The sequence below is a fragment of the Ranitomeya variabilis genome, chromosome 4 (genome assembly GCF_051348905.1).
Source record: "Ranitomeya variabilis isolate aRanVar5 chromosome 4, aRanVar5.hap1, whole genome shotgun sequence".
Taxonomy (NCBI): Eukaryota; Metazoa; Chordata; class Amphibia; order Anura; family Dendrobatidae; genus Ranitomeya; species Ranitomeya variabilis.
In genome coordinates, this window is record NC_135235.1 from 685374505 (window position 1) to 685518683 (window position 144179).

At 44.3% G+C, this 144179-nt stretch overlaps 2 protein-coding genes across 2 annotated transcripts; both read right to left on the reverse strand.

The window, feature by feature from the left end:
• Nucleotides 1-23701: 23701 nt before the first annotated feature.
• On the reverse strand, nt 23702-50651 carry LOC143767063 (uncharacterized). Its single transcript, XM_077255085.1, has 3 exons — nt 50478-50651; nt 41647-41707; nt 23702-24807 (listed from the first exon to the last, which is right to left on the reverse strand). The coding sequence occupies exons 1-3, from the start codon at nt 50649-50651 to the stop codon at nt 23702-23704; spliced, it is 1341 nt and encodes a 446-aa protein (XP_077111200.1).
• Nucleotides 50652-60083: 9432 nt separating this feature from the next.
• Nucleotides 60084-91431, reverse strand: LOC143767591 (uncharacterized). The gene is made up of 7 exons (XM_077256006.1): nt 91395-91431; nt 78184-78333; nt 77884-78054; nt 77674-77800; nt 77500-77597; nt 77211-77301; nt 60084-62850 (listed from the first exon to the last, which is right to left on the reverse strand). Exons 1-7 carry the CDS (start codon nt 91419-91421, stop codon nt 61157-61159), a joined length of 2358 nt encoding a protein of 785 aa, XP_077112121.1. The 5' UTR covers nt 91422-91431; the 3' UTR covers nt 60084-61156.
• Between the last annotated feature and the right edge of the window lie 52748 nt (nt 91432-144179).

The following is a 144179-nucleotide window of genomic DNA, read 5'->3' on the forward strand; positions in this document are numbered from 1 at the left end:
TTCATTAAAATGCGGAATTGCAGGGGATTCCGCACACCTAGGGGTCCATTGATCTGCTTACTTCCCGCACGGGGCTGTGCCCATGATGCGGGAAGTAAGCAGATTATGTGCGGTTGGTACCCAGGGTGGAGGAGAGGAGACTCTCCTCCACGCACTGGGCACCATATAAGTGGTCAAAAAATAAGAATTAAAATAAAAAATAGTCCTATACTCACCCTCGATGTCTTCCCGCCTCCACTGCACGCTGCCGTTCGGTTCCTGTAGCTGATGTGCGGCGAAGGACCTTGCCGATGACGTCACTGTCCTGTGATTGGTCGTGAGCGGTCATGTGACCGCTCACGTGACCGTGACGTCACGCTAGGTCCTGTGCGCACAGACCAGCTATAGGAAGACGAACGGACGCCGCTGATGAGATGTCTGGGTGAGTATAAGCATTTTTTTATTTTTTTTATTATTTTTAAACATTCTATCTTTTACTATAGATGCTGCATAAGCTGCATCTATAGTAAAAAGTTGGTCACACTTGTCAAACAGTATGTTTGACAAGTGTGACCAACTTGTCAGTCAGTTTTCCAAGCGATGCTACAGATCGCTTGGAAAACTTTAGCATTCTGCAAGCTAATTACGCTTGCAGAATGCTAAAAAAACGCGAAAAAAAACAGAAAAAAAACGCAAAAAAAAAAATGCGGATTTCTTGCAGAAAATTTCCGGTTTTCTTCAGGAAATTTCTGCAAGAAATCCGCAACGTGTGCACATACCCTAAAGGCTGTGTGAATCCTGAGAAGCCTCTTGTGCTGCAGAGCTGCAGGAGATCAGATATCAGTGTTTTGGCTTCTCCGGCTCATTGCCCCTGAATGCGTCACACCTTTGACGGTTAGAATTTGCTGTTTTTATTCATCCCAATGGTTTTTTTAGCTTGTTTTATGAATAGCTAGTGCTAAATTTGTGGATTTGTCATAGAAGGTTTTGTTAGAAATAAGAGTGTGCTTCTCAGGCACACTGCGCCCTAACACATATTCTCTATCTTGCTTCAGCTTTTCTTCTGAAATGGCGAGGAGAATATTTGACTGACAGACCCCAATTTTCTAGCCTGTGCCGGACAGGCGCAATGCCCCTACACTCGTTATGAAACATATTGCCCCTGACGGAGGGTTAAACTTTTAATTTTTTTTACTAATGTTTTTCCTTTATTTTCCACACAAAACCTGGTGCAGCACCACACAACCTGAATCGTCCTCTGCTGGAGCAGCCCCTCATCGACCAGCCAATGAACAGGCCCAATCCCAATCATCCACCAGTGATGGAGCAACCTGTCAGGCTTCACAGGCTGGGGAACAGGAAGCCGGTCCATCTGGTTTTCCCGTTTCTCCCAGCCCTCTGCCACTACTTTACTTGGGTCTGCTCACCAGCGGCAGAGGGCCTTGGACAAGTCAGTCATGCCCAAGTTTATTCACTTAAGCTCGGTCTTCCAGGCTGGAATGAAGGTGGTTGTAGAAAGCCTGGACAGTGGGTTCACTCAGGTGAACACACTTTTCCAGGAAATCCACAGATGCCTTGACCGCCTGGAAGCCGACCTTAATAGACCGGCGTGACATTATTTTTCCGCTATAACAATAATAATAATAATCTTTATTTATATAGCGCCAACATATTCCGCAGCGCTTTACAGTTTAACAGTTTCAAACACAACAGTCATAGGTAACAATGTTAACAATACAGTAATAAAGCAGAATAAAACAAAATACGACGACCCTGCTCGTGAGAGCTTACAATCTACAGTAAAGGTGGGGAGATACAAAGTAAAGGTGTGTATTTACAATGATGTATTTACAATGATGGTCCAGCGATCTTCAGGGAGTGGGGGGTAGATGGAGATAGCGAATGGGCTACACACACACAAACATAAAATGAGTTTGATTAGGGAACGTGATAGGCCGCTCTGAACAAATGTGTTTTGAGGGAGCGCCTAAAACTATGCAAATTGTGGATGGTTCTAATATCTTGGGGTAGAGCATTCCAGAGGATTGGTGCAGCACGGGAGAAGTCTTGGAGTCGGGAGTGTGAGGTACGGATTAGTGCAGAGGTTAGTCGAAAGTCGTTTGCAGAGCGCATCGGTTGGCTAGGCCGATAGAGAGAAATGAGGGAGGAGATGTAAGGCGGTGCCGCACTGTGGAGAGCTTTGTGGGTGAGAACAAGTACTTTGAATTGTATCCTGTAATGAATGGGCAGCCAGTGTAATGACTGGCGAAGAGCTGACACGTCCGAGTACCGATTAGCCAGATGGACGACCCTGGCTGCTGCATTAAGGATAGACTGGAGAGGGGAAAGTCGCGTGAGGGGGAGGCCAATTAATAGAGAGTTGCAGTAGTCCAGACGTGAGTGGATTAGGGCGACAGTGAGAGTTTTTGTTGTCTCCATGGTGAGAAAAGGGCGGATTCTAGAGATGTTCTTTAGGTGTAAGCGGCACGAGCGGGCAAGAGATTGTATGTGGGAGGTGAAGGAGAGATCGGAGTCAAACATAACACCCAGACAGCGTGCCTGCTGCCGGGGTGTTATTATGGTGCCACCCACGGAGAGGGAAATGTCAGATTTAGGGAGGTTAGTAGAAGGCGGGAGCAGAAGAAGTTAAGTTTTGGAGAGGTTGAGTTTCAGGTAGAGAGCGGACATTATGTCAGAGACTGCGGACAGACAGTCAGTGGCGTTCTGTAGTACAGCGGGGGTAAGGTCAGGGGATGACGTTTATAGTTGTGTGTCATCAGCATAAAGATGGTACTGAAAGCCAAATCTTCTTATGGTCTGTCCAATTGGGGCCGTGTAGAGGGAGAAGAGAAGGGGGCCAAGGACTGAGCCCTGAGGTACCCCGACAGTGAGAGGAAGAGGAGATGAAGTGGAGCCGGAGAACAGAACACTGAAGAAGCATTCAGAAAGATAGGAAGAGAACCAGGAGAGAGCAGTGTCCTTGATGCCTAGTGACTGGAGCCTAGAGAGTAGGAGAGGGTGGTCAACAGTGTCGAAAGCTGCAGAAAGATCGAGGAGAATGAGCAGAGAGTGGTCACCGTTACGTTTTGCTGTCAGAAGGTCATTGGTCACCTTGATGAGTGCAGTTTCTGTCGAATGTAGGGGGCGGAACACGGACTGTGAAGGGTCTAGGAGGGAATGAGTGGAGAGGTAACGGGTAAGACGAGAGTAGACTAGGCGCTCCAGGAGTTTTGAGATGAAGGGGAGATTGGAGACCGGTCTGTAGTTGTTTGTGCATGATGGGTCAAGGGTTTGTTTTTTTAGTAATGGAGTAATGATAGAGTGTTTGAAGGAGGAGGGAAAAATGCCAGAGGAAAGGGAGAGATTAAAAATTGTAGTTAGGTGAGTTGTGACGACTGGAGAGAGAGACTGGAGGAGGTGTGAGGGAATGGGGTCGGTGGTGCATGTAGTCGGACGAGAAGAGGAGAGGAGCTTGGAGACTTCTTCTTCTGTGATGGGATCAAAAGTGGAGAGTGAGCCAGGGGAGATGCAGGGAGGAATGGGAGTCATTGCACTTGGTGTCTGGGAGCGGATTTCCTGACGGATAATGTCTATTTCCTCTATAAAGTGGGAGGCCAGGTCATCAGCACAAATGTCTGTGATAGGGTCTTGTGCTTTTGGCCTGAGGAGGGAGTGGAAGGTGTTAAAAAGTTTCTTGGGGTTGTTGGATAGTGAGGAGCTCAGAGTGGTGAAGTAGGTCTGTTTGGCGAGGTGAAGGGCAGAGTTATAGAACGGGGCAAGATGGAAAACCATAGTCCTGATCTCCAGCTCTATGTGATGAAGGACTGTCAGGCTGCTTACACCGAGGCCATGCAGTGGTCCTGATTTCAACAGCAAGCACAAACTTCATTCCCTACAGGGCAACAAGCTCCAGGACAGCATCAGTGGCAGAATCCGCCAGCACCTTTCCCAACATCACAAGGACTTGGATACCAGTCATCTCACCAAGTAACCTATCCACCACCACCACAACCACCGCTGGACATTAGGACTGTTCCAACAGTACCCAGCTACACCATGCAGCCAAGTGCAGCAGCCCAACCATACACATCCACCACGCAGCCGAGTGCAACAGCCCAGCCTTCCCCTTCAACCACGCAGCCGAGTGCAGCAGCCCAGCCTTCCTCTTCAACCATGCAGCCGAGTGCAGCAGCCCAGACTTCCACTCCCATCATGCAGCAACAGGAGCCAAAAGGCCGAGGAAGCAGCAAAACAAAGATCAGGAAGCGCAAAGGAAAAATACATTACCCAACCCCTTCACCCTCACCTCTGAATCTGTCTTTGTTTTCAAGTCTGTCCACACATTCCCTTGGGTCTTTCCCATCCAATGTGTCATGTCAATCCCTTCCAACTTGTTTTCCACTCCTAATGTGTCCTCCTCCCCAATGTGTCCTCTACCAATGTTTCTGACCCAATCCTCCAATTGACTTCCACTTCCCCTATAACAACTTCCCCAACCACTCCTATCCTACCATCACAGCCCGACAACCCCCAGGCCCACCATGTAACTCCCTCCCTCAGGAAAATGTGATTTACTTTCGGGGTCTATTTTATTTAAAATTTCAAATTATTTTTGTTAGTAAAAATTATTTTGTTTCACAATAACTGTCTCACTGTGTTTTCTTTATCTCTTTATTTAAACATGAGTGTATTGTTGAGTGTATTGTTCAGTGAAGCATTTATCTCTTTATTTTAACATGTGTGTATTGTTGAGTGAAGTATTAATGGGTGTTACAATTAAGGTGTTTATTATTAAAGTTACAGTCAAGGTGTCAATATTATAGCCTGAAAACAGTACAGGTACATAACGTTACAGGAACATTTGACTTATTTACAGTTTAAACTAGGGTTGAGCAAAACGGAAAGGACAAATTCAAAAATCGCCGACTTTCGGCAAAGTCGGGTTTCATGAAACCCGACCCGATCCTAGTGTGGGATCGGCCATGCGGTCGGCGATCTTTGCACCAAAGTCGCGTTTCATATGACGCTTTCAGCACCATTTTTCAGCCAATGAAGGAGGATGCAGAGTGTGGGCAGCGTGATGACATAGGTCTCGGTCCCCACCATCTTAGAGAAGGGCATGACAGTTGGCTTGCTTTCTGCGGCATCACAGGGGGTATAAAGGGGCGTGCATGCCGACCACCATCTTACTTCTGCCGATCTTAGCATGGGGAGAGGTTGCCGCAGCTTCATCAGAAGAAGGGATATAGTTAGGGAGGGAAGATTAACCCCCAAACCGCTTGTGCTGTAGCGACTTCCACTGTCCAACACCACCTTTTTTTTCCAGGGACAGTGGAGGGTATATTTTTGTGCATCAGCTCTGTAGCTTATTAGGCTGCCTTATAAGGCTCCCTGATAGCTGCATTGCTGTTTGCACGCTGCTGTGCAAACAATCTGCTTTTTTAAAAGCAAAAATCCTGTTGCTCCTTTCTGCACAGTTATCTTGTTTATTTGTCCACACTTTTGTGTGCAGCAGTCCTTTGTATTGCTGCCATACTTGTCCTGAGATCATTGTAGGGAGATTGAAATTGTACTACAGTCCTTGTATTTTTTCATATATCTTCCAGCCACTTACATTGTGTTGTGTTATACACTGGGCCTGAGTTTTGGTGAAGTCTCCCCCCCAAAAAAGGAGATTCAAATTGTCACAATGTGGATATACGTCAGTTCTGTTAGTTTGTCGTATATCAGCCAGCCACGTTCTGTTACTTACATTGTGTTGTGTTGTACACTGGGCCTGAGTTTTGGTGCAGTCTCCCCCCAAAAAAAGGGAGATTCAAATTGTCACAAAGTGGATATACGTCACTTCTGTTAGTTTGACGTATATCAGCCAGCCACGTTCTGCCACTTACACTGTGTTGTGTTATACACTGGGCCTGAGTTTTGGTGCAGTCTCCCCCCCAAAAAAAGGGAGATTTAAACAAGTTCATATACACCTTCTATTTTGTTTTACAGTACCATATAACGGTTGTTATTTTGGTTAGATTTTCCCAAAAATGAGGAAGTCTTGTGGAAGAGGCCGTGGGCGGTCGTTGCCAGCTGGTACTGATGGTGGTGGTGGTGGTGGAGCATCTGGTGGTAGTGGGAAAAGCAAAATAGCACCTAAGGCTGGAGGTGTTGAGCCAGCGTCATCGTCTGGCTACACAAGGCCTTGAAGGCTCCCTTATCTTGGAGTAGGAAAACCGCTTTTAAAGCCGGAGAAGCAGGAAAAAGTTTTGGCTTTTCTTGCTGACTCAGCCTCTAGCTCTTTCGCCTCCTCTTCAGAAAGTTCAAAATATAAAAGCAGCAAGTCGTCAGTGGATGCTCCCAGTAAGGAACAAGACATTTCCTTGTGTCCTTCACCCAAACCAAAAGTGAAGGATGCGTCAGGCGACACTACAGGTTACTCCATGGAGCTCTTTACACATACCGTGCCTGGGTTAGAAAGGGAAATTAACTGCCCATTACACGATGAATCGGACATGGAGTGCATCCACAGCTAGATTATTATGCTGTTCCATTGACTCAGATCACTACATTGCCCTCGCAGTGTACTGAGCCAGAATGTGACCCTGTTGAGACTATGGTGCCCCGTCCCGAACGCTATAGCACCTTACACGGTGACACAGAGGAACGTGCACATGACATTGAAGAGGAGGTGATAGTTGACCCAGTTGTTGACTCAGATTGGCAGCCATTGGGGGAAGAGGGTGCCGCTGCCAGTAGCTCAGAAGCGGAGGAGGAAGATCCGCAGCAGCCATCTACATCGCAACAGCTGTCATCTGGCAGGCCCGTATCAGGCCAAAAACGTGTCAAAAACAAAAACAGTTTTAGGACAGCGTGGCCATCCGGGGAAAGTAGCACAGCGTGCAATGCCTGAAAAGGTATTCGATAGTAGGAAGAGTGCAGTGTGGCAATTTTTTAACCAAGATCCGAATGATCAGTCAAAAGTTATCTGTAAGAAATGCTCAAAGACCTTTAGCAGAGGGAAGAATCTTAAAAATTTAAATACAACGTGCATGTGTAAACATTTAACCAGCATGCACTTGCAAGCCTGGACTAACTACCAAACGTCCCGTACCGTTGGTGCACCTGCTCAGAATGAAGGTAGTCAGCAACGCTACATTGCTTCCCTCACTGTAAGCCCACCGGTTAGAACACCACCAGCAGCAAATGTGGAGGTATCGTCGCAAGGCCAAAGCAGTCAGGGAATCACAAGGTTATTGGTAGGAAACACTGTGTGTAGGCCAACATCAAGAATACCATCACCTACCCTCTCTCAATCCGCCGTGTCCACCAGCACCACCACCGCTAGTTCCACCATATGCAGCTCTCCAGTCCAGCTCACCCTACAAGAGACTCTCGTTAGGAAAAGAAAGTACTCATCCTCTCATCCGCGTACACAGGGTTTGAAAGCCCACATTGCTATACTAATCTCGTTAGAGATGATGCCCTACCGGTTGGTTGAAAATGAAGCTTTCAAAGACCTGATGGCCCACGCAGTTCCACGCTATGACCTACTCAGTCAGCACTTCTTTGCGAGAAAAGCCATCCCAGCCCTCCACCAGCATGTCAAAGACCGCATTGTCCATGCACTGAGGCAATCAGTCAGTGGAAAGGTGCACCTCTCAACAGATGCATGGACCAGTAGGCATGGCCAGGGATGTTACGTGTCCATCACGGAGCACTGGGTTAATGTGGTGGATGCAGGGTCTACTGGGCACAGCCATAGTGGGACAGGTCTGCCTAGCCCACGGTCTAGGAAACAATTGGCTGTAGGCATTCGCCACCCCTCCTCCAGAAGCAAAAGCTCGCACGACCACTCCATCCGCAGCTGCCAGTGTTGCACACAAGGTGTCCCATTATCGAACAGCTAGTGGTAAGCGTCAGCAGGCTGTTACAAATGAAGTGTTTGGGCAACAACAGACTCACCGCAGAAGCCTACAACCTGCAGTAACCACCGATCGACCAAACCGCTGCATGACCAGCTCTACCCTCACCTACTGTATTCTCACCCATCCCTTGTAGATTGTGAGCCTTCGCGGGCAGGGTCCTCTCTCCTACTGTACCAGTTATGACTTGTATTGTTCAAGATTATTGTACTTGTTTTTATTATGTATACCCCTCCTCACTTGTAAAGCGCCATGGAATAAATGGCGCTATAACAATAAATAAATAATAATAATAATAATAATAAATAATAAGTACTGGCCGAGTACTTGCAGCAAGAAACTCAGTCATGGCTGGGCAGTGTACATCTTGAGGCAGGCAAGGTAGTCCGTGATAACGGAAGGAATTTTATGGCTGCCATAGCCCTTTCAGAACTGAAACACATACCTTGCCTGGCTCACACCTTGAATCTGGTGGTGCAGTGCTTCCTGAAAAATTATCCAGGGTTACCAGCCCTGCTCCTGAAGGTGCGAATACTTTGCTCGCACATCCGCCAGTCGCCCGTACACTCCAGCCGTATGCTGAACCATCAGCGATCGCTGTATCTTCCCCAGCACCGCCTAATAATCGACGTTGCAACAAGGTGGAACTCCACACTGCACATGCTTCAGAGGCTGTGCGAACAGAGGCGTGCTGTAATTTATTTGTGGGAGGATACACATACACGGGCAGGCACTTGGATGGCAGACATGGAGTTGTCTGGTGTGCAATGGTCGAAGCTACAAGACCTCTGTCAAGTCCTTCAGTGTTTTGAGGAATGCATACAGCTGGTAAGTGCAGATGATGCCATCATAAGCATGAGCATCCCACTAATGTGTCTGCTGATGCAAAGTTTGACGCACATTAAGGAGCAGGCATCTGCAGCCAAGGAGGAGGGAAGCCTTGATGACAGTCAGCCATTGTCTGCTCAGGGAACTTTCCTGGACGAGGTGGTGGACAAAGAGGAGGAGGAGGATGATGGGGATGAATATTTATGGGAGGAGGATGCTTCTCAGGAGGCAGTAGAAACTGGTGGCGTTGCAAGGTCAGGTACAGGGTTTTTGCGGGACACAAGTGATGTTGATTTGCAAGAAAGTGCTCCTCAACCCAGCACAAGCAGTGAATTGACACCTGGAACATTGGCCCACATGGCTAAGTATGCCTTGCGTATCCTAAAAAGGGACCCCCGCATTATCAAAATGATGACCGATGACTATTACTGGTTGGCCTGCCTCCTGGATCCACGATATAAAGGAAAATTACAAAATATCATGCCACATGAGAACCTTGAGCAAATATTGGCTACCAAACAAGCAACTCTTGTAGACCGTTTGGTTCAGGCAATCCCAGCACACAGCGGCGGTGATGGTCCTCACACGAGCCGTAGATGGCAACATGGCAGAGGTGTTAGAGGTGCACAATTCCAAAGTGGCGCTGGACAGAGGGGTTTTATGACCAGGTTGTGGAGTGATTTCGCAATGACCGCTGACACGACAGGTACTGCTGCATCGATTCAAAGTGACTGGAAACAGCATTTTTCCAGTATGGTTACGAACTACTTTTCCTCCCTCATCGATGTTCTCCCTCACAGGTCATTTCCCTTTGATTACTGGGCATCTAAAATAGACACCTGGCCTGAATTGGCGGAATATGCATTACAGGAGCTCGCTTGCCCTGCTGCTAGCGTGCTATCCGAAAGAGTCTTCAGTGCTGCTGGTTCAATACTGACCGAAAAAAGGACACGTCTGGCTACCCGAAATGTCGATGATCTAACCTTCATTAAAATGAACCAATCATGGATTTCAAATTATTTTGCCCCACCTTCCCCTGCTGACACGTAGCTTGCCTGAAAAATGACTTGCTTTTGGCCTCCTCTTACTGACTGCTTCAATTCCTCCATTTGCAGCTGCTGAATGTCCACCATAGGCCATTTTTATACCTCCCTAAATGGGCTGACTCCCCCCACAGGGCCGTGGTCACCACCTGGCGCAAGCACCCGTGCGAGTGCCGTTTGCCTGGACAGGTGGGTGTGCCCACTCTTGGGCGATGGCACTGGCACAGGGTCCCTCATAGTACAATGAAGTGTCTCTGACGGTGGTGGTGCACAACCAACATCAGACACACCATCGTAATATGAGGGGCCCTGTGCCAGTACCGCTGCCCACGAGAGTGTTCCCCCAGATTGAACAGTGCTCTACCACTTGCAATACTTACCTCTCCCTGCTCCACCACTATGTAGTCTGTGCTGTTAAATCCTTCAATGGCACTGCCAATACAAATATGTTGAAATGATAGATGATAGTTAAAATATACAGGGGCCCTGGCCTCCATTTAGACCAGTTAATACTTTGTGCCTACTATCACTGTCTGCTACTCTGCAGAGGAGCCCACCCCTGTACCTAGCTATGCCACCTGTTTATTTATGAACAATTTTTTGGCAGACATTTAGCCTACGTAATTATTTGGGCCTACTAACTGTGTCTGCCACTCCTTACAGTTGTCCTCCTCTGAACAAAGCAATGCCGCCTGTTTAGTCCTGTTACCAATTTTTATCTGCATTTAGCCTACTTTATTATTTGGGCCTACTAACTGTGTCTGCCACTCCTTACAGTTGTCCTCCGCTGAAGAAAGCCATGCCGGCAGTTTAGTCCTGTTACCAATTTTGAACTGCATTTAGCCTACTTAATTATTTGGGCCTACTAACTGTGTCAGCCACTCATTACAGTTGTCCTCCACTTAACAAAGCAATGCTGCCTGTTTAGTCCTGTTACCAATTTTGAACTGCATTAAGCCTACTTAATTATTTGGGCCTACAAACTGTGTCTGCCGCTCATTTCAGTTGTCCTCTGCTGAATAAAGCAATGCCGCCTGGTTAGTCCTGTTACCAATTTTGAACTGCATTTAGCCCACTTTATTATTTGGGCCTACTAACTGTATCTGCCACTCCTTACAGTTGTCCTCCGCTAAACAAAGCAATGCCGCCTGTTTAGTCCTGTTACCAATTTTGAACTGCATTTAGCATACTTTGGGCCTATATCTGTGTTTCCTCCTCATCCTGCCCATTGCCCAGCCACTGCTAGATGAGTCTGCTGGTACATTGACCTAGACCACTACATTCCCCTTGCACTCTACACAGCCAGAATCTGACCCTGCTGAAAGTCAGGTTCCCCTTCCCGCATACTATACCACCTTACACGGGGACAAAGAGGAAGGTGCAGATGAAAGTGCAGGTCCCTTCATCAGGTGGGGGGCATACTCGTTGGCGACGTCACTGGCACAGGGCCCCACATAGTACTCAAAAGTGTCTCTGCCAGTGGGAGACGCCACCCGCCGTCAAACACACTGCTGTACTATGAGGGGCCCTGTGCCAATGTCAAAGAGTGGGCCCCCCTGCTTGCTCAGGATCACAGCACTTGCAAAGTTGAAATACTTTTACCTCTCCCTGTTCCACCGCCGTGACGTATTCCGCGTTTCCTGGGCCCACGAAAATCTTGAGCCAGCCCTACCCCCCCACAACTTTAGCCAAATGACCCCCAGTTTTCAATGCCTAACTATTATTATAAAGTAAATTAAGATTGACAAGCTTCAGTAATAAGAATTGATGTTTTTGGCATTAAAATAGGCACTGTAGGTGTTTTCCTGTCCTCCACTCACTGCCGACTTTGATTCCCCATTGACTTGCATTGGGTTTCGTGTTTCAGTCGGCCCCCGACTTTACGCAATAATCGGCCGATTTCACCCGATCCGACTTTTGACAAAGTCGGGTTTCGCGAAACCCGACTCGATCCGAAAAAAGTAAAAGTCGCTCAACTCTAGTTTAAACCATTTCACCTTACCATGCCACACGTCCAATATCAGAGACAAAGAAGGCAGCCAATTTATCCCTCATTTGGGCAACTTCCACTGTAGTCCTCAGAGGGTGAGCATGGTAATCTGGCAATGTGGTATTAACACGTTCCTCAAGTTCGAAGTGGGGTTGCTCTTTTGACAGGATGTAATTATGCAGAACAACACAGGCTTTCACGACCTCATCAATTGTCTCTAATTTAAATATTGGTTGGTGTTTCCAAAATGTGCCATTTAGCTGCCAGGAAACTAAAGGCACACCCCACAGTTCTTCGTGCCCTTGTCAGTCTGTAGTTGAAAATCCTTTTTGTGTGAATCAAGTCCCGATGCGAGTATGGTTTTACGAGGTTAGCACACATTTGAAATGCCTCATCCCCAACCACAATAAATGGCATTGGCTGATCTTCAGTATTCGGAAGAGGTTATGGTGGTGAAAAATTAAAATTATTACCTTACAAACTTTGTCCCATGTCAGAGTTTTTGAAAGTCTATGAGTCATTTCCTAGTCCAAATAACCAACGTCAACAAATCGACACTCATCATCTGCAATCGCCATGAGAAAAATGGAAGATCATTTTTTATAATTGAAGTACTCGGATCCACTTCCAGCAGGTTTAAGAATCCAAATGTATTTGACGTCCACAGCCCCCACACAGTTTGGGAAATTACAAATTTACTTGAATTTTTCTGCATTTTTCAGCCAGAGTTCAGTTGTGGGTTGGGGGAGGAATTCTGCACTCAGAATGTCACACAATGCATGGCAGGTGTCTTCAACAATCCCAGAAAGGGTGGACAGTTCAATCCAAAATTGAAAATGTAGAGATCTTAAGGTCTCTCCTGTAGCCAGGAATCTGTGGAAAACAAAATGGGAAAAAAAATCAGTACATTGCTTTTTTAACAAGACTATTAATGACAGGTGTTTCTTTTTCAAAATTACGTACCATAGGGTCACAAACAGATGTTCCTCAGCAGGGATTGCTCTATGTAGCTGTGTCCTGCCTGGTGATGGATCCTTTGACACGTAGCAGCAATTCTTGGAAGCTCTGTTCAGACATTCTTGTGTACTTGAAAAACTTTTGTGGGTTTTCCCAAAGCTCAGTGTACAATGAGTGGTAGGCTCCATGGCTCTCTCGGACTACAACAGTGGGGTGTTGCCAATAGCGACAACAACATCTTCTCCATCTTTCCCAATTTCAATGATAAATCCAGATTCAGATTGAAGCTCTCCATGCTAAGATCCATATTGCAGCAGGATACAGCATCAAAAGAAGAGGAAACACACATTGGGAAAAACATACGCATGTGCATAAACAATGCAAACGCATGCAAAAACACATACAAACGCATGCACATGCTTTTTTGCCATCATGCATAAGATCATGCAGATAAAAAATGCTGTGTTAACATGCGTTTGCATGCATTTTGGCATGCGTTTGTGCATGCAGATGATACGCTGCACACAAACGCTAATGTGAACCTAGCATAATACTTTTAGTAGTATGTGTGTGTAAAATTTGGGACCTGTATGTATTTAATAAAATAAGGTTTTGACTGAAAAAAATGGTGTGGGCTCCCATGTAATTTTCTGCACCAGAGAGGGAAAGCCAGTGAGTGAAGGCAGATATTAATAGCCTAGAAAAGGACCATGGTTATTGCTCCCCCAGCTAAAAAGATCTGCCCAAGCCACCCCAGAAAAAGCGCATCTTACAATTCCGGGACTTAGCCTCTCTCTTCCCACTGCCCTGTAGAGGTGGCATATGGGGTAATAAGGGGTTAATGTCACCTTTGTATTGTAAGGTGACATTAAACCTGGCTTAGTAATGGAGAGGTGTCAATAAGACACCTATCCATTACTAATCCTATAGTTTGTAAAGGGTTAAATAAATACACACATATGCAGAATAAAGTATTTTAATGAAATAAAAAACTAAACACTGACGATTTTATTGTTACTGGTGATCCAAGCAAAGCTCTCGATCTCCTGTAAAAAATATAAAAATAACAAACCAACAATATACCCATATCTGTCCGGCGTACAGTCAGTCTCACACCGTAATCCATATCTGTATATACAGTTTACAACCAGGAGCGGTGCTAATGCGACCGGCCCTGTTGTAAACCAATGGGGAATGAATGAAATGCTGGGAGCAGGGCTTCAGTGACTAGCGGTGATGACACCAAAGCTGTGCTCCCTGCCGGCATGAACTCAAATGAACTCTTGCATGTGGGAAAATGCCAACTGATTTTCCCACACTGAAGAGTTCATCTTAGTTCAGGCCGGCAGCGAGCGCAGCTTCAGTGACATCACCGCTAGTCACTGAAGCTCCGCTTTCAGCATATCATTCCCCAGTAGTTTACAACCGGGCCGGTTGCATTATACACATGTGTATATATATCTATTCTATTCTAACCTATTTCTATACTGTACGTGGCAGATCATTGGCCGGCTTTTAATCTATTATATATAGTGCCTTGTGAAAGTATTCGGCCCCCTGGAACTTTTCAACCTTTTCCCACATATCATGCATCAAACATAAAGATACCAAATGTAATTTTTTGGTGAAAAAACAACAAGTGGAACACAACTGTGAAGTTGAAAGAAATTTATTGGTTATTTTAAATTTTTGTAGAAATTCAAAAACTGAAAAGTGGGGCGTGCAATATTATTCAGCCCCTTTACTTTCAGTGCAGCAAACTCACTCCAGAAGTTTATTGTGGATCTCTGAATGATCCAATGTTGTCCTAAATGCCTAATGATGATAAATATAATCCACCTGTGTGTAATCAAGTCTCCGTATAAATGCACCTGCTCTGTGATAGTCTCAGGGTTCTGTTTGAAGCACAGAGAGCATCATGAAGAACAAGGAACATAACAGGCAGGTCTGTGATACTGTTGTGGAGAAGTTTATAGCCAGATTTGGATACAAAATGATTTCCAAAACTTTAAACATACCAAGGAGCACTGTGCAAGTGATAATATTTAAATGGAAGGAGCATCATACCACTGCAAATCTACCAAGACCTGGCCGACCCTCTAAACTTTCATCTCAAACAAGGAGAAGACTGATCAGAGATGCAGCCAAAAGGCCCATGATCACTCTGGATGAACTGCAGAGATCTACAGCTAGGGTGGGACATTCTGTCCATAGGACAACAATCAGTCGTACACTGCACAAATCTGGCCTTTATGGAAGTGTGGCAAGAAGAAAGCCATTTCTCAACGATATCCATAAAAAGTGTTGTTTTAATGTTTGCAACAATCCACCTGAGAAACACACCAAACATGTGGAGGAAGGTGCTCTGGTCAGATAAAACCAAAATCGAACTTTTTGGCAACAATGCCAAATTATATGTTTGGCATAAAGGCAACACAGCTCGTAACCCTGAACACACCATCCCCACTGTCAAACATGGTGGTGGCAGCATCATGGTTTGGGCCTGCTTTTCTTCAGCTGGGACAGGGAAGATGGTTGAAATTGATGGGAAGATTGATAGAGCCAAATACAGGACTATTCTTGAAGAAAACCTGTTGGAGTTTGCAAAAGACCTGAGACTGGGACGGAGATTTGTCTTCCAACAAGACAATGATCCAAAACATAAAGCAAAATCTACAAAGTAATGGTTCAAAAATAAACGTATCCAGGTGTTAGAATGGTCAAGTCAAAGTCCAGACCTCAATCCAATCGAGAATCTGTGGAAAGAGCTGAAAACTGCTGTTCACAAATGATCTCCATCAAACCTCACTGAGCTCGAGCTGTTTGCCAAGGAAGAATGGGCAAGAATTTCAGTCTCTCGATGTACAAAACTGATAAAGACATATCCCAAGCGACTTGCAGCTGTAATCGCAGCAAAAGGTGGTGTAACGAAGTATTAGGGTAAAGGGGCCGAATAATATTGCACTCCCCACTTTTCAGTTTTTGAATTTCCACAAAAATTTTAAATAACCAGTAAATTTCGTTCAACATCACAATTGTGTTCCACTTGTTGTTGATTCTTCACCAAAATTTTACATTTGGTATCTTTATGTTTGAAGCATGATATGTGGGAAAAGGTTGAAAAGTTCCAGGGGGCCGAATACTTTTGCAAGGCACTGAATATATACACTGCTCAAGAAAACAAAGGGAACATTAAAATACCACAGCCTAGATATCACTGAATTAAATATTTCAGTTGCAAATTTGTATTCATTATATCGCGGAATGTGTTGAGAACAATAAAACATAAAAACATAAAAATGATCAATGTAAATCAAAATGAATATCCCATGGAGGTCTGGTTTTGGAACAATACTCAAAATCAAAGGGGAAAATCAAATTACAGGCTGATCCAACTTCAGTGGAAATGCCTCAGGACAAGGAAATGATGTTCAGTTGTGTGCTTGTTGCCTCCATGTGCCTGTATTGCCAGTATGACCTCCCTACAATGCCTGGGCATGCTCCTGATGAGGCGGCAGATGGTCTCCTGAGGGATCTCCACCTAGACCTGGACTAAAGCATCTGCCAACTTATGGACAGTCTGTGGTGCAACGTGATGTTGGTGGATGGTGCGAGACATGATGTCCCAGATGTGTTCAATTGGATTCAGGTCTGGGTAACGGGCGGGCCAGTCCATAGCTTTAATGCCTTCACCTTGCAGGAACTGCTGACACACTCCAGCCACATGAGGTCTGGCATTGTCCTGCAGTAGGAGGAACCCAGGTCCAACCGCGCCAGCATGTGCTCACAAGTGGTCTGAGGATTTCATCTTGGTACCTAGTGGAGGTCAGGCTACCTCTGGCAAGCACATGGTGGGCTGTGCGGCCCACCAAAGAAATGCCACCTCACACCATTACTGACCCGCTGCCAAACCGGTTATGCTGAAGGATGTTGTAGACAGCAGATCGCGCTCCACGGCATCTACAGACTCTCATGTCTGTCACATGTGCTCAGTGTGAACCTGCTTTCATCTGTGAAGAACACAGGGCGCCAGTGGTGAATTTGCCAATCCTGGTGTTCTGTGGCAAATGCCAATCGTCCTGCATGGCGTTGGGCTGTGAGCACAACCCCCATCTGTGGACTTTGGGCACTCAGACCATCCTCATGAAGTGGGTTTCTAACTGTTTGTGCAGACAAATGCACATTTGTGGCTTGATTGAAGTAATTTTGCAGGGCTCTGCCAGTGCTCCTCCTGTTCCTTCTTGTACAAAGGCTGAGCTAGTGGTCCTGCTGCTGGGTTGTTGCCCTCCTACGGACCCCTCCACGTCTCCTGGTGTATTGGCCTGTCTCCTGGTAGCATCATCAGCCTGTGGACACTATGCTGACAGACTCAGCAAACCTTGCCATAGCTCGCAATTATGTGCCATCCTGGATGAGCTGCACTACCTGAGCCACTTGTGTGGGTTGTAGAGTCCGTCTCATGCTACCACGAGTGTGATAGCACAATGTCACGGAGTTACTGCGACAGAGCAGTACAAGAAGACCACGGCATCTGATGGCTTCTGCTTCATCTCTGAGAAGCACTTCTCCTGTGTATTAATGATGTTTTGTTTTCTTTCAGCAGGACAGGGGTTAATAGGCCATGTGGAAATTCCTGCTTTCAGGTGTGCTCGGTTAGCCACTCCTCTCTCCTATATAAGCTAGGCCTTCTGGTCAGATCTTTGACTGAAATAGCACTTGCTTGGTAGACCTGGAGTAGTGAGGAGTTTGGTGTTTGGCGAGCTGGAGGAATTTATTGTGCGACAGTTGTATGGTTTGTACGCTTGGAAAATTCCTCATCCTTACCTGCCTTATTTACTCTCCCCGTCCTTCACACCTAGGTGGTTACCTCTGTTATTTGTGAGAGCATATTTTGTGTGAGTGGAGTTTTCTTTTTACCCTTGTCTTCGTTCCCGTTTGTGGGGTTGGTGTACTGTTGTACACGGTAGCGCCTCTCTTCCCTGGGTGGGGAGGGGGACAGACGCAGGGCGGCAGTCAGGAGACAGAGCAAGGGTGGAGGCCCTGGCATCCTCGCCATCTGAGGTATCCCGGGGAACAGGGCTAGTTAGGGCGCCCCCTAGAGCTAGGGCCAGGAAAGGTGCCCCTAGTCCCAGTTTACTCGCCAGTCCAATCGTGACGCACAACCAACATTCAAAAGTGACCAAAACATCAGCCAGAAAGCATTGGTACTGAGATGTGGTCTGTGGTCCCCACCTGCAGAACCACTCCTTTATTTTCTTGATAATTGCCAATAATTTCCATCTGTTGTCTATTCCATTTGCACAACAGCATGTGAAATTGATTGTCAATCAGTGTTGCTTCCTAAGTGGACAGTTTGATTTCACAGATGTTTGATTTACTTGGAGTTATATTCTGTTAAGTGTTTTATTTTATTTTTTTGAGCAGTGTATATATTTTAATGACTATTTTGTTTTAAAATGATGTGTAAATGACTTAAAGAAGTTCTCTATGTAAATGCTCTGTTAAAATCGCATTGCAGTCTGATAGCAATCTCTCCACATTCAGATGTAAATCAGGTGCTAGGTGTGAAAAATCGGATTGTACTAACACTAAAAACGCATGACACTCGCATGACAATTGCATTGCACTCGTCCGACTCTACTGCATAAAAATTGGACCAATTCTTTATTCACTAGTGTGTATCCAGCCTAACGGTCTCACTACTTTTATGTGTCTTCTATAACGTGGTTGGAACTTGTTGGTCTGTTGTGAGAGAGACTCATGTAATGGTATTTTCAAGCTGGTTATTATATGCGGTGTCATCCTTCAACACAGTGTGATCCATGACGGGAAGCAAATAACAGAACTTGGTGGCACCTGGGCTCAGAGTTTGTGTGAGGCTGGGACTGTACAGAGGATCACAGCACCTGTAAGTACAGATTCCCTGACATGGCAAAATGGAGACTGGTCTGAAGCCCCCTCAGACACTGGATGCCAAGTCATGTAATCTGTCCCAGACTTGGAGACATTGGAAGGAAGAGTGTGCATAGTTTGTGGATCTGACAGTGGCCCTCACGGATGACAAAGGAAAGTAAAGCTGTTTTTTTACCTAAGTGGGGAAAATGGCAGAGAATTAGCCCACAAGACAAGACCAAGCTGCCCTATAAGCACTGTCCACTGCAAGTATTGTGGGAAAAGACATGAGAGAGAAAAAAAAAGCAAGTGGCCAGCATATGGGGAAGCCTGCAGGTCATGTGGCAAGAAGAATCATTTGTCAGCTATCTGCAGGCTGGAAACAGGCAAACAGTACAGACAGCTCCACCCTGTGACACCAGACACTGACAGTGCAGAGGACTGATTTTCTCACGCTACAGAGTTCATATGAGTTCATGCAGCCAGTGGGTGCAGCTTCGGTGACGGCACCACTAGTCACCAAAGCTCCGTTCCCTGCATTTCATTCATTCCCCAGTCACTTGCATCAGGGAGCGGCTGAATTAGCAGCGCTCCCGGTTGTAAATGTAAGTGCCCCAGATTATTATTATTATTATTTATTGTTATAGCGCCATTTATTCCATGGCGCTTTACATGGATTACTGCGTATGACTTGACAGTACGACGGACAGGTATGGGATATTGTTGCTTTTTTATTTTGCATTTTTTTTACAGAAGAGGGCTTCGCTTGGATTGAGTGTACAATAAAGATTAAGACCTGTGTGTTTAATTATTTCATTAACCCCTTCACGACATTCCCCGTACTAGTACGGCGCATGTCGTGTCTCCTCCTTTGATGTGGGCTCCGGCGGTGAGCCCACATCAAAGTCGCAACATGTAAGCTGTTTTGTACAGCTGACATGTGCACCACAATAGCGGCAGGTCGAATCGCGATCCACCTGCCGCTATTAGCCAGAGGCATTTAACTACCGTTTCCGGCCGCGCGGCCGGAAATGTGCGCATCGCCGACCCCCGTCACATGATTGGGGGTCAGCGATGCATTGACATAGTAACTAGAGGTCTCCTTGAGACCTCTATGGTTACTGATGCCGGCTAGTTGTGAGCTCCACCCTGCGGTTGGCGCTCATAGCAAGCCTGCAATTCAGCTACATAGGAGCAATCTGATGATCGCTGCTATGTAGCAGAGCAGATCAGGCTATGCCAGCTTCTAGCCTCCCATGGAGACTATTGAAGCATGGTAAAAAAAAAATGTTTTAAAAAATATGAAATTTTTTTTTTTAAATCACCCACCTTTCGCCCCATCCAAAATAAAACAATAAAAAAAAAATCAAACATACACATATTTGGTATCGCAGCGTTCAGAATCGCCTGATCTATCAATAAAAAAAACACTAACCTGATCGCTAAACAGCGTAGCGAGAAAAAAATTTGCAATGCCAGAATAACGTTTGTTTGGTCGCCGTGACATTGCATTAAAATGCAATAATGGGCGATCAAAAGAATGTATCTGCACAAAAGTGGTATCATTAAAAACGTCACCTCAGCACGCAAAAAATAAGCCCTAACCTGACCCAAGATCCCAAAAAATGGAGACGCTACGGGTATCGGAAAATGGTGCAATTTTTTTTTAGCAAAGTTTTGAATTTTTTTTTCACCACTTAGATAAAAAATAACCTAGACATGTTTGGTGTCTATGAACTCGTAATGACCTGGAAAATCACAATGGCAGGTCAGTTTTAGCGTTTACTGAACCTAGCAAAAAACAAGTGTGGGATTGCACTTTTTTTGCAATTTCACCACACATGGAATTGTTTTCCCGTTTTCTAGTACAAGACATGGTAAAACCAATGGTGTCGTTCAAAAGTACAACTCGTCCCGCAAAAAATAAGCCCTCACATGGCTATATTGATGGAAAAATAAAAAAGTTATGGCTTTGGGAAGGAGGGGAGCAAAAAACAAAAAAGGGTTGCGTCTTGAAGGGGTTAAAAGACTTTATTCTTAATGTGTGTATTTTAACCCTTTCCTACTATTGGATTAATAATGGATAGGTGTCTTATTGACACCTCTCCATTATTAACCAGGCTTCATGTCACCTTACAATAGCAAGGTGACATTAACACTTTATTACCCCATATGCCAATGCTACAGGGCAGTGCGAAGAGAGAGGCTAAGTACCAGAATAGAGGTGCATCTTACAGATGCGCCTTTTCCGGGGTGACTGGGGCAGATGTTTTTAGCCGGGGGAGGACAATAACCATGGTCCTTTTCTAGGCTATTAATATCTGCACTCAGTCACTGGCTTTCCCTCTCTGTCGGAGAATATAGCACGGGAGCCCACGCCAGTTTTGTCCGTGAATTAACCCTTTAATTTAACACCTACAGCACCCAAATTTTAAACACACACACTACTAAGATTACTAGTGAGGGACATATAAAAATCAAACTGTTCTGCAATGGTTTACTGTATGTAAACCATGTCTCATATCCTGTCGGGTTCAGTAATGATTTTACAGAACCCGACAATTGAATTATTTACCGGCTATTCAGCTATCTAGCTCTGTTTGAAATATAAATATATTTATGTGACTCACTGAAAAAAAAATAAAAAATAATATATATATATATATATATATATATATATGTATTATTATTATACATTTTTATAGCACCATTTATTCCATGGTGCTTTAAATGTGATTGGGGCAAATATATACAAGTACAATAAACATGAGTAAAACAAGGCACACACAAGTACAGGAGGAGAGAGGACCCTGCCCGTGAGGGCTCACAGTCTACAGGGGATGGGTGAGGATACACTAGGAGAGGGTAGAGCTGGTCATACGGTGGTTCAGTAGACTGGGGATCACTGCAGGTTGTAGGCTTTTCGGAAGAGGTGGGTCTTCAGGTTCCTTTTGAAGGTTTCCGTGGTAGGCGAGAGCCTGATATGTTGGGGTAGAGTTCCAGAGTATAGGGGAAGCATGGGAGAAGTCTTGGATGCGGTTGTAGGAGGAAGAGATGAGAGAGGAGTAGAGAAGGAGATCATGAGATGATTGAAGGTTGCGTGTAGGTAGGTATCAGGAGACCATGTCACAGATGTATGGAGGAGTCAGGTTCTGACTTGCTTTGTATGTCATTGTTAGTGTTTTGAACTGTAGCCTCTGGGCAATAGGAAGCCAATGAAGAGCCTAGCAGAGAGGAGAGGCTGGGGAGTAACGGGGAGACAGGTTTATTAGTCAGGCAGCAGAGCGTAGGATGGATTAGAGTGGTGCCAGAGTGCTAGAGGGGAGGCCAGAGAGTAGGAGGTTGCAGTAGTCTAGGTAGGAGATGATAATGTCATGTACTAGTGTTTTTGTGGTTTCATGGTGAAGGAATGCATGGATCCGGGAAATGTTTTTGAGTTGGAATCGGCAAGAGGAGGCAAGGGCTTGGATATCTTGCTTGAAAGAGAGGGTAGAGTCAAGGATCACCCCGAGGCACCGAGCATGTGGGACCGGGGAAAGTGAGCAGCCATTGACATTGATGGATAGGTCGGGTGGAGGGGTAGAGTGAGGTCGGGGAAAAATGATGAATTCTGTTTTGTCCATGTTCAGTTTTAGAAAACGAGCAGAGAAGAAGGATGAAATAGCAGACAGACATTGTAGGAGTTTGGTCAGTAAGGAATTGAGGTTGGGTCCAGATAGGTAGATCTGCGTGTCATCAGCGTAGAGATGACATTGTTAAACATGGGATTCTATGAGCTGTCCCAGGCCGAAGGTGTAGATGGAGAAGAGTAGGGGTCCTAGAACTGAGTCTTGGGGAACACCGACAGACAGGGGGCGAGATGAGGAGGTGGTGTGGGAGAGGGAGACACTGAATGTCCTGTCTGTTAGATATGATGAGATCCAGGATAGGGCCAAGTCTGTGATGCCAAGAGATCAGAGAATCTGTAACAGGAGGGAGTGGTCCACAGTGTCAAAGGCAGAAGACATGTCCAGGAGGAGGAGGACAGAGTAGTGCCGCCTGCTCTTGGTGGTTAGTAGGTCATTAGTCACTTTAGTTAGGGCAGTTTCAGTTGAGTGATGTGGTCGGAAGCCAGATTGTAACTGGTCAAAGAGGGAGCAGGAGGAGAGGTGGGAGGACAGTTCAAGATGGACATGCTGTTCCAGTAGTTTTGAGGCATATATCGGGCGATAGCTGGACACAGAGGATGGGCCGAGGGAGGATAGGTGTGATTGATGCGTGTTTGAAGGATGAGGGGAAGACACCGTTTGTGAGAGGTTGAAGAGTTGTGTTAGGGTTGGGATCAAGACTTTTGCAAGGTTAGAGATGAGGTGGCACGGGAGAGGGTCAAGGGTGCAAGTGGTGAGATGTGATCTTGACATAAGGATGGAGAGCTGATCGTCTGTTATGGTGGAGAAGCTGGTTTGGAACAGGGCTGAGAACTCAAGAGGAGGGGCATTGGGGGCTGCGGGCCAAAGCTTTGTCTGATGTTATCGATCTTCTGCTTTAAGAAAGAGGCAAATTCTTCAGCAGAAATGAGAGGGGAGGGAGGAGATGCTGGGGGACAGAGTAGAGAATTGAAAGTGTTGAAGAGCTGTTTTGTAATACACTGTATATATGTTTTCAAGAATATTTGAGGCCATGGATCCATTATATGTCCCTTTTGCAAGCTGGCGAGAAAATCTCGATATACGGATGTCACAAGGATATTTTTTTTTTTAGGATCACTGTTGGGGAACATTTCTGCGATTCACGTCCATGTAAAATGGACCGATTTTTTATACATTGTGTGTGAATCCAGCCTAAGTCAGAGAGCAGCCACAGCCTTGGCTTCTATTTGATGTTCAATACATCCGAAGACAGGAACAATAAAGCCAGTTCAGATTCGGCGCTGGGCTCATGTTATGTAACAACCTCACATGTGCCCAGGGAATGTGTCAAGACCACTTGAACAGCGCCAGCATAGAAAACAAGTATGAGTGTTTATATTTGAAATTTGAGAAACATGAGGAATGACAAGGTGTTGTACTAGTAATGGACAATCCCTTTTAGAAATACAATTTTTGATTAAAACATTTCCTACATTATGAACATGAAGAAGACTTCTCCTCTGTGTGGGTTTGTTGGTGTGTAACAAGACTACATTTCCTAGTAAAACATTTCCCACATTCTGAACAGGAAAAAGGCTTCACCCCTGTGTGCGTTCTTTGGTGTATAAAAAGATTACATTTCCTATTAAAACATTTCCCACATTCTGGACAGGAAAAAGGCCTCTTCCCTGAGTGGGTTCTCTGGTGCTTAACCAAAGCCGATTTCTCATTAAAACATTTCCCACATTCTGAACATGAAAAAGGTTTTACCCCTGTGTGGGTTCTTTGGTGTATAAAAAGATTACATTTCCTATTAAAACATTTCCCACATTCTGAACAGGAAAAAGGCTTCTCCCCTGTGTGAGTTCTCTGGTGAATAACAAGACCTTTTTTCTCGTTAAAACATTTCCCACATTCTGAACAGGAAAAAGGTTTCTCCCCTATGTGAGTTCTCTGGTGAATAACAAGATCTTTTTTCTTGTTAAAACATTTCCCACATTCTGAACATGAAAAAGGCTTCTCTCCTGTGTGGGTTCGTTGGTGTGTAACAAGACTACATTTCCTCGTAAAACATTTCCCACATTCTGAACAGGAAAAAGGTTTTACCCCTGTGTGGGTTCTTTGGTGTATAAAAAGATTACATTTCCTATTAAAACATTTCCCACATTCTGAACATGAAAAAGGCTTCTCCCCTGTGTGAGTTCTCTGGTGAATAACAAGACCTTTTTTCTCGTTAAAACATTTCCCACATTCTGAACAGGAAAAAGGTTTCTCCCCTGTGTGAGTTCTCTGGTGAATAACAAGATCTTTTTTCTCATTAAAACATTTCCCACATTCTGAACATGAAAATGACTTTTTTGATTTAGGAGTATTTCCGTTGTTAATGCTTATTTTGTGACTCTGATTTTCCATAGTTGTTGCCAATGAATCAGAAGACAGGACCTGTTTCAAAGGATCAGATGAGAGATCATTGCTGTGAAGGGATGATGGTGTATCTGGAGCAATGGATTTAACTTCAATTGTATACAGTGGGATGCCAAAATCATCCGATTTAAAAATTGAAGATGTCAGCTGTTCCTTGGATCTCCTGGTACAGTCATCTGCCAAGATAGAAACCAATTATTATTTTTTAATAAAGTATCTTTGAATGTAATTTAACATTTCTACTTAAACTATCTGTAAAAATGGAAAGTTATGTAAAAATATTGAATTCTTCACTAAGACAATGACAACTCACAGTCTAATAGAAAATCTCATAAGATGAACCAGTGGAGTGTCGTGTTCAACTGTTTGTTCATTCTGCCTTCCAAATATGGAATAGAAAGCCACAAAAAAAGTTATGCTGATGAACCTAATACCAATAAAAACTTCTATTCATCTAACAAAAAACAAGTCCCCACTCAGGTCCATCATCTGTCAGTGGAAAAACAGAGGTTTCCACATTATTAGTGGCTCAAAGGCTCTTGAAAAGTAATATGGCTTCCATAAACCAATCCAGCAATAACCACTCTGCCAAAGTCAAACTTCCCCCTCCCTTCTGAGCCTTTCAATGTGCCCGATCCACATGTATTTGACATTACAATAGTGAGAAAAACCCCACTTAATTTACAGTGTGCGTGTCTCCTGGAGCACAATCAGGGCACTATGTGTTGGGTAATAGAATGGCATATTTGCATTTTTTTTTCTACTACATCCACTATGTGCTAATTTCCGGAAAGTTCCTGTGGAATCAAAAATAGTCACTACTTCAATAGATAGTTCTCTGAGGTTTACTGATGAGCAAATATACTCGATACTCGAGATTTCCCGAGCATGCTTGGGTGTTCTCAGAGTATTTTTCAGTGCTCGGAGATTTAGTTTTCCTCACCTCAGCTGAATGATTTACATCTCTTAGCCAGGTTGATTACATGTGGGGATTCCCTAGCAACCAGGCAACCCCCACATGTACTTATGCTGGCTAACAGATGTAAATCATTCAGCTGCGGCGATGAAAACTAAATCTCCGAGCACTAAAAAATACTCGAAGGACACCTGAGCGTGCTCTAGAAGTCTCGAGTAACGAGTATATTCGCTCATCACTACTGAGGTTTATAATTTCCAAAATAGAGTCATTTTATGGGGATACCTACAGCTCTAATTTTCTGAAATTTTGTCATATTAGGGCTTCTGCAGATGGTGAATCATATGTCTTCAGGAATTTGCTCCTATGACATCACCAGGTGTGTCCTTATTCATGTGGCAAGCCGGGCTTGTAATGGTGTAGACATTGGTACCAGAAAGTCTGGACAAAATAGGCTTGATTGAGCCACTAAGATTAGGGTGCCCGAGACAAGTAGTACCATTCAGTCTGGCAGTATGGGTGTTGTGCTGTCCAGCTGAAGTAATCTGCTCCTTGATTCAGCCAATTGGATAGCACCATATTCTACGAAAGTTCAAAGCATATTGAAGGAAGCTGCCAGATACAGCCTTGTTCTCCTCTGGTTCAGTCCTCTATGCTCAGCTCAAGGAAGTCCCCTGACGAAGCTGCGCCTGCAGCGATACGCGTGGGGCTTCTGCCTCACCCCCTAGCCCGTCTCCTGTCTTTCTCAGGCATCTGGGCTCATTGCTCAGCGTTGGTATTGTCCTTGCTGGACACTTTTTTTTTTTTTTTCCCTCTGTTTCAGCTTACTTACTATTATGTATTCATTAGGCTGCATTTGCATTACTTTGCACTCTAGATAATATGGGGTTGCCAGTGCACACCTGATTGAGGTCTTTTGCTTACAACCGAAGCCCAGACTAACATGCCAATACTGATATTTCTATCATCCTGGGCAAACAGCATGCTCATTTAACACCTTATATTTCTATACTCAATACACTGAACTGCAGTAATTTCATCACTTGACTATCCGCCAGTGTATTATTATAAGTCAATATATATCTCTGTTCAGTCCTTTACATTTTCATATGTTCATGCATGCTATATTGAGCCATTATCTGTATAGATAGGAGACATTGTGTATTTTTCTTGCACTTTATTGTTGTGTCTGTCATTCCATGGCATATGTGCTTAGGGGTGGTGGTTCATGGTTCTGTATTCAGGCCTTTTTAAATGGTTTTATTGTATTTGTCTTTTTTGAGGTATAATAAACATTTTTGAGATTTTTTGTATATTCTATGGGTGTGCATACCGTTATTGGCCTAGTCTTTTTTCTCTGGTATTTCTACTAGCACCTCTGTTGTGAATTCTGCTCTTGGGCTCCCTCCGGTGGTTGTTAGTGGTAGTGCAGTTGTCTTGGGGTTGTAATCCAGGGCAGGTGTTTCTGCTGATTGCAGCTCTACTAGGTATTTAGGTGTGCAGGATCCATTACTCCTGGCCAGTTGTCCATTGATCTTGGAGGGATTGCATCTCTCTCTGGTTCCTCATGCTTTGCTGCCAATTCAGCTAAGATAAGTGTCTGGTTTTTTGTCTCTGTGCACACATGCCGTGTGCTTTGCAATTCAGTGCAATTCATTGTGTTTTTGTCCAGCTTAGACTTTGTTTGGATTTTTCAGTCATGCTGGATTCTCAGGAGTTGCAGATATACTTGCTATGTCTTTAGTTAGATGTAGAATATTTGTATTTTCTGCTGTGGATATTTTTAGGATTTTAATACTGACCGCTTAGAATTCTGTCCTATCCTTTCCTATTTAGCTAGAAGTGCCTCTTTTGCTAAATTCTGTTTTTCTGCCTGCGTGTGTCTTTCCTCTTATACTCACAGTCAATATTTGTGGAGGGCTGCCTATCCTTTGGGGTTCTGCTCTGAGGCAAGATAGAATTCCCATTTCCACCTATAGGGGTATTTAGTCCTCCGGCTGTGTCGAGGTGTCTAGGATGTGTTAGGTACACCCCACGGCTACTTCTAGTTGCGGTGTCAGTTTAGGGTTTGCGGTCAGTATAGGTACCACCTACTCCTGAGAAAGTCTCTCATGCGGCTCCAAGGTCACCGGATCATAACACACCTCGTTCCAAATTCACTGAGTGCACACCATTGTACCCCATTATATTAGTTAGAGACCTCAGGCAGTCTAGTCAGTCTAGGTAGGAGCAGATCCGTGGGATCTTGTCTAAACATTAGTCGGTTCTTCATACTGATAGTGCTCTTGCGGCACAATTATCTTCAAGTCCCTATATGACACAACGCAGGGGGAAAATCTGAGAGACTATCTTGTTAAAAGCCACTATGTCATGAAGCCACAGACTTTGTGTAACTCTGGTGCTTGTAGAGTTGGCTGTTTCCCCTGCAGGTCCTGTGTTGCATGCCCTAATATCCTGCGATGTGGCACTTTCAAATCATCGGTTGGGAGCAGGGAGTTTAAGATCCGTGATTACATATCTTGTAACACCACTCATATAATTTATTATGCCACCTGCCCATGCGCCCTTATTTATATTGTATTAACATCAAGGGAGTTGAAAGTCAGGACACGCGAACATGTGCAGGATATCAGGGCTGCCAGAGACATTGTAGACGCGAGGCTTTGGCGTCCCTAAAGACACTACCGAGACACTTTAGATCCTTTCACGGATCTGATCCGAGTGGACTGATGGTGCGGGGGATTGATAAAATTCATGGTGGAATCAGAGGTGGGAATTTTAATCAAATTCTTGCACAACGAGAGTGCAGGTGGATTGCCACTCTTGATACCATGACCCCCAAGGGGCTGAATGAGAAGTTATCTTTCGCCTCTTTCTTGTAGTGGATGGTCTTGTTGGTCCCTGTATTTTTGACCTTGAGTTCTCCTTTGTCCTTGTCCGCTGTGCTACAAATTTCCCGTTCTCTACAGTTATTTTATATTATTCTCTCTCCCTACCTTTTAAATGTTTTGTTCTAATTGTTGCGTTGTTTTTCAGTTTTTAGTGTCTACATATTTATATGCCCCATGAGTTGGCGCACGCTCTCCAATGACAGTACCACTTCTCCCATACCATATGAGATGAGTAAAACTGCTGGTGATCCGACCATGCTTGAACATTTGAGATGGACTTGATATATATCTTGGGAGTCGGCGCATGCCTTTTCGTGACAATACCATCGTACCTCTACTATATACATTGAATGAACAGGATCGGCGATTACCAGGACAGTTGTGTGACGGTGTCGATTTGATATTTATGCATATTTATGGTTTTAATATTGCACTTTGTCACTTTATTATGTGCTGTATGCATTATTTCCCAGTTAGGTTTCTTGTTATACCATTTGCACATTTTTATATAATTGTATCGCTCTTTTGTACATTTATATATCCCATGCACCTTATGTATTCTTCATTAGGCTCTTGCCATAATGATTGCACATCGTCTTCTTTTCATAATAGTATCTTTCACTATTATATTATTTTATTTCTTGCACCATTCTGTTTCACAGTGCATTGCTTTACCTTTCTTTGATACACCCAATCATGGCCGCCACTCGTGTCTTCGGCAATATGGCTGCTGGAGTGCGCACGCGCAGTTCGATCTGCGCACTGCCCGCCTGTCCCTGCGGTTATCAAACGAGATGATGTGCGCATGCCCATTGACGTCACCAGGCAAGATTTTGCCCACATGCGCACATCGTACTGACGGCCGCAGAAAGAGAGGGTCACTTCCGGTGTGCGGGTTCCGGTGCACGTGTGCCGCATATGCCAGCAATTGGGGGTTGTATTATTTAAACCTTGGGGACACAACACACGCTATTCCCCTTCTTGAAGAAGCATCTACGCGAAACGCACGTCAAGGGGTTGCAGTGGGAGGACCTATATACTACTGGCTGTTATTGGTGAGTTGTAGCTAACCTTTGGGACATGTAGGGGTATTGGGGACTTGCCTTATTAGGCAGTGTCTATGGTATCTATTTATAGCACCTTCACTTTCCACCTATTAGGGTTTCATGACCCCATACTTACCCGTTTGATTAGGGTTTGCTATTTTCACCCTTGGCTACTTTACCTGTATTACTCGCCGCTCCTCCTGCTGTGCCAGCAGGTTCCCTATACTTACTCCCCTTTTTTGTGTATAGCCCTATTATTTGGCTAGCATTTTTTGGATGTGTATTTGATTCAATAAACTATTTTGTTTTTTATTTTACCTTTTTGGTGTTTTCTGTACTCCATGTTATTTGGTGTTAGTCTAGTCAGAGTGTAGCAAGTTATCCAGTAGGTGTATGGCAATTTTCAGGATGACCTTCAAGTCCTGGATAAATAGCTAGCTGCTCAGCCAGAGCTCCTCCATCTGCTTGTTCTCAAATACCGTCAAGGTGGTTGATAGTTGTGCAAGGGAATATCCCTACAATATAAGAGACTGGCCTGTTCGACGTTCACTTCAGCTAGGGAGTAAAAATGTTCTGCATGCATCACTTGTTGACCCACCAAAAAATTTTGTTACCACCATTGCACATTGTTCCAAATGAATAATTTTGTAAAGACAATGGACAAAAATGTAAAAGCAGTCAAGTATCTCATTGATAAATTTACAAGTTTAAGTGAAGCAAAGATAAAAGGAGTCTTTATTGGATCTCAGATTAATAAGCTTCTTCAAGATGAGAAGTTTCTCCATTTGTTGCAAGGCAAGGCTGAATGGGTAGCATCCACATTAGATGTAACTAATTTATTTGGAAGCTCAAGAGCAGATAACTATGAAGAGTTGGTGGAAATTCTCCTAAAATCATAAGGATCTTGGATATAAAATGTCCTTAAAGATTAATTTCTTACATTTGCATCTAGACTTTTTTTCCCACCAAACTGTAGAGCAGCAAGCGAAGAGCACAATGAGAGATTTCACCAAGATATTGCAGCTAGAGAAAAGATATTAAGGAAAATGGAATCCATCAATGTTTGCAGATTACTGTTGGTCAATTGTAAGAGATGATCCGATGCAGGAGTACAAGAGACAAGCAAAAAAGAGTTGGTACTGAATGAGGAGCAAATTTTGTAGTGCAATTTCTGTAACTGCATATAATTCACAATATTGTTTAGAAAGGTTTTAGTTATTTGAATTGTTGATATGTTTCAAAATACTGAAACTTTAATGCATTAATTATATGTAGCAGCAAAAGGCAAACTCTGATATCAAAGAATCAAGAGACAACTCAAAATTTTCACTGTCAGATTTGAATTGAGGTCAAAAACATTTAAAAAATGGCTCATTTCATAACTGAATCTGACAACTTTTGATAATATGTAAAACAGTGATACATGATATGATAGGACCTTGAGCTAGTCAGATGGAAGGTTCTTCAGCTTCTCACTCAGGACTGTGCAGGTCCCAGTACCTTCCTCTCCTGCTCTGCACCAACCAGTTAGATAAGTATTGGGCTGGAGGAGAGAAAGCACATTACATATACCAAAGCGTCCAAACTGCATTGAAGCGATCAATAGTATTATTCAATGTAGCAGTGAGATATTCCATACATTGAATATCTTGTATTCGCGACTGTAGTTCAGTGTTCAATGGGGGATGAATCGACTTCCACTAACAGGCTATCAAACATCTGACAACCATTCTTATATGTAATAAAAGCTGTTTGACTTTACGACCTAGTTTAAATGGTGATATATTGATTAAACAAAATTTTAGACCCATAGGGATCTGATGGCTGGTGACATTACTAATCAAGGACTTGACATAATCCCAGAAGACTATAATATTTGGGCATAACCCAAACAAATGGGGCAGGTCACCTTCTGCATTCCCACATCTCCAGCAACAACTAGGCATGGCAGGGTTGACTTTATGCAGGAAGGAAGGAGTATGATAACTGGTTTTCCCTGTAGGTATAACAAGTAGTAGTTTTGACTATATTTCTCCAGATCTCCTGCCAAATACACGGTGGAAGAGGTTCTACCAAAAAGCCTTCCCATTTACTCATATAAGAGTATTTGGGGTGTTTATCTGAATAAGGATTAATTAATATCTGGTAAATATCCGATATAAGGCCCTTGGTTGAAACTTCTGCTTTACACAATCTTTCAAAATGTGTGGGGTAAGAGACTTTAAAGGTGGAGTAAAGAGAATGCATATAGTGTCTGATCTGCAAGTATCTGTAGTGAGAGTTAGCCGGTAGATTATGCCTGGTCTATAACGTGTTACTGTAAATGGTAATAGGGCTCTAGAGGGCATATCCACTATATCTGCAAAGCAGAAAAGCTGCTTATTGAACCATGGCTTTGTCCGATTACCACTCAAGCTATCCGTTATCATTGGATAAAATAGGAATGAAGTGAAAGGGGAATGTTCTGATATTAACGGGAGGTTTTTTGAGCATTGATCTCAAATCGTTTTGGCAAAGGTTATTGGGCTCAGCCTGTGTGAATCTAACTTCTTAGAAGAGGTTCCACAAAGGTAGGAGTTAGGGTGTACTTGGGCTAGCCAGAGTTTCTCATCCTCCATCCATCTAGAAAATGCTTTATGATTAGACCATGCTGGATATGACAAAGATGAGCTGTCCAGTAATACTTTGTGATATCAGGTACACCCAGTCCTCCTCTAGATTTTTTCACAAGCATAATTTGATTTTTAATCCTATGCCTTTTGTGTGCCCAAATAAATTGAGGAATAAATGATTGGACATTACGTAGTTCCCCAAAAAGGGACACAAACGTGGAGAGTTTCAAACAGGTATAAGAGTTTTGGAAGTATGGGCATTTTGACAGCTGAGATTTTTCCGAACCGAGATAGTGGAAGCTTGTTCCATACGTATATCAAGTAATCGCCTAAGTGCCAGAAATAATTTTGGAAAGTTATGCTGGTATAATGTTTTATAGTTATAGGTCAGTTGAAGCCCTAGATATGTTATGGAGATGCCTTTCCATCTGTAATTATTAGTGATGAGCGAATATACTCGTTACTCGAGATTTCCTGAGCACGCTCGGGTGTCTTCTGTGTATTTTTTAGTGCTCGGAGATTTAGTTTTCATTGCCGCAGCTGAAAGATTTACATCTGTTAGCCAGCATAAGTACATGTGGGTGTTGCCTGGTTGCTAGGGAATCCCCACATGTAATCAAGCTGGCTAAGAGATGTAAATCATTCAGCTGCGGTGAGGAAAACTAAATCTCCGAGCACTAAAAAATACTCGGAGGACACGCGAGCATGCTCGGGAAATCTCGAGTAACGAGTATATTCGCTCATCACTAGTAATTATACACTGCTCAAAAAATAAAGGGAACATTTAAACAACAGAATATAACTCCAAATAAATCAAACTTCTGTGAAATCAAACTGTCCACTTAGGAAGCAACACTGTTTGACAATCAATTTCACATGCTGTTGTGCAAATGGAATAGACAACAGATGGAAATTATTGGCAATTATCAAGACACACTCAATAAAGGAGTGGTTCTGCAGGCCACATCTCAGTACCAATGCTTTCTGGCTGATGTTTTGGTCACTTTTGAATGTTGGTTGTGCTTTCACACTCGTGGTAGCATGAGATGGACTCTACAACCCACACAAGTGTCTCAGATTGTGCAGCTCATCCAGGATGGCACATCATTGCGAGCTGTGGCAAGGTTTGCTGTGTCTGTGTGTCAGTGTAATGTCCATGAGCTGGAGGCGCTACCAGGTGACAGGCCAGTACACCAGGAGACGTGGAGGGGACCGTAGGAGGGCAACAACCCAGCTGCAGGACTGCTACCTCAGCCCTTGTGCAAGGAGGAACAGGAGGAGCACTGCCAAAGCCCTGCATTATGACCTCCAGCAGGCCACAAATGTGCATGTGTCTGTACAAACGGTTAGAAACCGACTCCATGAGGATGGTCTGAGTCTCCGACGTCCACAGATGGGGGTTGTGCTCACAGCCCAACACCATGCAGGACGCTTGGCATTTGCCACAGAACACCAGGATTGGCAAATTTGCCACTGGCGCCGTGCTCTTCACAGATGAAAGCAGGTTCACACTGAGCACATGTGACAGATGTGACAGAGTCTGGAGACGCCATGGAGAGTGATCTGCTGCCTGCAACATCCTTCAGCATGACCAGTTCAGCAGTGGGTCAGTAATGGTATTGGGTGGCATTTCTTTGGAGGGCCGCACAGCCCTCCATATGCTCACCAGAGGTAGCCTGACTGCCATTAGGTACCGAGATGAGATCCTCAGACCCCTTGTGAGACCATATTCTGGTGCGGTTGGCCCTGGGTTCCTACTAATGCAGGACAATGCCAGACCTCATGTGGCTGGAGTCTGTCAGCAGTTCCTGCAAGATGAAGGTATTGAAGCTATAGACTGGCTCATCCATTCCCCAGACCTGAATCCAATTGAACAAATCTGGGACATCATGTCTCACACCATCCACCAATGTCACGTTGCACCACAGACTGTCCAGGAGTCGGTGGATGCTTTAGTCCAGGTCTGGGAGGAGATCCCTCAGGAGACCATCCGCCGCCTCATCAGGAGAATGCCCTGGCATTGTAGGGAGGTCATACAGGCCCATGGAGGCAACACACACACAACTGAGCATCATTTCCATGTCTTGAGGCATTTCCACTGAAGTTGGATCAGCCTGTAATTTGATTTTCCACTTTGATTTTGAGTATCATTCCAAATCCAGACCTCCATGGGATATTCTGTTATGATCCGGTGACCTTGGAGCCGCATGAAACTTTCTCTGGAGTCAGTGGAACCTGTACTGACCGCAAATCCTGAACTAACACCGCAACTAGAAGTAGCCGTGGGGTGTGCCTAACAAACCCTAGACACCTCGACACAGCCGGAGGACTAAATACCCCTATAGATAGAAATAGGAATGCTATCTTGCCTCAGAGCAGACCCCCAAAGGATAGGCAGCCCCCCACGAATATTGACTGTGAGTAGGAGAAGAATAGACACACGCAGGTAGAAAACAGGATTTAGCAAAAGAGGCCACTCTAGCTGGATAGGAAAGGATAGGACAGATTACTAGGCGGTCAGTATTAAAACCCTTCCAAAAATATCCACAGCAGATAATACAAAAAGTTCCACAATTTAACTAAAGACATGGAATGTATATCTGTCACTCCAGAGAATCCAGCAAGACTGAGAAAATACTGACACAATCTAAGCTGGACAAGAAAACACAAAGAATAGCACTGAATTGTGAAACACACAGCATGTGTGTAACAGGAAAAAAAACCCAGACACTTATCTTTTGCTGACTTGGCAGAAAGGCAGGAGGAACCAGGAAGAGGTCAAACACCTCCCAACAACAATTGACAACTGGCAAGGACTAATGAATCCTGCACACCTAAATACCCCAGTCAGAACTGCAATCAGCAGATACACCTGACCAGGACTGCAAGTCAGGGGCAACTGCATTACCACCTACAACCACCGGAGGGAGCCCAAAAGCAGAATTCACAACAGTACCCCCCCTTGAGGAGGGGTCACTGAACCCTCACCAGCGCCCCCAGGCCGATCAGGATGAGCCAGATGAAAGGCACGGACCAAATCAGTAGCATGGACATCAGAAGCAAAAACCCAAGAATTATCCTCCTGGCCATAACCCTTCCATTTGACAAGGTACTGAAGCCTCCGCCTCGAAAAACGAGAATCCAAAATCTTCTCAACCACATACTCCAACTACCCATCAACCAAAACAGGGGCCGGAGGATCAACAGAGGGAACAACGGGCACCACATATTTCCGCAATAAAGATCTATGGAAGACATTATGGATAGCAAAAGAGGCCGGAAGCGCCAATCGAAAAGACACTGGATTAATAATCTCAGAAATCCTATAAGGACCAATAAACCGAGGCTTAAACTTAGGGGAAGAGACCTTCATAGGAACATGACGGGAAGACAACCAAACCAAATCCCCAACCCGAAGCCGGGAACCAACACATCGACGACGGTTAGCAAAACGTTGAGCCTCCTCCTGAGACAACACCAAATTGTCCTCCACATGAGCCCAAATCTGCTGCAACCTGTCAACCACAGAATCAACACCAGGACAGTCAGAAGGCTCAACCTGCCCAGAAGAAAAACGAGGATGAAAACCAAAATTGCAAAAAAAAGGCGAAACCAAAGTAGCCGAACTAGCCCGATTATTAAGGGCAAACTCGGCCAATGGCAAAAAGGCCACCCAATCATCCTGATCGGCAGACACAAAGCATCTCAAATAAGTCTCCAAAGTCTGATTAGTTCGCTCGGTCTGGCCATTTGTCTGAGGATGAAATGCAGAAGAAAAAGACAAATCAATGCCCAGCCTAGCACAAAAGGCCCGCCAAAACCTAGAAACAAACTGGGAACCTCTGTCGGACACAATATTCTCCGGAATACCATGCAAACGAACCACATGCTGAAAAAAGAACGGAACCAACTCTGAAGAGGAAGGCAATTTAGGCAAAGGAACCAAATGAACCATCTTTGAAAACCGGTCACAAACAACCCAGATAACCGACATCCTCTGGGAAACCGGAAGATCCAAAATAAAATCCATAGAAATATGCGTCCAGGGCCTCTCAGGGACCGGCAATGGCAAAAGTAACCCACTAGCACGGGAACAACAAGGCTTGGCCCACGCACAAGTCCCACAGGACTGCACAAAAGAACGCACATCACGTGACAACGAAGGCGACCAAAAGGACCTACCAACCAAATCTCTGGTACCAAAAATACCAGGATGACCAGCCAACACAGAACAGTGAACCTCAGAAATCACTCTACTAGTCCATCTGTCTGGAACAAACAATTTCCCCACAGGACAGCGGTCAGGTCTATCAGCCTGAAATTCCTGAAGAACCCGCCGTAAATCAGGGGAAATGGCAGAAAGGACCACCCCTTCTTTCAGAATGCCGACCGGTTTAAGGACCTCAGGAGAATCAGGCAAAAAACTCCTAGAAAGGGCATCAGCCTTAATATTCTTAGAACCCGGAAGATACAAAACCACAAAATCAAAATGGGAAAAAAACAAGGACCATCGAGCCTCTCTAGGACTCAACCAACAACTCCCGATTGCCAACATCATAATTGCGTTCAGCAGGCGAAAACTTGCGGGAGAAGAAGGCACACGGTTTCATCAAAGAACCAACAGAATCCCTCTGAGACAAAACGGCCCCTGCCCCAATCTCAGAAGCATCAACCTCAACCTGAAACGGAAGAGAAACATCAGGTTGGCGCAACACCGGAGCAGAAATAAATCGGCGTTTAAGCTCCTGAAAGGCAGAGACAGCCGCAGAGGACCAATTCGCCACATCAGTGCCTTTTTTCGTCAAATCAGTCAAGGGTTTAACCACGCTGGAGAAGTTAGCAATGAAACAGCGATAAAAATTTGCAAAACCCAAACATTTCTGAAGGCTCTTCACGGATGTGGGTTGAATCCAATCATGAATGGCCTGAACCTTAACCGGATCCATCTCCATAGATGAGGGAGAAAAAATAAAGCCCAAAAAAGAAACCTTCTGCACCCCAAAGAGACACTTAGACCCCTTCACAAACAAAGCATTGTCACGAAGGATCTGAAATACCATCCTGACCTGTTCCACATGAGACTCCCAATCATCGGAAAAAATCAAAATATCGTCCAAATATACAATCAAGAATTTATCAATATAAGTCCGGAAGATATCATGCATGAAGGATTGAAAAACAGATGGAGCGTTAGTGAGCCCGAATGGCATCACAAGGTATTCAAAATGGCCTTCGGGCGTATTAAACGCAGTTTTTCATTCATCACCCTGCTTAATACGAACAAGATTATATGCCCCCCGAAGGTCAATCTTCGTAAACCAACTAGCCCCCTTAATCCTAGCAAACAAATCGGAAAGCAAAGGTAAAAGGTATTGAAACTTGACCGTGATCTTATTCAAGAGGCGATAATCAATACAAGGTCTCAAGGAGCCATCCTTCTTAGCAACAAAAAAAAAACCTGCTCCCAACGGTGAAGAAGATGGCCGAATATGCCCTTTCTCCAAAGACTCCTTAACATAACTCCGCATGGCGGTATGTTCAGGCACAGACAGGTTGAAAAGTCGGCCCTTAGGGAACTTACTGCCTGGAATCAAGTCAATCGCACAATCACAGTCCCTGTGCGGTGGAAGGGAACTGGACTTGGGCTCATCGAATACATCCTGAAAATCAGATAAAAACTCTGGAATTTTAGAAGAGGAAGAAGAGGAGATTGACATCAAAGGAACATCATTATGAACCCCCTGACAACCCCAACTAGTCACAGACATAGATTTCCAATCCAACACAGGATTATGTACCTGCAACCACGGGAAACCCAGCACGATAACATCATGCAAATTATGCAACACCAGAAATCGACAATCTTCCTGATGGGCTGGCGCCATGTGCATGGTCACCTGTGTCCAAAACTGGGGCTTATTTTTAGCCAAAGGTGTAGCATCAATCCCCCTTAAAGGAATAGGGTTCTGCAAAGGCTGCAAGGGAAAACCACAACGCCTGGCAAACTCAAAATCCATTAAGTTCAAGGCGGCGCCTGAATCCACAAATGCCATGACAGAAAATGATGACAATGAGCAGATCAAGGACACCGATAACAGAAATTTAGGTTGTACAGTACTGATAGTAAATGAACTAGCGATCCTTTTTGTCCGCTTAGGGCAGACTGAAATGACATGAGAAGCGTCGCCACAATAATAACACAACCTATTCTGACGTCTGAATCCTTGTCGTTCCGTTCTAGACAAAATCCTATCACACTGCATTAGCTCAGGACTTTGTTTTAAGGACGACGCCACAGCGCGCACAGTTTGACGCTCCCGCAAGCGACGATCAATCTGAATGGCCAGAGACATAGAATCACTCAGACCGGAAGGCGTGGGAAACCCCACCATAACATCTTTAACAGATTCAGAAAGACCCTTTCTGAAAATTGCCGCCAAAGCATCATCATTCCATTTAGTCAACACAGACCATTTTCTAAATTTCTGACAATACAATTCTGCCGCCTCTTGACCCTGAGACAGGGCCAACAAGGTTTTCTCCGCTTGATCCACAGAATTCGGTTCATCATATAATAATCCTAAAGCCTGAAAAAAGGAATCTACATTAAGCAAGGCCGGATTCCCAGATTCTAGGGAAAATTCCCAATCCTGAGGATCGCCACGCAGCAGGGAGATGACAATTTTAACCTGCTGAATGGAATCACCGGAGGATCGCGGTCTCAGAGCAAAAAACAGTTTACAATTGTTTTTAAAACCCAAAAATTTGGACCCATCACCAAAAAACAAATCAGGAGTAGGAATCTTTGGTTCTAAAGCAGGAGTCTGAACAATATAATCAGAAATACCCTGTACCCTAGCAGCAAGCTGGTCTACACGAGAAGCTAATTCCAGAACATCCATGCTGGCACAAGACTCCTCAGCCACCCATAGATAAAGAGGAAAGAAATGACAAAACAGGCTGCAGAAAAAAACAATGGCTCAACACCTTTCTTCCCTTCTTCTGAGATGCATTTAACTCATTATGGGCCAGTTGTACTGTTATGATCCGGTGACCTTGGAGCCGCATGAAACTTTCTCTAACAAACCCTAGACACCTCGACACAGCCGGAGGACTAAATACCCCTATAGATGGAAATAGGAATGCTATCTTGCCTCAGAGCAGACCGCCAAAGGATAGGCAGGCCCCCACGAATATTGACTGTGAGTAGGAGAAGAATAGACACACGCAGGTAGAAAACAGGATTTAGCAAAAGAGGCCACTCTAGCTAGATAGGAAAGGATAGGACAGATTACTAGGCGGTCAGTATTAAAACCCTTCCAAAAATATCCACAGCAGATAATACAAAAAGTTCCACAATGTAACTAAAGACATGGAATGTATATCTGCCACTCCAGAGAATCCAGCAAGACTGAGAAAATACTGACACAATCTAAGCTGGACAAGAAAACACAAAGAATAGCACTGAATTGTGAAACACACAGCATGTGTGTAACAGGAAAACAAAACCAGACACTTATCTTTTGCTGACTTGGCAGAAAGGCAGGAGGAACCAGGAAGAGGTCAAACACCTCCCAACAACAATTGACAACTGGCAAGGACTAATGAATCCTGCACACCTAAATACCCCAGTCAGAACTGCAATCAGCAGATACACCTGACCAGGACTGCAACTCAGGGGCAACTGCATTACCACCTACAACCACCGGAGGGAGCCCAAAAGCAGAATTCACAACAATATTCATTTTGATTTACATTGATCATTTTTATGTTTTATTGTTCTCAGCACATTCCACTATGTAATGAATAAAGATTTGCAACTGAAATATTTTATTCAGTGATATCTAGGATGTGGTATTTTAGTATTCCCTTTATTTTTTTGAGCAGTGTAGTTTACTTTTAATGGATTTAATGCAAAATCTGAGACATTTAGAGCAAGCACTTCTGTTTTGATATTGTTCACTTTGTATCCTTTACAAACCTTCCCAGAAGAGCATGCAGATTAGGGAGGGTAATATGTAGTTGTGTTCTTGTCAGTAGAACATTGTTTGCAAATAGAGATAGTGTGAACTCCCTGTTCCTCACCACTACTCCATGAATGTTTGGGTCATGGCGAATGGCAGCAGCCAGGGGTTCAATACATAGAACAAATAATAGGATAGGGGCAACCCCTGCTAGGTACCATTATGAATGAAGAGAGGCTGAGAGAGCGTGTGTGTGAATTTAACTGATGCCGAGAGTTGTGAATACAAACCCTGCAGGCCTTGAAAGTCAACACAAGGCGGTCAAAGGCCTTTTCAGCATCTAGGCTGAGTAGTGCTGATCCGTTTGTCCTGTTTACAACCTCAATGAGGTTTATTACCTTCCTTGTATTATCCTCCCTCTGCCTACACGGTATAAACCGTTGTGAATTCTGCTCTTGGGCTCCCTCCGGTGGTTGTAAGTGGTAGCGCTGCTGTCTCTGAGTCGCAGCATTTGTCAGGTGTGTTCACATTTTGCAATTCTGACTGGGCTATTTAGTCTTGCTTGACCCTTTAGTCAGTGCCAGTTGTCCATTGTTCCTGGAGGATTCACATCCCTGTCTGGTCTCTTCTGCTTTGCTGTTCATTTCAACAAAGATAAGTTCTGGCCTTGATTTTTGCTGTCAACATGCTGTGGCCTTATTGTTCAGTTCTTTTCCATGTTTTTGTCTTGTCCAGCTTGGTCTGTATAAGGATTTGTTTAGCCAAGCTGGTATCTCTGGAGATGCAGATATACCCTCCATATCTTTAGTTAGCTGTGGAGATTTTGTATTTTCTGTGGTGGATATTTTCTAGGGTTTTAATACTGACCGCATAGTACTCTGTCCTATCCTTTCTATTTAGCTAGAAGTGGCCTCCTTTGCTAAATTCTGATTTCAGTCTGTGTATGTTTTTCCCTCTCCTCTCACAGTCAATATTTGTGGGGGGCTGTCTATCCTTTGGGGATTTTTTCTGAGTCAAGATAGTTTTCCCTTTTCTATCTCTAGGGGTAATTAGTCCTCCGGCTGTGACGAGATGTCTAGTGAGTGATAGGTACATTCCACGGCTACTTCTAGTTGCGGTGTTAAGTTCAGGGTCTGCGGTCAGTACAGGTACCACCTTCTCCAGAGTACGTCTCATGCTGCTCTTAGGCCACCAGATCATAACAAAACCCCACTTGGTCCTTATGGATAAGATGAGGACGCCAAAAAGACAATCAGAATGCCAATATTTTAGTGAAGATTTTTAAATTCGCATTAAGGAAAGCAATAGTCCTGTAATAAGAACCACCGAGTAGGTCTTTCCCTCTTGTTGGAATGAGAGTAATATTTGAGTGTAGCATAGTAGATGGTATTGCCAAACCTGTGAGAAATTGTTAAACAGAGTGACTAAATGGTGGGTTAGGAGTGTTTTAAAATATAAATCAGTTAGCCCATCTGGTCCCGGAGATTTGCCATTAGGAAGTAGTTTAAATACTTCATCTAATTCTTCCTGGGTAATGGCTTTATAAAGAGAAGCTATGGCCCCTGTGGAAAGTTTAGGGAGATTACATTCCTGCAGGAAGGCCTGGACAACCATCTTCCTCTTTTCCGGGCTAAGAGGAAGAGTATCCTGAAGAGAGTATAATTTGGATAAATAATCATGGAACATCTTAGCAATTTTATCAGGATCATAAACGATTGTCCCCTTGTTATCCCTAAGTGCATAGATTGACGACTTTCCCCTATCCTCCGTAAGTTGCCTTGCTAGAAGAGTATGGGACTTGATCCCTTTATCATAATATCTCTGTCTACAATAAAGTAATAGTTTCTCCATTTTGTAAATATGAATATCTTTTTATTTCAAGCGAATTGAAACTATATCTCTAAGTATTTTCTTGGATGGGATTATAGTTAGTTTAGACTCAAGAGTCTTTAGTTGGTTAGTCAGAAGGTCTACCTGGTGCAATCTATCTTTTTTGATGCGAGCGCCTAATGATATGCAGTTTCCCCTAATATATGGCCTTATGGGCTTACCACATAATAGAAAACTTAGAGACCAAGCCCATATTAACCTCCAAAATAGTCAACAATTGCTTTTTCCAACTTGTGACTGTATATGGCCTTTTTAAGCAGGGATTCATTAATCCTCCAGTGGAACACGTTAGTCTGAGTTGAAGCTTGTTTAAGAGCGAGTGTCATGGGCACGTGGTCAGACCAAAAAAATAACACCTATGTTAGCATCTGCTACCAAACTAAGTGTTTGAAGTAATCGATTCTCTTATGTGTGCTATGTGGATGGGAGAAAAAGGAAAACGTTTTTTCTGTAGGATGGCCGATACGCCAGAGAACATATAAAGCAAATTTGCATTTCCAAAAGTTAGCTGACAGCCTATGTTGGGTCCTCTTGGCAATGATCCACAAAGGGACAATCTATCATTGTATCAGAGAAGAAAACATTAAAGTCTCCTCCAATTATCCAGGCTGATGGAGGCGGGAAACTCTTAGGAGCACCTGATTCAAAAATGGAATTTGTGGGATATTTGGTAAATATACATTGCACAATGTCCCTGGGGATCAGCACTGCCACCCCGCCTTTTTCCTGGACTGAGAGGCCAAATATATTGTGGGGTATAGATGCTTGGCAAAGTTGCAATTCTCCTTTAAATTTAAGTGGGATTCCTGTAAAAACATAAATGTCTGCATGATGTGTGCGTAATTCATTAAGGACCATACTTCTCCTAATGTTGAAGTTAAGACCGTTAACATTCAGTGTTAAAATTTTAGCCATTGTCTCGGGTGTTTTAGTGTGAAGTATACGAAGTTTTACCTACATGTTGCACTGTGATCCGGAGATTATTTGGGTCCTCTTTTGAATTCAGGAAATATTAGAACAGTGACAGCAGATCATTTTTTAACCTATTAATTAATACACCTGAGGGACTGGGGGAGACAAAGATCAAACAAACGTTTAAAAAAAGTACACATCAATGATGTCACCATTAGAGAGGAAGAGGAGGAGAGCAGAACCTAGTAAGCTCTCAAACTCCCCCTTCCATGGTACGGGTTTAATCCAAGTGGTGTAGAGATGGATCTCTGGAACCTCCCCGGACACACTCTGAAGGGAGGAACCAGGGAAAGACAAACCCTTGTGAGGGAGTAGTGGCACTAGGCACCGTGCAATATCACCTAACAGAACACAAAAGAAAAGTTGGATGAGCTATTCCCAGTTCACCGTCCAGATATATAGCAAGCAAATACAACATTATATGAGAGAAACTTGACAAATATTAACATTAAACATCCTAGAAAAAATATCAAGTGAAGTGATCTTCCATGGCTTAGAGGTAAAAGAATCTCTCAGGTTGGGTTACGTTGTGGCGTTTCTCCTGGGTCTTTTGCTTTGCCAAATTGATAGTGGTGAAGTAGTGGGAAGTTCCAGCTTTCAATCTGCCAGGTTAGAGAGCGGGATCTCCAAGTCAGAACAGAAAGCCGGAATGTCTTTGGGGAACGTAAGATAGTAGTGCATCCATCTTTCATCACTAAAGGTGCAAATGGAAAACCTCAACGTTACTTAAAATCTTTGTTTTTCAAGGATAAAACGTGTGGTTTTAAGTGTCTTCTTCTTTGGAGGTTATCCAGGAGAGCAGGATATAATTGAATGGGAGTCCCTTCAAAGTCACGGAATTACGGAGAGTGCGAGCTTTAGACATTATGGCCTTCTTTAACTGAAAGTCATATACACAGCGGATAACATCACGCGGTTGAGCCTGAAAGCCATTAGGGTGGAGTGCTCTGTCTAGTTTTAATTTATGGGATTTATGGGATCCAAGTTGGCCCAGGATGGAGTTGAACACTGATTCACGTATTGTATGAAGATCTTCCGGTCGTGCAGCCTCAGGAATGATTCCTGAGGCTTATGTTGTTGCGCTGACCCCTATTGTCCAAGTCCTCAAGATGTTTGTTTCATCCAAAGTAGAGATGGTGAACCTGAACAGTAAAGTTTGGCATCTATACCAAACACCGACTGTTCGGGCATAGACACCAAACATGGACTTCACCAGGAAGTCTGTTATTGTTCGTGTTCGGCCTCCCGGCGGTGTGTGTTGTGCAGTCATGTGCATGACAGCGCGGCAAACACTGCTTCTGATTGCTGGCATTTTACATGTCTCTAGCAGTCATCCAAGACACACCATTAAGTCAATACCAGTAGGTGAACTAACTAGAATCACCAGAAATTGTAGTGATACTGCTGTTCTCAGGCAAGAGATTGACTCATGCTGTGACAAATTAAAAAAAAGGGGTAATCCTAATTGGTCCCTTGATAGAGCAAAGAAAATTGTCAAACAGAAAAAACGATGTGACATGTTAATACCGAAAGAGAAAGATAATGATGGTGTTGGTAATCAGAAAATGATCTGTTCTATTCAATATAGTTCCCAATATAATAACATCAGATCTCTTATTTTAAAAAATATTCCTATTCTGTACGAGGATGAGACTTTATCTACCATTTGTCTTCAGGATGTCAAGTGGTGGCAAAAAAAGTCACCACTTTATCTGACACTCTTTCTCCTAGTTTCTTTAATTCTGGTAACACATCCCGCACCTGATTGCATCACAGTGTTTTTTGCCGCTGTGGTGCTTCTAGATGTAGAATGTGTGCTTATTCCGTTATTACACATCCCTTTTATGATAGTGATAATAGACAGGAATATAAAATACAACAGCTGATTAATTGTAATAGTAAATATGTGGTGTACATGATTATATGCACTAAATGTAATCTAAGTTATAAAGGATGCACCACGCGGATGCTTAAAGTTCATATTTCTGAGCATATTTCAGATATTGTTGTTTCCACTAATAGTAATCGTTCTATGTCACATGCTTCTAAGCACTTTGTTACCGGTCATCAGAGGAGTACGGCATTTCTGCTGGTTGTCGGCATTGAGAAACGCACGCTATCAGCCAGAGGAGGAGACTTCAAAAGACGCTTAATGAAGAGTGAAGCTTACTGGATGTTTTGCCTTAATACCTGTTATCCTGCAGGGTGAAAGAGATCATGTTCCACTACTGAGATACAACTATTGTCTATTTTTTGTTGTATTTTCTATGTATCTTCTTGTTGATTTGTGTGTTAAATTCTTGCATTTTTGTATTTTTCTCCAATATTATAGTTTTAAATTGTATGATTCAATCTATGTATCATGTGATTGTTAATTAATTCTTATTGGCTGTAGCTGGTATTTAACTGTGCTATTACTCATATAGAGTAGCTTTGAGAAAGAACATGTTATTGTTCGAAACGCGTAGCCTGCTACTCAGTATCATGTGAATCATCTGAATGGACTTTGTATTTTATTCTCAATAAATTTGGAAAATGTTTTGGAAGCTGGATTTTTCCCTTATTTTTTTGTTCAAAATCATCATCGCCAGTCAGACAGCCACAGTTCCCACGCTGTCAAACGACAGTGTGAGCCCGCAGCTGTGATCGGAGGTATAAAGCTTACCTCCGGTCACTGATGGGAGTAGTAGTCCCATCAGTCGATGCCTGCTGCCACTAATAACAGTGATAAATAATTAAAAAAAACAGTGTGGGGTCCCCCCCCCCATTTTTGATAACCAGCCAAGCCTAAAGCAGCTGGGGGTTGGCATTCTCAGGCTGGTAAGGGGCGATGGATATTGCCCCCCCAAACCTAAAACTAGCAGCCCACAGCTGCCCAGAAAAGGGGCATCTATTAGATACGCCAATTTAGGCGCTTTGCCCAGCTCTTCCCGCTTGCACTGTTGCAGTGGCAAGAGGGGGTTCATATTTGTGGGGTTAATGTCAACTTTGTATTGTCAGGTGACATCAAGCCCATGGCTTAGTAATGGAGAGGCGTCTATAAGACGAATCTCTATTACTAATCATATAGTTATGTGGTAAATAAAGACACAGCTACAATAAAGTATTTTATTTGAAATAAAACACAACACACTTTTCCATTTTTAGTTAAAAATAACAAACACAGTAAGGCTACTTTCACACATCAGGTTTTTGCCGTCATGTTGGTTCCAGCATCGCGCCGCAGCAACGGATCCAGCGTAAACTGTGAAAAACTGATGGAATGGATCTGGTTTTCCGCCGGATCCGACTAGCGGAAACGGTGAAAAACCGGATCCGTTCCATCAGTTTTGCATCTGTTTCTGTGCATAGAAGGTGAGGATAATGAGGGGATGTGCAGACAAGGGGGATCATGAGGGGCTGTACGGAGAAGGGGGAGTTCATGAGGGGCTGTGTGGAGAAGGGGGGATCATGAGGGGCTGTTCAGAGAAGGGGGAATCATGAGGGGCTGTGCGGAGAAGGGGCAGGATCATGAGGAGCTGTACAGAGAGGGGGGATCATGAGCAGCTGTGCGGAGAAGGGGGGGGAATCAAGAGGGGCTGTGCGGAGGAGGGTGATGATGAGATGCTGTGTGGAGAAGGTGGAATCATGAGATGTGTGGAGAAGAGGGGATGATGCGGGGCTGTGCAGAGAAACGGGGATGATGAGGGGCTGTGCATAGAAGAGGGGAATCATGAAGAGCTGTGTGGAGAAGGGATGATGAGGGGCTGTGCGGAGAAGGCGGGATGATGAGGGGCTGTGCGGAGAAGGGGGATGATGAGGGGCTGTGCGGAGAAGGGGGGATGATGAGGGGCCGTGCAGAGAATGGGGATGATGAGGGGTCGTGCGGAGAAGGGGGGATGATGAGGGGCCGTGCAGAGAAGGGGGGATGATGAAGGGCTGTGCAGAGAAGGGGGATGATGAGGGGCCGTGCAGAGAAGGGGGGATGATGAGGGGCCGTGCAGAGAAGGGGGATGATGAGGGGTCATGTGGAGAAGGGGGAAAAGGGGGATGATGAGGGGCCGTGCGGAGAAGGGGGGAAAATGGAAATAAATACATTTTTTTAATTTTTTTATTTTTCGAAATTACGGGGGTGATGAAGGGGGGTTTGATTTACTATTTATAGCGCGTTTTCTAGCAAATTTTGGATTGGCAGCCGTCACACACTAAAAGACGCTTTTTATTGCAAAAAATGTTTTTTGCGTTACCACATTTTGAGTGCTATAATTTCTCCATATTTTGGTCCACAGAGTCATGTGAGGTCTTGTTTTTTGCGGGACGAGTTGACGTTTTTATTGGTAACATTTTCGGGCACATGCCATTTTTTGTTATTCCACTTTTTGTTCGGTGGTATGATAATAAAGCGTTGTTTTTTGCCCTTTGCACTGAAGGGTTTAACTAGTGGCACAATTTTATAGGTCGGGTCGTTAAGGACGCGGCGATACTAAATATGTGTACTTTCATTGTTTTTTTTTTTTTTATTTAGCTAAAGGAATGTATTTATTGGGACATTTTTTTTATTATTTATTTAGGATTATTATTTATTTTTTTTTACACATGTACCGTATATACTCGAGTATAAGCCGAGATTTTTAGCCCATTTTATGGGGCTGAAAGTCCCCGTCTCGGCTTATACTCGAGTCATACCCAGGGGTCGGCAGGGGAGGGGGAGCGGGGGCAGTCTAATTATACTCACCTACTCCTGGCGTGGTCCCTGCACGTCCCTGCTTCTTCCAGCGCTGCAGCTTCTTCCTGTACTGAGCGGTCACATGGTACCGCTCATTACAGTAATGAATATGTGGCTCCACCCCTATGGGAGGTGGAGCCGCATATTCATTACTGTAATGAGCGGTACCATGTGACCGCTCAGTACAGCAAGAAGATGCAGCGCCAGGAGAAGCAGGGACTGCACCGCCCCAGGAGCAGGTGAGTATACGGGGAGGGGGAGCACTGCGCTGTGCGATATTCACCTATCCTCGTTCCGGTGCGGCTCCGTCTCCAGCGTCCTCTGGCTGTGATGCTCAGGTCAGAGGGCGCGGTGACGTGGTCAGTGCGCGCCCTCTGCTTGAACGTCAGTGCTGAAGACAGAGCCGCACCGGAACGAGGACCGGTGAATATTGAAAGTGCCGGGGGTCCTGAGCGAGGAGAGGTGAGTATGTGATTTATTTATTTTTTTTATCGCAGCCACAGCATATGGGGCAAGTGACTGTATGGAGCATCTTATAAGGCCATAACGTTTGTGCAGCACTATAAGGGGCAAGTGACTGTATGGAGCATCTTATGGGGCCATAACGTTTGTGCAGCACTATAAGGGGCAAGTGTCTGTATGGAGTATCTTATAAGGCCATAACGTTTGTGCAGCACTATAAGGGGCAAGTGACTGTATGGAGCATCTTATGGGGCCATAATGTTTGTGCAGCACTATATTGGGGCAAGTGACTGTATGGAGCATCTTATGGGGCCATAACGTTTGTGCAACACTATGATGGGGCAAGTGACTGAATGGAGCCTCTTATGGGGCCATAACGTTTGTGCAGCACTATATAGGGCAAATATCTCTATGGAGCATCTTATGGGGCCCTTATTACCCTTTATGCAGGATTATATGGGGCATATTTTAATATGGAGCATTTAATGGGGCCCATCAAACTTTATGGAGCATTATATGGGGCTCCTGATTCAATATGGATATTCAAAAACACTTAACCTACTGATGCCTCAATTAATTTTAATTTTATTGGTATCTATTTTTACGTTTGACATTTACCGGTAGCTGCTGCATTTTCCACCCTAGGCTTATACTCGAGTCATTAAGTTTTCCCAGTTTTTTGTGGCAAGGTTAGGGGGGTCGGCTTATACTCGGGTCGGCTTATACTCAAGTATATACGGTTTTTTTTTATTTTTACTTTGCCCCGGGGGGGGGGCATCACAGTAAAGTGACAGATCGCCGATCTGACACTCTGCTGTGCACTGTGTCAGATCAGTGATCTGACGTGCACATCCCCAGGCTTCCCGGCACCTGCTCTGAGCAGGCGCTGTGAAGCCACCTCCCTGCAGGACCCGGATGAAGCCCGCGGCCATTTTGGATCTGGGGCTTGCAGGGAGGAGACTCTCGGTACAAGGTGAGCACATCGCCTTGTACCGATCGTCTCAGGGAAACACGCAGGGAGCCCCCTCCCTGCGAGATGCTTCCCTGTACCGCCGGGGGTTAATGTGCCGGGGGCGGTCCGTGACCGCTACTGGCACATGGTGCTGGATGTCAGCTGCGATAGTCAGCTGACACCCAGCCGCGATCGCGCTGGACGTACTATCCCGTCGGTGGTCATACGGGCCCACCCCACCTCGACGGGATAGTACGTCCAATGTCAGAAAGGGGTTATCTTAAAGGGCCATTATTATACAGTGGGTTTCCTATACTGTTATTGCCTATGCAGTGAGTGGCTGGGCTTCCAAAAATTAAGACGCACCACAATACCTCTTTCACAAGACGTACCGGAGGGCCTCCTGAAAAATGGTCCCATTATAAGAAAGTGGGTCTCCCATAGTGTTTGCCTATGCATTGAATGCAAGGCTTGCCCTGCCCCAAAGTTACACACACCCCAATAAGCCTTGGAAGAGATGAAGAGGTGGGCCTCCTGAAAACAATGTTCCCATTATTAGGAAGTGGGTCTCCCATAGTGTTTGCCTATGCAGTGAATGCAAGGCCTGCAAAAATTAAGAGGCACTCCAATGCCCCTTGAAAGAGATGTGGAGGAGGGCCTAATAAAAAAATGTTCCTATTATAAAGTACCCTTTTTTTTTAATTATTTACGGGCATAATAAACCCCCTTGCCAAAAAATAGAGTGACTGTTGCATCACTATGAAAGAGGGGTATGGTATCATTATTAGCCCAAAGTTCAGATGTCACCTGCTGTAAATGTCATGTCATTTAGTAAAGATGTATTACCATGCAAAGAAATAACTGCAAAATGTTAGAAAATATTAACAGCACACAAAAACTAAATTTAGATTCAGTTAGTTATATATTATTTCTTTTAAGTGTTAAATATATGAAATCATGCAGTTATTACAACTTCCTGTCTAAATAAAGACATAAATCCATGTAAGAGGATTTTGTTCTGCTTTGAAATGAAAATTCTAAGGAAAAATAAAAGATAAGGTTAAATATCAAATTCATACAGCAACAAAACAATTGCAATATCTTATAAATATATGTATTGGCTTTAATCTAATTCTAAATATTATTACTGGAGTAAATTGTAATTATTTCACTATACATATAAAAATACAGTTATACAATCTCTACTTATACAAGTATACTATTTACTGTATATTGTGTGAATATACTGTATATATACAAAAACTATAGAACTACAGAATTATACTGTGTAAAATAATTACAAATAACTAAATAATACATTGTATAACACTTTTACCCAACACATAACATTTTTAGCCAATTCCTAAACCAAGCTTTATTTCTCTGTCGATAATGTCCTGAAAAGCTCTATTTAACATTGTCATTTTTTAACTTACAGATTCTTTCAAGAACTCCGAAAGCGGAGTCTTAAGTTTACCCATGATGTCACTCTCAGAAATCACCTGTTTCTGTCTATCAATTTCCGCCATTTGTCTTTTTACAGAGTGAAGGTCAGAACCTTCAGTTTTTAACTCTTTCTGTGCAACTTTTTCTGTGGACTTTTGGATCATTTGATAGGGCTTATAACAAATATGTAATTTTATTCGTACTTCATAGATTTGATTAAAAAAAATAAAAAAAAAACGAGGCAAAAAACAACGCTTTATTCTCATACCGCCAAACAAAAAGTGGAATACCACGCGATCAAAAAGACGGATATAAATAACCATGGTACCGCTGAAAACGTCATCTTGTCCCGCAAAAAAAAAGCCGCCATACAGCATCATCAGCAGAAAAATAAAAAAGTTATAGTCCTCAGAATAAAGCGATGCAAAAACAATTATTTTTTTTATATAAAATAGTTTTTATTGTGTAAAAGCGCCAAAACATAAAAAAAATTACATAAATGAGGTATCGCTGTAATCGTACTGACCCGAAGAATAAAACTGCTTTATCCTTTTTACCAAACGCGGAACGGTATAAACGCCCCCCCTAAAAGAATTTCAGGAATTGCTGGTTTTTGTTCATTCCGCCTCACAAAAATCGGAATAAAAAGCGATCAAAAAATGTCATGTACCCGAAAATGGTACCAATAAAAACGTCAACTCGTCCCGCAAAAAAAAAGATCTCACATGACTCTGTGGACCAAAATATGGAAAAATTATAGCTCTCAAAATGTGGTGATGCAAAAACTATTTTTTGCAATAAAAAGCGTCTTTTAGTGTGTGACGGCTGCCAACCATAAAAATCCGCCCAAAAAACGCTATAAAAGTAAATCAAATCCCCCTTCATCACCCCCTTAGTTAGGGAAAAATAATAAAATTAAAAAAAATATATTTATTTCCATTTTCCCGTTAGGCTACTTTCACACTAGCGTCGGTACGGGGCCGTCGCGCTGTGTCGGCCCGACATACCGACGCATACTGTGCAAGCGCCGCACAACGGGGGCAGCGGATGCTGTTTTTCCACGCATCCGCTGCCCCATTGTGAGGTGCGGGGAGGTGGGGGTGGAGTTCCAGCCGCGCATGCGCGGTCGGAAATGGTGGACCTTCGGCACAAAAAAAGTTACATGTAACGTTTTTTGCTGCCGGCGGTCCGCCACAACACGACGCAACCGTCGCACGACGCTTGCGACGTGTGTCAATACGTCGCTAATGTTAGTCTATGGGGAAAAAACGCATCCTGCAGATGACTTTGCAGGATGCGTTTTTTCGCCAAAACGACGCATTGCGACGTATGCAAAAAAACGCTAGTGTGAAAGTAACGCTAGGGTTAGGGCTAGGGTTAGGGTTGGGGTTAGGGCTAGGGTTAGGGCTGGTGTTAGGGTTTCAGTTAGAAATGGGGAGTTTTCACTGTTTAGGCACATCGGGGGCTATTCAAACGCAACATGGCGTCCGATCTCAATTCCAGCCAATTCTGCTTTGAAAAACTAAAACAGTGCTCCTTCCCTTCCGAGTTCTCCTGTGCGCCCAAACAGTGGTTCCCCCCAACATATGGGGTATCAGCGTTCTCAGGACAAGTTGGACAACAACTTTTGTTGTCCAATTTCTCCTGTTACCCTTGGGAAAATAAAAACGTGGGGGCTAAAATATAATTTTTGTGTAAAAAAAAATATTTTTTATTTTCACGGCTCTGCGTGATAAACTGTAGTGAAACACTTGTTAGTTCAAAGTTCTCACAACACATCTAGATAAGTTCCGTGGGGGGTCTAGTTTCCAATATGGGGTCACTTGTGGGGGGTTTCTACTGTTTAGGTACATCAGAGGCTCTGCAAATGCAACATGACACCTGCAGACCAATCCATCTAAGTCTGCATTTCAAACGGCGCTCCTTCCCTTCCGAGCTCTGCCGTGCGCACAAACAGTGGTTCCCCCCCATATATGGGGTATCAGCGTACTCAGGACAAATTGGACAACAACTTTTGTTGTCCAATTTCTCCTGTTACCCTTGGGAAAATAAAAACGTGGGGGCTAAAATATAATTTTCGTGGAAAAAAAAATATTTTTTATTTTCACGGCTCTGCGTGATAAACTGTAGTGAAACACTTGTTGGTTCAAAGTTCTCACAACACATCTAGATAAGTTCCGTGGGGGGTCTAGTTTCCAATATGGGGTCACTTGTGGGGGGTTTCTACTGTTTAGGTACATCAGGGGCTCTGCAAATGCAACATGACACCTGCAGACCAATCCATCTAAGTCTGCATTTCAAACGGCGCTCCTTCCCTTCCGAGCTCTGCCGTGCGCCCAAACAGTGGTTCCCCCCAATGTATGGGGTATCAGCGTACTCAGGACAAATTGGACAATAACTTTTGTGGTCAAATTTCTCCTGTTACCATTGGGGAAAAAAATTGCGGGCTAAAACATCATTTTGTGTAAAGAAAAAAAGATTTTTAAATTTTCACAGCGCTACATTCTAAACTTTAGTGAAACAATTGGGGGTTAAAAGTGCTCACCACACATCTAGATAAGTTCCTTAGGGGGTCTTCTTTCCAAAATGGTGTCACTTGTGGGGGTTTCCACTGTTTAGGCACATCAGGGGCTCTCCAAACACGACATGGGTTCCGATCTCAATTCCAGCCAATTTTGCATTGAAAAGTCAAATGGCGCTCCTTCCCTTCCGAGCTCTGCCATGCGCCCAAACAGTGGTTTATCCCCATATATGAAGTATCAGCGTACTCAGGACAAATTGCACAACAACTTTTGGGGTCCAATTTATCCTGCTACCCTTGGGAAAATAAAAAATTTGGGGCAAAAAGATCATTTTTTGTGAAAATTAATATTAATTTTTTTTTACGGCTCTACATTATAAACTTCTGTGAAGCACTTGGAGGTTCAAAGTGCTCACCACACATCTAGATTAGTTCCTTAGAGGGTCTACTTTCCAAAATGGTGTCACTTGTGGGGGTTTCCACTGTTTAGGCACGTCAGGGGCTCTCCAAACACGACATGGGTTCCGATCTCAATTCCAGCCAATTTTGCATTGAAAAGTCAAATGGCGCTCCTTCCCTTCCGAGCTCTGCCATGTGCCCAATCAATGGTTTACCCCAACATGTGGGGTATCGGCGTACTCAGGACAAATTGTACAACGACTTTTTTGGTCCAATTTCTCCTGTTACCCTTGGTAAAATAAAACAAATTGGATCTGAAGTAAAAATTTTGTGAAAAAAAAGTTAAATGTTCAATTTTTTTAAAACATTCCAAAAATTCCTTTGAAGCACCTGAAGGGTTAATAAACTTTTTGAATGTGGTTTTGAGTACCTTCAGGGGTGCAGTTTTTAGAATGGTGTCACTTTTGGGCATTTTCTGTCATATAGACCCCTCAAAGTCACTTCAAGTGTGAGGTGGTCCGTAAAAAAAATGGTTTTGCAAATTTTGTTGCAAAAATGAGAAATCGCTGGTCAACTTTTAACCCTTATAACTCCCTAACAAAAAAAAATTATGTTTCCAAAATTGTGCTGATGTAAAGCAGACATGTGGGAAATGTTGTTTATTAACTATGTTGTGTTATATAACTCTCTAATTTAAGGGCATAAAAACGAAAAATTTGAAAATTGCTAAATTTTCATAATTTTCGACAAATTTCTGTTTTTTTCACAAATAAATGCAAGTCATATCGAAGAAGTTTTACCACTATCATAAAGTACAATATGTCACGAGAAAACAATGTCAGAATCACCAGGATCCATTGAAGCGTTTCAGAGTTATGACCTCATAAAGTGACAGTGGTCAGAATTGTAAAAATTGGCCGTGTCACTTAGGTGAAAACAGGCTTTGGGGTGAAGGGGTTAATGAGAGTTTTGTACAACCGTTCAAATATAGACATGAATGTTAAGGTACATTCTTTCCGACCAATCCTTAATTTTTGAAGACTATCAATATCTGGATAATTTTCATTTAATCCACAGAAAATGAGAATTTTTAATCTGTCTGTGTCATTTAATCCTTCAGGTGAGTTGTTATCACAAGACATTTTTAATGTTAAGAGTCTAGAAAAAGTTACAGGAAGTCACATTTTAAACAACTGATTTTGATTAGTTAAATCAGTTATCGGCAAAACTGTCAAATATCTCTGAATTTCTGCACTCATGGATTTTTTTATCATATGCAGGAATGATTTTGCATAATTTTAACAAATTTTCTCTAACTTTCACCCCTTAAGCCCTGAGGGTGGTTTACACGTTAATGACCGGGCCAATTTTTAACAATTCTGACCACTGTCCCTTTATGAGGTTATAATTCTGGAACGCTTCAACGGATCTTGGCGATTTTGACATTGTTTTCACGTGAGATATTGTACTTCATATTAGTGGTAAAATTTATTCGATATAACTTGTGTTTATTTGTGAAAAAAATGGAAATTTGGAAAAATTTTGAAAATTTCACAATTTTCCAACTTTTAATTTTTATGCCCTTAAATCACAGAGATACGTCACGCAGAATACTTAATAAGTAACATTTCCCACATGTCTACTTTACATCAGCACAATTTTGGAACCAAAATTTTTTTTTGTTAGGGAGTTAAAAGGGTTAAAAGTTGACCAGCAATTTCTCATTTTTACAACACCATTTTTTTTTTAGGGACCACATCTCATTTGAAGTCATTTTGAGGGGTCTATATGATAGAAAATACCCAAGTGTGACACCATTCTAAAAACTGCACCCCTCAAGGTGCTCAAAACCACATTCAAGAAGTTTATTAACCCTTCACGTGTTTCACAGGAATTTTTGGAATGTTTAAATAAAAATGAACATTTAACTTTTTTTCACACAAAATTTATTTCAGCTCCAATTTGTTTTATTTTACCAAGGGTAACAGGAGAAAATGGACCCCAAAAGATGTTGTACAATTTGTCCTGAGTACGCCGATACCCCATATGTGGGGGTAAACCACTTTTTGGGCACATGACAGAGCTCGGAAGCGAAGGAGCGCCATTTGACTTTTCAATGCAAAATTGACTGGAATTGAGATGGGACGCCATGTTGCGTTTGGAGAGCCCCTGGTGTGCCTAAACATTGAAACCCCCCACAAGTGACACCATTTTGGAAACTAGACCCCTTAAGGAACTTATCTAGATGTGTGGTGAGCACTTTGACCCACCAAGTGCTTCACAGAAGTTTATAATGCAGAGCCGTAAAAATAAAAAATCATATTTTTTTCACACAAATCTTTTCGCCCCCAATTTTTTATTTTCTCAAGGGTAAGAGAAGAAATTGGACCACAAATGTTGTTGTGCAATTTGTCCTGAGTACGCTGATACCCCATATGTGGGTGTAAACCATTGTTTGGGTGCATGGCAGAGCTCGGAAGGGAAGGAGCACCATTCGACTTTTCAATGCAAAATTGACTGGAATTGAGATGGGACGCCATGTCGCGTTTGGAGAGCCCCTGATGCCTAAACATTAAAACCCCCCACAAGTGACACCATTTTGGAAAGTAGACCCCCTAAGGAACTTATCTTGATGTGTTTTGAGAGCTTTGAACCCCCAAGTGTTTCACTACAGTTTATAACGCAGAGCCGTGAAAATAAAAATTCTTTTTTTTTTTCAGAAAAATGATTTTTTAGCCCCCAGTTTTGTATTTTCACAAGGGTAACAGGATAAATTGGACTCCAAAAGTTGTTGTCCAATTTGTCCTGAGTAAGCTGATACCCCATATGTGGGGGGGAACCACTGTTTGGGCGCATGGCAGAGCTCGGAAGGGAAGGAGCGCCATTTGGAATGCAGACTTAGATGGATTGGTCTGCAGGCGTCACGTTGCATTTGCAGAGCCCTTGATGTACCCAAACAGTACAACCCCCCCACAAGTGACCCCATATTGGAAACTAGACCTCCCAAGGAACTTATCTAGATGTGTTGTGAGAACTTTGAACCCCCAAGTGTTTCACTACAGTTTACAACGCAGTGCCGTGAAAATAAAAAATCCTTTTTTCCCACAAAAATGATTTTTAGCCCCCCAAATTTTTATTTTCCCAGAGATAACAAGAGAACTTGGACCACAAAAGTTGTCCAATTTGTCCCGAGTACGCTGATGCCCCATATGTTGGGGTAAACCCCTGTTTGGGCGCACGGAAGAGCTCGGAAGGGAAGGAGCACTGTTTTACTTTTTCAACGCAGAATTGTCTGGAATTGAGATCGGACGCCATGTCGCGTTTGGAGAGCCCCTGATGTGCCTGAACAGTGGAAACTCCCCAATTCTACCTGAAACTAATCCAAACACACCCCTAACCCTAATCCCAACTGTAACTCTAACCACAACCTTAACCCTGACACACCCCTAACTCTAATCCCAACCCTAATCCCAACCGTAAATGTAATCCAAACCCTAACCCTAACTTTAGCCCCAACCCTAACCCTAACTTTATCCCCAACCCTAACCCTAACTTTAGCCCCAACCCTAACTTTAGCTCCAACCCTAGCCCCAACCCTAGCCCTAACCCTAACCCTAACGGGAAAAAGGAAATAAATACATTTTTTTAATTTTATGATTTTTCCCTAACTAAGGGGGTGATGAAGGGGGGTTTGATTTACTTTTATAGTGTTTTTTATATCGTATTTTTATGATTGGCAGCTGTCACACACTAAAAGACGCTTTTTATAGCAAAAACGTTTTTGCGTCTCCACATTTTGAGACCTATAATTTTTCCGTATTTTGGTCCACAGAGTCATGTGAGGTCTTGTTTTTTGCGGGACGAGTTGATGTTTTTATTGGTAACATTTTCGGACATGTGACAGTTTTTGATCACTTTTTATTCCGATTTTTGTGAGGCAGAATGACCAAAAAACAGCTATTCATGAATTTCTTTTGGGGGAGGCGTTTATACCGTTCCACGTTTGGTAAAATTGATAAAGCAGTTTTATTCGTCAGGTCAGTATGATTACAGCAAAATCTCATTTATATCATTTTTTTATGTTTTGGCGCTTTTATACGATAAAAGCTATTTTATAGAAAAAATAATTATTTTGGCATCGCTTTATTCTGAGGACTATAACTTTTTTATTTTTTTGGTTATGATGCTATATGGCGGCTCGTTTTTTGCGGGACAAGATGACGTTTTCAGCGGTACCATGGTTATTTATATCCGTCTTTTTGATCGCGTGTTATTTCACTTTTTGTTCGGCGGTATGATAATAAAGCGTTGTTTTTTGGCTCGGTTTTTTTTTCTTACGGTGTTCACTGAAGGGGTTAACTAGTGGGACAGTTTTATAGGTTGGGTCGTTACGGAGCGGCGATACTAAATATGTGTACTTTTATTGTTTTTTTTGTTTTTTTTAGATAAAGAAATGTATTTATGGGAATAATATTTTTTTTTTCTTCTTTATTTAGGATTTTTTTTTTTTTTTTCCACACACGTGGAATTTTTTTTTTAAACTGTTTTACTTTGTCCCAGGGGGGACATCACAGAGATCGCCGATCTGATACAGTGCTATGCAAACTATCAGATCGGCGATCTCACTCACATCGCCGCAGGCTTACCAGCGCCTACACGGCACCCGGAAGTACTTTCTGCAGGACCCGGATGCAGCCCCGTGGCCATTTTGGATCCGGGGCCTGCAGGGAGGAGACGCTCGGTACAAGGTGAGTACATTCCCTTGTACCGATCGTCTCAGGGAAGCCCGCAGGGAGCCCTCTCCCTGCACGATGCTTCCCTGTACCGCAGGTACACCGCGATCATGTTTGATCGCGGTGTGATGGGGGTTAATGTGCCGGGGGCGGTCCGTGACTGCTCCTGGCAGATAGTGCCGGATGTCAGCTGTGATAGGCAGCTGACACCCGGCCGCCATCGGCCGCGCTCCCCCCGTGAGCGCGGCCGATCGCTATGACGCACTATCCCGTCACTGGGAATTAAGTCCCAGGTCACCTTGACGGGATAGTACGTCATATGGGATTAAGGGGTTAATTTGGAGATGGGCCTCTGAGTTATCTTCTATTTTTAGTGACCTTTGTACATCTGTCCCTCGTACGTTATCTACGTCAGTTCTCATGTCTCCTCCCACATTTCCTCCATTTTTTTACATCATCAGACACAAGGTCACCTTCAGTAGCTGTTAGACACGTGTCTCACATTTTATTCAATCTCCACATTACAGTCGATCTCGGTAACATCACTAGTATCATTAGACACTATTTCTACACAGTCATTTTTGGATTTCTCTGACACAAACTTGTGAAATATGTCAACCAACTGTAAAATAGTATTCAATTTGTCTATTAAGGGAAACAAGCTTAGAATCTAACTTTAGATTTTCCATTTCACTTTCTGCATATAAGGTGAGCCATAAAGCTTCTAAGTTAGACGCGTCTAAAGACATAAATCACAGTCTACTTTGCTTAGAAAAATAAGTAATTACATCCATTTTTCTTACCTTGAAATATCTGTTTGTATTTCCTTTGTTAGACTACGTTGATCTCTGGTCATGAGCATGTCTACCTTCAGCATATCTGGCACTTGTAGTCCATCTCGTACTTGTCAATCCATCTGACACCTCTTAGGCCATGTTCACACTTTGCGGGTTTTGCCGCGGATCCGCGGCGATTTTGATGCTGCGGGTCCGCAGCAGTTTCCATTGCGTTTACATTTACATGTAAACCCTATGGAAACCGCAAACCGCTGTGCACATGCTGCGGGAAAAACCGCGCAGAAACGCAGCGGCTTACAACCCGCAGCATGTCACTTCTTTGTGCAGAATCGCAGCGATTCTGCACACATAGGACTGCATTGAACCGCTTACTTCCCGCATGGGGCTGTGCCCACGATGCGGGAAGTAAGCGGATAATGTGCAGATGGTACCCGGGGTGGAGGAGAGGAGACTCTCCTCCAGGCCCTGGGAACCATATTTGTGTGTAAAAAAAAGAATTAAAATAAAAAATGCTATACTCACCTCTCAGCGCTGCACGCGGCCGTCCGGTCTTAGTTGCTGTGCGAGCAGGGCCTGAGATGACGTCGCGGTCACATGACCGTGACGTCACGAAGGTCCTTCTCGCACAGCATCTTTGGAACCGGCCGCCGCGTGCAGTGCCGAGGAGATCGGGACATCAGAGGGTGAGTATATAACCAATTTTTATTATTTTTAACTTTACTATTGATGCTGCATATTGCTGCCTATGCAACATCAATAGTATAGGAGTAATCCCGCAGCGGAAACTGCAAAACAAACCGCGATAAATCTGCAGGGATAACCGCATCGGTATTGCCCTGCAGATTTATCAATTCCGCTGCCGGAGAACCCGCAGAGGACGCCGCAAAGTGTGCACATAGCATTAGTCCTCACTCGTAGATTCTGTCTGATCCTTATGACTCGAAAAAGTGGAATTCCTGACACTTGGACAACAGACATTTAACAAAGCTCTTCTCTCTTCCCCCATGTGCAAGTAGAAGGAAATCCACTCAAAATAGCACAAAAAAAATCAGGAATAGCTGGGTCGCCAATGTTAAAGATACTTATTTTGTATATTTATTTAGGACTCTTTACCAGTTGCGATATTCTAAAGAAAATGTCACGATGTTTCTTATAAAAAATGTAGTGGTTTATTGAATTGTCCATCGAAAAGCATAATTGCAGCAAAACATAAAATTGGTGAAATGGTTATGAAGAGGTTGTCCATTTGTCCATATCAAAGTTTTTCCCCCAACTATCCTGGGATCCTGAATAATCTGTCTGCGTCAATAGCATGGATATCAGCTGACCAGCGTTGTACAACCTCATGTCTATCTGGTGTCTGGTGTAAAGTGCACCAACTTCCTGTGGGTCACAGCATTATATATGTACCACATAGCACAGGTGCTCTCTATATGTCGTTAACTTCTACCCTGAGGTAAATACAGGAAATCAAATACTTATTTTCCCCATTATATATATATATATATATATATATATATATATATATATATATATATATATATATATATATATATATATGTAATAGAAAAAACTGTTCAGTACATTCACCACTGTTAACAAACCATCAAGACTGTGGCATGAGGTTGAGTAAGTTTCTGACTTCCAGACATATCCTGGGTGTGGGTGATCTCTTTGCAGACTTGCACTTTCATAGTTTGAGCAGGAAAGCAGAGATACTGAAAGATGAGAAAAGCAATGCACCTGCGGTGACGTTTTGGGGGACCTTTCCCTTTCTCAAGCCTGATTACTAACCTGCCCAGCACCTGCATGCAGCTGAAACCTTCTGGGAAAAAATTAACTTTATTCTCACTGGCAGCATTCGGCTTCAGTCAGAGGGGCAGCGCCAGTTCAGTCACCGCTCTGAGTACACAGAGCAGTGGCTATAACCACACTCCGACACTGGTCGCCGGCCCCAATGCAGAGCCAGTGTCAGTCAGGCCAGGGGGCACGGTCACAGCCTCAGAGTGGTGAATAAGACGTCCCTTTGACTAAAACCGAAGGCTGCCAAGGAGTATAAAGTTCATTTTCTCCCAGCAGTGTTTGGCTATCTGCAGGTGCTAATCAAGTTAGTAATACAATTTAACCTGCAGATTACGCCCCTATCTGCAGGTTAATAGCTTTTTGCTGGTGGCAGGTTCCCTTTAAAGTGTTGATTTCCAAGTAAAACATTTTCCACATTAAGAACATGAAAAAGGCTTTTCCCCTGTGTGACTGCTCTGGTGACTAAGAAGAGATGATTTCTTCACAAAATATTTTCCACATTCTGAACAGAAAAAAGGTTTCTTCCCTGTATGAGTTCTCTGGTGCTTAACAAAACTTGATCTCTGGTTAAAACAGTTCCCACATTCTGAACATGAGAATGGCTTTTCCCCTGTGTGGGTTATCTGGTGTCTATCAAGATGTGCTTTCCGGTTAAAATATTTTCCACATTCTGAACAGGAAAAAGGCTTCTCCCCTGTATGAATTCTCTGGTGCTTAACAAAATCTGATTTCTGGTTAAAACATTTCCCACATTCTAAACATGCGAATGGCTTCTCCCCTGTGTGGGTTCTCTGGTGTCTGTCAAGATGCACTTTCCGGTTAAAACATTTCCCACATTCTGAACATGGAAAAGGCTTCTCTCCTGTGTGGGTTCTCTGGTGGCCATCAAGATGCGCTTTCCGGTTAAAACATTTCCCACATTCTGAACATAAAAAAGGCTTCTCCCCTGTGTGGATTCTTTGGTGATTATCAAGAAGTGATTTCCAGTTAAAACATTTCCCACATTCTGAACATGAAAACCGCTTCTCCCCAGTGTGGGTTCTCTTGTGGCTATCAAGAACCGCTTTTCGGTTAAAACATTTCTTACATTCTGAACATGAAAAAGGCTTCTCCCCGGTGTGGGTTCTTTGGTGTATAATGACATCTGATTTCCAGTTAAAACATTTCCCACATTCTGAACATGAAAAAGGCTTCTCCCCTGTGTGGGTTCTCTGATGGCTATCAAGATTCACTTTCCGGTTAAAACATTTCCCACATTCTAGACATGAAAAACCCTTCTCCCCTGTGTGAGTTATTTGGTGTATAACAAGATTACATTTCTGTCTAAAATGTTTCCCACATTCTGAACAGGAAAAAGGCTTCTCCCCTGTGTGACTGCTCTGGTGACTAAGAAGAGATGATTTCTTCACAAAACATTTTCCACATTCAGAACATGAAAATGGCTTCTCCCCTGTGTGAGTTCTATGATGTGTAACAAGAGTTGCTTTATTTATGAAACATTTCCCACATTCTAAACATGAAAAAGGCTTCTCCCCTGTGTGGGTTCTCTGGTGGCTATCAAGATGATCTTTCCGGCTAAAACATTTCAGACATTCTGAACATGCGTAAAGCTTCTCCCCTGTGTGAATTCTCCGATGTCTGTTAAAACCTGATTTCTCTGTAAAACATTTTCCACATTCTGAACATGAAAATGGTTTCTCCCCTGTGTGAGTTCTCTTGTGACTAACAAGATTTGATTTCTGGCTAAAACATTTCCTACAAAAGGTGCAAGAAAATCTATTCTCTGCTGTGTGAATTTTTTGATGTTTAAGAAGACACTTTTTGAGGGGAAAATTTTTTCCATGTTCTGAACGTGAAAATTGGTTATTTGCTTTAGGAGCAGTTAGTTTTTTAATGCATATTTTGTGAGTTTGATTTTCCTTAGTCGTGGGTAATGAATCAGAAGACAGAACCTGTTTCAAAGGATCAGATGACAGATCTTTGCTGTGAATGGATGATGGTATATCTGTAGTAATGGCATTCTCTTCAACAGAATCTTGTGTGATCTCAAAATCATCCGATTTAAAAATTGAAGATGTCAGCTGTCCCTCTGATCTTCTGGCACAGTCATCTGCCAAGAATAAAACCAATTATTATTTTTGAATAAAATATCATTGAATCTACTTAAACTATCTGTAAAAATGGCAAGTTATGTAAAAAAAATTTGAATTTACAAGACAATGGCAGTTCACAGTCTATTAAAAAAAACGCATAGCATGAACCAGTAGAGCGTGGTGATCAACTGTTTGTTCATTCTGCCTCACAAATATGGAGAAAAAGCCACCAAACAATATTATGAAGGTGAAAAGAATACCAATAAAAAAATTCTACTCATCTCTCAAAAAAAAAGTCCCCACTGAGGTGCATCATTTGTCAATAGAAAAACAGAAGTTTCCATTGGCTGTTGAAAAGTAACATGGCTTCCATAACCCCATCCAGCAACATCCGTTCTCCCAAAGTCAAATCTTCCCCTCGCTTCTGAGCCTTGCAGTGTGCCCAAACCACATTTAAATTTAAAATCCAGAAAGATAGGCAGTGTTTATAATCAACATACAAAATGGCAACAAAACAATACAATATATACAATTACATAAAATAAAAGAGAAAACAGAAGAAAATTACTAAACTTAGTCACAGAAATGGCTCAGAGCTTAGCAAAGGGAAGCACTTCGATTGGGAATTGGACAGAATCTGCACAGCGAACTGATAATAATCCAGACCAAGGTTTTGCTTCTTAGCTCTTAAGTTACGCCCACACATCTCAACTTATGTCATTTGGAGCCATTCATGAAATGTTTTCAGCTCTTCAGGATTTTAGGATATCCCCAACTTAGAAGATATCTTAGCCTCTAAAGATCACAGGTGCCAGATATTAACAACATATTTTTATCATGATTTTACATGTACATAGAGAGATCAAATATGAGTTGGTTCACACCATCTATCAGAACATCATTCAGTTTGAGGAATTCTAAAGGCCCCCAGCGATGTGAATTAATGCATCACGTTATTCTCTTCGTTATGAAAATCTGTATCTCATACATATCAGGTTGATACCAACCCCAAATATTACTATCTGAACCCCGGAGTCAGGCTGGCTACAATCTGTGCTGTGTAAATAGTAGTTCTGTGTCTGGGAAAGCACACTTCTCAAGTAAACACCTCTCCTTTTGGTATCTGTTTTCCCCTAGAAGACATTTCCTGCATAATTACTTGTACACTACAGGGGTCCTCTGCTTCAAAAGAAGTTAAAGCGTTATCTATCACTTTCCATATGTTCCATTGTGGTGAGGTCTTACAAAAGGAGTTTAAATTATCAGCTCTTCCTAGGTCTTAATTAGTTTTGCTAATATCCTAGCTATATGTAATTCTCCTTCTTTACCACATGTTCATTTGTGAGGGGAGGAGGACATCTCACTGGAGATGTATTAGGAGTTTTAATTTTTCTATGAAACGTGGCTTTATTAATTCTGCAGGAGGCGATGGTAACGGAGGAGAAACTGGAAACAGGGATTATGTCCAGCCTCTAAGATTAGGGTGCTTGGGACCAGTAGTACCATCCAGTCTGGCAGTATGAGTGTGTGTGCTGTCCAGCTGAAGTAATATGCTCCCTACTTCAGCCATTTGTAAAGTACCGCACCCTACTAAAGCTTTCAGCATTTTGCCGGAAGCTGACAGATATAGTCTTAGGCCGGCGTCACACTCAGCGTAGAGAAATACGGTCCGTTTTTTACGGCCGTAATACGCAGAAATGTTCCCAAAATAGTGATCCGTATGTCATCCATAGGCAGGGTGTGGCAGAGTATTTTGCGCATGTCATCCTCCGTATGTAATCCGTATGGCATCCGTACTGCGATATTTTCTCGCAGGCTTGCAAAACCGACATCTAATGGATTTATGGGCTCAAATGTTCGTTAAAACATATATACAGTCTATATATATCTATATATATATAAAAGGCATCGTGATTACTCGCTAATCCCGCCCCCTGCACAGTAGCTCCACCTCCACATTACCACACACAATCCCACCCCCACCACATATAATCCCGCCCCCCACCACATCACCACACAATCCCGCCCCCACCACATTACCACACATAATCCCACCCCCCACCACACAAAATCCCACCCCTACCACATTACCACACACAATCCGGCCCCCACATTACCACACAATCCCACCCCCCACCACATTACCACACACAATCCCACCCCCACCACATTACCACACACAATCCGGCCCCCACATTACCACACAATCCCGCCCCTCACCCCATTACCACACAATCCCGCCCCCACCCCATTACCACACACAATCCTGCCCCCACATTACCACACACAATCCCGCCCCCACCACATATAATCCCGCCCCCCACCACATCACCACACAATCCTGCCCCCACATTACCACACATAATCCCACCCCCCACATTACCACACACAATCCCGCCCCCCCACATTACCACACACAATCCCGCCCCCCCACCACATCACCACACATAATCCCGCCCCCCCACATCACCACACACAATCCCGCCCCCCACCACATTACCACACATAATCCCGCCCCCACATTACTACATAATCCCGCCCCCCACATTACCACACATAATCCCGCCCCCCCACCCCATTACCACACATAATCCCGCCCCCCCACCCCATTACCACACATAATCCCGCCCCCACACCCCATTACCACACATAATCCCACCCCCCACCCAATTACCACATAATCCCGCCCCTCACCCCATTACCACACAAAAATTACCCGCCCCCACCCATTACCAAACATAATCCCGCCCCTCACCCCATTACCACACAATCCCGCCCCCCACCCCATTACCACACACAATCCCGCCCCCCCACATTACCACACACAATCCCGCCCCCACCACATCACCACACATAATCCCGCCCCCCACATCACAACACACAATCCTGCCCCCCCACATTACCACACATAATCCCGCCCCCCACATCACAACACACAATCCTGCCCCCCCACATTACCACACACAATCCCGCCCCCACATTACCACACACAATCCCGCCCCCCCACATCACCACACACAATCCCACCCCCCACCACATTACCACACACAATCCCGCCCCCCCACATTACCACACATTATCCCGCCCCCCACATCACCACACAATCCCGCCCCCACCACATTACCACACACAATCCCGCCCACCCACATCACCACACATAATCCCGCCCACCAACCACATCACCACACATAATCCCGCCCTCCACCATATTACCAAAAATAATCCCTCCCTCCCACATTACCACACATAATCCCGCCCCCCACATTACCACACATAATCCCGCCCCCCACCCCATTACCGCACATAATCCAACCCCCCCCACACCATTACCGCACATAATCCCACCCTCTCACCCCATTACCGCACATAATCCCACCCCCCACCAATTTATGTTTCGTTATGAAATTTGTTTAGATGCTGGAATGAATAAAAAACGCACATCTTACTGAATCCAGTTTGTTTTTTGATTTTACACTGTGAATAAAATGTATTATTAGTATTATTCAGATTTTTAATGATTATTATTGCTATTAACTTCATTTTAAGTTAATTTACTACCTGCGTAAGCGCTATTGAATGTTGTCATTATTTACTTTAGGTTAATCACCAGCAGCGTTAATTAGATAGCAATGAGCGTGCCGAGCGTTAGCTGGCTGGAAACAGCTAGTGTATATATATAATATATATATATATATATATATATATATATATATATATATATATATATATATATATACCGTATTTTCCGGCGTATAAGACGACTTTTTAACCCCCGAAAATCTTCTTAAAAGTCGGGGGTCGTCTTATACGCCGGGAATCGACTTGTACGCCGGTGTATATGGTGGGTGGGGAGGGGGAGTGATCCTGATGACGAGGGGGCGTCTCACAGGAAAGTGAGTAATCCCCATTACCTTATCCTAGCGGTGCAGCGTGGGGGTCTCAGTGCTGGGAGCGGCGGCAGCTGCTGTGTTCTGGTGCGGCGGCTCCTCTTCTGTGTGGGGCCTCTGTGCTGTGAGGTGGCGGCGGCAGCGGCGTATCTTTATCCAGTTGGGGCTCCTCCGGCATCTCCTTAGCCCTGGAGGCCCTGCCGCAACTCCATCGGTGCAATGTGGTGGCCTCCGGGAAAATGGCCGCTGCTCAGATTCAGATCTCGTGTCCCGAGATTTCGGGACGAGATCTGAATCTGAGCAGCGGCCATTTTCCCGGAGGCCACCGCATCGCACCTATTGAGCTGCCTCCGGGAAAATGGCCGCTGCATTGCACTCATGGAGTTGCGGCGGGGCCTCCAGGGCTAAGGAGATGCCGGAGGAGCCCCAACTGGATAAAGATATGCCGCCGCCACCGCACAGCACAGAGGCCCCACACAGAAGAGGAGCCGCCGCACCAGAGCACAGCAGCCGCCGCACCAGAGCACAGCAGCCGCCGCACCAGAGCACAGCAGCCGCCGCACCAGAGCACAGCAGCCGCCGCCGCCACTCCCAGCACTGAGACCCCCACGCTGCACCGCTACGATAAGGTAATGGGGATACTCACTTTCCTGTGAGACGCCCCCTCGTCATCAGGATCACTCCCCCCCCCCCCAAAAGGCACATATTCACCGGCCCTATAAGACGACATAGGGTGTATAAGAAGACCCCCGACTTTTAAGAAGATTTTATATTTTAACTGGTAAAGTTGGGGGGTCGTCTTATACGCCCAGTCGTCTTATACGCCGGAAAATACGGTATATATATATATATATATATATATATATATATATATATATATATATATACACACACAGTATATATAATATATACAGTGGGGCAAAAAAGTATTTAGTCAGTCAGCAATAGTGCAAGTTCCTCCACTTAAAAAGATGAGAGGCGTCTGTAATTTACATCATAGGTATACCTCAACTATGGGAGACAAACTGAGACAAAAAAATCCAGAAAATCACATTGTCTGTTTTTTTATCATTTTATTTGCATATTATGGTGGAAAATAAGTATTTGGTCAGAAACAAACAATCAAGATTTCTGGCTCTCACAGACCTGTAACTTCTTCTTTATGAGTCTCCTCTTTCCTCCACTCATTACCTGTAGTAATGGCACCTGTTTAAACTTGTTATCAGTATAAAAAGACACCTGTGCACACCCTCAAACAGTCTGACTCCAAACTCCACTATGATGAAGAAAAAAGAGCTGTCAAAGGACACCAGAAACAAAATTGTAGCCCTGCACCAGGCTGGGAAGACTGAATCTGCAATAGCCAACCAGCTTGGAGTGAAGAAATCAACAGTGGGAGCAATAATTAGAAAATGGAAGACATTCAAGACCACTGATAATCTCCCTCGATCTGGGGCTCCACGCAAAATCCCACCCCGTGGGGTCAGAATGATCACAAGAACGGTGAGCAAAAATCCCAGAACCACGCGGGGGGACCTAGTGAATGAACTGCAGAGAGCTGGGACCAATGTAACAAGGCCTACCATAAGTAACACACTACGCCACCATGGACTCAGATCCTGCAGTGCCAGACGTGTCCCACTGCTTAAGCCAGTACATGTCCGGGCCCGTCTGAAGTTTGCTAGAGAGCATTTGGATGATCCGGAGGAGTTTTGGGAGAATGTCCTATGGTCTGATGAAACCAAACTGGAACTGTTTGGTAGAAATACAACTTGTCGTGTTTGGAGGAAAAAGAATACTGAGTTGCATCCATCAAACACCATACCTACTGTAAAGCATGGTGGTGGAAACATCATGCTTTGGGGCTGTTTCTCTGCAAAGGGGCCAGGATGACTGATCCGGGTACATGAAAGAATGAATGGGGCCATGTATCCTGAGATTTTGAGTGCAAACCTCCTTCCATCAGCAAGGGCATTGAAGATGAAACGTGGCTGGGTCTTTCAACATGACAATGATCCAAAGCACACCGCCAGGGCAACGAAGGAGTGGCTTCGTAAGAAGCATTTCAAGGTCCTGGAGTGGCCTAGCCAGTCTCCAGATCTCAACCCTATAGAAAACCTTTGGAGGGAGTTGAAAGTCCGTGTTGCCAAGCGAAAAGCCAAAAACATCACTGCTCTAGAGGAGATCTGCATGGAGGAATGGGCCAACATACCAACAACAGTGTGTGGCAACCTTGTGAAGACTTACAGAAAACGTTTGACCTCTGTCATTGCCAACAAAGGATATTTTACAAAGTATTGAGATGAAATTTTGTTTCTGACCAAATACTTACCGTATATACTCAAGTATAAGCCGAGATTTTCAGCCCAAATTTTTGGGCTGAAAGTGCCCCTCTCGGCTTATACTCGAGTCATGATCGGTGGTGGGGTCGGCGGGTGAGCACTGTCATATACTCACCTAGTTCCGGCGTTCCTGGCGCTCCCCCTGCCTGTCACACTATCTTCGGTGCCGCAGCCTCTTCCCCTGAGCGGTCACGTGGGACTGCTCATTAGAGAAATGAATAGGCTGCTCCACCCCCCATAGGGGCGGAGCCGCATAATTCATTTCTCTAATCAGCGGTGCCGGTGACCGCTGACAGAGGAAGAGGCTGCGGCACCGAAGAACAGCTGTCCGGGGGAAGGAGCGGGACGCCGGGAGCAGGTAAGTATCGCATATTCACCTGTCCTCGTTCCACACGCCGGGCGCCGCGCCATCTTCCCGGTGTCTCTCCGCTCTGACTGTTCAGGCAGAGGGCGCGATGACGCATATAGTGTGCGCGCAGCCCTCTGCCTGATCAGTCAGTGCAGAGAGACGCCGGGACGGGACGCCGAGGAGCTGCAAGCAAGACAGGTGAGTATGTGTTTTGTTTTTTTTTATTGCAGCAGCAGCAGCAATGGCACAGCTATGGGGCAATAATGGACGGTGCAGAGCACTATATGGCACAGCTATGAGGCAACGGTGCAGAGCACTATATGGCACAACTATGGGGCAACGGTGCAGAGCACTATATGGCACAGCTATGGGGCAACGGTGCAGAGCATTATATAGCACAGCTATGGGGCAACGGTGCAGAGCACTATATGGCACAGCTATGGGGCAACGGTGCAGAGCACTATATGGCACAGCTATGGGGCAATGGTGCAGAGCACTATATGGCACAGCTATGGGGCAACGGTGCAGAGCATTATATATATGGCACAGCTATGGGGCAACGGTGCAGAGCACTATATGGCACAGCTATGGGGCAACGGTGCAGAGCATTATATATATGGCACAGCTATGGGGCAACGGTGCAGAGCATTGTATATATGGCACAGCTTTATGTGGAGTATCTATGGGGCAATGGTGCAGAGCATTGTATATATGGCACAGCTTTATGTGGAGCATCTATGGGGCCATAATGAACGGTGCAGAGCATTATATGTGGCACAGCTTTATGTGGAGCATCTACGGGGGCATAATGAACGGTATGGAGTATCTATTTTTAATTTTGAAATTCACCAGTACCTGCTGCATTTTCCACCCTAGGCTTATACTCGAGTCAATACGTTTTCCCAGTTTTTTGTGGCAAAATTAGGGGGGTCGGCTTATACTCGGGTCGGCTTATACTCGAGTATATATGGTATTTTCCACCATAATATGCAAATAAAATGATAAAAAAACAGACAATGTGATTTTCTGGATTTTTTTGTCTGAGTTTGTCTCCCATAGTTGAGGTCTACCTATGATGTAAATTACAGACGCCTCTCATCTTTTTAAGTGGTGGAACTTGCACTATTGCTGACTGACTAAATACTTTTTTGCCCCACTGTGTATATATATATATATATATATATATATATATATATATATATATATATATATATAGAAAGAAAGCACTGGTGAACTCATCAATGCAAAAAGACCTGGGCGTCCACGGAAGACAACAGTGGTGGAGGATAGAAGAATAATCTCCATGGTGAAGAGAAACCCCTTCACAACAGCCAACCAAGTGAACAACACTCTCCAGGAGGTCGGCGTATCAATATCCAAATCTACCATAAAGAGAAGACTGCATGAAAGTAAATACAGAGGGTTCACTGCACGGTGCAAGCCACTCATAAGCATCAAGAATAAAAAGGCTAGACTGGACTTTGCTATAAAACATCTAAAAAAGCCAGCACAGTTCTGGAAGAACATTCTTTGGACAGATGAAACCATGATCAACCTCTACCAGAATGATGGAAAGAGAAATGTATGGCGAAGGCTTGGTACAGCTCATGATCCAAAGCATACCACATCATCCGTAAAACACGGCGGAGGCAGTGTGATGGCTTGGCCATGCATGGCTGCCAGTGGCACTGGGTCACTAGTGTTTATTGATGATGTGACACAGGACAGAAGCAGCCGAATGAATTCTGAGGTATTCAGAGCCATACTGTGTGCTCAGATCCAGCCAAATGCAGCCAAACTGATTGGTCGTCGTTTCATCCTACAGATGGACAATGACCCAAAACATGAAGCCAAAGCAACCCAGGAGTTAATTAAATCAAAGAAGTGGAATATTCTTGAATGGCCAAGTCAGTCACCTGATCTCAACCAAATTGAGCATGCATTTCACTTGTTAAAGACTAAACTTCAGACAGAAAGGCCCACAAACAAACAGCAACTGAAAACCACCGCAGTGAAGGCCTGGCCGAGCATCAAAAAGGAGGAAACACAGCGTCTGGTGATGTCCATGAGTTCAAGACTTCAGGCAGTCATTGCCAGCCAAGGGTTTTCAACCAAGTACTAAAAATGAACATTTTATTTAAAATTATTGAATCTGTCCAATTACTTTTGGTCCTTTTAAAAACAGGGTGGCACATGTTAAGGAGCTGAAACTCTTAAACCCTTCATCCGATTTTAATGTGGATACCCTCAAATGAAAGCTGAAAGTCTGAACTTCAACTGCATCTGAATTGTTTTGTTAAAAATTCATTGTGGTATTGTCTATAACCAAAACTAGAAAAATGTTGTCTGTCCAAATATATATGGACCTAACTGTGTATGTATATATATATATATATATATATATATATATATATATATATATATATAAATAATTGAGACACATATATATATATATACAGTGGGGCAAAAAAGTATTTAGTCATTCAGCAATAGTGCAAGTTCCACCACTTAAAAAGATGAGAGGCGTCTGTAATTTACATCATAGGTAGACCTCAACTATGGGAGACAAACTGAGAACAAAAAATCCAGAAAATCACATTGTCTGTTTTTTTAGCATTTTATTTGCATATTATGGTGGAAAATAAGTATTTGGTCAGAAACAAACAATCAAGATTTCTGGCTCTCACAGACCTGTAACTTCTTCTTTAAGAGTCTCCTCTTTCCTCCACTCATTACCTGTAGTAATGGCACCTGTTTAAACTTGTTATCAGTATAAAAAGACACCTGTGCACACCCTCAAACAGTCTGACTCCAAACTCCACTATGGTGAAGACCAAAGAGCTGTCAAAGGACACCAGAAACAAAATTGTAGCCCTGCACCAGGCTGGGAAGACTGAATCTGCAATAGCCAACCAGCTTGGAGTGAAGAAATCAACAGTGGGAGCAATAATTAGAAAATGGAAGACATTCAAGACCACTGATAATCTCCCTCGATCTGGGGCTCCACGCAAAATCCCACCCCGTGGGGTCAGAATGATCACAAGAATGGTGAGCAAAAATCCCAGAACCACGCGGGGGGACCTAGTGAATGAACTGCAGAGAGCTGGGACCAATGTAACAAGGCCTACCATAAGTAACACACTACGCCACCATGGACTCAGAACCTGCAGTGCCAGACGTGTCCCACTGCTTAAGCCAGTACATGTCCGGGCCCGTCTGAAGTTTGCTAGAGAGCATTTGGATGATCCAGAGGAGTTTTGGGAGAATGTCCTATGGTCTGATGAAACCAAACTGGAACTGTTTGGTAGAAACACAACTTGTTGTGTTTGGAGGAAAAAGAATACTGAGTTGCATCCATCAAACACCATACCTACTGTAAAGCATGGTGGTGGAAACATCATGCTTTGGGGCTGTTTCTCTGCAAAGGGGCCAGGACGACTGATCCGGGTACATGAAAGAATGAATGGGGCCATGTATCGTGAGATTTTGAGTGCAAACCTCCTTCCATCAGCAAGGGCATTGAAGATGAAACGTGGCTGGGTCTTTCAACATGACAATGATCCAAAGCACACCGCCAGGGCAACGAAGGAGTGGCTTCGTAAGAAGCATTTCAAGGTCCTGGAGTGGCCTAGCCAGTCTCCAGATCTCAACCCTATAGAAAACCTTTGGAGGGAGTTGAAAGTCCGTGTTGCCAAGCGAAAAGCCAAAAACATCACTGCTCTAGAGGAGATCTGCATGGAGGAATGGGCCAACATACCAACAACAGTGTGTGGCAACCTTGTGAAGACTTACAGAAAATGTTTGACCTCTGTCATTGCCAACAAAGGATATATTACAAAGTATTGAGATGAAATTTTGTTTCTGACCAAATACTTATTTTCCACCATAATATGCATATAAAATGCTAAAAAAACAGACAATGTGATTTTCTGGATTTTTTGTTCTCAGTTTGTCTCCCATAGTTGAGGTCTACCTATGATGTAAATTACAGACGCCTCTCATCTTTTTAAGTGGTGGAACTTGCACTATTGCTGAATGACTAAATACTTTTTTGCCCCACTGTAATATATATATATATATATATATATATATATATATATATATATATATATATATATATGTACTGTATTTATATTTAATTCAGCGCGAGATAGCACAAAAACCGGTAATTCAATTGCCGGCTTTTGCTATCTCCTTCCCAAACCCGACAGGATATGAGACATGGTTTACATACAGTAAACCATCTCATATCCCTTTTTTTTATTACATAGTCCCCTTTACTAATGTAACAAGTGTCTGTGTGTAAAACTTGGTGTCTAGCTATTAAATTAAAGGGTAAAATTGAGGAAAAAATTGGCGTGGGCTCCCGCACAATTTTCTCCGCCAGAGTGGTAAAGCCAGTGACTGAGGGCAGATATTAATAGCCTAGAGAGGGTCCATGGTTATTGGCCCCCCCTGGCTAAAAACATCAGCCACCCCAGAAAAGGCACATCTGGAAGATGCACCTATTCTGGCACTTGGCCACTCTCTTCCCACTCCCATGTAGCGGTGGGATATGGGGCAATGAAGGGTTAATGTCACCTTGCTGTTGTAAGGTGACATTAAGCCAGATTAATAATGGAGAGGCGTCAATTATGACACCTATCCATTATTAATCCAATAGTACGAAATGGTTAATAAAACACACACACATTATTACAAAGTACTTTAATGAAATAAAGACACAGGGTGTTGTAATATTTTATTGTTCTCTTAATCCACCTGAAGACCCTTGTTCTGTAAAAAAGGAAAAATAAAAAATCAACAATATCCCATACCTTCCATCGTTCAGTCTTGTCCCACGATGTAAATCCATCTGAAGGGGTTAAATCATTTTACACCCAGGAGCTCTGCTAATGCAGTTGTGCTGGTGGATGTAAAACCCCGGGGAATGAATGGAAAGCAGGGGAATGTCCAGTAGTTACCTTGAGTCGTGGTGATGCGCCCTCTGCTGGATGTCCTCATATGAACTCGAGCGTGGGAACTTTTCCCCCCAGAAACAATGTATATATGAGGGGAGAGCTTCAACACTAAACCAGAGTTGCACTCATTTATGGTAGACCATTGGAGCTACTACTATAATTCGTGACCAGAAAAGTAGAAAAAGTATTAGTGCCTCCATTTCAGGATAGATTGTGCAGTAATCTGAATTCCTTAGGATTGAAAACAGAATGGAATTTATGAAGTACAGTGAATCCATGAAACCAGGGCTCGAGCCATGCCAACACATCTCCTGCAGGTGGGAATAAATGCATACTACAGCCATCAGCCCAGCACAGCTTAGAGATACAGTATATCATGGCACAGGTGTAGAGTTTTTTATGTAGTTTATCGCAATCCTGTTTTAAAAGAAAAGTCAGGATAAAGGGAAAATCTGTTGTTATGGTACAGAAATTCACACTTGGCCCAGTCATTGCACATGTAATGTTGTCGAACATAAAAGCGAAGTTTGGTCAGAAAGACTGGACCTGGTCTCGTAGGGACAATATGAGCACATTCAGCAGCACAGAAAGGAGAGAAGGTAGATTCATCCAATATCAGGGATCTAAAAACGACCCAAGCGACAAATAGTAGGATGAACAGCCATAGACATACTATTAGGAAAGGTGTAATCTGCCACAGTCTGTTTAGGCTTTTCGTGTTAGGGTACCGTCACACAGTGCCATTTTGATCGCTACGACGGCACGATCCGTGACGTCGCAGCGATCGTATGATTATCGCTCCAGCGTCGTAGACTGCGGTCACACGTTGCAATCACGGCGCTGGAGCGATGCCGAAGTCCCCGGGTAACCAGGGTAAACATCGGGTTACTAAGCGCAGGGCCGCGCTTAGTAACCCGATGTTTACCCTGGTTACCAGCGTAAACGTAAAAAAAAAAACAGTACATACTTACATTCCGGTGTTTGTCCTCCGGCGTCTCAGCTTCTCTGCACTGTGTAAGCACAGCGGCCGGAAAGCACAGCGGTGACGTCAGACGTCACCGCTGTGCTCGCTTTCTGGCTGGCTGGCGCTCACAGTGCAGAGAAGCTGAGACGCCGGAGGACAGATACCGGAATGTAAGTATGTACTGTTTGTTTTTTTTACGTTTACGCTGGTAACCACGGTAAACATCGGGTTACTAAGCGCGGCCCTGCGCTTAGTAACCCGATGTTTACCCTGGTTACAAGCGAACGCATCGCTGGATCGCTGTCATACACAACGATCCAGCGATGTCAGCGGGTGATCAAGCGACGAAAGAAAGTTCCAAACGATCTGCTACGACGTACGATTCTCAGCAGGATCCCTGATCGCTGCTGCGTGTCAGACACTGCGATATCGTATGGATATCGCTGGAACGTCACGAATCGTACCGTCGTAGCGATCAAAGTGTAACTGTCTGACAGTACCCTTAGAATGTAAACGAGATCCTACCAGTTTAAGACTCATTATATTAGAACAAAAAACAGAAAATGTGTCTTATAGGTTCCAAAGACTTGCAAATAGGGAATCCTATTGGTTTATAAACTACCCATGCTTAAACCGGAGGGCCTGAATGCGAACATTGAAAATGCGACAAAATAGCGGTATTTTTTAAATTATCTGTGGGTATTTTGGTTGATGCCATGTATGTATATTTTTCTTTATATGTATTTTATTGTGCATCCAATATGCATTTTACATCTATTTGTACTGTTTTGTATAAGAAAGGTTTCTATACAATAAACTGTGCTCCATAAGTGCGGTTTAATTAATGAGTTAAGCAATTGGATTAGTGATGACGTTTTGGAGGATATATAAGACTCACTATGTATTATTTGTATATGCCTGAGGAAGGAGCTGGTTCACATTGGAAATGTGTAGCATTTTAAAATGAAAACATTTTTTTTGTTCATTTGTTTTGATACCCTGTGAAGGGTTAAACTAAGATCAAAATTAAAGCAGGCTTCATTTTGTGCTTTTCGACTATCTTGCTCTTTTGAGATAAATTTTGTTACTAGGTAAAGTTCACAGCTGTTATGAGACCTTGATTGTTTCAACCTGGACAGGACATGAGACTGAGGGTGTATTGTTCTACGAGACTTTGACATACAGACTGTTCCTGCATTCTTATAGGTTAAGAACTGTGAGCGTGTTCTTATGCTGATTGTTTGAAGTATAACTTCTATGATTATGAAAAGTGATACACAATAAAAGGGGGTCAGAAATCTGCTCGATCCTCCCAAACAGTGACACATGTCTCCGTCTGGTCATTTTCAGTTGCCGGCAACGCCATGGTAATTAATTTGAAAATCACTAGGTCAACCGTGAAGGGTCACTTTAGATCTTCCCTCAACAACCCAACTTTATGGCTGAGCACTTGGCAGCGCTTTTCGAAGCCCTGATTTTTTTTCCTTCTTCCTATATCAGAGATCTTGCAAGCCAACAGCATCATTACCCTCCACTTTCTCTGAGAGGTCCATCATAACATATTTCTAACTTGTCAGCACATTCTAAGTACGCTGTCATTTTACTTTGTAGTTTACAGATCTGGGCAGGTAACAGTCAACGTCTACTAACCCCAGGGGGTAGGTGGATCCTCCAGGTTGTAAGTTCTATAGAAAAGGGCTTTCAATGCCCAAAGTGATTAGATCAGTTTTGGGTGGAGGAGAATGTTGTGGTCTAGAGGCAAAACTGGTGATCGCACAATTGTAATATGGTCGGACTACAACACTGATAAAGCAGCCACAGCCGGTGACTGAGAAGAATCTGTGACTTCTCTGCATTTAGTGGTTACTACTCACCTGGGTAATCATATGTAGGAATCTCCTCTTTACACCACTCATCACCCCTCTCATATGTCTCTGCAGTATTAACATAGGTCAGATTTTCACCCTGAAATAAATAATGTAAAAGTCACAGACAGATGGAGAAGTCACATCTATGATCAGCTCTAATCCTGCAATCTCCACCGTTCTCATTACACAAGTGTAAAACATATAATACTGGTGGATAAAACAAGACTGAGCACAAGACCTCCACAGCCATCTACACATCATAGGGGAAGTCTCATGACAGCTTCTCTCCATCTACCTGATGATCATGAGGAACACTGGGATCTTCTTGTTTACAGTCCTTTGGAAGAAGAGGATGGGGACATCTCTCTGGTGTTGTCCTCTTACTGGATAGTTCTGGAGGAAACACATACAGGGACCAAATTCATTCTTTACATACAGATAATTATATGCTGTGAGTCCTGTCTATTACCTGGTGATGTGAGGGGCTGGGGAACCTCCATCATCATGAAGTCCTTGTACAGATCTTTGTGTCCTTCTAAATACTCCCACTCATCCATGGAGAAATAGACGGCAGCATCCTGACACCTTATAGGAACCTGACACATAAAATGATACCGTCATCGCCCCGATCCCTTCATAGCATTACTGTATAATGTCCCAGCATTCTCAGCAGTGTCACCTCTCCAGTCAGCAGCTCAATCATCTTGTAGGTGAGTTCTAGGATCTTCTGATCATTGATGTCCTCATGTATCAGGGGAGACCCCGTGATTGGGCTTAGGGGTCTTCCCGATTTTTCAGACACAGGGTCCTGACAGCGCTCAATAAAGGTCTTCTTCACTACTGTGTAATCCTGGTTATGGAGAGACACATTAATAAATCTCTCTACAGACATTTCCAGAGTCCTCACCTCTCCAGTTCTGTCCATCTGTTATTCCCCTAGATGAGCATGATGTAATATGACGTCATCAGAATCTCTCACCTTTCCAGTAAGCCTCAAGAGGATTTCTAGGGTGAGGTGCAATATTTTCTCCGCCATCTTGTCTCTGTCCATATCCATCTTTGATGGGTAATTTCGAAAAATTCTCTTATACAGAAGATCTTTACTGAGAGGATCTGATATTGTAGAGACCTGAATGAGAAGTAGATGAGCCAATGTAACATCATAAAAATCTTGTACAATAATACAATTACTGGAGATAAGGGAAACATATGAGGAGATTTATTATTTTACAGTATTTAGTTTTCTTCTTTACATCTACTAATAAAACCTACCGTATATACTCGAGTATAAGCAGAGATTTTCAGCCCATTTTTTAGGCTGAAAGTGCCCCTCCCAGTTTATACTCGAATCATTGTCCCAGAGGGTCAGCGGGGGAGGGAGAGAGGCAGGAGTCGGTGGCTGTCACATCATAGTCACCCCCTCCTGGCACGGTCTCTGCACTTCTGTGCTTCTCAGATGGTCTCCGTCTGGCAGCTCTTCCTGTGTTCAGCGGTCACGTGGTACCACTCATTAAAGTAATGAATAGGCATGGAGCGCATATTCATAACTTTAATAAGCGGTACCATGTGACCGTTCAGCACTGGAAGGAGCTGCCGCCCCGGGACAACGGAGAAGCAGGGAAGGGCAGAGACCGCGCCAAGAGGGTGATTATGACGGGGAAGGGTGTGTCATGCGATATTCACCTGTCCCTGCTCAACCGCTGGGCTGTGTCTTCCGCATCCTCTGGCTGTGACGTTCACATCAGAGGGCGTGATGATGTGGTAAGTGCGCTCCCTGTGCCTGAACAGTCACAGCCAGAGGATCCGGAACACACAGCAACGAGCGGCGGTGGAACGGGGACAGGTGAATATCGCAAGTGCCGGGGGCCTGAGCCAGCGGCAACACCGGCACCTAGCCCCCATAACGCGCCGGTATACCCGCCTCCTCAGGACACCGGCACCTGGCCCCCAGTGACGAGAGGTGAGTATGTCATTTTTTTTTTTATCGCAGCAGCATATGGGGCATATTATTCTATGGAGCATCTTATGGGGCCATCAACCTTTATAGAGCATTATATGGGGCATATTATTCTATGGAGCATCTTACGAGGCCATCAACTTTTATGAAGCATTATATGGGGCTTATTCTATGGAGCATCTTATGGGGCTATCAATTTTTATGGAGCATTATATGGGGCATATTATTCTATGGAGCATCTTATGGGGCCATCATTAACCTTTTGTGCAGCATTATATGGGACATATTTAAATATGGAGCACTTTATGGGGCCATTATTAACCTTTGTGCAGCATTATATGGGGCATATTTTTTGTATGGAGCATCTTATGGGGCCCATCATGAACTGTATGGAGCATTATATGGGGCTCCTGATTCAATATGGATATTCAAAAACAATTAACCTACTGATGTCTAAATTAATTTTACTTTTACTGGTATCTACTTTTATTTTTGAAATTTACCAGTAGCTGCTGCATTTCCCACCCTAGGCTTATACTCGAGTCAGTAAGTTTTCCCAGTTTTTTGTGGCAAAATTATGGGCCTCGGCTTATACTCGAATATATGGTATATATTTTATGCCACAGACAGCAAGCAGTTTCTTCCTCAGTGTCAGCAGTTGAACACGTTTCTCATAGACTCTTTTATATCTTTATCTTTTATAACGCTAATTCTCGTCTCAGTTACCGACACTGGAATCGGCATTAGCAATACTGCAGGAGATATTCATTACACGTGACAAGAGAAATTACTTTATGATGAGGACGACATCTTGATCTTCTACTACGGCTCTAGAAACATACAGTTGTGGCCAAAAGTATTGACACCCCTGCAATTCTGTCAGATAATACTCAGTTTCTTCCTGGAAATGATTGCAAACACATTCTTTGTTATTATTATCTTCATTTAATTTGTCTTAAATGAAAAAACACAAAAAGAATTGTCCTAAAGCCAAATTGGATATAATTCCACACCAAACATAAAAAAGGGGGTGGACAAAAGTATTGGCACTGTTCGAAAAATCATGTGATGCTTCTCTAATTTGTGTAATTAACAGCACCTGTAACTTACCTGTGGCACCTAACAGGTGTTGGCAATAACTAAATCACACTTGCAGCCAGTTGACATGGATTAAAGTTGACTTGACCTCTGTCCTGTGTCCTTGTGTGTACCACATTGAGCATGGAGAAAAGAAAGAAGACCAAAGAACTGTCTGAGGACTTGAGAAACCAAATTGTGAGGAATCATGAGCAATCTCATGGCTACAAGTCCATTTCCAAAGACCTGAATGTTCCTGTGTCTACCGTGCGCAGTGTCATCAAGAAGTTTAAAGCCCATGGCACTGTGGCTAACCTCCCTAGATGTGGACAGAAAAGAAAAATTGACAAGAGATTTCAACGCAAGATTGTGCGGATGTTGGATAAAGAACCTCGACTAACATCCAAACAAGTCCAAGCTGCCCTGCAGTCCGAGGGTACAACAGTGTCAACCCGTACTAACCATCGGCATCTGAATGAAAAGGGACTGTATGGTAGGAGACCCAGGAAGACCCCACTTCTTACCCCGAGACATAAAAAAGCTAGGCTGGAGTTTGCCAAAACTTACCTGAAAAAGCCTAAAATATTTTGGAAGAATGTGCTCTGGTCAGATGAGACAGAAGTAGAGCTTTTTGGGCAAAGGCATCAACATAGAGTTTACAGGAGAAAAAAAGAGGCATTCAAAGAAAAGAACACGGTCCCTACAGTCAAACATGGTGGAGGTTCCCTGATTTTTTGGGGCTGCTTAGCTGCCTCTGGCACTGGACTGCTTGACCGTGTGCATGGCATTATGAAGTCTGAAGACTACCAACAAATTTTGCAGCATAATGTAGGGCCCAGTGTGAGGAAGCTGGGTCTCCCTCGGAGGTCATGGGTCTTCCAGCAGGATAATGACCCAAAACACACTTCAAAAAGCACTAGAAAATGGTTTGAGAGAAAGCACTGGAGACTTCTAAGGTGGCCAGCAATGAGTCCAGACCTGAATCCCATAGAACACCTGTGGAGAGATCTAAAAATGGCAGTTTGGAGAAGGCACCCTTCAAATATCAGGGACCTGGAGCAGTTTGCCAAAGAAGAATGGTCTAAAATTCCAGCAGAGCATTGTAAGAAACTCATTGATAGTTACCGGAAGCGGTTGGTCGCAGTTATTTTGGCTAAAGGTTGTGCAACCAAGTATTAGGCTGAGGGTGCCAATACTTTTGTCTGGACCATTTTTGGAGTTTTGTGTGAAATGATCAATGTTTTGCTTTTTGCTTCATTCTCTTTTGTGTTTTTTCATTTAAGACAAAATAAATGAAGATAGTAATACCAAAGAATTTGTGATTGCAATCATTTTCAGGAAGAAACTGACTATTATCTGACAGAATTGCAGGGGTGTCAATACTTTTGGCCACAACTGTATTTGGCCAGAGTCCGTCACTGACTCCATCCCCACCGGCCATCTATATGAATGTTTCCTGTCTTCCCCGCGCTGTAATCTTCCATCATGTTAGATCTTATGTCTGATTCACACACAGAAGTTTGAGGCTTTTATAAGAGATTTTTTGTTTACACAAACACCACGGACCGAAGCTTTCTGATCCCAAAGTCTCCATGTACAGTGTTTTATGGGGATTATTTCTTCCCCTAGTCTTTTGCTATATTACAAGGAAAACACCAAAAAAAAAAAAAAAGATATTAACCCCTTCACGACATGCGCCATATATGTATATGTACGGAGCATGTAGGGTCTCCATGTTTGATGTGGGCTCAGGCGCAGAGCTCACATCTTTTCCGCAACATGTCAGTTGATTTCAACAGCTGACTTGTGCCCCTAAAAACCTCGGAAGGAATCGTGATCCACCCGTGGCTGTTAACCAGTTAAATGCTGCTGTCATTCTCTGACAGCATTTGCAACGATCGCACCGAAGCACGTCACTAACATGATTGTGGGTCACCGACAGTTTGGCATGACAACCTGGGGTCTGCAGGAGACCCCTGTGGTTGTCATTGCCGGATAGCTATGGGTGCCGGCAGCCATCGGCACTCACAGCAAGTGAACATTTCTGCTACACAGAGCAGGGCTGAAGCACTGCTCTGTGTAGCACAAGCGATCGGATGATTGCAGCTTCCATTCTCCCATGGAGATTTTTGAAGCAAGTGTAAAGTAAAATACAAAAATGTTTTTAAAAATATAAAATATATAGCGCTCTGGCAAAAATTAAGAGACCACCACATCAAAACCCTGTCATGGGCAGCCCAGACTCCAGACCTGAACCCCTCTGAAATCCTTTGGAATGTAATCAAGATGATGGATAGTCACAAGCCATCAAACAAAGACGAACTGCTTAAATTTTAGCACCAGAAGCAGTGTGAAAGACTGGTGGAGCAATAAAAAGTTGGAAGGAAAGTAAAAGGGCAATAGGGTCTTACCTGGGTATTAAGAGATACCGCTAATCAGATTTTACTCACCAGATAGAGCCCAAACACAGGCTCATAGAAATATTAGCTGCTGCAGATCCACAGGTCTCCTCGTGACCAGCCAGAGTAAAAAAAAAAAAGGAGGGATAAAAAGGTGGATTAATTCCACGCTGCTTGAAAGATAGAAGTCCAATTGGATATTCAGATGAAAAAGTGGCTTTACTCAACGCTTTTCGGAGTACTATGACTCCTTCATCAGAAAACCACAAAATTACATACTTTTGTGGATTCCTGATGAAGGAGTCATAGTACTCCGAAACGCACTGAATAAAGCCACTTTTTCATCTGAATATCCACTTGGACTTCTATCTTTCAAGCAGCACGGAGTTACGCATGCGTTTTTAAGCACATGCGTTTGCTTGCGTTTTAATAGAAAAAAAAAAGAATACACACTGATAAGCCACCCCCCACCATCCAGGTGATAAAGGGATCCAAACCCTAACCCTAACCCATAAGCCACCCCCCACCATCAAGGTGATAAAGGGATCCAAACCCTAACCCTAAAGGCCCCATCACACATAGCGATTTACCAACGATCACGACCAGCGATACGACCTGGCCGTGATCGTTGGTAAGTCGCTGTGTGGTCGCTGGGGAGCTGTCACACAGACAGCTCTCTCCAGCGACCAACGATCAGGGGAACGACTTCGGCATCGTTGAAACTGTCTTCAACGATGCCGAAGTCCCCCTGCAGCACCTGTGTAACCAGGGTAAACATCGGGTTACTAAGCGCAGGGCCGCGCTTAGTAACCCGATGTTTACCCTGGTTACCAAAAAAAACAAACAGTACATACTCACCATCTGATGTCCGTCAGGTCCCTTGCCGTCTGCTTCCTGCTCTGACTGAGCCGCCGTACAGTGAGAGCAGAGCGCAGCAGTGACGTCACCGCTGTGCTGTACTTTCACTTTCACTTTGCGGCGCTCAGTCAGAGCAGGAAGCAGACGGCAAGGGACCTGACGGACATCAGATGGTGAGTATGTACTGTTTTTTTTTTTTTTACATTTACGCTGGTAACCAGGGTAAACATCGGGTTACTAAGCGCGGCCCTGCGCTTAGTAACCCGATGTTTACCCTGGTTACCAGTGAAGACATCGCTGGATCGGTGTCACACACACCGATTCAGCGATGTCAGCGGGACCTCAACGACCAAAAAAAGGTCCAGGCCATTCCGACACGACCAGCGACCTCGCAGCAGGGGCCGGGTCGCTGGTACGTGTCACACATAGCGAGATCGCTACTGAGGTCGCTGTTGCGTCACAAAACTTGTGACTCAGCAGCGATCTCGCTAGCGATCTCGCTATGTGTGACGGGGCCTTAACCCATAAGCCACCCCCCACCATCAAGGTGATAAAGGGATCCAAACCCTAACCCTACCCCTAACCCTAGGGATCCTAACCCTAACCCTACCCCTAACCCTAGGGATCCTAACTAGGGTTGAGCGAAACAGATCGGCCAATTTCAAAAGTCGCCGACTTTTGGCAAAGTTCGAAAAGAAAAGTTACCAGGCTCGAGGTCATATGAGGACATCCAGCAGGGGGCGCATCACCGCGAATGAAGGTAACTACAGGTCATTGACCTACATTACCTTCATTCACCGGGGTTTGACAGGCACGAGCACAGCTGCATTAGCAGAGCTCCTGCCTGTAAAATATTTTAACCCCTTCAGATGGATTTACATCGTGGGACGTGACAGATCATCGGAAGGTATGTATATTGTTGGTTTATTATTTTTCCTTTGTTACAGAGTGAGGGTCTTCAGGTGGATTGAGAGAGCAATAAAATATTACAACAACCTGTGTGTTTATTTCATTAAAATACTTCGCAATATTGTGTGTTTTTTTTAACCATTTCATACAATTGGATTAATAATGGATAGGTGTCATAATTGACGCCTCTCCATTATTAATCTGGCTTAATGTCACCTTACAATAGCAAGGTGACATTAACCCTTCATTACCCCATATCCCACCGCTACACGGGAGTGGGAAGAGAGTGGCCAAGTGCCAGAATAGGCGCATCTTCCAGATGTGCCTTTTCTGGGGTGGCTGGGGGCAGATGTTTGCAGCCAGGGGGGGCCAATAACCATGGACCCTCTCTAGGCTATTAATATCTGCCCTCAGTCACTGGCTTTACCACTCTAGCGGAGAAAATTTGCACGGGAGCCCACGCCAATTTTTTCCGCGATTAACCCTTAAATTTAATAGCTACAGCGCCGAAATTTTGCACATACACACTACTAACATTAGTAGTGTGGAATATGCAAAAAAAAAGGGGGATATGACATGGTTTACTGTATGTAAACCATGTCTCATATCATGTCGGGTTTAGGCAGGAGAAATGAAAAGCAGGCAATTGAATTACCGGCTTTTCTGCTATATCGCGCTGAAGTAAATATAAAAATATATAGATTTCCCATTGACTTGCATTGGGTTTAGTGTTTCGGCCGATCCCCCGACCCCGACTTTTCAAGAAGATCGGCCGATTTCACTCGACTCGACTTTTGAGAAAGTCGGGTTTCGCGAAATCCGACTCGACTTCAAAAAAGGAAAAGTCGCTCAACCCTAATCCTAACCCTAAGGATCCTAACCCTAACCCTAGCTTTTTCTATTTATAGTGGGTTTTCTTGTTGATTTTGATGATTGGCAGCTGTCACACACTTCTCAGCATGCGTTTCAAAAACGCAAACGCAGGAAAAAACGCATGTAAACGCGGCAAAACGCCGCGTTTTTTTTACCGCATGCGAAAACACATGTGTCTAAAAAACGCGGCGTTTTGCCGCGTTTACATGCGTTTTTTTCACCACCTGCGTTTGCGTTTTAAATGCTGCGTTTTTAAACGCAAATGTGAAACTAGCCATAATCCACCTTTTTATCCTTTTTTTTTTTTTTTTTTTTTACAAAGACTGGTGGAGAGCATGCCAAGACGCATGAAAGCTGTGATTAAAAATCACTTCCTGAGTTAAAACCTTAATATTGTTGTTTCAAAATGATTATGAACTTGTTTTCTTTGCGTTATTTGAGGTCTGAAAGCACTGGGTTTTTTTCGTTTTTTTTTTAAATTTTGGCCATTTCTCCTTTTCAGAAAAAAAAAATACAAAATGCATTGCTTGGAAATTCGGAGACATGTTGTCAGAAGTTTATAGAATAAATGAACAATTTACATTTTACTCAAAAATATACATATGAAGAGAAAAATCAAACAAAATGACTATTTTGCAGGGCTCTCTTAATTTTGCCAGAGCTGTATATATATTTATGCTAGTAAATCATGAAGTAACACGCGATAGCACTCACCAGTCCTGGAGTCAAAGTTTCCTTTGTTCAAAATACATGTAAATCTTCACGGCACGGGGGAGCAGAGCAGTGAGAGGAGTGTGCAGGAGGAGACGACGGCCGTTTCGCACTTCACACAGTGCTTCTACAGGTCCATGTCTGAAGGAAGTGACGCTAGAAGAAATAGGTGAGTATACAAACTCCACCCGTGTCACAAGCCAATCAGACATGAAAAAAGTGCATAATGTGAAAATAAAAACATTTAAAAACAATAAGCACAATTCACATAAAGTAACGGTAATGCAAACAAAACAGTGTAGCGAGCCACATCTATTGTTATGAGACTCTTGCTTCCATATTCTTACTGCGTAACAACACTATATGCGTCAAGCGCCAACTATAGAAAAGCAGGCTTACCATAGCTCACATATACTGCATGAGTCCGTGGACAACAAAGAAGAAGAAGTTATCAAAGTATACTTAAATAGTGTGATGAAATACCATTGCCTCTAAGATATAAATAAAGAGATCTCTGCCAATATTAGAACTTGCAAAGATTAAGAGTTAGCAATTAAGAACTCAGGGTCTGGGCACAGACAAAAAGGAGAACATATGTATATCAGCTCTTAACCAGAAAGATAAAACACTCTATAGGAAGACTGACATGTCTATTCCGTCACTGAGGCCAGCAGGACCTGTAGCGCACGCACGCATAATCCAATTGGCCTCTTTTTTCAATAGTAGTTTATGTAAATCACCCCCTTGTGTTGGTAATTTAACTCTTTCAATACCTGCAAATGTCAGGACCGCAGGGTCACCCCCATGGGATTCCCTGACATGTGCAATCAATCTTGGTGCCCCTTTTCCTGAGAGAACAGACTTGCAATGTTCTCCAAAACAGACATACATCTTACAGATGGTTTTTCCGATGTAAAATCTCTTACAAGGGCAAAAGATTACATAAACCACAGTGACAGTGATCTCTTTATTTATATCTTAGAGGCAATGGTTATTCATCACACTATTTAAGTATACTTTGATAACTTGTTCTTCTTTGTTGTCCACGGACTCATGCAGTATATGTGAGCTATGGTGAGCCCGCTTTTCTATAGTTGGCGCTTGACGCATATAGTGTTGTTACGCAGAAAGAATATGGAAGCAAGAGTCTCATAACAATAGATGTGGCTCACTACACTGTTTTGTTTGCATTACCGTTACTTTATGTGAATTGTGCTTATTGTTTTTAAATGTTTTTATTTTCACATTATGCACTTTTTTCATGTCTGATTGGCTTGTGACGCGGGTGGAGTTTGTATACTCACCTATTTCTTCTAGCGTCACTTCCTTCAGACATGGACCCGTAGAAGCACTGTGTGAAGTGCGAAACGGCCGTCGTCTCCTCCTGCACACTCCTTTCACTGCTCTGCTCCCCCGTGCCGTGAAGATTTACATGTATTTTGAATAAAGGAACCTTTGACTCCAGGACTGGTGAGTGCTATCGCGTGTTACTTCATGATTTACTAGCATTTGATCCTCTTGTCTTCTCACGCTGAGCACCTCCTGTTGTGTATCGGATGAATCATTGATTGAAAGTCTCCGCTGAGCGGTTCTCAGGACTCTGCAGCAGTGCGGCTCTCTTTTTTCTTTTTGTATATATATTTATATTTGGTGGAGTCATATCTCCCGACTATGCAGATCACATGCTGCAGTCGTACTTGGCAGGCCTGTCCTAGATGGTATGGAGATGAATGAGGGATAATAAAAGTTAAAAAATAAACTTTACTTAACAAGAACTTGAAGAGAAGTATATACATCAGATAGCAGGCACATCACTCTATAAAATGCTTCTTCTGCATTATGCAGAGTCAGGAACTTTCCGTTACATGTGGTGGTACATAACTTGCTATAAGCCAAATAGTCCAGCAAACCTGAGCTAAGAACCTAGCCCTACTTTTTTGTTTCCTCTATTCTCTCTCTCTGCAATCCAGATTCTCATTGCCATTATATCTTTGCTTTCCTTCAGAACGTACTATCTGATGTCTCCCTCCTGACACACATAGCAATTCAAGTCTGCAATTAGATAGACCAAAGGTCTGTATTTCTCACTTTTTTATCCCTATCTCATCAAAAGGAATTTGTTCTCCTGTGTGCCCATGTAGCTCAGAATGAGGTCTACCACACAGTATGATGGCCTCCATAGACCCCCCCATAGTATGACGGCCCCCACCGCACCTCACACAGTATTATGGCTACCACAAACTGCTACAAAAAATAAGGACCCCCAGTAGGTATGGAGGCATTTACAGTCTACCACAACCTCTTACTCAGTATAATGGCCCTACCAGCTATATACTCAGTATGAGAGTCCCAACAGTTCTCTTAATATTAAGCCCCCACAATTCCTGATATTTAAAAAACCCAGTTCCTGAGGTGTGTTGCTCCAGTCAGTGCAGTGTCGAGTAGAGGTTCCATACTACAGGTGTGACGTAGTAACGTCATTGTGCCTGCATCGCACAGAGTCTCAGACTCACAAGCGAAGGCTAAATGGTGGATCAGGAGCTTTTGACTCCCTGATTCACTATTCTATTTACCGTCATGGGAATGCGGATATCTCTGAAACTGTTATGATGGAAAGGAGAGGATGACCAATACCAAACCCCACGAGCCCTCTCAATTCATGAGCATCATAACGACCGAGTGGGCTGCCACTATGGATGATACGAGCCTGCCTATCCGACTATCGAATGGTAAATATCTCATAGATCCTGGGTTCATTAGTATCTGCATCAAGAATGAGACATAAGGCCCCGTCTCACATAGCGAGATCGCTAGCGAGATCGCTGCTGAGTCACTAGTTTTGTGACGCAACAGCGACCTCAGTAGCGATCTCGCTATGTGTGACACGTACCAGCGATCAGGCCCCTGCTGCGAGATCGCTGGTCGTGTCGGAATGGCCTGGACCTTTTTTTGGTCGTTGAGGTCCCGCTGACATCGCTGAATCGGTGTGTGTGACACCGATCCAGCGATGTCTTCACTGGTAACCAGGGTAAATATCGGGTTACTAAGTGCAGGGCCGCGCTTAGTAACCCGATGTTTACCCTGGTTACCATCGTAAAAGTAAAAAAAAACAAACAGTACATACTCACCATCTGATGCCCGTCAGGTCCCTGGGCGTCTGCTTCCTGCTCTGACTGAGCGCCGCAAAGTGAAAGTGAAAGCAGATCACAGCGGTGACGTCACCGCTGCGCTCTGCTCTCACTGTACGGCGGCTCAGTCAGAGCAGGAAGCGGACGGCAAGGGACCTGACGGGCAACAGATGGTGAGTATGTACTGTTTGTTTTTTTTGGTAACCAGGGTAAACATCGGGTTACTAAGCGCGGCCCTGCGCTTAGTAACCCGATGTTTACCCTGGTTACCCGGGTGCTGCAGGGGGACTTCGGCATCGTTGAAGACAGTTTCAACGATGCCGAAGTCGTTCCCCTGATCGTTGGTCGCTGGAGAGAGCTGTCTGTGTGACAGCTCCCCAGCGACCACACAGCGACCACACAGCGACGCTGCAGCGATCAGCATCGTTGTCTGTATCGCTGCAGCGTCGCTGTGTGAGACGGGGCCTTAAATGAGTATTTCTTAATTAGCTTTGAGGTTGTCGGTGGGGTGGGTGGTACCATATTGTGCATGTAGGGGGCAGTACTGTGTGAACATTAGAAAGTGGGGGGGGACTCAGTACTGTTGGAAGATTATACTGTGTGTGCGGGGGATGCCAGTCCTGTGGAAAAATCCTGTGTGTATGGCAAGCTGCTATTGTCATAACATTATAATATATAGGGGGATGGTGGTACTGTGGGAACATTACACTGTGTGTGTGGTGGTTTGATGGTGCTATGGAAACATTATACCATGTGGACAGAATGGGGGTACTGTGAGAGGATTATACTGTGTGTGGAGGGAACTTCGGTACCGTGAGAAGATTATACTATGTGTGGGGGTATGGCGATAGTGTGGAAATATCTTTTGTGTGAGAGATGCCAGTAATGTGGAAACGTTATACTGTGTGAGGGGCATCATATATTCTGCATATGCGGCGTAAAAAGGTGTGTCATAAGAACGAATTCTCAGAGCTGTGCGGCATTTGCACAAAAAGACTGCCATATGCCGTCCAGAATGGGACGCTACGGAATCAATGGGAAGAGGGAAAGTTTCAGGAAGAAAGAGTCTAGATGGTACACCAGGGCAGGTGACCTTGATGACACAGTTTACTGTTACTATAAAGGCCATAGCTCCAAAGCCAAAACAGATTTGGCACCAAGCAAAAAAAAGGGTGCCAGTGAAGAATCTGAGGTACCACGCCATGGTAAAGTGTCCGAGGCAGCTGGTTGTGACGGCAGAACCCAGGCGGCACCAGATGAGTCCCAGAGTCCAGACTATGCCAGCCAAGGCGTGACCACCAGACCTGCGCAGGTCAAGACTCGGAGTCCAGATTATGCCTGTCAAGGCCCGAGAACCTGAATTGCGCCGGTCAAGACTCAGAGTCCAGACTATGCCAGGCAAGAGCAGAATTTCAGCTCTTATTACTTCTGGTACAAGAGACGGATGTGCCAATGATCTGGGAGGAGATTCCACTCAGTAGTATACGCCTGCAGTAAAGAGCAGGAGGCGTGAGTGAGCCGGGCCATTGCTTCGAGCACTGAAGTCAGTACAGGTGTTGGTCCTGGGTAGTACAACAGACAAGGTGAAAGCTGGCAGAAGTGAAGGCGGCCCAGCAAGCCCTGATAGACTTTGTTAGGAGGACTTATGGCCTAATGGGAAGAGGAGGATACCCGCTATGGCCTGTGTTCACAGAGTAGAGTGTTGATTACCATATGTGTCAGGAAAATCATTCTTTTCAGTAGCTAAAGTAACATGTGGTTAGAGGCTGCTATTACAGTGAGAGTGAGGCGGAGAAGTCATTGTGTATCTGATATTGTATATTTCACCTCATAATCACCCTGTTCTGCATTATTCTCTGTTGCCGTAGTGATCACAATTCCATTAGGAAATAATTATATTGGTTACTTCTGCAGTGCGTTTGTCTGTGTGTTGCATCTGGTCACCTGCTTACAGGGGCATAATGGGGGCATTATATTGTGTGGGGGGCATCGTATATACTGCCTAAGGGGCATAATGGGGCATTATACTTTATGGGGGCATCATATATACTGCATAAGGGACATATTGGGGGCATTACACTGTGTGGGGGCCAAGAAAGGGGCCTGTACTATGAGAACAATCTGTTCCCTCACTTCCTGTCTTTCATAGTTGGGTCGTATGTATCTATTACAGGAAACAGAACAAATGCAATGATTCTTCTAAAGTGGCTACAAAAACCCTAGTACTGAAGGGGTTAATGTCCCCCGCGCTCAGTAATGGGGAATCTCCAGCACCTACCTCCACCTGCAGAGCCGCACACCACATATATGGCTGCTCTGTGCGCACAGGACCTGTGATGAGGTCACAGGAGGGGAGGAGTCAGGGGTCACATGATCAGGGGCCTCAGTGAATGATATCTGTAGTGCAGACCCTACATGGAAACGTCTCCTCAGTCAGTGACATTCCCGCCATTATTCCCCCTCACTACTGGCACAATTACCCCGCGCCGCCTTCTCTACACAGTGTTATGTGTGGGATGTAACGTGTGATTTCTCTGGAGACAAATAGACCCCACACATGAGGGAATTATCACCAGTTACCGGACGTATAGTATGTGGCGACATATGATTGTGCTATTGACTTCACACCAGGAGCGAAAATGCCGAAATCTCTTTTATTTAACCCCTTCCAGGGACGGCTGCTTCCCAGACTATAGTCAGAAGAGTTTGGCACTCAGGAGCGGAGCGTGCAGCTCCATGTGTTGCTATACAGCCGCACGCTCCGCTCCTGAGTGCCGGCGCCAGAGCTTGGTTTTAACATGCGAGACTCGCACGTATTTCTCGCAAAGGAGAAAAAGGAGCCCTAAGGCTCATATACGGAATCCACCTCTCCAGTCGCCGTGGTTTGCACGTTAATGACCGGGCCAATTTTTACAATTCTAACCACTGTCCATTTATGAGGTAATAACTCCGGAACGCTTCAACGGATCCTGGTGATTCTGAGATTATTTTCTCATGACATATTGTACTTCATGTAAGTGGTAAAATTTCTTCGATATAACTTGTGTTTATTTGTGTAAAAAAGAGAAAATTGGCGAAAATTTTGTAATTTTCAAACTTTGAATTTTTATGCCCTTAACACAGAAATATGTCACACAAAATATGTGGGAAATGTTATTTCATAACTGTCTACTTTATATCTGCACAATTTTGGTACAAACATTTTTTTTTTCGTTAGGAAGTTATAAGGGTTAAAAGTTAACCAGTGATTTCTAATTTTTACAACAAAATTTACAAAACCATTTTTTTAGGGACCACCTCACATTTGAAGTCACTTTGAGGGGTCTATATGTCAGAAAATAGTTTATTAACCCTTCAGGTGTTTCACAGGAGCAGAAGCAATGTGGAAGGAAAAAATGAACATTTTACTTTTTAATCACAAAAATGATCTTTCAGCAGCAATTTTTTTATTTTCCCAAGGGTAAAAACCTTAAAAGTTGTTGTCCAATTTGTCCTGAGTACGCTGATACCCCATATGTGGGGGGGACCACTGTTTGGGCGCACGGCAGGGCTCAGAAGGAAAGGAGCGCAGTTTGACATTTTCAAGCCAAAATTGGCTGGAATTGAGATCAGACGCCATGCCGTGTTTGGCGAGCCACTGATGTGCCTAAACAGTGGAAACCCCCAACAAGTGACCTCATTTTGGAAACTAGACCACCTAAGGAACTTGTCTAGATGTGTGTTGAGAACTTTGAACCCCCAAGTGCTTCACAGAAGTTTATAACGCCCAACGTCAAAATAAAAAATCCTATTTTTTCCACAAACATGATCGTTTAGTCCCAAATTTTTTATTTTCCATGGGGTAGCAGGAAAAATTGGACCCCAAAAGTTGTTGTCCAATTTGTCCTGAGTACGCTGAAAAAACTATTGTTTGGGCACACTTCTGGGCTCGGAAGGGAAGTAGTGGCGTTTTGGAATCCATACTTTGATGGAATGATCTGCGGGCATCATGTTCCGTTTGCAGAGCCCCTGATGTGCCTAAACAGTAGAAACCCCCCACAATTGAACCCATTTTCGAAACCTAACCCCCTGTGGAACTTATCTAGGTGTGTGGGGACAATTTTGAACCCCCAAATGCTTCACTAAAGTTTATAATGCCCAGGCGTGAAAATAAAAAATCCTATTTTTTGCTTACATTATTATCTTTTAGTCCCCAATTATTAATTTTCCCAAGGGTAACAGGGGAAATTGGACCTCAAAAGTTGTTGTCCAATTTGTCCTGAGTACCCCATATGTGGGAAAAAACTGTTTGGGCACACATCGGGACTCGGAAGGGAAGCAGTGACATTTTGGAATGCAGACTTTGATGGAATGGTCTGCAGGTGTCATGTTCCGTTTTCAGAGCCCCTGATGTGCCTAAGCAATAGAAAAAAACACAAGTGACAACATTTTGGAACCTAGACCCCCAGGGAACTAATCTAGATTTGCCCATTCTTTGGAACTAATCTACTGGTTCCTGTAAAGTAAATTAGTAGTGCATGGAGGTGTGGTACAATTTGAAGCAATCCTTCATACACAGGCCAGGTTTGTCGGGGCAGGTGTCGCATTGATAAGTGGTGTCCTTGCCTATTCCTCTTTTGTAACACACTCGGCACCTTTTTTGCGGCTTACCTTTTCTTACAGTTGGCGGGACAACCCCTGGAAAATGATGGCCTGGTATGATACAAGCACCTTCAGTTCTGGAAGTACTGGGGCCCGCTCCTTCCCAAGTGCCAAATATCAGGGCCTTAACCACTACGTCCTGGAACTGAAGGTACGACATATCGGTGTGGTGTGCACATCGTGACAGTAGGAAAGCGTTGAGCTTTTCCATTTGTACGATGTACACAGACAGCTTTTTGTACCACACCTTGGCCTTTCTCAAAACACTGTACAGTTGGAGGAGTTGATTGGAGAGATCAACGCCCCCCCCATGTTTTTGTTGTACCCCAGTACACAGTCCGGTTTGCTGACCTGTGTAGAGGAACCTCGTACATTGCTAAGGGCATTGCCATCACCGTTTAAGGTGGTCAAGAGAAGGACATCCTTCTTGTACTTGTACTTGACCACCAGCAGGTGGTCGCTACTTTGGGCTCTGCTCTCACTTTTTCTGAGCATCTGCCCAAGTAGCATTTTCTCTCTGATTTTTGCGGACAGTACCGCAGGCTGTGGTACCTCGCGCAGAGAGGGATTTGAAGAGTGGGATGCTGGAATAAAAGTTATCGGTGTAGAGGTAATATCCAGCACTGGATGCTCCAAATCCCACACAATTTTTCCACTTACTCCCAGGACAGGGGGACACTCAGGGGGTTCAATCCTGGTGTCCTTCCCTTTGTATACTCTAAAGCTGTAGGTGTACCCTGAGGTACTCTCACACACCTTATAGAGTTTGATTCCATACCTGGCCCTCTTGCTGGGCAGGTACTGATGGAATATGAGCCTTCCCATAAAATGAACCAAGGACTCATCCACGCATATGTCCCTTTGGGGCATGTACACTTCAGCAAACTTTTTGCTGAAGTGTTCGATGACCAGCCGAACTTTGAACAGACGGTCAAAGTTGGGGTCATCTCATGCTGGACACCGTGCTTTATCGGAATAATGCAGGAATTTATGGATGGCCTCAAAACGCGTCCAAGCCATGACCATTCGGAACACTGGAGTGTTATATAAAATATCAACACTCCAATATTGCAGAATTTTTGGATTCTTCAGGATCCCCATATGAATGACCAGGCCCCAAAACTGCATAATTTCAACTGCGTCCAGAGGAGACCAGTTAGAAAATGATGAAACGGGGTTTTGCGCCAAAAATTGCAGAGCGTACAAATTAGTTTGCTCCACCATGAGGTTAATAAAGTCCTCAGAGAAAAAGACTTTGAAAAAGTCTATTTCTGTGAGGCCGGTGGTGTCAAACTTGATTTCTGATTCTGCCACAAAATCAGGAATCAGTGGCTCGTAATTTTTGGGGGTGAGGTCCATACGGGGTCCGAAGAGGGGCACGCTGGTTCATCATCAGGAGTGGGCGCTGCTTCATCTTCATCTTCTGGAATGTGGGCGCTGCTTCTGTCTTGCGACGTCTTAGTGGCAGTTCCGCAGGACCTGAGGAGGAAGATGAGGAGGAGAAAGACGATGAAGAATCTGAAGAGTAAAGGAATGTGGGATCCTCTACCTCGCTATCAGTGTCGGAGGCAATGAAAGAATATGCCTCCTCCAATGAATAGCGCTGTTGGGACGAACGTGACGGGCGGGACATTTTTTGTGTGAATTTGGTGCTTGGGGGTACTTTATTTATAACTGTATGTGTGTGTGTAGGGGGGATAGTGATTGGTGGAAACTTGTCTGAGAAAGAAAAAGCTGAAAGAAAAAAAGCAAATAGGGAGAAAAAAATGCCTGTGAAAAGAAAAGTCTAAAACAGCAGGCCGTAGATCTGATAAGTGAACCGCGTCACTTATCAAAATTCGGCGGCTGCTGGGTGTGCAACGGGGATGTGAAAAAAAAAGGAAAACGGCCGGCACGAGAGCTATGATAAGTGAACCGCGTCACTTATCAAAGTTCAGCATGCAAGAGTTTGGCGCGGCTGCTGGGTGTGTGCACGGGGATGTGAAAAGAAAATGGAAGGCAGGGGTAAGGCTCAGCTGCTGGGCGTGCGCACGGGGATATGAAAAAAATGGCAGGCACAAGTTAGGCGTGGCTGCTGGGTGTGCGCACGGGGATGTGAAAGAAAAAAAGAAAGCGGCAGGCACGAGTTAGGTGCGGCTGCTGGGTGTGTGAATGGGGATGTGAAAAAAAAAACGGCAGGCACGGGTTAGGCGCGGCTGCTGGCTGTGCGCACGAGGATGTAAAAAAAAAGAAAGGGGCAGGCACCAGTTAGGTGCGGCTGCTGTGTGTGCGCATGGGGGTGTGAAAAAGAAAAGTGAGCACAAGTGTTGATCGGTGAACTGTGTCACCAATCAACGCTCAGCAGCGCAAAGTGGGGTGAAAAAGAAAAGCAACATTTCGAATAGAGCTCCATCATTAAATATCTTACCACCAAGAAAAATAAAAAAGAAGGAAGATTTGCTAAAACTGGCATATTTTCAGAATAAAATCATTACATGCAATCTGAAAAATTGTCTATGTTGTCACACAATCTGCCATGATCTCTCTGAATTCACCCTTAATTCTACAGGTGAAATTTTCCCTATCAAAAGTGCCATGTCATGTTCCACCAATTTTGTTATATACATGATTGTATGCTAATATCAGAATTTATATGTGGGAAGGATTACCCAACCCCTCCACAAAAGACTGCACTCACACCGTTCCAATATTCAATAGGGTTTTTCAATCATGGGCTTTCACGTCACTGCACCACCAAACACAGTAAAGATTTCACACAAATGAAAATATACCCCATAGAGGAGATTCCCCCACAGGTTCAGAATTGCACTGAACAATTAAATCGGAAATAAATCTTTTGAATTTATAAACTAAACACCCAACTAAACACCCTTACAACAAATGGACTCCACAAAATTACAGATTTACAGATGTATTTTTGTGAGCACCTTTTAGATTCCATAAATTGTATTATTTATTATAACATTTTATTGTCATATTCATCATACATTTTATTGGTCTATTCATTTGGGATCTTACTTATTTTAATATTTTTAACATGCTTCTAATACATTCATAAATGTCATTGTCTTATTTTTTAGCATCCCTATTTATAATACAGTTTTAATACATTTCTACTATAAGAGCACATAGTTTGTTTACATCACATTGGGTAATTACTCTTTTTATATCCCGATATACTGTATTATATACTACACGCCTGCCACCAAATCCTGTGAGTGTATTTTGTTCCCCCAGTTTTTTTCGTTGTCTCCGGCATCCAGAGCGCTCCTCCAATGGACCCTCCGTTCTGTAGCCTGAGTGATCGGCCGACGCTCTTTGTATCGCATTATTCGCCTCATCTACAACACCTCTCTCATTTTCCTTCACTCCCATTCACTACACATTTTATCAGCTTCCACCATCGTAGCTTGACCCCGATACATGCTCACTAGGTTTATGTCTCCTGTTACCAGAACAGCCACAATCAGCAGGTACCAATAGAATAGACAACCTTCATATACAAGATTCAATCACATTCTTGTTTTGTTCAGCACCTCCATTTCTCACTATGTAACTCCCCAGGCTGACATTCATTCTTATTACTTATCAACCATTGGGTTAAGTATTCGTCATCTGGTTCAATGGATTCTTTTCCAATAATCCTATTTTTTCCTATGCTGAACCATCAAGTTCTCTAGTGGCGCACAGCTTTACACCACTATACCTGTGACTTCAGAAACATACTGATCACCAGTTCACGACTCATATAGGAAACTACTGGCATAACTAAATAAAGCCATTTATAAATTATTTATTTAATGGCAAGAACTTTTTCATTCATTTCACATTCATTTTATTAATTCTTTTAGGTGATGTCATTTAATTCATAGGCACTTTTTAATATACAATGTAAGTGGTTTTTTTCATGAGCCATAATTTATCTTTGTTTTAGGGACTTTCTCATGAACTTTTTTCCATTTATAACACCACACCTGACATGGGTACCACTCAGACCTCAGCCTGTGGGAATGAAAGGATTACTATAGACAGTACATCTGTAGGAACAAATGCGCTGATTGCTTTTTCTACCCAAGGCACTCTCTCAGAAAAAGGATCAAATAAATTGTTTTTTCCCCCTAAAGCCAGGAAAAAGAAAAATTCATATAGGAGATCCAGGGAAGGAAGAAAGAGAACAAAAGAAATGGAAAATAACCCGCTCTTCAAACCACGAATAGTTCATCCTTCTAATATATATAAATTATCAGGATATATGAGTTAATAATTGCAGAATCCTCATTATTTTCTAAAGGTCTCTACTTTTGTTCCACTTTTTATCCTAAAGATTTTGACCATTTTCTTGGCGTACAAGTATTCGTTAGGAAAATGACACTGAAATGACAATTATTGACAGTGAAAAATCAAAATCCACTCTTCCCATACCACAGGATAATACTGGTTACCTAGTTAGAGAAGTCCAATTTTTATCCCACAGAGAATAAAGATCATCACCTTAACACTTTCAATGTCCTAGTCCTTAATAAATGTAAATCTATCACAGAAAATCCGAGGAACAAAATAAAAAATCACACGTAACCTGACTAAAGGAGAAAGTAAAGCCCTCAGGTCATTAAGTGAGAACAAAAATCTTGTAATAAGATCGGCTGATATGGGTGGTGGTATTGTTATACAGAACCGTGAGGATTATTGTATGGAATCACTACGAAGCCTCTCAGATAACAGTTATTATTTTAAAACAACCTCTGACACAGTTACTAATGCAATTCTGGAATATAATGCTCTAATTACCAAAGCGTTTCTCAATGGTGCATTAAGTCAAACTGAGAAGATATTCTTATTAGTGATGGGTGAGCACTAAAATGCTCAAGTACTTGTTGCTTGGGTCGAGCAAATCGGAATACTCGGGTACTCGACCCGAGCACCGAGCCCAATGTAAGTCTATGGGAAACCCGAGTATTTTTACCGCCATCGCCCCTCGGGGGTCCTTTTAAGGTCTGAAAACATCTGAAAATGATGGAAACACTGCTCAGTTATAATTCTGCCAGCAGCACTAAAAACCAGCTGTGACAGAACGCTAGCAGCAGGGCAAGCCAGGACCTCCAAGGTGTAGAGAGCCAGTTCATGCCATGTGTCTAGCTTGGATACCCAATAATTAAACGGCACAGAGGTATCACGGAGGATGTTTGTACGATCAGCAAGGTACTCCCTCAGCATCTTCCCAAACATTGCACTTCTTGTGACAGCACCCCTTGTCTCTGTGCCGACGCTATAGAAGGGTCTGAGAAAACTGTCCCAGAACTTTGCCATTGTTCCCCTGCCTGTGCTGGATTGTACTTCTGTCTCTCTCGCCTGTAGTCCTTGGTTGTACAACAAACTCTGACGTCTGATGCCAGCATTCTCGGATGGGAATTTTTTTTAGTAATTCCGCTACAAGGGCTCTGTATTACTACACCATTTTAGTACACCTGTCTGCCTCTGTAAGAAGAGACTGAAAGTTCTCCTTGTAGCATGGGTCTAGAAGTGTTACCAACCAGTAATGAGTGTCACTGAAAATGTTAATAATGTGAGGGTCACGGGAAACGCAGCACAACATAAAGTCAGCCATGTGTGCCAGACTGCTAACAGGCAAGACTTCCATGTCCTCACCAACAGGATAACTGACTATGCTGTCCTCCTCCTCCTCTTCCCTGTCCTCAGGCCATCCACGCTGAACAGACGGTATGACAGCTGTGCTTGTAGTACAGTCTATAGTGCATGAAAGTAGCTCCTGTTCTTCCTCCTCCTCCTTTTCCTCATTGTCTACCAATCCACGTTGGAACTACATGCAGCTGGGCTGTGTTGTTATGGCTGGACCTGGTGGTTAGGAGCACCGGGAATGACCTGATAGTCAAAACTGCAAAATAGAGCGAGCTCTGGGAAGTGGGAGCTCTGCTGACCGCAGCCCTAATCTATTATCACACACACTAGAATTAGCCGTGGATCGTACCTGACTCTGCCTAGACGACTCTTCACAGCCTGAGAGGTAACTACTCCTAAAGATAAATATAGCCTCACCTTGCCTCAGAGAAATTCCCCAAAGGAAAAGAGCTGCCCCCCACATATATTGACTGTGAGTTAAGAGGAAGGCACAAACACAGGAATGAGACAGGTTTCAGCAAAGGAGGCCCGACTTACTAAATAGAAGATAGATAAAGGGATCTTTGCGGTCAGCACAAAAAACTACAAAAAGCCATGCAGAGTGAGCAAGAAACCCCCCACGCCGACTCACAGCGCGGTAGGTGCCACTCTGCAACCCAGAGCTTCCAGCTAGCGAGACAATATCATGATAGCCAGCTGGACAAAACTTAGCAGGTACTCAGAAATATATTCAGCACACAAATGAACAACAAATGAGCTTAACAGGGACTTAGCTTCTGCTGAAGTAGACAGGTCATCAGGAGATCCAAGTGAGATCTGAACCAGAACAGATACATTGACAACTGGCATCAGGTAACGATCTGAGCAGAGTTAAATAGAGGAACCAGCCCAGTCTTAAACGATGCAGCTGAGGAAGCCACCTCCAGACCAGCAGCTCCACTTTCAGCCACCAGAGGGAACCCACGGACAGAACTCACAGAAATACCATTCCTGACCACAGGAGGGAGCTCGAGAACAGAGTTCACAACAGTACCCCGCCCTTGAGGAGGGGTCACCGAACCCTCACCAGAACCCCCCGGCCGATTAGGACGAGCCAAATGAAAGGCACGAACCAAATCGGCAGCATGGACATCGGAGGCAAGAACCCAGGAATTATCTTCCTGACCATAGCCCTTCCATTTGACCAGATACTGAAGTTTCCGTCTCGAGATACGAGAATCTAAAATCTTCTCCACCACATACTCCAATTCTCCCTCGACCAACACCGGAGCAGGAGGATCAACGGAAGGAACCATAGGCGCCACATATCTCTGCAACAGCGACCTATGGAACACATTATGGATGGCAAAAGAAGCTGGAAGGTCCAAACGAAATGACACAGGATTGAGGATTTCAGAAATCTTATAAGGCCCAATAAAACGAGGCTTAAACTTAGGAGAATAAACTTTCATAGGAACATAACGAGATGACAACCAAACCAGATCCCCAACACGAAGTCGATGACCAACACGGCGACGGCGGTTAGCGAAACATTGAGCCTTCTCCTGTGACAATGTCAAATTGTCCACTACATGAGTCCAAATTTGCTGCAACCTGTCCACCACAGAATCCACACCAGGACAGTCCGAAGGCTCAACCTGCCCTGAAGAGAAACGAGGATGGAAACCAGAATTACAATAAAAAGGTGAAACCAAAGTAGCCGAACTGGCCTGATTATTAAGGGCGAACTCAGCCAATGGCAAGAAGGTCACCCAATCATCCTGATCAGCAGAAACAAAGCATCTCAGGTAGGTCTCCAAAGTCTTGATTGGTTCGCTCAGTTTGGCCATTTGTCTGAGGATGGAAAGCAGAAGAAAAAGACAAATCAATGCCCATCTTAGCACAAAAGGACCGCCAAAACCTCGAAACAAACTGGGAACCTCTGTCCGACACAATGTTCTCCGGAATGCCATGCAAACGAACCACATGCTGGAAAAACAACGGAACCAAATCAGAGGATGAAGGCAACTTAGGCAAGGGTACCAAATGGACCATCTTAGAGAAGCGATCACAAACCACCCAGATGAACGACATCCTTTGAGAGACAGGGAGATCTGAAATAAAATCCATGGAAACATGCATCCAGGGCCTCTTCGGGACCGGCAAGGGCAAAAGTAACCCACTGGCACGAGAACAGCAGGGCTTCGCCCGAGCACAAGTCCCACAGGACTGCACAAAAGCACGCACATCCCGGGACAAGGAAGGCCACCAAAAGGACCTAGCCACCAAATCTCTGGTACCAAAAATTCCAGGATGACCAGCCAACACCGAACAATGAACCTCCGAGATAACCCTACTAGTCCATCTATCAGGGACAAACAGTCTCTCTGCAGGACAGCGGTCAGGTCTATCCGCCTGAAACTCCTGCAGAACCCGCCGCAAATCAGGGGAGATGGCAGACAAAATCACCCCCTCTTTGAGAATACCAGCCGGCTCAGAAACTCCCAGAGAATCAGGCACAAAACTCCTTGAAAGGGCATCAGCCTTCACATTCTTAGAACCCGGAAGGTATGAAACCACGAAATTGAAACGGGAGAAAAACAGTGACCATCGAGCCTGTCTAGGGTTCAACCGCTTGGCAGACTCGAGATAAGTCAAATTCTTGTGATCCGTCAAGACCACCACGCAATGCTTGGTGCCCTCAAGCCAATGTCGCCACTCCTCGAATGCCCACTTCATGGCCAACAACTCCCGATTGCCAACATCATAATTACGCTCAGCAGGCGAAAACTTTCTAGAAAAGAAAGCACATGGCTTCATCACAGAGCCATCAGAACTTCTCTGAGACAAAACAGCCCCTGCTCCAATCTCAGAAGCATCAACCTCGACCTGAAAAGGGAGCGAAACATCTGGCTGACACAACACAGGAGCCGAAGAAAAATGACGTTTCAGCTCCTGAAACGCCTCAACGGCCACAGAGGACCAATTCACCACATCCGCACCTTTCTTGGTCAAATCAGTCAGTGGTTTGACAACACTAGAAAAATTAGCGATAAAGCGACGGTAAAAATTCGCAAAGCCCAGGAATTTCTGAAGGCTCTTTACAGATGTAGGCTGAGTCCAATCATAAATGGCCTGGACTTTAACTGGATCCATCTCGATAGTAGAAGGGGAAAAAATGAAGCCCAAAAAGGAAACCTTCTGAACTCCGAAGAGACACTTAGACCCCTTCACAAACAAGGAATTAGCACGAAGGACTTGGAACACCATTCTGACCTGCTTCACATGAGACTCCCAATCATCCGAAAAGACAAAAATATCATCCAAATATACTATCATGAATCTATCCAGATACTTTCGGAAGATGTCATGCATAAAGGACTGGAATACAGATGGCGCATTAGAAAGCCCGAATGGCATCACCAGATACTCAACATGGCCCTCGGGTGTATTAAATGTGGTTTTCCATTCATCGCCCCGCTTAATACGCACAAGATTATACGCTCCTCGAAGATCTATCTTGGTAAACCAACTAGCCCCCTTAATCCGAGCAAACAAATCAGACAATAGAGGCAAAGGGTACTGAAATTTGACCGTGATTTTATTAAGAAGGCGGTAATCTATACAAGGTCTCAGAGAACCATCCTTCTTGGCCACAAAAAAGAACCCTGCTCCCAACGGTGACGACGATGGGTGAATATGCCCCTTCTCCAAGGACTCCTTTATATAGCTCCGCATAGCAGCGTGTTCTGGCACAGATAAATTGAAAAGTCGGCCTTTAGGAAACTTACTACCAGGAATCAAATTAATAGCACAATCACAATCCCTATGAGGAGGCAGGACACTGGGCTTGGGCTCATCAAATACATCCTGGTAATCCGACAAAAACTCAGGTACTTCAGAAGGAGTGGAAGAAGAAATTGACAACGCTGGAACATCACCATGGGCCCCTTGACAACCCCAACTGGACACAGACATAGATTTCCAGTCCAATACTGGATTATGGGCCTGTAGCCATGGCAAACCCAACACGACCACATCATGCAAATTATGCAACACCAAAAAGTGAATATCTTCCCGATGTGCAGGAGCCATGCACATGGTCAACTGGGTCCAGTACTGAGGCTTATTCTTGGCCAAAGGCGTAGCATCAATTCCCCTTAATGGAATAGGATGCTGCAAGGGCTCCAAGAAAAAAACACAGCGCCTGGCATACTCTAAGTCCATCAAAATCAGGGCTGCGCCTGAATCCACAAATGCCATAACAGAGTAGGATGACAAAGAGCAAATCAAAGTAACGGACAAAAGAAATTTAGGCTGTATAGTACCAATGGTGACAGACCTAGCGGACCGCTTAGTGCGCTTAGGACAATCAGAGATAGCATGAGTGGAGTCACCACAGTAAAAACACAGCCCATTCTGATGTCTGTGCTCTTGCCGTTCAGTTCTGGTCAAAGTCCTATCACATTGCATAGGCTCAGGCCTCTGCTCAGAGGACACCGCCATATGGTGCACAACTTTCCGCTTCCGCAAACGCCGATCGATCTGAATAGCCAAGGACATTGATTCATTCAGACCAGCAGGCGTGGGGAACCCCACCATAACATCCTTAAGGTCCTCAGAAAGACCCTTTCTGAAAATCGCTGCCAGAGCACACTCATTCCATTGAGTAAGCACAGACCACTTTCTAAACTTCTGACAATACATTTCAGCATCATCCTGACCCTGACATAGAGCCAGCAAGATTTTCTCTGCCTGATCCACAGAATTTGGTTCGTCATAGAGCAATCCAAGCGCCAGAAAAAACACATCTACGTTAAGCAATGCAGGATCTCCTGGCGCAAGGGAGAATGCCCAGTCTTGAGGGTCACCACGCAACAAGGAAATAATGATTTTTACTTGCTGACTAGGGTCACCAGAGGAGCGAGGTTTCAGGGCAAGAAACAGTTTACAATTATTCTTGAAATTCAGAAACTTTGATCTATCCCCAGAAAACAAATCAGGAATTGGGATTCTAAGCTCTAACATAGGATTCTGAACTATATAATCCTGAATGCCTTGTACCCTTGCAGTGAGATTATCCACACAAGAGGACAGACCTTGAATGTCCATATCTACACCTGAGTCCTGAACCACCCAGAGGTTTAGGGGGAAAAAAAGACTAAACACACTGCAGAGAAAAAAAAAATGGTCTCAGAACTTCTCTTATCCCTCTATTGAGATGCATTAACACTTTTGGGCCAGTTGTACTGTTATGGCTGGACCTGGTGGTTCGGAGCACCGGGAATGACCTGATAGTCAAAACTGCAAAATAGAGCGAGCTCTGGGAAGTGGGAGCTCTGCTGACCGCAGCCCTAATCTATTATCACACACACTAGAATTAGCCGTGGATCGTACCTGACTCTGCCTAGACGACTCTTCACAGCCTGAGAGGTAACTACTCCTAAAGAGAAATATAGCCTCACCTTGCCTCAGAGAAATTCCCCAAAGGAAAAGAGCAGCCCCCCACATATATTGACTGTGAGTTAAGAGGAAGGCACAAACACAGGAATGAGACAGGTTTCAGCAAAGGAGGCCCGACTTACTAAATAGACAGAAGATAGATAAAGGGATCTTTGCGGTCAGCACAAAAAACTACAAAAAGCCACCCAGAGTGAGCAAGAAACCCCCCGCGCCGACTCACGGCGCGGTAGGTGCCACTCTGCAACCCAGAGCTTCCAGCTAGCGAGACAATATCATGATAGCCAGCTGGACAAAACTTAGCAGATACTCAGAAATATATTCAGCACACAAATGAACAACAAATGAGCTTAACAGGGACTTAGCTTCTGCTGAAGTAGACAGGTCATCAGGAGATCCAAGTGAGATCTGAACCAGAACAGATACATTGACAACTGGCATCAGGTAACGATCTGAGCAGAGTTAAATAGAGGAACCAGCCCAGTCTTAAACGATGCAGCTGAGGAAGCCACCTCCAGACCAGCAGCTCCACTTTCAGCCACCAGAGGGAACCCACGGACAGAACTCACAGAAATACCATTCCTGACAACAGGAGGGAGCTCGAGAACAGAGTTCACAACACTGTGTGTAATCACCCTGTATGGTTCCGTGCTCCATGTCCTCATGCTCCTCCTGCAATGCATCCTCTTTAATTGTAAGCAGAGAGGTTTTCAGAATGCAGAGAAGCGGGATGGTGATGCTAATTATGGTGTCTGTACAAAAAGAAAAAAAAAAAAAGAGCATGAACCGCACATCCCAAAATCATATGTTGATCTAAAGCCGCTAGGCAAAAATTTAAATACTGAATATGAGGTTTTCAGTTTAACATTCTGATCAGACTGTATGAAGCCCACTGCCCCTTCACGGCAAACCTCGTAGTGGGTCCTAACGCCCTAACGGAGCGGAGCCGTGCGGCGACCACCGCCGCAGCGGCCATGCACCAGCAGGGCGGACGGCCTGTTGCCCCACAGCACCCCTGCTGCGAGACTGAGCCCCCATGACTCCAGACCGCGCCGCCCCACCAGCACAAAGCCACAGCAACAATGGCCGCCACACAGCACCAGCACCAAAATGAAAAGGAGCATTTAAACTCACCTTCCTCCAGCTCTTCAGTGAGAGCCAAAATGGGCTAGACCCCTTACTTTGCAGTCTCCTGCTAATTAAAATACCTGAGCCAAATGGGAGGAGTGCTGGTCCAAGAAAGAGACAAGAACATGCTTTGTACAAAAAGAAAAAAAAAAAAAGAGCATGAACCGCACATCCCAAAATCATATGTTGATCTAAAGCCGCTAGGCAAAAATTTAAATACTGAATATGAGGTTTTCAGTTTAACATTCTGATCAGACTGTATGAAGCCCACTGCCCCTTCACGGCAAACCTCGTAGTGGGTCCTAACGCCCTAACGGAGCGGAGCCGTGCGGCGACCACCGCCGCAGCGGCCATGCACCAGCAGGGCGGACGGCCTGTTGCCCCACAGCACCCCTGCTGCGAGACTGAGCCCCCATGACTCCAGACCGCGCCGCCCCACCAGCACAAAGCCACAGCAACAATGGCCGCCACACAGCACCAGCACCAAAATGAAAAGGAGCATTTAAACTCACATTCCTAATTATGGTGTCATCACCGCTCACCATCTTGGTCCAGTCCTCAAAGTTTTGGAGGATGGTACATGTCTGACATCCATGTCCACTCCTGAGGTCTTATGTGTGGAGTCTGAACTGAATAACGCCTTCCTTGTTGATGCTGGTAGTCAACAACTGCCCTCTTCTGCACACAAATCCTTTCCAACATATGAAGTGTAGAGTTCCAAGGCGTGGGAACATAACACACCAGTCGGTGAGCCGGAAGCTGCAAACGCTGCTGAAGCACGGCAAGGGCCGCTGAATCGGTAGCTGGCTTCTAAAATGGGCATACAGGCAGCTCACTTTCACTAGCAGATCCAGCAGCTCAGGATAGCTTTTGAGAAAACGTTGACTGATGAGGTTAAGTATATGGGCCAGGCAAGGTACATGTGTGAGCTCACCTTGCCTCAGAGCCGCCACCAGGTTCCGGCCAATGTCACACATGACCATGCCTGGCTATAGGTTTAGCGGTGTCAGCCAAAAATCTGAATGCTCTTTCAGTACTGTCCACAACTCTTAAGCATTGTGCGGTTTGTCACCTGCGCAGATTAGCTTCAGCACAGCCTGTTGCTGCTTGGCTGAGGCAGTGCTGCAGTGCTTCCGGCATCTGACTGATGTGCTCATTTCAGAGATGGAGGCTGAAGAGGAGGAGGTGCAGAAGCTGTAGACTGTGGGGGATACCCTGATTGACGTAGGGCATGCAATCCTCAGCATCAGGAGGATGTGTTCCATCCCAAGGCCTACTGCGTCCCGGCTTCCACTATATTAACGCAGTGTGCAGTCAGTAAGATGCACCATCCCTGCCCACAAGCACTTGTCCACGTGTCCATGGTTAGGTGGACATTCCCAGTTATAGCATTATTGAGGGCACAGGCAATGTTGTGGGACATGTGCTGGTGTAATGCCGGTATGGCGCGACTGGGGACCGAGTACCTTGGGACGGCAGCCGCCATCAAGTTGCAGAAAGCTTCAGTCTCAACGAGCCTAAAAGGCAACATTTTGAGTGCAAGCAGACAAGAAATGTGAGAATTTAGTACTGTGGCCTGTGGACCGTTGGCTGCATATTTCTGTTTGCATTCCAATGACTGGGGTATAGACAACTGAAGGCTGCACTGAAACAAGGATGTGGACGGGCTTGATGATGGTGCTAGTTGACTGTGGGCAACAACAGGTGCAGGGCATGAGGCAGCTTCGCATGCACCGTGGACTGGGGATTGGCTTGAATGCAAAACAGTGGAAGCCGTGGTGTCACCTGCATACAGTGTTCCTGGAGCATCGGGTTCGCCCACAAAGTCGGGTGCTTTTTCTGCCATGTGCTTGATCATGCTGGTGGTGCTCAGGCTGGTAGTTTTGCTCCCCCTGCTGATGTGGGCAAGGCAGGTGCTGCAAATGGTCTGTTTGTGCTTATTATCAGAGTCTTAAAAAATAACCTTCCCCATGTGTGCTGCTGTCCTCGCTCTGCATGTCCTCTTGCCTGGTTGGGTCAGTTACTATGTCATCCACCACCTCGTCTTCCACATCCACACCCTGCTCCTCCTCCTGAATTTCTGGCAATTGTGTCTCATCATTATCCACCTCTTGTGACACTTTTCCACCATCGCCTTCATGTGACCGTGGCTGCTCAAATCTTTGGGCATCACTACATGCGATCTCATCTTGCCCCACTTCAAGTCGACCGGCCAAGAGTCTGGAATCTTTAAAGGGAAAAGTGAACAGCTCTTCGGAGTGTCCAAGTGTGGGATCAGTTGTCTCAGGGCATTCGGCATGGTGGGAGGAAGGAGGATCAGGGTGAGTAATATGCGGTCCTGACTCACGGCTACTCAGACTTGACCGTGTGGAAGACGAGATGGTGGTGGTGGCTAAGTGACTGGAAGCATTATCTGCTATCCAACCAACAACCATTTCACACTGCTCCGGCTTCAATAGTGGTGTGCTGCGGTCCCCTAGAAACTGGGACAGAAAGGTCGAGCGAGAAGATGTGGGTCTTTGTTGTGGCCCACTTTCAGCTTGGCTACGGCCTCGTCCTCTGCATGCACCATCAGCATCAGGTCCACTTCCCCGTCCCATGCCCCTTGTCTTGCCCATTTTAAATGAACTACTGAAATATATTCAAAGTTAAATAAAAATGGATTAATTTTGTCAAAACTAATGTGTGATCAGAGTGTCAAAACAACACAATTTTAATTCAATGGAATGTTGGTAATTTTTTTATTTTGTTTTTAACAAATTTTATTAATAACTAGGGTAAGACACACCAAAACCAGTTCAAAGGAGCACTCAAATGCAAAAATTTTTAAACCACAGATAGAGGAGGCGTAATGTATGTGTAATGTATGCCTGAAAGCAAGTATTTGTACAGCACAGACAGACCAGGTGTCGGATGGAGATAACAGACTGTTGTAATATGTGGCCTGGGTTTTTTTAAATTTTTTAACCACAAAATACTGTATAGACGAGGGGTAGCAGACAAAAAAGTTGAATGTATGAATGAAAATCAAGTATTTGGAGATCACAGATAGACCGGGTGTCGGACGGAGATAACAGACTGTTGTAATATGTGGCCTGGACTTTTTAAAAATTTTTAACCACAAAATACTCTATAGACCATGGGTAGCAGACAAAAAAGTGGAATGTATGCCTGAAAAGCATGTATTTGGAGACCACAGATAGACCGGGCGTCTGACTGAGAAAATTACCAATTAGACACACAATGCACAGGGTTATTGAGTACCAACCCCTATGCCCATCCGGAAATAAATTATAAACAGTCCCATGCAAAGGATATATGTAAACCTATAAACAAATTTGCACAATAGAACTTAATTATAAAGAATTATATAAATTTTATTGATAACATATAAAATGATGAACAATATACCAATGTTAAACGGTACCAAAAGAAACAAGACACCATAGACCAGAAGGTAATTATATCCAAAAAATTATTATTCCTACTGCCATGTTATGAATGAACCCAGTGGATAATTAATATCTCATGCCATAGATCGGCATAAACACTTAAAATGGCCACCTACAGGTCAGTAAACAATTGGCATAGTGATGATACATATAATAGTACTCATATAGAGCTCATTACCTCTGGTCCGATGGTGCCACGACCCCTACGCGCGTTTTGGCTGCGTGTGCCTTCTTCCGGGGGAGTCTGACTGAGATAGCAGACTGTTTCAATATGAGGCCTTTATTTTTTTTCATTTTTTTAGCCAGAAAATACTGTATAGACCAAGGGTGGCAGAAAAAAAGTGAAATGTATGCCTAAGAAGCAAGTATTTGGAGACCACAGATAGACTGGGCGTCTGACTAAGATAACAGACTGTTTCAATATGTCGCCTGGATTTTTTAAAACATTTTTAACCACAAAATACTGTATAAACCAAGGGTAGCAGACAAAAAGTGGAATGTATGCCTGAAAAGCAAGTATTTGAAGACCACAGATAGACCGGGCATCTGACTGAAATAAAAGACTATTTCAATTGTTGGCCTGGATTTTTTTTACTTTCTTAACCACAAAATACTGTATAGACCAAGTGTAGCAGACAAAAAAGTGGGATGTATGCCTGAAAAGCATGTATTTGGAGACCGCAGATAGACCCAGCGTCTGAATGAGATAACAGACTGTTTCAATATGTGGCCTGGATTTTATTTAACTGTTTTAACCACAAAATACTGTATAGACCAAGGGTAGCAGACAAAAAGTGGAATGTATGCCTGAAAAGCAAGTATTTGGAGACCACAGATAGACCGGGCGTCTGACTGAGATAACAGACTGTTTCAGTGTGTGGCCTGGATTTTTTTCGTTTAAGAAGTTTTTTATTGAAGGGTACAATATTCATGTTCACAAACTATGCAATACATTAATCCATGTATTAATATGCAGTTCTACATCTCTTGGGAAACATATAATTAAAACATATGAAATTGTGATCAGAGTCCATGAGATCAGTAAGCTCAACAGCATCACATAATAAAAAAAAGAAAATGACCTTCATTTTTAACTTATTTTGTTTCTTTTTTGAACAACCAAATGAAGATTATAATACAAACAAATAACAACTTATTATTATCAAAACCATATTTCTACTGGTAACAATTATTTAGTGTATTGTCGCTTCAGTCACACCCTATCATGTCCTCCAGATCGGATCGGGGGATCTCCTGCCAGCACCCTAGTAATATACCATGGGGACTGTTCAAAACAAGCTATTAGATGAGTTCTCATCTCCTCAGAAAACATATCCATGAAACTCTCCCAAGTATCAAAAAAACGGGACACCATGCGATCCTCCCCCAACTGCGCCTCTATCCATTCCATACGAAACACATGTTTTAATTTATTCAAAAACATTGTCAACGTCGGCGGTTCCGTCATGATCCATTGTTGTAAGATACATTTTTTCCCAATCATGGACACTATAGATATCAGACGTTTGGCCCCTCTTGTGATTCTTGATACCTCCCCCGGCCATATTCCCAATATCGCCCACTCTGGTGTATAAGGTAAATAATTTAAGAGATGTTCTAGGCAAAAGTTTTGCACCTCACTCCAAAACCTCATAATCACCGCACAATCCCAAAACTGGTGGTAAAGGTCAGCCCCAGGCGCCGCACATTTCAGACAATTAGCCGATTGGGATAAGCCCATAAGGAACGAACGATGTGGGGATACATATGTACCATGGTACAATCTAAGCAACATTTCCCTATAGGAAGAGGCCGGTAAAGCCTTCCAAGCATAAAACATTGCCTTGAGAATGTGTTCTAAAGTTAAGTCCGGAAAACGAACAAGCCATCGTGGAAGGCCCGTTTTTCGTTTAGTATAGTCTATCTCCCCTCTCAACAAGAGATAGAATCTGGAAGTAGTGTGAAATAATGGAGACCTATTTTTCAGCATGGCGTCCAATGGGTTCTCCCAATCGAGATCCGATAACCGCCTCCCAACTCCTGTAGCATAACCCTCCAAGATTGCACAATTCGCAAGACAACCCATTGTCAAAGGAAGATATTTCCGAGTGAATGTCCACGAGTGTGGTCTACGTGTCGAAGAGTCCAATATAGAACCCACTGTCACCGCCCGATATCTAGCACTCCAATTCTCCACCCCCAGTCTCAGCCCAACATCCCGATTCCCAAATATTGGTAGGAAAAGTGAGGAATGTGCATTAAGAAAAAATTTATGGCGCAGCCTATGCCATATCGTCCACATCACCATTATCAAAGGATTATCCGTCACTGAGGAGGGCAACAGTTCCCTATGTGTATGTAGGAGATATAATAAGTTGGTATGAGGTATCAAATTTTGGTCTAATTGAGTGTTAGTGTATATGGAAGTATCTTGAATCCAGTCTTTAAGATAACGAAGCAGCGCCGCCAAGTTATAATTTTCCAAATTTGGAAAGTTAATGCCTCCGTTCAATGGACGCTGTTCCAATATGGCCATGCTAATAGCATGATGCTTCTTTCCCCAAATGAAAGTGCGGAACATACCATTTATTACCCGCAATTCACTAGAAGAAAGCAATATTGGAAGAGATTGTATAAAATATAATATCTGTGGGAAAACAACCATTTTTAACAAATATGCCCGACCTAAATAAGAAAGAGTTAGATGCTGCCATCCTTCTAGTTCCTTTTTAATTTTTTGCATAAGAGGAGAGAGGTTACTTCTCTGAAGATCATGAGGGTTCCTAGTTATAAGAACCCCCAAGTAAGGCAAAGCCTCTTTGCACCAATCAAAGGTGTACAACCCTGCCCATGGTGGTTTGCGCGAAGCACGTAGATTAAGTGCCTTAGATTTAGTTGGATTAATAAGATATCCAGACATAGTCCCCAATTTATTTATAAGGGCCATAATTTCCGGAAGGGCCTCCTCTGGATTAGCAATGTATAACAAGATGTCATCTGCAAATGCCGTAATCTTCAAGCTAAGTCTCCCTACCCGTATCCCTTTAAACAATGGCAGGGACTCCAAAGCACGTATGAGAGGATCAAGGGCAAGGTTAAATAGGATGGGGGAAAGTGGGCAACCCTGACGAGTGCCTCTAGTTAACTCTACTCCCTCTGTTAGTTGTTGATTAACTATAATTTTGGACATAGGCGAATTATATAGTAATCTGATCAATGCCGCAAATCTCTCACCAAATCCCTGTTTCTTTAAGACCGCATGTATCCAATGCCACTCCACACTATCGAACGCAGCCTCCGCGTCCAAGCTCAGCAAGATGTTGGGAGAGTTTTTATTTCTAGCTGAAACTATGGTGGCAGCAATTGCCGTGCGAACAGCAATAGTCGAGTGTCTGTCTCGTGTGAAACCATATTGATTAGGTGATAGAATCTCAGTGAGAAACGTCTGTATCCTGTTAGCCATAATCTTTGCCAACAGTTTGTAATCCAGATTTAACAAGGATATGGGTCTGTATGATGTTATCTGTGTTGGGCTCCTACCTGGCTTTAAAATTAGGGAAGTCAATGCAGAGTTAAAAGAGATTGGGGATACACCCCCTTCCAAATAATAATTAAATAGGTCCTTGAGGAGGGGATCTATATCAGGAGAGAGCAATTTATAATATTCTACAGGCAAACCATCCGGTCCTGGTGATTTATAATTTGCCATTGTTGTAATAGCAGAGCGTATTTCCATTAGTGTGATAGGCATCTCAAGGGTTGCACGCTGGGAATCTGTCAACATAGGTAACTGCAAAGAATTTAAAGACTGTGTCATAGAGGATATGTCTCCTCCCCGTGTGGAGTAAAGGGCCGTGAAGTGAGCATGAACAGCCTGTAATATGTCTTTGCCATTAGTCAGGTGAGTTCCTGAAATGGGGTCCACCAGAAGCGGTATTTTTTGTCTGGGACCTTTTGGGTTTGCCATTCTAGCCAGTAAGGTTCCTATTTTATTACCCCATCTGAAGAAATGTTGTTTAACAAAGTCTACTTTCTGTTGGGCTATCTTAGTCAAATGTGCATTTAGTAACGATAGAGCGTCCTGCCATTGTGACCAATCCTCTGAATTATTAGATCTCAGGTATCGCCTATAGGCCAATATGGCCAATCCCTGAAGGTCTTTCGTTTCTTGTCCTGCTTTACGCTTTTTCCCTGACACATATGCAATAATTCTGCCCCTCATAACTGCCTTACCCGTTTCCCACATAAGTACAGGATCATCCCAATGCTGTATATTGTCATCTACAAAGTTGCCCCACTCCTGTTTAAGGAATGCCTCAAACTCCCTACTCTTGAACAAGTAGGATGGGAATCTCCATGAACCCGGTTGACGTGAGTCACGACCACAGCGGAGGAGTAAAGTGATAGGTGTATGATCAGAAATCCCAGCGTCCCCTATAGCTGCTTCCATCACTCCCGGCAAAAGAGACTCATCTACCAAAAACATGTCAATACGTGAGAGGGACTTATGTGCCTTAGATATGCAGGTGTAATCCCTTTCCGTCGGATGTAATACTCGCCATATGTCTACCAAAGGGGTGTCACGCAGAAGATTAAGCAAGCCAGGTCCCGGTCCGGAATAGGGAGTGGGCAAGGCCGTAGACCTATCTAATTGTGGATCCAGTACAGCATTAAGGTCACCTCCCACCACCAAGTTAGGCAAGTCCGTTGTTAAGATCATCTGGGAGACAGATGCAAAAAAGGCAGCATTATCAACATTGGGGGTATAAATGTTTAACAACGAGTAAGGGGTATCTTCAATAATCACCTTCATAAGAAGGAACCTACTCTGAGGATCATTCACCACGTCCCCCGGAATCACCCGCAGGTGTCTAGCAAAGGCTATAGCCACTCCCCGCTTTTTTGAAGAATATGTAGTAGCATAAGTCTGGCCTAACCAATTATCTCTCAAATGCAAAGAATCCCTATGTGACCAATGAGTTTCCTGTAAAAATATAACATCAGGTTTAGCTCGTTTGAGTGCCTGTAATACACGACGCCTTTTTACCGGCGAATTAAGACCCGCTACATTCCATGATAAGAATTTTAAAGGATTACCTATCTCTTTCCGGTCAGGTATTCTCGAAGTCGTCATCATGGTGGATAGAAGTGACATAAAGGCAGAGCGCTTCCAAAACATAATAACACATAGGGCTTCAGAGTCCCAGCTGCTCCTTGACCCTCTAAAGTAGATAGGTGTGTGACATCATTAGCGACAATACACTTATGCGATAATACAGTAACCAGTTTCTTATTTTTATATAGAATTAACTTTAACCAGAGTATAGTCAATAATACTATATAACTCATGTACCTTGTCATTTTGACTCCTTTAAGGAAGAATCTATCAGTGTCATATCTAGTCTCACCCTAGATATTAAGGTGTACTTTCAAGTGTCTGGGGGAGCAAGGTCTCGTTTCAGCTGTTGTAAAGCGATCTTAGGGTCTTCAAACAACTTTGTCTCTGTACCCAGGGTTACTCGGAGTCTAGCCGGGTAAGCCAAAGCAAAACGGACCCCTTGATCAATGAGGAACCGACAAACCGGGCCAAACTCCTTTCTCCGCCGGGAAACAGCTGCTGAGAAGTCTTGGAACACCAAGATCTTTGTCCCCTGGATAGTAACATCTCTAATGTTTTTGGCTGCTGCCAGAACTCTCTCCTTGTCATGATAATGGAAATATTTAGTAATGACCGGGCGAGGCCTCGCACCAGACTCCCTCCTCTCCGGTCTCACTCGGTGTGCCCTCTCAATTTGTCTAGAAGAACCAGGTTCCAACTGGAGGGCCTCCATCAGGTCAACCGTTAAGAACCGAATAAGGTCTGCACCCTTGCAACTCTCAGGAATGCCAATAAACCTAAGGTTGGATCTCCTGCTGCGATTCTCAAGGTCCTCAACCTTATCTAGCAAAGAACCAATGAGAATCTTTTGTGCCTCCACCGTAGTCTGGTAGTCACTACAGTGTCTTCCATATCACTAATCCGCTGCTCAGCTTCTGTAATCCGAGATGTATTTGCCGACACAGCGGTCACTGTTGCCTCAAGGGCCTTATTCCAAGTTTAAAATTTTTTGTCAAAATATGGAAGGAGAATATTTGATACTGCTTGAGCCGTATCAGTGTGAGGCCCCGGTGGGAGCCGCGAGTCAGAGGCATCCCGCGACCCCTCCCCCGGCCACAACCGATCAGGAGACCCCCCAGCTGTAGGCTCGCCCACCAATTTATTTTTATTCTTGTGTTTAGTCCGTCTAGATGTGGCCCCTGTCTGCAAGGGGTCCTGTGTTTTTTCCAGGTATTTTTCCATGATGCGGTAGCACCAAAGCACCCCCAACACCCAGGGCCCCAAAGGTAGGCCTTAGTTGTGGACCAACTATTCTCAGCTTTTACTATCACTCAAACTTGTAATATTGGAGTCCAAAATTAATGAAAATAGAAACAGGGGGTTTGATCTATCTAGCAAAGAGAGATCGTAGCAAAAATGAAAAGATTATTTATGTGATAAAATGAATACTAAAGAGCCCTAGCAAATGTGAACAGTCTGTAACTACCCGCAGTACAGCAGATGTTTTTGGATATGTATACTATAACCCACCATATTCAGAAGAAAATAACATTAGGTACACTAGATTTATACAATATAACAATATAACTCTATATTACCACTAGATGGCGTTGTTTAGTTGCAAATCGCAAAATTGTGACTCCAAGCATTGTCTACAAAAAAAATAAAACCGCAAGGGGGGAAAAAATATGACCAAATAAACTTTAGGAGAAAAAGAAAGTAAAAATAAGAAATAAAAAATGAATTCAATAGATAATAAGAATAACTCTGCCTGTGCTTCCCAATACTGAGGAAGTCCTTGTCCTCTCTCCAGGTAAGTTCCAAGAAGAGTTCACTTCAGGCTGAGACAGGGTCTCAGCAATAACAATGAGGTCTGTAGGCCACACCACCAGCAACCAACAAGGGCCTAGCAGATCCGGAGGATTGTTAGTCACTGGGACTATAATAACCAGCCCAATAAACAAAACGCCTCAGCTCACCTCTGCCCTGACAGCCACCCAATCACCTGTGTTATCGGCTGCCAAATGAGAGGTGGCCTGGATTTTTTTAACTTTTTTTAACCACAAAATACTGTATAGACCAAGGGTAGCAGACACACAAAAAAGTGGAATGTATGCCTTAAAAGCAAGTATTTGTACAGCACGGATAGACCAGGCGTCGGACTGAGATAACAGACTGTTTGAATATGTGGCCTGGATTTTTTTAAAAATTTTTAACCATAAAATACTGTATAGACCAAGGGTAGCAGACAAAAAATTGGAATGTATGCCTGAAAAGCAAATATTTGGAGACCACAGATAGACCAGGCATCTGACTGAGATAACAGACTGTTTCAATATGTGGCTTGGAGTTTTTTTTTTAAATCTTAACCACAAAATGCTGTATAGAGCAGGGGTAGCAGACAGACAAAAAAGTTGAATGTATGCCTGAAAAGCAAGAATTTGGTGAACACAGATAGACCAGGTGTCGGACGGAGATAGCAGACTGATCAAAATGTGGCCTTGATTTTTTTGGGCCCACCAAAATTGTGTCAAGAAGTAGGCTATGACACTAAAAAAAAATTGGAGTACCAAAATTGTAAAATATTTAGCACAATTATATATGATGCATGTGGCATACAAATAACAGTGTTAAATATAAGAACTGTAGCTAAATATTTTTGGGCCAGCTACAGATTTTTTGGTCAGCAAAATGGTGTCCAAAAATGTTGTAAGACACTCCAAAAAATACTAAGGTACCAAAAAAAAAGGCCAGAATTTTCTGCTCACTGACATCTGATGTCTGGGACAAAAAAAACTTTTTAAATTGTTAGATTTTCATGTTATTGTATTGAAATGATCTGGCTGTAGTCTGCAGTGTGACCATAAAATTAGCAGGTATAAGGTGCAAAAATAAGCCACGGATGCCTGCAGCTACGTACATATATATATATATATATGTAGTGCCCCCACTGCCGCAGGGCCGAGGGGTACCCGGTACCGGGCCTCTGAGTCTCTGCTCTGGGGTTGTCACGGTGGCTAGGCCCGGTCCGTGACCCTGCCAAGGGGCGTACGGTGATAGATATGATGGACGGATAATGGTGGTGAAGCTGTAGTGGTGCGGTGCAGTAAATAACGAGGACACCAGGTTGCAGTCTCTTTACCTCTTTACTGAAGATCTCTGGGTCCTCAGTCCGGAATCCGGATAACCAGGCTGCGCAAGTCCGGCCGGTCCAATGGCACCTCCAGAGTTCTCTTAGCAGGTGGAAATCTGTGCCTTCCTTCTAGCGCTATGTGTTGCGGTCCTTCCCTGCTGTGCTTACAGAAAGTCCCCACAACTGTTATGTCTGTTTCTTAAGTTCCCTCACAACTCGATTAGATGATGTTCTGCTAATCCTCCGTCCCTCCCTGATGTTCTGGTTGGGACGGCACCTGTTTGACGGGTAGGATCGGAGCTCTTCCGGGACCCTAGAGTCGCCCCTCTCCACAAGTTGCCCCCCAAGACTGCATAGGTGATTTAAGTTAGACAGCCCGCCTTAGACTGACTGTCCTGCCGCTGTTTAGAGTATCGCTTGAAGCTGGATGTTGTAATACTCCCTCGGCGTTCCGGCCACCGGTAGTGCGCCTCAGTAGGGTGTTGCCTCGGTCTTACGGCACGACCCCTACTGGTATTCTCCTTAATGCTTGATCTCGTTTCTCACTCAGCACAATCTATCTCGCTTCTGGTCCTTCCTTGGGCACCGCCGCTATCCTGAGCAGGCACGGTCCCGTTACGTTCGTTCAAGTTGCCAAGCCTCTGTCAGGATCCCACCCCTGACAGAGACCCTACTGTATCTTCCCCCACAACACCCTCTGCCCCAAGGTGTTGCCTGGTTCCAACCCAGTCAGCTTTCTGATCTAACTTCCTGCCTGACCCCCAGTTTACCCACTATGGTGGGGAGTGGCCTAGTGAATAGAACCCTTAGCTCCCCCCGGAGGCCCGACTGTGAAATGTATTGGTGTCTGTGATACCTGATCAGATGAACTCCTTCAGTGCCATCAGACGCACCATAGCTCCCCATAGTGGCGGAGCCACAGTACTGCAACGACCAGGACTCTGGGGCGCTGCATATATATATGTATATATCTATATATATAATTGTCTAAGGGTTTTTCCGTCTGTCTGTCTGTCTGTCTTTCTGTCTGTCTGTCTGTCCTGGAAATCCCGCGTCTCTGATTGGTCGAGGCCGCCAGGCCTCGACCAATCAGAGACGGGCACAGCATGGCGACGATGATGTCATAAAGGTTGCCTCGACCAATCAGTGACGGGCACAGTCTGCCGTGAATTCGCCTCGACCAATCAGCGATGGGCACAGTATCGACGTAGATGTCATAATGGTTGCCATGGCGACGATGATGTCATAAAGGTTGCCTCGACCAATCAGCGACGGGCACAGTCTGCCGCGAATTCTGGAATCATCATTGTCCATATACTACGGGGACATGCATATTCTAGAATACCCGATGCGTTAGAATCGGGCCACAATCTAGTATATACAGGTCCTTCTCAAAAAATTAGCATATAGTGTTAAATTTCATTATTTACCATAATGTAATGATTACAATTAAACTTTCATATATTATAGATTCATTATCCACCAACTGAAATTTGTCAGGTCTTTTATTGTTTTAATACTGATGATTTTGGCCTACAACTCCTGATAACCCAAAAAACCTGTCTCAATAAATTAGCATATCAAGAAAAGGTTCTCTAAACGACCTATTACCCTAATCTTCTGAATCAACTAATTAACTCTAAACACATGCAAAAGATACCTGAGGCTTTTAAAAACTCCCTGCCTGGTTCATTACTCAAAACCCCCATCATGGGTAAGACTAGCGACCTGACAGATGTCAAGAAGGCCATCATTGACACCCTCAAGCAAGAGGGTAAGACCCAGAAAGAAATTTCTCAACAAATAGGCTGTTCCCAGAGTGCTGTATCAAGGCACCTCAATGGTAAGTCTGTTGGAAGGAAACAATGTGGCAGAAAACGCTGTACAACGAGAAGAGGTGACCGGACCCTGAGGAAGATTGTGGAGAAGGACCGATTCCAGACCTTGGGGAACCTGAGGAAACAGTGGACTGAGTCTGGTGTGGAAACATCCAGAGCCACCGTGCACAGGCGTGTGCAGGAAATGGGCTACAGGTGCCGCATTCCCCAGGTAAAGCCACTTTTGAACCATAAACAGCGGCAGAAGCGCCTGACCTGGTACTTTTTTCTGATGAAAGCAAATTTTGCATGTCATTCGGAAATCAAGGTGCCAGAGTCTGGAGGAAGACTGGGGAGAAGGAAATGCCAAAATGCCTGAAGTCCAGTGTCAAGTACCCACAGTCAGTGATGGTGTGGGGTGCCATGTCAGCTGCTGGTGTTGGTCCACTGTGTTTCATCAAGGGCAGGGTCAATGCAGCTAGCTATCAGGAGATTTTGGAGCACTTCATGCTTCCATCGGCTGAAATGCTTTATGGAGATGAAGATTTCATTTTTCAGCACGACCTGGCACCTGCTCACAGTGCCAAAACCACTGGTAAATGGTTTACTGACCATGGTATTACTGTGCTCAATTGGCCTGCCAACTCTCCTGACCTGAACCCCATAGAGAATCTGTGGGATATTGTGAAGAGAAAGTTGAGAGACACAAGACCCAACACTCTGGATGAGCTTAAGGCCGCTATTGAAGCATCCTGGGCCTCCATAACATCTCAGCAGTGTCACAGGCTGATTGCCTCCATGCCACGCCGCATTGAAGCAGTCATTTCTGCCAAAGGATTCCCGACCAAGTATTGAGTGCATAACTGAACATTATTATTTGATGGTTTTTTTGTTTGTTATTAAAAAACACTTTTATTTGATTGGACGGTTGAAATATGCTAATTTATTGAGACAGGTTTTTTGGGTTATCAGGAGTTGTAGGCCAAAATCATCAGTATTAAAACAATAAAAGACCTGACAAATTTCAGTTGGTGGATAATGAATCTATAATATATGAAAGTTTAATTGTAATCATTACATTATGGTAAATAATGAAATTTAACACTATATGCTAATTTTTTGAGAAGGACCTGTGTATATATATATATATATATATATATATATATATATATATATATATATATATATATATATATATATATATATATATATATATAATATGCAGCAGTGGCAGACAGTAATGGAGCTTTTTGATGTATGCAGTGGAATCTGTATACTCACATACAGTGCCTGCATGCCTTGCACTGATGTGGATATGTGCACATAGACTCCCCTGCCTACCTAGCATTAAAAAGGACTGTTGGAGATCAAAGAAAATGGGGGGAATTGGCTTACCGGATTTCCTAGTCTATAGCCGAGCCTCAGTCGGCACCTGCATTTTAGATCTATATCACAGCAGAAATAATAAGAAGTGGGTTGGTGTTGAGGGTGATCTGCTTGGCGGGGATCCTCAGACGATATTATGGAACGCGGGAGGGGGGTCTGGCCTTCCCTTCATGACTAGGAACATGCTCCTACTTGTCCGGCAGAATGGCAGGAACTTAATAACCTCTACAGCCCCGGGACCACTAACCCCAATATACGATAAACCTCACTTCCCTGCGGGACTCCGTAGGGAAACATTCTTAAGCAAGAATAGGGCTTCAATAGGGCTATATTTGACTTCATAAACCAGACGGGCATTAAGCCCCTACAGGAAATATACCAGGGGGGGGAACCTCCCGGGGGCTCTTGGTTTTTTTATGAGCAGTTAAAAAGCTTCATAAGCACGACATTTAAACTCAACAAGTCCATGGGGATGCTGACCACTTTTGAGAAAATTTGTCTCGCCGGGGAGCCCCCGGTCCGCAAGGTCTCCTTATTATATAACCTCTTTCAAGAGAGTCAAACCTGTCATGATTCCCCAATGGCATGGGAACATCAGAAACACAAAATAACAGACTAGCTCTCAGGTGATGGAAACTCAAGCTGACCGTGACCTAAATCTACCACACAACTAACAGTAGCCAGGAAGCATTCCTACGGCTGCCTAGATGCCATGCGCCAGCCGGAGAACTAACTACGCCTGGAAGAGGAAGGAACAGACCTGGCTTACCTCTAGAGAAATTCCCCAAAGATGATAGTAGCCCCCACGTATATTAACGGTGAGTTCAGAGGAAAAGACATACACAGTATGAAGGTAGATTTAGCAAAGCGAGGTCCACTTACTAGATAGAGGAAGGATACAAAAGAGGACTTCACGGTCAGCTGAAAAACCCTTTCAAAAACCCATCCTGAAATTACTTTAAGACTCCTGTGTCAACTCATGACACAGGAGTGGCAATTTCAGTCCACAAGAGCTTCCAGTAACAGGAAATGACAAAACTGTAAACTGGACAAGAAAAACAAAACAATAAGGACAAGAGTCCACTTAGCTGATCAGCAGACTAGTAGCAGGAACATGCAACTGAATGACTCAGGTTACAATGATGACCGGCAAGGAAGTGACTGGAGAGCAAGGCTAAATAGGGAACTCCCAAAACTGATGGAAGCAGGTGAGCTGAGGCAGAAAAGCACACACAGGTCTCCAGTACCACCAGCCACCACCAGGGGAGCCAAAAAGCGGATCACAACAGTACCCCCCCCTTAAGGAGGGGGCACCGAACCCTCACAAGAACCGCCAGGGCGACCTGGATGAGCCCTATGAAAGGCACGAACCAAATCCGAGGCATGAACATCAGAGGCAGTAACCCAAGAATTATCTTCCTGACCATAGCCCTTCCATTTAACCAGGTACTGGAGTCTCCGCCTGGAAATACGGGAGTCCAAGATCTTCTCTATAACGTACTCCAATTCACCCTCAACCAGCACAGGAGCAGGAGGCCCAGCAGAAGAAACCACCGGCACCTCGTATCTCCGCAACAACGACCGATGGAACACATTATGAATAGCGAAAGATGCCGGAAGGTCCAAACGAAAGGAAACAGGGTTAATAATCTCCAAAATCCTATAGGGACCGATGAACCGAGGCTTAAATTTAGGAGAAGAAACCCTCATTGGGACAAAACGGGAAGACAACCACACCAAGTCCCCAACACGAAGGCGAGGACCAACCCGACGCTGGCGGTTAGCAAACCGCTGAGTCCTCTCCTGGGACAAATTCAAATTGTCCACCACTTGTTCCCAAATCCGATACAACCAATCCCCCACAACATCTACTCCAGGACAATCCGAAGACTCCACCTGACCAGAAGAAAAACGGGGATGAAACCCCGAATTGCAAAAGAAAGGGGAAACCAAAGTGGCAGAACTGGCCCGATTATTAAGAGCAAACTCCGCCAACGGCAAAAAGGCAACCCAATCATCCTGATCCGCAGACACAAAACACCTCAAATACGTCTCCAAAGTTTGATTAGTTCGCTCCGTCTGGCCATTAGTCTGAGGATGGAAGGCAGACGAAAAGGACAAATCAATGCCCAACCTGGCACAGAATGCCCGCCAAAATCTAGAAACGAACTGGGTACCCCTATCAGAAACGATATTTTCAGGAATACCATGCAAGCGAACCACATTTTGAAAAAACAAAGGAACCAACTCAGACGAGGAAGGCAACTTCGGCAATGGCACCAAATGAACCATCTTAGAAAAACGGTCACACACCACCCAGATAACAGACATCCTCTGAGAGACAGGAAGATCAGAAATAAAGTCCATCGAGATGTGCGTCCAAGGCCTCTTCGGAATAGGCAAGGGCAACAACAACCCGCTAGCCCTAGAACAACAAGGCTTGGCACGAGCACACACATCACAAGACTGCACAAAAACACGCACATCACGAGACAGAGATGGCCACCAGAAGGATCTAGCCACCAAATCCCTGGTACCAAAAATTCCAGGATGACCCGCCAGCGTAGAAGAATGAACCTCCGAGATGACTCTACTGGTCCAGTCATCAGGAACAAACAGTCTACCAGGTGGACAGCGATCAGGTCTAAAAAATCTGAAACTCTTGCAAAGCACGTCGCAGATCTGGGGAAATAGCGGATAATATCACCCCATCCTTAAGGATACCTGTAGGTTCCGAATCACCAGGGGAATCAGGCTCAAAACTCCTAGAAAGGGCATCCGCCTTCACATTCTTAGAACCTGGTAGATATGAGACCACAAAATTAAACCGAGAGAAAAACAACGACCAGCGCGCCTGTCTAGGATTCAGGCGCCTGGCAGACTCAAGATAAATCAGATTCTTGTGATCAGTCAAAACCACCACCTGATGTCTAGCACCCTCAAGCCAATGACGCCACTCCTCAAATGCCCACTTCATGGCCAAAAGCTCCCGATTACCGACATCATAATTTCTTTCGGCGGCAGAAAATTTTCGAGAAAAGAACGCACAAGGTCTCATCACTGAGCAATCGGAACTTTTCTGCGACAAAACCGCCCCCGCTCCGATCTCGGAAGCATCGACCTCAACCTGAAAGGGGAGAGAGACATCGGGCTGGCGCAACACAGGGGCAGACGAAAAGCGGCGCTTAAGTTCCTGAAAGGCCTCCACAGCGGCAGAGGACCAATTGGCAACATCAGCACCCTTCTTAGTCAAATCCGTAGGAGGCTTAGCAACACCAGAAAAACCAGTTATAAATCGACGATAAAAATTAGCAAAGCCCAAGAACTTCTGAAGACCCTTTAGAGAAGTAGGCTGCGTCCAGTCACAAATAGCCCGAACCTTGACAGGGTCCATCTCAACAGAAGAAGGGGAAAAAATGTACCCCAAAAAGGAAATCTTTTGAACCCCAAAAACACACTTAGAACCCTTTACACACAGAGAATTCTCCCGCAAGACCTGAAAAACCCTCCTGACCTGCTGAACATGAGACTCCCAGTCCTCAGAAAAAATCAAAATATCGTCCAAATACACAATCATAAATTTATCCAGATATTCACGGAAAATATCATGCATAAAGGACTGAAAAACTGAAGGCGCATTAGAAAGGCCGAAAGGCATTACTAAATACTCAAAGTGGCCCTCAGGCGTATTAAATGCGGTTTTCCACTCATCCACTTGCTTAATTCGCACCAAATTATACGCCCCACGGAGATCAATCTTGGAGAACCACTTAGCCCCCCTTATGCGAGCAAACAAATCAGTAAGCAGCGGCAACGGATACTGATATTTGACAGTAATTTTATTCAGGAGACGATAATCAATACAAGGCCTCAGCGAGCCATCCTTTTTAGAGACAAAGAAAAACCCAGCTCCTAAAGGTGATGAAGAAGGACGAATATGTCCCTTTTCCAGGGACTCCTTAACATATTCTCGCATGGCAGCATGCTCAGGTACAGATAGGTTAAACAAACGACCCTTTGGAAATTTACTGCCTGGAATCAGATCTATGGCGCAATCACACTCTCTGTGGGGAGGGAGAGAACCAATTTTAGGCTCTTCAAAAATATCCCCAAAATCCGACAAAAATGCCGGAATCTCAGAGGGAATAGATGACGAAATAGGAACCAAAGGTATGTCCCCATGAGCCCCCCGACATCCCCAGCTTAACACAGACATAGTTTTCCAGTCCAGTACTGGGTTATGAGATTGTAACCATGGTAATCCAAGCACTAAAACATCATGTAGATTATGCAACACGAGGAAGCGAATCACCTCCTGATGGTCTGGAGTCATACGCATAGTCACTTGCGTCCAGAACTGTGGTCTATTACAAGCCAGAGGTGTAGAATCTATACCCTTTAGAGGTATAGGAACTTCCAGAGGCTCCAAATCAAACCCACAGCGCCTGGCGAAGGACCAATCCATGAGACTCAGAGCGGCGCCAGAGTCCACATAGGCATCCACGGTAATAACTGATAATGAACAAATCAGAGTTACAGACAGAAGAAATTTAGACTGTAAAGTGTCAATAGAAACAGACTTGTCAACCTTCCTAGTACGTTTAGAGCATGCTGATATAACATGCGCGGAATCACCACAGTAGAAGCACAAGCCATTTTTGCGCCTATAATTCTGCCGCTCGCTTCTTGACAGAATTCTGTCACATTGCATTTTCTCTGGCATCTCTTCAGAAGATACCGCCAAATGGTGCACGGGTTTGCGCTCCCGCAAACGCCGATCAATCTGAATCGCCATTGTCATGGACTCATTCAGACCTGTGGGCGTAGGAAACCCCACCATGACATCCTTAACGGCATCAGAAAGGCCCTCTCTGAAATTTGCCGCTAGGGCACGCTCATTCCACTGAGTAAGCACAGACCATTTACGAAATTTTTGGCAGTATATCTCAGCTTCATCTTGCCCTTGAGACAGGGCTATTAAAGCTTTTTCAGCTTGAATCTCCAAATTAGGTTCCTCATACAGCAACCCTAAAGCCAGAAAAAACGCATCCACATTGAGCAACGCAGGATCCCCTGGTGTCAATGAAAATGCCCAATTTTGAGGGTCACCTCGCAGCAAAGAAATCACAATCTTAACCTGCTGAACAGGATCTCCAGAGGAGTGAGGTCTGAGAGAAAGGAATAATTTACAATTACATTTGAAATTCAGAAACCGAGATCTATCTCCGGAAAATACCTCTGGTGTAGGAATCTTAGGTTCAGAAATAGGAGTACGTATAACATAATCTTGTAAATCCTGAACCTTCGTAGCAAGATTATTAAAACCTGCAGCCAAACTCTGAGGGTCCATCCTTAAACCGGAGAAATCAGAGCCATTCAAGGGTTAGAAGGATAGGGAGACAAAGACTGCAATTAGAGCTGAAATGCAACTGATTCAACTATAAAGCAAGCACCAAGGAAAAAAAAAAATATATATTTGCAGACTTCTTTTTCTCTCCTTTCTTCTGCCAACAGTTTTAACAGCGTCCGGTCATACTGTAATGATTCCCCAATGGCATGGGAACATCAGAAACACAAAATAACAGACTAGCTCTCGGGTGATGGAAACTCAAGCTGACCGTGACCTAAATCTACCACACAACTAACAGTAGCCAGGAAGCATTCCTACGGCTGCCTAGATGCCATGCGCCAGCCGGAGAACTAACTACGCCTGGAAGAGGAAGGAACAGACCTGGCTTACCTCTAGAGAAATTCCCCAAAGATGATAGTAGCCCCCACGTATATTAACGGTGAGTTCAGAGGAAAAGACATACACAGTATGAAGGTAGATTTAGCAAAGCGAGGTCCACTTACTAGATAGAGGAAGGATACAAAAGAGGACTTCACGGTCAGCTGAAAAACCCTTTCAAAAACCCATCCTGAAATTACTTTAAGACTCCTGTGTCAACTCATGACACAGGAGTGGCAATTTCAGTCCACAAGAGCTTCCAGTAACAGGAAATGATAAAACTGTAAACTGGACAAGAAAAACAAAACAATAAGGACAAGAGTCCACTTACCTGATCAGCAGACTAGTAGCAGGAACATGCAACTGAATGACTCAGGTTACAATGATGACCGGCAAGGAAGTGACTGGAGAGCAAGGCTAAATAGGGAACTCCCAAAACTGATGGAAGCAGGTGAGCTGAGGCAGAAAAGCACACACAGGTCTCCAGTACCACCAGCCACCACCAGGGGAGCCAAAAAGCGGATCACAACAGTACCCCCCCCTTAAGGAGGGGGCACCGAACCCTCACAAGAACCGCCAGGGCGACCTGGATGAGCCCTATGAAAGGCACAAACCAAATCCGAGGCATGAACATCAGAGGCAGTAACCCAAGAATTATCTTCCTGACCATAGCCCTTCCATTTAACCAGGTACTGGAGTCTCCGCCTGGAAATACGGGAGTCCAAGATCTTCTCTATAACGTACTCCAATTCACCCTCAACCAGCACAGGAGCAGGAGGCCCAGCAGAAGAAACCACCGGCACCTCGTATCTCCGCAACAACGACCGATGGAACACATTATGAATAGCGAAAGATGCCGGAAGGTCCAAACGAAAGGAAACAGGGTTAATAATCTCCAAAATCCTATAGGGACCGATGAACCGAGGCTTAAATTTAGGAGAAGAAACCCTCATTGGGACAAAACGGGAAGACAACCACACCAAGTCCCCAACACGAAGGCGAGGACCAACCCGACGCTGGCGGTTAGCAAACCGCTGAGTCCTCTCCTGGGACAAATTCAAATTGTCCACCACTTGTTCCCAAATCCGATACAACCGATCCACCACAACATCTACTCCAGGACAATCCGAAGACTCCACCTGACCAGAAGAAAAACGGGGATGAAACCCCGAATTGCAAAAGAAAGGGGAAACCAAAGTGGCAGAACTGGCCCGATTATTAAGAGCAAACTCCGCCAACGGCAAAAAGGCAACCCAATCATCCTGATCCGCAGACACAAAACACCTCAAATACGTCTCCAAAGTTTGATTAGTTCGCTCCGTCTGGCCATTAGTCTGAGGATGGAAGGCAGACGAAAAGGACAAATCAATGCCCAACCTGGCACAGAATGCCCGCCAAAATCTAGAAACGAACTGGGTACCCCTATCAGAAACAATATTTTCAGGAATACCATGCAAGCGAACCACATTTTGAAAAAACAAAGGAACCAACTCAGACGAGGAAGGCAACTTCGGCAATGGCACCAAATGAACCATCTTAGAAAAACGGTCACACACCACCCAGATAACAGACATCCTCTGAGAGACAGGAAGATCAGAAATAAAGTCCATCGAGATGTGCGTCCAAGGCCTCTTCGGAATAGGCAAGGGCAACAACAACCCGCTAGCCCTAGAACAACAAGGCTTGGCACGAGCACACACATCACAAGACTGCACAAAAACACGCACATCACGAGACAGAAATGGCCACCAGAAGGATCTAGCCACCAAATCCCTGGTACCAAAAATTCCAGGATGACCCGCCAGCGTAGAAGAATGAACCTCCGAGATGACTCTACTGGTCCAGTCATCAGGAACAAACAAACAGTCTACCAGGTGGACAGCGATCAGGTCTAAAAAATCTGAAACTCTTGCAAAGCACGTCGCAGATCTGGGGAAATAGCGGATAATATCACCCCATCCTTAAGGATACCTGTAGGTTCCGAATCACCAGGGGAATCAGGCTCAAAACTCCTAGAAAGGGCATCCGCCTTCACATTCTTAGAACCTGGTAGATATGAGACCACAAAATTAAACCGAGAGAAAAACAACGACCAGCGCGCCTGTCTAGGATTCAGGCGCCTGGCAGACTCAAGATAAATCAGATTCTTGTGATCAGTCAAAACCACCACCTGATGTCTAGCACCCTCAAGCCAATGACGCCACTCCTCAAATGCCCACTTCATGGCCAAAAGCTCCCGATTACCGACATCATAATTTCTTTCGGCGGCAGAAAATTTTCGAGAAAAGAACGCACAAGGTCTCATCACTGAGCAATCGGAACTTTTCTGCGACAAAACCGCCCCCGCTCCGATCTCGGAAGCATCGACCTCAACCTGAAAGGGGAGAGAGACATCGGGCTGGCGCAACACAGGGGCAGACGAAAAGCGGCGCTTAAGTTCCTGAAAGGCCTCCACAGCGGCAGAGGACCAATTGGCAACATCAGCACCCTTCTTAGTCAAATCCGTAGGAGGCTTAGCAACACCAGAAAAACCAGTTATAAATCGACGATAAAAATTAGCAAAGCCCAAGAACTTCTGAAGACCCTTTAGAGAAGTAGGCTGCGTCCAGTCACAAATAGCCCGAACCTTGACAGGGTCCATCTCAACAGAAGAAGGGGAAAAAATGTACCCCAAAAAGGAAATCTTTTGAACCCCAAAAACACACTTAGAACCCTTTACACACAGAGAATTCTCCCGCAAGACCTGAAAAACCCTCCTGACCTGCTGAACATGAGACTCCCAGTCCTCAGAAAAAAATCAAAATATCGTCCAAATACACAATCATAAATTTATCCAGATATTCACGGAAAATATCATGCATAAAGGACTGAAAAACTGAAGGCGCATTAGAAAGGCCGAAAGGCATTACTAAATACTCAAAGTGGCCCTCAGGCGTATTAAATGCGGTTTTCCACTCATCCACTTGCTTAATTCGCACCAAATTATACGCCCCACGGAGATCAATCTTGGAGAACCACTTAGCCCCCCTTATGCGAGCAAACAAATCAGTAAGCAGCGGCAACGGATACTGATATTTGACAGTAATTTTATTCAGGAGACGATAATCAATACAAGGCCTCAGCGAGCCATCCTTTTTAGAGACAAAGAAAAACCCAGCTCCTAAAGGTGATGAAGAAGGACGAATATGTCCCTTTTCCAGGGACTCCTTAACATATTCTCGCATGGCAGCATGCTCAGGTACAGATAGGTTAAACAAACGACCCTTTGGAAATTTACTGCCTGGAATCAGATCTATGGCGCAATCACACTCTCTGTGGGGAGGGAGAGAACCAATTTTAGGCTCTTCAAAAATATCCCCAAAATCCGACAAAAATGCCGGAATCTCAGAGGGAATAGATGACGAAATAGGAACCAAAGGTATGTCCCCATGAGCCCCCCGACATCCCCAGCTTAACACAGACATAGTTTTCCAGTCCAGTACTGGGTTATGAGATTGTAACCATGGTAATCCAAGCACTAAAACATCATGTAGATTATGCAACACGAGGAAGCGAATCACCTCCTGATGGTCTGGAGTCATACGCATAGTCACTTGCGTCCAGAACTGTGGTCTATTACAAGCCAGAGGTGTAGAATCTATACCCTTTAGAGGTATAGGAACTTCCAGAGGCTCCAAATCAAACCCACAGCGCCTGGCGAAGGACCAATCCATGAGACTCAGAGCGGCGCCAGAGTCCACATAGGCATCCACGGTAATAACTGATAATGAACAAATCAGAGTTACAGACAGAAGAAATTTAGACTGTAAAGTGTCAATAGAAACAGACTTGTCAACCTTCCTAGTACGTTTAGAGCATGCTGATATAACATGCGCGGAATCACCACAGTAGAAGCACAAGCCATTTTTGTGCCTATAATTCTGCCGCTCGCTTCTTGACAGAATTCTGTCACATTGCATTTTCTCTGGCATCTCTTCAGAAGATACCGCCAAATGGTGCACGGGTTTGCGCTCCCGCAAACGCCGATCAATCTGAATCGCCATTGTCATGGACTCATTCAGACCTGTGGGCGTAGGAAACCCCACCATGACATCCTTAACGGCATCAGAAAGGCCCTCTCTGAAATTTGCCGCTAGGGCACGCTCATTCCACTGAGTAAGCACAGACCATTTACGAAATTTTTGGCAGTATATCTCAGCTTCATCTTGCCCTTGAGACAGGGCTATTAAAGCTTTTTCAGCTTGAATCTCCAAATTAGGTTCCTCATACAGCAACCCTAAAGCCAGAAAAAACGCATCCACATTGAGCAACGCAGGATCCCCTGGTGTCAATGAAAATGCCCAATTTTGAGGGTCACCTCGCAGCAAAGAAATCACAATCTTAACCTGCTGAACAGGATCTCCAGAGGAGTGAGGTCTGAGAGAAAGGAATAATTTACAATTACATTTGAAATTCAGAAACCGAGATCTATCTCCGGAAAATACCTCTGGTGTAGGAATCTTAGGTTCAGAAATAGGAGTACGTATAACATAATCTTGTAAATCCTGAACCTTCGTAGCAAGATTATTAAAACCTGCAGCCAAACTCTGAGGGTCCATCCTTAAACCGGAGAAATCAGAGCCATTCAAGGGTTAGAAGGAGAGGGAGACAAAGACTGCAATTAGAGCTGAAATGCAACTGATTCAACTATAAAGCAAGCACCAAGGAAAAAAAAAAATATATATTTGCAGACTTCTTTTTCTCTCCTTTCTTCTGCCAACAGTTTTAACAGCGTCCGGTCATACTGTAATGATTCCCCAATGGCATGGGAACATCAGAAACACAAAATAACAGACTAGCTCTCGGGTGATGGAAACTCAAGCTGACCGTGACCTAAATCTACCACACAACTAACAGTAGCCAGGAAGCATTCCTACGGCTGCCTAGATGCCATGCGCCAGCCGGAGAACTAACTACGCCTGGAAGAGGAAGGAACAGACCTGGCTTACCTCTAGAGAAATTCCCCAAAGATGATAGTAGCCCCCACGTATATTAACGGTGAGTTCAGAGGAAAAGACATACACAGTATGAAGGTAGATTTAGCAAAGCGAGGTCCACTTACTAGATAGAGGAAGGATACAAAAGAGGACTTCACGGTCAGCTGAAAAACCCTTTCAAAAACCCATCCTGAAATTACTTTAAGACTCCTGTGTCAACTCATGACACAGGAGTGGCAATTTCAGTCCACAAGAGCTTCCAGTAACAGGAAATGATAAAACTGTAAACTGGACAAGAAAAACAAAACAATAAGGACAAGAGTCCACTTACCTGATCAGCAGACTAGTAGCAGGAACATGCAACTGAATGACTCAGGTTACAATGATGACCGGCAAGGAAGTGACTGGAGAGCAAGGCTAAATAGGGAACTCCCAAAACTGATGGAAGCAGGTGAGCTGAGGCAGAAAAGCACACACAGGTCTCCAGTACCACCAGCCACCACCAGGGGAGCCAAAAAGCGGATCACAACAGTACCCCCCCCTTAAGGAGGGGGCACCGAACCCTCACAAGAACCGCCAGGGCGACCTGGATGAGCCCTATGAAAGGCACAAACCAAATCCGAGGCATGAACATCAGAGGCAGTAACCCAAGAATTATCTTCCTGACCATAGCCCTTCCATTTAACCAGGTACTGGAGTCTCCGCCTGGAAATACGGGAGTCCAAGATCTTCTCTATAACGTACTCCAATTCACCCTCAACCAGCACAGGAGCAGGAGGCCCAGCAGAAGAAACCACCGGCACCTCGTATCTCCGCAACAACGACCGATGGAACACATTATGAATAGCGAAAGATGCCGGAAGGTCCAAACGAAAGGAAACAGGGTTAATAATCTCCAAAATCCTATAGGGACCGATGAACCGAGGCTTAAATTTAGGAGAAGAAACCCTCATTGGGACAAAACGGGAAGACAACCACACCAAGTCCCCAACACGAAGGCGAGGACCAACCCGACGCTGGCGGTTAGCAAACCGCTGAGTCCTCTCCTGGGACAAATTCAAATTGTCCACCACTTGTTCCCAAATCCGATACAACCGATCCACCACAACATCTACTCCAGGACAATCCGAAGACTCCACCTGACCAGAAGAAAAACGGGGATGAAACCCCGAATTGCAAAAGAAAGGGGAAACCAAAGTGGCAGAACTGGCCCGATTATTAAGAGCAAACTCCGCCAACGGCAAAAAGGCAACCCAATCATCCTGATCCGCAGACACAAAACACCTCAAATACGTCTCCAAAGTTTGATTAGTTCGCTCCGTCTGGCCATTAGTCTGAGGATGGAAGGCAGACGAAAAGGACAAATCAAACCCCAACACATGATTTTCCAACGTTTTTTTCGAGATGGGAGAGTGATTTGGGAATATCTCTGTCTCAAGAGGAGAGGGACAAGATTTTATTGTTTACTTTTAGGACCTCGTTGTCTGCTGTGTCACAGGAGAGGAGCTATAAGATTCTGTCGAGGTGGTATAGATGCCCTTCCCAGGTTCATGCTATGTTCCCGGTGATCCCTGATATCTGTTGGAGATGTGCAACAGAGAAGGGGACATACGTTCATATTTGGTGGGAATGTCCGCCCATAAAGAAATTTTGGATGTTAGTTTTCGATCTTTATAATAAATTATCCATCCGCAAAATACAGCCCACGGTGGAACTGGCCCTTCTTTCTCTATGTGACCTGTCGATCTCTGGGTTTAAGAGGAGTCTTCTCAGACATTTTCTTGCAGCTGTCAGGAACTTGATTCCCCGATATTGGAAACAGGATCGCTACCCCTCAGGCTCCGATTTTGTCGCGGAACTAAACAACATATATAGAATGGAACAGTTGATAAGCCAATCCACTGGGGATTCTGAGAAATTTTATAACATTTGGGCTTCATGGATTGTATTTAGGGAGACTCCAGAGCTGGACGTGTGGCTGTCCAGATCCTAATTTACATCTGAAACCGCTTCGGATGCGTTTTTTAAAAAATGGATGCGGCCCATTTGCTCTAACCTGCTATGATGACTTAAAGCAAAGGTCAGCGATATTTTGACTTTTTCACCGTTACATGGGGATTGGGTCCCGCCCGGGGGGGGTGCCGCACTCCCCGTACTTACCATACCCTCCCATTTCTACCCACATTCCCCTTTCCCCCCCCCTTTCTTTTTTTTTTTTCCCCCCCTTTTTTTTTTTTTCCTCTCTCTTTTCTCTTCTTTTCTTTAACTTTTCCTCTTTCTAACTGTCTTTTCTAGTTAGTGATATTCTCTACTAAAATAAACATCTCATTATAGTTAGTAATGCATGATTTTCTTCGTTGTTGTTTACATGCTTCTATAATGTAAATCATTATTGCCAAATTGAAAGTGATATCATCGGCATTGGCCGATAACACCTGGAAACTGTTGGGACTTTATTTTCCTGTTTGAATTGTAGGTTGTATTCTATTGGCTGTACCAAATGTGTCTCAACATTGTTTCATTGATGTATTGTTCATTTGCACCAATAAATCTGATTTATAAAAAAAAAAAAGGACTGTTGGTTTATCAGGATTTGTAGATTGAACACTAGTAGACCCACACTAACTAATCAAAGAACGATTCTAACCCTATCTCAGCAGCAGCTCTCCCTACACTTGCTGAGTCCGCAGTGGAATGTGCCGAGCAGGGCAGCACTAGGTCTCTTATAGACTTGATGATGCTGTGCTGAAAGCCAATCACTGTAATATCACAACAAAGATGGCTGCGGTATTAGGCTGGGTGCACATGTTCAGGAAAGTTTGCAGAATTTTCCTGAGCAAATCCGAACTACTTTTGCAGGAAATCCGCTTGCGTTTTTTTTTACGTTTTTGTTGCGTTTTTTTTGTGGATTTTTCCGGAGGTTACCAATGCAATAATAGAGCGGCAAATCTGCAAAAAATCCGCAAAATTAATTAACATACTGCGCTTTTTTCCACAATGCATTTTTTTCACAGAAAAAATTGCAACATGGGCACAAAAATTGCGGAATGCATTAAAATTGATGGGATGCTTAATGTAAGTGTTTTTAAGCGTTTTTTTTTTTGCAGCAGAAAACCGCCGAAAAAAACACCGAAAAAAACAAAAAATCCGGAACGTGTGCCGTAGCCTAAAGGCCCCGTCTCACATAGCGAGATCGCTAGCGAGATCGCTGCTGAGTCACTAGTTTTGTGACGCAACAGCGACCTCAGTAGCGATCTCGCTATGTGTGACACGTACCAGCGATCAGGCCCCTGCTGCGAGATCGCTGGTCGTGTCGGAATGGCCTGGGCCGTTTTTTGATCGTTGAGGTCCCGCTGACATCGCTGAATCGGTGTGTGTGACACCGATCCAGCGATGTCTTCACTGGTAACCAGGGTAAACATCGGGTTACTAAGCGCAGGGCCGCGCTTAGTAACCCGATGTTTACCCTGGTTACCAGCGTAAATGTAAAAAAAACCAAACAGTATATACTCACCATCTGATGTCCGTCAGGTCCCTTGCCGTCTGCTTCCTGCTCTGACTGACTGCCGGCCGGAAAGTGAGAGCAGATCACAGCAGTGACGTCTCTGCTCTCACTGTACGGCGGCTCAGTCAGAGCAGGAAGCAGACGGCAAGGGACCTGACGGACATCAGATGGTGAGTATGTACTGTTTGTTTTTTTTGGTAACCAGGGTAAACATCGGGTTACTAAGCGCGGCCCTGCGCTTAGTAACCCGATGTTTACCCTGGTTACCCGGGTGCTGCAGGGGGACTTCGGCATCGTTGAAGACAGTTTCAACGATGCCTGTCGTTCCCCTGATCGTTGGTCGCTGGAGAGAGCTGTCTGTGTGACAGCTCCCCAGCGACCACACAACGACTTACCAACGATCACGGCCAGGTCGTATCGCTGGTCGTGATCGTTGGTAAATCGCTATGTGAGACGGGGCCTTTACAGTGCATGTCAGACAATCCTGCATGCTGATTGGTGCTCTAAAAAGCACCAAAATTAAAAGGAGGAGGCCCGAGCACCCGCCGAATAATCCTGGAAATGCTCGGTGCTTGCCGAATACATCGAGCACAGTGATACTCAGGCGAGTACCGAGTAGTGGCGAGCACGTTCGCTCATCATTAATTCTTATCCATTAAAAATCCATCAACCCCCTTTTTTATCACCTACCCAAGATCCATAAAAATCTTTAATAATCCCCCTGGGAGACGAATTATTTCAGGTGTTGGTTCCCTTACAAGCAATCTATCAGAATATAGAAATATTCTGGATATACAAGCTAAATACATTAAGACCTAATGGACTCAATGAAATCACAGGTGTATTCCTATGAGCGGATATGGAAATTGTTTATAACATTTCTCCTATGTCAGTCCGGTATTACCTTGTTTTTAACAGAAGAGAATAATTTTGGAGAAATAATTCACAATAGATGTATGTGTATCTATGCGTCTATGTATGTATAGAAAAAAACCTCTCCAAATCATAATTTACCATATATATTGCGATGTCTACCTAACATCTATATGCCAACTGCATATCGTGAACATAAGCGACTCAGGAGCTGCATATTATACAAAAAAAGGAAAAGAGTCATAGCTAGATAAATAGAAAATAGATACCAAATTTTATTAAATACAAATTAAACACACCATACAAAAATTGTTTAAAAGAAGCAACGTATAGAGCAATCAAAAATAGGCCAGTAAATGTATATTGGGTTAGTGACAAAATATCGCCCAAGATAGTGAGTGCCAGCGGACCTGCAGCACAACTAGGGATGTAAAATCTTAATTGTCACATAAAAAGAAAAACAGAACACTGGATAGTGACTAGTTAGTATAGCTTAGGGTGGACAGAGTAACTGTCATAATCAGGCTCACAGGTGCAACCAGCTACCAGCGGCTGATTTATAAAGCATATCCACCCATTAAAGTGTACCAAACTAACAAACTCCAGCGGCAAAAGTATATCAGCTGACAAAGAAAGATAATAAATATACATGTGAAGTCACATAACATTACCCGTCATGGTGTAGTGCAGGGCGGCTGGGACTCTCCCCGACGTACGTTTCAGTACGAATGACCTTCCTCAAGGGGCGTGGCTATTACTAGAAAGTGTCTCAGTATTTATATGCGTCCGAACTGATCACATGGTCAGAAGGCACCAATAGGAATAAGCTGGGCGCGCACCATCGCATCGCTGCCCATCACCGCACAGCGGCACCAAGAATCCGGACCCAGGTCACATGGGGCAGCCGGCGCCTGGCCGTCACCAAGCAACCTGGTACACGGAAGTCGGCACCGTCCCACGGCATGTTAGCAGACAGTGAAAAGGTACCGTGCGCGTCAGACAGCACCAGGGCTATAAAGAGATAATATATCGGCGTTTATACTGCAACCAGCAAGTGCTTTTTTCCGTGCTGCAGATACAACCATATAATATGTATTGAATCCAAAAAATGACACCCATTTTTTTAAAAAGGGGAGAAAAGAAGGGGGGAAGGGGGAAGGGAGGGGGAAAGGGAAAAAGCGGAGGAACAATAGGAAACATAAGCTGTATATTATAAATATTACAGTAGAGATGTAGTCCGTTTCTTCCCACCACATATAGCATCGGGTGAATAGATTTTCCTAATAGATGGCATAATTCCAGCACAATTTCCGATGATGGAAAAAAGAGGAGCACTTTTCTTCCATCCAAGTAATGCCATTTGTAGTCATATGCGGAACAGATAAAGGTCATCACATTAGGATGTAGTCCATCTCTTCCCTCCACATATGGCACCAGGTAAGTAGATTTTCCTAATACATGGCATGATTCCAGCACAAATCCCAATGCTGGAAAAACGGGGAGCACTCTTCTTCCATCCGAGTGATGCCATTTGTAGTCATATACGAAACAGATAAAGTTCATCAAATAAGGATGTAGACCATTTCTTCCCTCCACATATAGCACCAGGTGAGTAGATTTTCCTAGTAGATGACATAATTCCAGCACAAATTCCAATGATGGAAAAAAGGGGAGCACTTTTCTTCCATCCAAGTGATGCCATTTGTTGTCATATACGAAGCAGATAAAATTCATCACTTGAATTCAAAAAGAAAAAGACAACACAGTGAATAGAAACGAACAAATAAAATGAATAAAATAGCCATAAAATCAAATCAGTGACAAGACGGCGACAGGGACACATGCGGGCAAACACAGAAAAACCCTGGTTACAGGAATGAGGCGAACCCTTGTGACTCGTTTAACCCATTCGGGGACATTGTCCCCAGAATGGTGATCCATCTACATTCCTTTTGGGCTAATAGACGTTTAATGTCTCCACCACGGATACCACACTGGACATGCTGGATGCCCCTAACCATGAATGATTTAGGATTGCACTGATGGAATAGTTTGTAATGCCTAGGGATTGTCTTCAATATTGTCAGGTCAGCGACATTTGCCGCTGCCTGGATATCTCGTACATGTTCCCTTGTGTGTATTCTCAATTGGCGCGATGTCAAACCAATATAGATTTTGGGGCATCCACATGTCGCATAGTATATCACCTGAGTAGTGGCACATGTGATATACTGTTTGATGGAGAAATTTTTTGCACCGTCTACTGAAGAGAAGGTGGCTGTTCTCAGAGTGTTTTTACAGGCCACACATGTCCCACATGGGAAACAGCCCTGTGGGGGGCCTCGGGATGTAAAAAAGCTCTTGGTCACCGGAACATAGTGACTACGGACTAGGATATCGGCCAGATTCCGGCTCCGTCTAGCCGTCATGAGGGGATTTTCTGTCAGACATTTGGCCAAGACTGGATCAGTATGTAGGACATTCCAATGTCGCTGGAGGCATTCCCTCATTTGGCCCCATCGTCCATTGTAGGTAGAGATGAACCTAATGTGATCCTGTCCATCTTTCGTCCTTACCTGAGAGTGCAAAAGCGCAGCACGATTGCTTTTTTTGGCCCGCACATAGCCCCTTCTGATGCTTCTGCCGCTGTACCCGCGCACCCGGAACCTATCAGTCAGGTCCGCGGCCTGCCGCTCAAACCCCTCCTCGGTAGAGCAAATTCGTCTTATCCGTAAAAACTGTCCCACCGGGATGGCCCTTATAGTGCTCCCCGGATGGCTGGATTTAGCATGTAGCAAAGCATTGACCGAGGTGGGCTTCCGATACACATCGGTCACCAATTGTAGATGTGCATTGGGAAAAATCTTGATGTCAAGGAAATCCACCTCGGTCCTGCTATATTTATAAGTCAATTTGATGTTAAAGACATTTATATTCAAGCCATCCATGAAGAGCTGCAGCTGCTGTTCATTACCTTGCCAAACAATAAATAAATCATCAATGTACCTTAGCCAGCACTGCACATGGTCCGCAGCCTGGGCGCCCTCCCCGCCGAAAACGCCCCTCTCCCAGAACCCCAGAAAGAGGTTAGCGAAAGAAGGCGCACAGGCCGCCCCCATGGCAGTGCCGCACTTCTGAAGGTAAAAGATGTCACGAAAAACAAAAAAATTATGGGACAGAACAAACTGCAGCAATTCAAGGATGAGGTCACATAAGGGGCCATCCCAGTTACTATTGGAGAGGAAAAAGCGACAGGCCTCAAGACCATCGTGATGCCGGATGCACGTGTACAGCGACTCCACATCAGCAGTAACCAGTATCATGTCTTGATCAAGTGACATGCCATCAATTCTGGCAAGGACATCCATTGTATCCCGGGCATAGGAGGGCAGAGATTCCACAAGCGGTCTCAGGTAATAATCTATAAATTTGCATACAGGTTCACATAGCCCTCCTATGCCCGACACAATGGGTCGACCAGGTGGGTCGGAGGGGTCCTTATGGATCTTTGGTATAAAATATATAGTGGGGATCCTTGGGAATTTAGTTAATAGTCCCTCCAAAACCTTTTTGGGGATAATCCCCTTCTCAAATGCCTGGTATAGGACCATTTCTAATTCAGTGGAAAAAGTCAATAGGGGATTATGATCCAAGCGTTGATAGGTTTTTTTTATCTTTTAACTGCCTGGATGCCTCTCTCTCATATAGATGTTGTGGCCAGATGACTATGTTTCCCCCTTTGTCAGCCGGCTTGATAACTATATCATTATAGTTCTTTAATTCATTTAGGGCCCTGCGTTGTAGGTTGGTGAGATTGTCATTGCCCCATGTTTCTGATATACGTCTAAAGTCGTCCATGACCAGTCTAGTGAAAATATCAACTGCTGGGCAGGCTGACAAAGGGGGGAAACGGGTGGACCGTGGATATATAGAGTGAGGGAACATACCTGAACCAGTGGGTTCCTGTTCGTTTAGTAATTCCTCAAGGGCATTTAAGGCTTCTTCTTCTGCTTGGTCAGTGTTAGATTGTTCACCCATACCCTTCGTGTGTAATTTTCTAAGGATCAACTTTCTCGAAAAGAGAAAGAGATCCTTTATAGCTGTAAAAGAGTCATAATTATTTACAGGGGAAAAGGTTAGACCTTTAGAAAGAACCTCAATCTGTGGTGGAGTAAGTATGTGATTAGATAGGTTGATTACCTGAAGATGACTGTTTTTATTTCTCTTATCCTGTTTATTTAGTTGTGTGATCTTTCGTTTGGTCACCTGGGTTTCCTTATTGGGGAACATATTTATGGGTTCTGACACTGCCATAGTTGGCTTAGAAGAATCTTCACTAGATGCATAGGATGTCATAGATATAGATTTTGATCCAGACCTTCTCCTAGGTCCTCGTCTTATTTGACGTGCTTTACGATTCCATCTGTATACAGTGTTGGTCTGCTTATCGCTTATATCCCTCTGAAATTTCGTAGTTTTTAGCGTACATATCTCCTTTTCCCATTTTTGAAACTCACTATCCATTTCACAATTCAATGCCTGTAATTCAGCCTCTGACAAGTCTTAGAGGAGGGTCTGCCCTGAGATTGGCGGCCTCCTGAGGCGCGTAGCCGGTGGCCGGAACACCGAGGGAGTAATAGGCTCTACGCATTACTTCAAACTACGGCAGGACAGTTAATTCCAAGTTGGCTGCCCAACCTTTAACCTAATGAAGACAACGGAGGCAAAGGGGCGTCTCTAGGGTCCCTATAAAATAGCTCCAGGCCTACCCCGCCATACGGGTCGTCCTATCCATATCATCTGGGGGACGGAGAGAGACACAAACATACACGACAGTTGTGAGGACTATCCCGTAGTGCTCAGCAGGGAAGTACTACAACACCCAGGCGCCAGTAGGAAGGCTACTGATTTCCACCTGCAAAGGGAACTCTGGATGTGCCTTCGGACCGGCTGGACTCAGCCAGCCCTGTTAGCAGTGCTCCCGGATTGTGGATGCTGAAGTCTACAGTAAAAGGTAAAGAGACTGCAACCTTGTGTCCTCGTTATTTACTGCGACTTACACCATCGCCATCCATCTTACTGGGAAGCCCTGGGGACACACTTCACCTGTGGGAAGGTATACCATCCAGCTGCCATAACATCACCCCAGCAGACCTCTAAGCAGCGTCAGTCACCCTGATCGAATATCACAGGTGGCGTCACGAACACTTGACAAACTACACCTTTAATTGGGCGCCCCTTAGCAGGGCCATGGACCGGGTCGGGCCACCGTGACATTCCTAGAACCGAGACAGAGGGACCCGGTACCGAGTACCCCACTGCCCTGCGCCTGGGGGCGATCCAACTTTGGCGTCAGGAACAGGATCTACTTAAGCCTGAAAATCAGATCATGTGTGCCTTGGAACTGTGCCAGAATTGTGCTTGAACTGTGATTTGCTTAAAGACTGTGTATTGCCATTTGCCGCCAAAAATTCCCACCAAATCCGCCGCCATTACAGCGCCACGAGGAGCGCAGAAGAAGAAGAAGGGCGTGGAGTTGTGGGCGTGAACAAACTAAGAAGCGCGAAAAATAATGGCCGCCCAATCTAAATATCTGTGTACCTTGAGGACGTGTCCGTCAGCAGCCGAGATCTGCCTCCTGATCCTCAATGGTGGGCGGAGACAACGAAAACGAAACTGCCCACGAAGGAGAGAGCGGGAAAAGGACAAAGAAGAAGTCAGCCACGTGGAGGACGCCATGGCCAGCCACCCGGAGCCAGAGCGTAGGGTCGGAGCAGAGGACTCCCCCAGCTACCCGGAGGGGCACCGTAACCAGGCCTCCACCGCTGATGCTGATTTCCTGCAGGCCGGCGTGGAAGAGGTCAGCGACCAACTCCTGCAGACGCAGCTGAGCAATGAGGCCGGATGGAAGAAGACCTTCATCGGGAGCCTCACCAGACGTCTGTCGGCAGCCTCGTCTGGTCCGGAGCAGGAAAGAAGTTCCAGCTCTCCGAAGCCAGAAAGCAAGGCCCTGCCGGAAAGCGAGATGCTGCAAACAGAGATGATAACGTTGCAGCACAAGGCCAGCAACCAGCATTCCAGACCCCAGCGGAGACAAAGCAGACCGGCATCAGAGGGACCGCATCTGAAGCAGATATGAAGAACGACCCTGCCCTGATGACCGACACCACTCCAGCGACTGCTAGTGCCACAGCTGCTGACTCCGTTCCAGTGACTGATCTTGCAGCAGCCACTACCTCTGCTGCAGCAAATGCCCATACTCAAGCTACGCAGACCTCCATCGCTGCGCATGACTTAACCGTACATGAAAGACGGATTATCGGCGTTTATCCAGCACTGGGTGTAACCCTGGACCTCGCCCTTCCCAGGCCAAGAAGGGTTAAGTGCCAGGTGCAGCCATGGAAGCCGTCCAACTAAACCTCAGAGAACCGAAAACTGTAAATAGTTAACTGTTTGTTTTCCTGTTTTTGCGGCTTTTAGGGTTAATTCTTAAAGGGATCCCTTTGTTGACCCGGGATCCCTATTGTTTCTAGTTTTGCACCAAGTTCATCATGGTTTTGCCAAAGAACATTTGAATCATGAACTGCGCATGATTACAAACTGCCTGTATATAGTTTGCACCTTCTTAAAGTTGCTCCCTACTGGTTTTACAAAGGAGAGCTTTTTGAAGAGACTGTTCCTGATTACAGTGCAGAAGTTCTTGCTTTTAAACTGACTTGCAAATTGATAGTTTGCACTACCTCAGAAGAGACTTGGTTTCCTCTTAAAGGGAATGTTCATTTGTTGCACTTAGCCTAAATATGATAATGTTGCCTTAAGAAAGTTAAGTAGTGATAATGTTTTACATAGTGATAGTGTCATGTCGGACGCTGTTCAGACCAGGTCGTTCGACAGACAGCGGTAATTCCGCTTTTGACCACTATGTGCTCATTGGCGTCGGCTAGATTTTATCTAGCTGGTCCGGGGTTAATTTACCTGATGCTCGGATTGGAAGCTGGGCCATGCCCATTGCCTTTAAATAGTTCTCCTGAACATTGGGCGTCGCCGATTATAGCTTCTGTCTTGTGCGTTGTTATCTCGGTCTGGAGTGGTGAGCTAGTAGTTGGAGTATCGTTGCTGGTGGTGTATTTTCCTTTGTCTTATTTACTCCTTCCTATATTTGTATTTATTTTGCCCTGCGCATCATTTATAGTGTATTCCTGAGTGACTGCGGCGTGGTGTATATTTTATGTTATCCTTGTCTGTTCTAACTGTGGGTATTGGTGTATGATCTTTTCACTGGGTGGTGGGCGGTGGTTTCAGCCTAGGGTTGAAACAGGAGACAGGGCGAGGGTCGAGGCCTAGACATGCACACCATCAGTGTAAACTCTAGGTAGAGGGTCAGTCAGGATTTCCCTAGTCTGAGGGAAATTGCAGGGGCCCGGGTTATTAGCTCTTGCCCACCTAGTCTCCCCGTGACATTATCGGCCTTTAAAACAAAAAAAAAAAAAGGGGTTTCCTTTTTTTTGTTTTGTCATGGATCCAATGACTTCCATAACCTGCCAGTTGGAGGCGCTGTCCCTACAGGTCACTCAGTTGAGGGGGGCAGTGCAGCAACAGGGACTAGCAGTATCTAATGTGCAAGCTGGAACGACAGGTAGAGTTGCTGAGCCTAAGTTTCCTTTGCCTGAAAAATTTGCTGGGGAACGCAGTAAATTTGTTTCTTTTCGTGAAGCTTGCAAACTATATTTCCGTATGCGCCCGATCTCCTCAGGTAATGAGGCTCAGCGTGTGGGCCTGGTGTTGTCATTATTAAACGGGGACCCCCAAGCATGGGCGTTTTCTTTGCCATCTGATTCTGCTGCATTTGACTGTTGTGAATTCCGCTCTTGGGCTCCCTCCGGTGGTTTTGAGTGGTATGGCTGCTTCTTGGATTTAGCATCAGCAGCTGCTTCCACTGATCGTCTTTCTGGCTCGGCTATTTTAGTCTGGCCTTATCCCTCAATCAATGCCAGTTGTCAATTGTTCCTGCTTGGAGTCACGGCTCTTTTGGATTTCCCTGACACTCTGACCTGTTCAGCAAAGATAAGTCCTTGCTTGTCCTTTTGCAGTCCTCTTATTGTGGACTTTATTGTTCAGCACATTCTGTTTTGCTCATTTGTCCAGCTTATCAGTATGGATCTATTCAGCTAAGCTGGAAGCTCTGGGCAGCAGATTTTGCCCTCCACACCTTTAGTCAGGTGTGGAGATTTTTGCATTTCTCTGCGGTGG

Coding starts and splice junctions, on each gene's coding strand:
- LOC143767063 (XM_077255085.1), bottom strand. CDS start 50,651: ATGATCCAAAAGTCCACAGAAAAAGTTGCACAGAAAGAGTTAAAAACT. Junction 41,708..50,477: donor CGGAGTTCTTGAAAGAATCT/GTAAGTTAAAAA, acceptor TACTCTCTTCAG/GATACTCTTCCTCTTAGCCC. Junction 24,808..41,646: donor CCAGGCCTTCCTGCAGGAAT/GTAATCTCCCTA, acceptor CTATCTTGGCAG/ATGACTGTACCAGGAGATCC.
- LOC143767591 (XM_077256006.1), bottom strand. CDS start 91,421: ATGTGGTGTGCGGCTCTGCAGGTGGAG. Junction 78,055..78,183: donor TCTTGAGGCTTACTGGAAAG/GTGAGAGATTCT, acceptor CTCCATAACCAG/GATTACACAGTAGTGAAGAA. Junction 77,598..77,673: donor CCAGCCCCTCACATCACCAG/GTAATAGACAGG, acceptor TGTTTCCTCCAG/AACTATCCAGTAAGAGGACA.